The sequence below is a fragment of the Lactuca sativa genome, chromosome 7 (genome assembly GCF_002870075.4).
Source record: "Lactuca sativa cultivar Salinas chromosome 7, Lsat_Salinas_v11, whole genome shotgun sequence".
Classification (NCBI taxonomy): domain Eukaryota; kingdom Viridiplantae; phylum Streptophyta; class Magnoliopsida; order Asterales; family Asteraceae; genus Lactuca; species Lactuca sativa.
Window position 1 is genome coordinate 142,480,744 of NC_056629.2, and position 144,179 is coordinate 142,624,922.

Genomic DNA, 144,179 nt, shown 5'->3' on the forward strand with positions numbered 1-144,179 from the left:
TATAAACAAACAACTATCATAAGAATTTTAACAACTATATTTTAATTGGATGTGGATAATCATTACCAAATAAAAAACGAATTTCATGATTCAAAACAATTTGTGGTAATGATCCAAATCCAATTTAGGACAAAAAACCCAAAAACTGCAAACAGGCTATGTAACTCGTCGAGTTATATTATGGACTCGTTGAGTTCATCATGAACTCGTCGAGTTCATGTATGGACTCGTCGAGTCCCTCTTTTAGAGTGTAATTTTTTGAATTTTTCCAGCTTTGAACAATTAAGTAAGCATTAAGTATAACATAAAAGAACCTGGCTCTGATATCACTGTTGGGTTTTGTATACTACAATATCCTATGGTGCACATACAACCCTAAAGGCTTTGGATCTAAGTTTTCTCTAGTTATATATGCAATAAAATATCCAAAGCATGAAGCCTACAACTAGCGTACAATTTGATACTTGAATCATAAAATTTGATTAGATGATTACCTCTTTGTTGTAGCTTGATGTATTTCGCATTTAAGAACATACCGCCCCAAGTGTGACGCCTCAAACGGTTCATAACACACCATGAACAAAGGAGAACTTGAGAGAGATGTTACTAAGCACAAAAATCGGCTACTTGAACTCCAAGAACACTAGTGTCCCATTTTAGGCTATGAGATAACATATATATATATATATATATATATATATATATATATATATATATATATATATATATATATATATATATATATATATATATATATATATATATATATATATATATATATATATCACTAATTTACATAATTTGTCCCCGTTAATTTAATCAGTCTCTTTTGATCACAAAATTAATTCCAAATTAATTCTTGATCAATACTAATAAATAATATGATTTCATATTAATATATTATACTTGTAATATATTAATAAGCCATAAATAACCTCTTACTCAAATATCCATCCTATCAAATTGTACATGTGATATGCAACCCGAAATGGACCATGTTACTCTCGGGTCAAGTACATACCAATTATAGTTATTAGCTTAGACACCTAATCCAATAAGTTAGGGGTCCAGGGATAGATTGTTCATCGCATGTCGATTTTATGTTTAACAGCTAGGGTCAGACGCTATGTTCAACAGGGTTGTTCTAAATTCGTCGCCTATATTATGGATATTTGTGAGAAGGGTAAGGTGACTGTGGATGATGTACAAGTTGTATGAGAATATCCATATGTGTTCCCGGATGAATTTCTTGGAGTGCCTCCAGAGAGGCAAGCGGTGTTTTGGATTGACTTGGTTCCCGGTACGGATCCGCTAGCCAAAGCACATTATCGGTTAACACCTCCAGAGATGTAGGAGTTGTCTACATAGCTGTAGCAGCTGTTAGACAAGGTATTTATTCGGATGAGTAGTTCGCCATGGGGAGCGATCTTGTTTGTGAAGAAAAAGGATGGGTCGCACCGGATGTGTATCGAATACTGCGAGGTGAATAAGCTAACGGTAAAGAGCTGTTATCCACTTCTAAGGATTGATGATTTGTTTGACCAGCTTCAGGGTGCATCTCGGTTTTCCAAGATTGATCTACATTTAGGTTATGATCAGATGACGGTCAGAGAGGAGGATACACAGAATACTGCCTTCCAGAATCATTATGGGAATCACGAGTTCATGGTGATGCCCTTTGGGCTTACTAATGCTCCAGCCGCATTCATGGATCTTATGAATCGCATATGCAGATCCTTGTTGGATTGATCTATAATTGTGTTTATCAATGATATCTTGGTCTCTTCTAAGATCCGGGAGCTACATGAGGAGAATCCAAGGGAGTTATTGGAGAGCTTGAGGAGGTAGATACTATATACGAAGTTCTCCAAGTGTGAGATCCGGTTGCGCGAGGTGTAGTTTCTAGGGCACCTTGTTAACCAAAACAATATTATGGTCGATCCAACCAAGGTCGAGGCGGTGATGAGATGGGGGTTCTAAAGTATCCATTTGAGATTCGGATTTTCCTTGATTTGGTAGGCTACTATCTGAGATTCATTCATGATTTATCCAAGATAACAGTTCCTTTGACTTGGTTGAAGAAGTAGGCTGACTCGTTTTTTTGTGGGCCTGAGCAGTTGGCAGATTTTGAGACCTTGAGGTAGAAATTATATGAGCAGTCGATTCTGACCTTACCAAAGTGTGTCAAGCATTTTGTGGTTTATTGTGATGCGTCAATTATGGGTTTGGGTGCAGTTCTGATGCATAGGGGTTGCGTTATTTCTTAAGCTTCGAGGCAGCTGAAGCCTCATGAGGCGAACTTTCCTATGCATGATTTGGAGCTAGGGGCTATGGTGTTCGCCCTCAAGATTTGGAGGCATTACCTCTATCGTTTCCGTTGTACTATCTACATGAATCAAAAGAGCATGAGGTATTTGATGGATCAGCCGAATCCTATTTTCGATTTATGACGACTGACTAATTGAACAAATCAAATCAGTCTAGGCTTGGCCAAGCGCTTAGGATGTCATCACTAAATCATCGAGGGGTCCATAGATATCACTGTTATCCCTATAAGGGTAAAAGGAATCGATAAAATTCGACTCAAATGCTTGCTTGTACGTTATCATAAAATCACACACAACAATATGTTTTATAACACCAAATTACTGGTGCGTTTACATATGTCAATGTGCAACCGACTTGTAAATTACAACTCACATGTCTTGGTTTCAAGAATATAAGATATTATTGTCTCAAAATCGTTTGTGATAAAATCCATGAAGTGATTCAGAAGAACGTGGGTTTCATCCAATACTCCAACCTTATGAGTACTCATGAATGTTGTAGCAAACTTTTGCTATGTCTAAGTACTTTAGACAATCTACAATCCAAATTCATAACAGTCTTGCCTCAATACCTACTTCCAAAGTATGATCGAATGTGGATAGTTTGAAAAATCTAGTTATTCGGGAAGTCAAAACATGCAAAGTCAAACACAAGAATAACTGAATCCAATATGGTGTCAGAACTTACGAATATAAATTAAAGACCTTTTATTTAATCACCATATTGATTACACATCATTAATTGTATAATGTTTCGATTAATAAACTTAATACTTGAATTAAAACAATAGTTATGCCATGCTCCAAGCATGCATACTATGTTTTCCTATGGCCCTTTCTTTGTGAAATAGATCAATTGAAAGCATTTCAATGACACTGATTTCACAATTCCAAATCCTTATCGTTAATGTAAGAATACCAAATTCTTGCCATTCGCTATAATTGTGCTCCCACTAGCATAATAATTACATTCGTATGAGCATAACACTTATGCTCCCACTAGCTTTGACATGTACCTATAAATAAGCTGGACTTCTAGAAATCAATACTTGTTGACTTTCTTACCAAAGTTCAGATTTCTGATACGAGATGCTTCGATAAGACTTTATCTAGGCTTCTCAAACTCATACACCTTTCCTTAGATAACTCACATGTGTGTCTAAACAATTTTAGAACTTACAACAATAAATCTCAAATGTTTAGACCTTTTGCCATTTCTCACAATTCGAACTATGAAGAGGGATGCCGTAATCATAATCGAATTTGAGAATGCAAATATCACAATTTCTATCTCCTTAAAATATACTTAGTGAAAGCGTTTCCTTACAATCATTTTCATGAATTGGAGAGAAACCTTATGACACTTAGATTTTATGGTGTATATGTTCCTATCTATGTGAATTTGTCAAAACAATGAACACAAGACAAGGTTATTGACAAATCCAAACTCATACGGACTGAACCTGTTCAATCTTAATTTCTTGCCACCCAGCAACATGAGGGCCTACCATCGCTTCAAGGTTGTTATGCAACCAATTAAGAAGTCTCAAAACTCACATGCATAGTCAACTTTAAATGGAATGGGCACAGAAACAAGAATATGTCAACAAGATAGGTCACTAACCTCAAGTCATGTGCTAGCGATTAACAATAGGTTTACTCTTGATTAGTTCTTAAAACTTTTCAAGATCTTTAAGACTCCCACTAACCTCTTGACATATAAGATTCTCTTTTTCAAGAAACACTACTTGACAAAAAAATACACAAGATTTGGTGCAGATTCTTATCAAGACAAACACTTTACACAATCTCTCTTAGTTGGTCTTTGTTTTATAAGAAACATCACAACTTACCAATTTCAAATGTAAAAGAGTAGAAAACATTTTACTCTACATTTGATAAGTGTTACAACCTTTCTTAAGATTATGTCACTCAAAGCTCGATCTTGGAGTGTTACTTTAAGACTCGATTTTGGAAAGAAGTTTGATTCACCTTTTGATTTCACCATTTCAACAATTCACGATTCCTCTTCTTAGCCATACAAATGCACTAAGATGTCGTTAGAGGATCAATTGTGATATGGATTTCTTAATCGTTAAGATGATAATAAAACTCGATACTCAAGTACTCTCCCTTCTTTTCAGATTGGATAAACTTTTATCTTTCTGCCTAATATGATTCTTCTTATTCGCTCTGCTATACATTGAAACTTTTCCAATGATTCAGAATTACACTTAATCTTGTAAGTATAACCTTATTTACTAAACTTCAGTAAATCATGAAAAATAGCCTTATTGTTCTTTGTGGTGGACCTGACTAGTGCACGACCAAGTGTACCTGATCCCCTAGTCCTTCACTTGACTCACATGTACATATGAACAAGGAATCAGTTTAAATTTCCCAAAGATGAAGGTTCTCATTCATTATACAATACAACTTGCATGATTCCAAGTTTCTATCCAACTGAAACTTGGGTGATGAGAATCTTTCCGTATTTTGTAAATTTTGACACTACCACAAACGAAAGAAACAAATCCATTTTCGAATGTTGCTATCAATGGAAACATATAAACAACAATTTACACAAATGCCATTGTAAGGAAACTTAAAATAAAAAAATTTCTTTATTTATATAAGTGTGAAAAACTTTTCCTTACACTGCATATACATATGAAAACTATGTTGTTATCTATTCCTAAGCAATCTATCATAACTCTTAAGCAACAACTCAAAATTCTGATCATTGAACCATATGATCGAAATCCATCTCTTCATGATCAGAATCAACTTACTCTTCCTTTAAGTTTCCTTTCATTTCTTCGATTCTACAAAACATCAAAATGTAATTAAATTACATCATGTATTAAGAATCTCCAAATAGGAAGTTAATAGAGTTAGATAGTGGATTTTACCTGAAGTAGAGTCAAACTTTTTGACTTGAGCATCCTTACGACCTTTCAGGTAAATATGCCAGCTTTGCAACTAATTCCCCTTCTCTTAGGAATAGAAACATATGGACTCTTTGGGAATGGTACACGTGACTATCTCAGACTTAGCCTTTCTCTTTACCATTCTGTCAAATGACTTGACCATGGTCGATCCCTTTCCATTGGGAAGCGAAATCTTTTTTGAACTTCCAATGTTGCCATTGTTAATGTCCATGGAAGTTTGGTGAAGTAGATCTTCCAATCAAATTTGCTTTACCAGTACGCCAAATCATTGCTGATTCAGTAACAACAAGAAAATAGGTAAGATCGATGAGGATCATGTTGTGATCTATCATATAGTAGTCCTTAAAGAACCTGCTATATGACTTAAGAAGTGATTGAAGAACCAAGTCAACAACCAACTTCCTTGAAACAATGACACCTAACATTCCCATCCTGTCAATGTGTGACTTTATCTCCAAGACGTGTGCACACACAGATCTTCCATCTTAGTGTTTGGTAGCCAATAGGGCTTGAGTGACCTTTAACTTATAGGACATGGAGAATTATTAGAGGAGGTGGAGGTAGTGAAGTATGATTTCCAGTCCCATTAATGCACAAAAAAGGGATTAATCTTTCACCTCGATTGCCATGTGAGATATCATCTTCATTAGGAAGGCTTTTTCCAAAAGGATAAGGAAGACCATAGTTGTCAGAACTATACATTTATGAGGGAGAAATTCAAGTTTAAAAAGGATAAGGAAGACTATAGTTGTCAGAACTAGACATTTATGAGGGAGAAATTCAAGTTTAATTGATTTAAGTCCTTAATAAAACACCCAAAATGAATATATTATGGCTAAGACCCAACACAATATTTTACAATTCGGAAGAGGGATGTCGTAATCTAATTGCAAACTATTTGAAGGTAGGTAAATGACGATTTACCAATTTCCACCATGAAAAACGAAATAAAATATTAAATTTTAAATGAATTGAAATTCCTAGATTCTTTGAGATTTATTGAACTTTTCAATGGAATGTTTATATCTCGATTGTGCCTTTCAAGTTTGTGACTGGGATACCGAGGATCACAAACAAAGTGTTAATAACCATGCAAATTAGCTTGGTACTCTCGATGTCATTTATCACTTAATCAATGTGCCGTTTAACCACACACGCTCCATTGATCTATGACAAACATCGAGCTACCCTTTGCCACCCTTGTTAGTCCAAGTTAGTGCGCTCGTTAACCACACACGCTCCACTAACGACTTGGCAAGGTGCAAAGTGCAATTTCATGGGTTAGCACAAAATTCTCATTTTTCCTAAGTAACTAAGATGGAGAATTTAATAAAAGTTTAGTTACTTAGTATTTTCATTATACTTTTAATGAGAATTAATGTCCTATCCTACCCGTTCGGCTAACGACCCTCCACCAGTCAAGGAAGCGATGAGTGAGAGTGGACACCTATTAAACTACCATTTTATAGGCAGTAACCTTGTACCCCCTTATAGACTGGTTTTGTGAATGAGGCCTACTAATGGTAAGACTGACTTTTTACTTATACATATAATGTATTAAACTTTTAATATTATAATAATATAAGGGTGTATTTTAAACTTTTAAAATACTAAGTGGTTTAATCTATTAATTAAACTATACTTTTAATTTAATTAAACTTAAACCATGTCATTATGGAATTATTAATTCTCTTTTAATTTAACACTTTATTTAACTATTAATAAAGTCCATAAAGATGTAATATGAATTATTCAAAACATCAAGATGCTAAAACAAAATTAAAACTATTTAATTTATTGTTAAGTTATGAACCCATGAGTTACACTTTTGAAAACTTTTCAAATAACTTTAGTTTTAAAATTCAATGCCATAAAAAATAAATTTCAAATTCCAAAACTTGAGGCCAAGTTTTGTAACTCTTGAAAACTTTTAGAAGTCCGTAAAAGAGGCTTTCCAAGTTCCATAAATTGAGGGCAAGTTATGAAAATCTTCAAATCCATTTATAACAAATTTTGTAACTTTGAAGACTCTTGGAATTCATAACTTAAAGAGTTAATGAATGAGACTTTTCACATCTATAGCTTATGGAAGTTTCAAAAATCTTAAGATCATAACTTTTAAAAAACACTTTTGAGTTCCAAAATTTGTAACTCCTTAAAAACATTTAGATCAAACTTTTAAAACAAATAAAATAATTATATCATTCTATCTTTTAATAAATTGACCTAATTCAACTCTTGTAGTAAAATAACGCAAATTTTACAAATAATTAGTTTTTCATAAAATTAAGTAGTTTCTTAAAATTTGACAAACTTCATGTTTTTTTTCAAATTTGAAAATCAAACATTTGCATCAATATAACAGAAAACAACCCATGGCTCTAATACCACTGATGGGATTTAATATACTACAACATCCTATGGTGCACATACAACCCTAAATGCTTTGGATCTATGTGTTCTCTAATTATACATGCAATATAGTTTCCAAAGGATTAAGCCTACAACTAGCATACATTTGACATAAACAACATAAAACACTAGTTATGAGTTTACCTCTTTATGTCGCTTGTAGAACTTGTTGTATTTGGCCTTTAAGAACTTAGCAACCCAAGTGTGATGCCTCAAACGGTTCACGACACACCTAGGACAAATGATGACTTTTAAGAGAATGTCTTGCACACAAATTCGCTTATATGAACTCACAGAACCTTAGGGTGCCGATTTGGTGATTTAGGGGTTCCATTTATAGTGTGGCAAAACTAGGGTTACAACCATGCAAACCCTAATGCTCCATGACCTTTCATATTACTTAGGCTCCATGAGTTAAACCTCCATGGACTATCCATGGACTACCATATTGGTTTAGCCCATCCTAAATAACAATTGGCCCACACCATAAGAATCATTGATTTACCAAATCAATCCCCATATATTTAGTTAGTCTCTTTTGATCCCATAATTAATTCCAAATTAATTATTGATCAATAATAATTAAATAATATGATTTCATATTAATATACTAGAGCTTATAATATATTAATAAATCATAAGTAACCTCTTACTCAAGTATCGATCCTATCAAATTGTCCTTGTCATATGCAACCTGAAATGGACCATGCTACTCTCGGGTGAAGTACATACCAATTATAGTTATGGGCTTAGACACCTAATCCAACATGTTTTATTATTATAAAAATGAATTTTTTGGTCTTAAATTTTGGGACATTCCAAGTTAGTATCAGAGCCTTGGTTTGAGGGACTAAGGCATACTCGCGGGTGTGTTTGAACTCAAACTAAGGACTTGGTAGAGTTTTGATAAAAAGAATGTTTCATAAAAATAATTTTCTAACTAAAGAACGGGGTGTGGTGCATGAAATCAACCAAGCTCATGTAAGTTTTCCCAAAATATCCATACATGCTTTATGTTATACATTAAATTGTGAATCTGCGAATCGCATGCTAGATTAGGGTTAAGGATTTTCTAAGGATTACATGATAGTATGCTAAGAGAGACGCCTTTGTTTTCTTGTTGTCTGAGTGTGAAAAATTGCATGCTAGTACTGATCAGTCAGTGTCACACCCCCAGACCAGACGACAAAAACGTCCGGAGGCAGGTGACTTCATTGTGTAGTATCATAACAGTTGAATATAAATGAAACATAGCAAATCCAAACATCATACATTGAGATAACAAACTTACATCGCTTACATATTGTATTTGTTCTTCAAATTACACAAAAGAGACATAGGTAAATAAATTCCAAACTACAGTAAAATATTCCTGAATCTGCGTCCCTTTAACCTGCTTACGAATTTCCTGAGAATACAAGTCATTTGAAAAGTGTCAACATAAGATATGCTGGTGAGTTCATAAGCATTTTTGTATAAGAATTTGTGATAGTTTCGAAATCCAGAAAATTTCAGTGTTTTCTTGTCAAAACAGTTGTAAGTCTTGTTTTCCATCTAGTATAGTTGCATGTGTGTGCGTTTTAATATATCGTCTTTCAAAATAGTATAACTCGTTTCCTCCAGAAAATCCTATATTTTCTTATATAAAATACTCATGAGTTCTGTTGCTAATTGAGTATAGTTACATGCTTATGTGTATTAGTTTATCGTTTTCGAAATCGTATAAAATCATTTCCTCCAGAAAATCCTATATTTTCTTATAAAAAAACTCGCTGTCTTAAAACCCTAAGACTGGTGAGGTGAGAGAAATCAACAGGCAGTTGTGGACATTCCGGACAACGCAAGTAGACGATCAACACAACGAATGTGGACAATCACTACCATGCATCGAGGCGGTCATCACAACGTGCCAATTCATTTGGAAGATTTTCCTTACACAAAGTTCTAAATAGAATTACCATATTCTAGTGAGTCGTTATCACCATACTAATATGACGGAGGCCCTTCTTGGCGTTTCTCAGGCGCCCGCTTTTGATAAAAGACATTTGTCACCTTAGACTGGCCGGTCTAGCTTTAGTTAACAACGAAGGTGCTGGGTGTCAACCCTGTATAGATCTATACACAAATTCCCGGTCTCCCTCCAGGAGACTCTGGTTACAACTCTTTACAGGATTTTAAACATACACTAATATATTTATATATTTAGGTACTCCGAGGACTCGTCTGACTAGAATACCAATAGATAGGTGTACTAACCGGTGAAAATCCGTTATTTAATAAATAACGATAATTGTGGTCAGTGACTAGGCATATCACTTTATTATGTTTATTGAGTGATAATCCACAATGATTTATATTTATAAAAGAATTGATCCAATATTATCGATATTGGTAAAAATGGCCCTTCTTTTTGTAAAGTTGTCAAATAAGATCCATATTTGTCAAAAGGTGTCATAAGTGGCCCAAAACTTTGTGAATTGTTATAAATAGCCCATTTCTTCTAAAATACTCATCTTAGGCTTATAATTGAGAAAATATTCAAAAAGGCCCTTGTTTATCCAATAATTTCATTTTTGGTCCTTTAAAATTGAGATGTTCAATAATTCTTCAATTTTTATTCCATTTTCCAAAATGGTCCTTATATATATATATATATATATATATATATATATATATATATATATATATATATATATATATATATATATATATATATATATATATATATACACATATGACCGAAAATGGTCCCCAAATATTATTAATATTCCAATTTAACCAGTTCCAGAATATTTTGTTTAACCTTTTGTTTAAACAATCTTTGTAGCAAAACCTTATGATTCTTGATATAATAATTTATGATTTATATTCCATAAATATACTAGTTTTTGTTTCTAACATATAGCTGGTGATATTTAGTTCAAAACCTTATGTTCTGGAACCATTATATGTAGTTCATAACTTTAAGCATATAAATCATAACATACATGCATAAACAAACAATTGTACTAAGATTTCACAAGCCATTTGACTTGTATTGTCCCCTAAAAATAATGAAAACTCAAAAGATAGGGGTATGAAGCTCACCTTGGTGTGATTTGGTGGGTGATTTGGCTATATGATGAGGAGTTTCCAAGTTCTAACCCTTGAAGAGTTTGAATGAACCTCTTGAGGATTTTGCTAGCCTAGAACTATTAATACATAATTATATGTGTGAGTATAAGATTTGCAACCACTAAATGTAGGAAGCATTTGACTATGCATAATTTACTTACAAGAATTTGGAAGGAATTATGAAGGAAATGGCTTTTGGAACAAAATCCTGAGTTCTAGGGAGAGTTCACGGATGTTCATAGTGATAGAAATGAGTTTGTGAAATGGAGAATGGGGTTCACGCCCCTTTCATATGGAATAGGGAAATTGATGGGATTTTTACATGGAATACTACTGGGTAATATTGATTTATAGGAGTTAATTCATGAGTTACCGAGATTCGCATTGGGAATTAGTCACTTACAACTAATAAGGACCGTAAACGCATTTGAGTTGAGAGGATTTTATGGTCTAAATGGACCATAAACAAAGGTTCACAACCAAGATGCCTCCTAAGGAGGTGTTCATGGTCAACATTTGGAGTCCTTATGGTGTTTACGCCCTAGATGCTTCCTAGGGAAGTGTTCATGCTAAAAATTTGGAATCCTTATGTAGTTTACGCCCAAGACTTTACCTAGGGGTATGTTCATGGGCTAGCCTTGATATTTTAGAGGGTTTACACCCAAATAGTGCCTAGGAATGTGTTTATGGTCTAACTTGGTCTAATAAAGGTGTTTATGGTCTAGTAGGGTCCACTAAGGGAGTTTATGGTCAAGTAAGGTCCAATAAAGAGGGTTTACGGCCAAGAGTGGCCCAACGGAAGGCGTTCATAGTTTTGGGTGATTTTCCAAGGGTGTGTTCATGTTTTTAGCTAGTATGCACTCAAAGGTGGTGGCTTTAGTGTGATATTGTGCTAAAACTTCCATACAAGGTGTCTAATGGGTGTTTTCTTGTTAACTAGTGTGACAACCCGATATTTCGACTCTATGTAATGACCTAAAAAGTCAAGTATTGTAACCACTTTTGATATAATGAAATTAACTTCGAAAAATAAAATGTGCGAAAGTCTCTATAGGGATATCTATTATGCTAGATATTGTGTCAAGATTTACAGAAATACTAAGAACACTAAAATCCGAGTTATAACGAAGAAGTTATGACCATTCTAAGATTTCCGACAAAACCAGCAACCCCGATTAAACTAAAAATGCGAAGTTTCAATACAATAGTTTTTATCCTTAAGTATCTAAATGAAAGTTGTAGATATCATTAAACCGTGTGAGTACATAAAAAGAACGTCCAAATCTGACTTCGTATGAGGAAGTTATGATTTTTCCAAGATCCGGATATAGCAGTAGACAGCTAAAAACTCGAAATAGAGATCGAGAGACTTTTGGCCGAAACGACCTTAATGAGAATCGAAGGTCTTAACAATAGTAGCGCAATGGTAAAAAGTCTGACAAAAACGGACATCAGATGAAGAAGTTATGGATTTTTAACGGACTTTTCGTGTCCTGGCCCGTTAAAAATAAATAATTAAAATAAATTCAAAATTTGCCAATGAAGTCTAAACGAGAGTTGTAGAGCATATTTTCAGCTACTCATGCATATAAAGAACGTCAAAAATGAAGCTCGTACGCGAAAGTTACGGATTTTACAAGTTCGGGGTCCAAAATCCGAGGCTGTTAGGTCTGCCACGACACGACACAGTTGGCCGCGATCCGGCCAGTGATTGAGGGCGTCTAATCAATGGAAGAGGATAAGATGACTCACCACGGCGTGGCGTCTAATCAATGGAAGAGGATAAGATGACTCACCACGGCGTGGCACCCAAAATCTACCCTTATAATCACCGCGATCCGGCCAGTGATTGAGGGCGTCTAATCAATGGAAGAGGATAAGATGACTCACCACGGCGTGGCACCCAAAATCTACCCTTATAAATAGAACTCTTGGGGTGCCAGGTTTAGGTGCTCCATTCTTCTATCTCTCGTGCCGAAACTCTGCGGTTAAGCTCCCGAAGCCCTCCCGAAGCCCCGGTTTTCACACTCAAGTTCCAAAGGAAGATTCTACACTCCCGAGATTCCCGAGAATCCTGAGAAAATCAACTCTTCTAAGTTGAAGTTCTGCTCGATTATCATCTCGTTTTCTCCAATCAATCAAGTGAGTTCATACCCCTATAAACTACACTTTCAAATGTTTATCAATGCTTTTTATACACTTTTAAGGAGGGGGGGGGGGAATACAAGTAAACACACGGTTATTATCGTGTGTAACATAGAGTTTCACTATATACTCTTTTTATCAAGTGAATCATATGTGATTCATAACTACTACATAGGGACTTTCGTATGTAATATATACTCTCGATAACATCTTGTCTTTTGGAAATAAAACATGTTTATATATGTATATACAAATCAAAAACTTTATTTATACTTTAAATATATGTGATCATTTATGTCACTTTAAATGTTATACAATACATAACGAGTGAGCATTACACTAGGATTTACTATATGAACGAAACACACACTTTGAAAAACTATAATAGGTATAGTTTACGAGAAAATCACGAACATTTACATACTAGATACACTATATCAAAGAGATATTTTCATGCACAAGAACAAAGGGATATTTTCATACGTAAACCTGTTTTATACTAAGTTTTGTGAGACATTTCACGTACTTTCGAGTATGCATTTTAAGTCCTGTAATATATACCATAATCCCTTGTAGGGGGAGCGTGATTCTTGTTTATAGATCTAAACGGGATTGACAATCCCGCACCTAAGCTGTTAACTACAGCTCGGCCGGAAGGCCTGGGGTGACAAACGTCATAACTTTCCAACACCTGAAGAATGTTCTTATAGGCATCCTGGTCAAATACTATGGTTATAAGACTCACATGGAGTATTAAAAACACATTGATTTACGGGGTTTTTTAAATGCCTTAGCGATTTATACATAAACCTACTATCTTAGGCATGAAAAGCACTATTGCATTACCGTTTTGGAACAATTAAACTACCATCTACTATAGTAGAAAGTATGGGATTTTCTAGGAACATTTAAACATATACAAACCATTTTCATTCTATTTCATACAAACAATGTCACTAAATACTTATGAACTCACCAGCTTAAATGCTGACCTACTCTTTCAAAACTACTTGTATTTCTCAGGGATTCAGTAATATAGGTAAACTACTGCTTTTGAAGAAGGGATGCTGCGGCATTAGTTTAATTTCATTTTGACATCATATTGTAATTTCTTTTGAAACAAGTACTTTTCTACAATGTAAACCTTCAAATTATATATATGATGGTTGTATTACTTTCTTTACTATGTATTCAACTGTTCCGATACTACATGAAGTCATCCACCCTCGAAAGATTCCTCCGTTCCGGTTTGGGGGTGTGACAAATAGCTAAGGGTGCTTTCAACCAAGGTTCCACAAAACTTATTACCCATATTTATATCCATTAGGTTGACTTAAGTCATTATTCTTATCTCTTTCCATGTTTTAGGGTGGTGGGGGAGACTAAGCTTAATACCACTAGACAATCTTTTGATTCAAGCTTCTTATTCTAATTCATTTGCCTAGTTTTCCTTGATAAACTTGTTTACTTTCAAGAGGTTACCTTATATGTGACTTCCAAGGTTCTCCTTGTGATAGAGTCATAATTTAGACATTGTTTTGATCCCAATATTTATGGTTTTTCGATTATAAATGGGTGTGACCTAACCTTACATACTCAGGATTTAAAAAGGTAATCGACTGTGTGGCCCTGTCTTAATCAACATTCAGACCAAGAATAGGAGAATAAGGCGGGATCTCACACTCTTAGTTTGTGGAATCCTAACCATATATGACCCTAATGTTTATATGGAACCATCCTGGTCCATTCCCAAGGATCTCTAGTTTCCTTGTGATTTACAGGATTTGCTTGAATGAGGAAATAGTTTTTGATTATGTTTCTAATTGACAAAATCATTCTTTGAAAATTCGAGGTATAAAGTTTATCGTGGAAACATACCAAAAATATCGGTAGGGTTCCTTGTCACCTCTTCCTGTCTAGTTGTCACCTCCTTTGTCGTTCATCTCTGTTGGACAATCTCTCTTGAAATTTCCTGCTGCACCGTATTTGTGACATACTGGACTTACTTATGGGTTGAGGGTCGGAGTGACGCATGGCTCCGGAGCCCTATAGTAGCGGGAGGTGTGATACATCTTGTTGCACCTTCTGCAACGAAAATCCCGATAGGCTCCCCTATGATGGTAATTGCACTTGTTGCAGTGTGGAAAGTTCCTAAGATATGATTTTCTCTATGTGGGAGGAGTAGCGTTAGTAGGGTAGGGACTGCTCCCGCTTGTTGCCTTTTGGTAAGCTTCTGAGTCGAACTGCCTCCTTCTTCGCTCCTGAACCTTCGCTTCATGACCTTAGGTTTGGAGTTTGGGGTGTCTTGGTGTGTTTTCCACCGTTGGTTTCCTTGGTTGTTATTGCGATTGAAATTATCGATACCGTTTCCATTTTCGTTTGCGTTGTTGGCATTGAGGTATGCCATGACCGCTACTACGGCAACAGTCACAGTGATTTGGAAAGTGGCGGAATCTATTCGTAGGACCGGTGCATCGTCGGGATGTTGGTTGTTCTCACGAGAGGAGTTGGTAGAGTTTTGATAAAAAGAATGTTTCATAAAAATAATTTTCTAACTAAAGAACGGGGTGTGGAGCATGAAATAAACCAAGCTCATGTAAGTTTTCCCAAAATATCCATACATGCTTTATGTTATACATTAAATTGTGAATCTGCGAATCGCATGCTAGATTAGGGTTAAGGATTTTCTAAGGATTACATGATAGTATGCTAAGAGAGACGCCTTTGTTTTCTTGTTGTCTGAGTGTGAAAAATTGCATGCTAGTACTGATCAGTCAGTGTCACACCCCCAGACCAGACGACAAAAACGTCTGGAGGCAGGTGACTTCATTGTGTAGTATCATAACAGTTGAATATAAATGAAACATAGCAAATCCAAACATCATACATTGAGATAACAAACTTACATCGCTTACATATTGTATTTGTTCTTCAAATTACACAAAAGAGACATAGGTAAATAAATTCCAAACTACAGTAAAATATTCCTGAATCTGCGTCCCTTTAACCTGCTTACGAATTTCCTGAGAATACAAGTCATTTGAAAAGCGTCAACATAAGATATGCTGGTGAGTTCATAAGCATTTATAAGAATTTGTGATAGTTTCAAAATCCAGAAAATTTCAGTGTTTTCTTGTCAAAACAGTTGTAAGTCTTGTTTTCCATCTAGTATAGTTGCATGTGTGTGCGTTTTAATATATCGTCTTTCAAAATAGTATAACTCGTTTCCTCCAGAAAATCCTATATTTTCTTATATAAAATACTCATGAGTTCTGTTGCTAATTGAGTATAGTTACATGCTTATGTGTATTAGTTTATCGTTTTCGAAATCGTATAAAATCATTTCCTCCAGAAAAATCCTATATTTTCTTATAAAAAAACTTGCGGTCTTAAAACCCTAAGACTGGTGAGGTGAGAGAAATCAACAGGCAGTTGTGGACATTCCGGACAACGCAAGTAGACGATCAACACAACGAATGTGGACAATCACTACCATGCATCGAGGCGGTCATCACAACGTGCCAATTCATTTGGAAGATTTTCCTTACACAAAGTTCTAAATAGAATTACCATATTCTAGTGAGTCGTTATCACCATACTAATATGACGGAGGCCCTTCTTGGCGTTTCTCAGGCGCCCGCTTTTGATAAAAGACATTTGTCACATTAGACTGGCCGGTCTAGCTTTAGTTAACAACGAAGGTGCTGGGTGTCAACCCTGTATAGATCTATACAAAAATTCCCGGTCTCCCTCCAGGAGACTCTGGTTACAACTCTTTACAGGACTTTAAGCATACACTAATATATTTATATATTTAGGTACTGCGGGGACTCGTCTGACTAGAATACCAATAGATAGGTGTACTAACCGGTGAAAATCCGTTATTTAATAAATAACGATAATTATGGTCAGTGACTAGGCATATCACTTTATTGTGTTTATTGAGTGATAATCCACAATGAGTCATATTCATAAAAGAATTGTTCCAATATTATCGATATTGGCAAAAATGGCCCTTCTTTTTGTAAAGTTGTCAAATAAGATCCATACTTGTCAAAAGGTGTCATAAGTGGCCCAAAACTTTGTGACTTGTTATAAATAGCCCATTTCTTCTAAAATACTCATCTTAGGCTTATAATTGAGAAAATATTCAAAAAGGCCCTTGTTTATCCAATGATTTCATTTTTGGTCCTTTAAAATTGAGATGTTCAATAGTTCTTTAAATTTTTTCCATTTTCCAAAATGGTCCTTATAGATACAGATTTGGCCGAAAATGGTCCCCAAATATTATTAATATTCCAATTTAACCATTTCCAAAATATTATGTTTAACCTTTTGTTTAAACAATCTTTGAAGCAAAACCTTATGATTCTTGATATAACAATTTGTGATTTATATTCCATAAATTTACTAGTTTTTGTTTCTAACATATAGTTGGTGATATATAGTTCAAAACCTTGTGACTTGCTAAAAATCTTGAGTTCTTGAACCATTATATGGAGTTCATAACTTTAAGCATATAAATCATAACATACATGCATAAACAAACAATTGTACTAAGACTTCTCAATCACTTTGACTTGTATTGTCCCCTAAAAACAAAGAAAACTCAAAAGATAGGGATATGAAGCTCACCTTGGTGTGATTTGGTGGGTGATTTGGCTATATTGTGAGGAGTTTCCAAGTTCTAACCCTTGAAGAGTTTGAATGAACCTCTTGAGGGGTTTGCTAGCCTATAAATATTAATACATAATTATATGTGTGAGTATAAGATTTGCAACCACTAAATGTAGGAAGCATTTGACCATGCATAATTTACATACAAGAATTTAGAAGGAATTATGAAGGAAATGGCTTCTGGAGCAAAATCTTGAGTTCTAGGGAGAGTTCACAGATGTTCATAGTGAGTGAAATGAGTTTGTGAAATGGAGAATGGGGTTTACGCCCCTTTCATATGGAATAGGGAAATTGATGGGATTTTTACATGGAATACTGTTGCGTAATATTGATTTCTAGGAGTTAATTCATGAGTTACCGAGATTCGCATTGGTAATTAGTCACTTACAGCTAATAAGGACCGTAAACGCATTTGAGTTGAGAGGAGTTTATGGTCTAAATGGACCATAAACTAAGGTTCACAGCCAAGATGCCTCGTAGGGAGGTTGTCGTTGTCATAATTTGGAGTCTTTTTGGTGTTTACGCCCTAGATGCTACCTAGGGAAGTGTTCATGGTAAAAATTTGGAATCCTTATGTAGTTTACGCCCAAGAGATTACCTAGGGGTGTGTTCACGGCCTAGCCTTGATATTTTAGAGGGTTTGCGCCCAAATAGTGCCTAGGAATGTGTTTATGGTCTAACTTGGTCTAATAAAGGTGTTTATGGTCTTGTAGGGTCCACTAAGGGAGTTTATGATCAAGTAAGGTCCAATAAAGAGGGTTCACGGCCAAGAGTGGCCCAAGGGAAGGTGTTCATGGCTTTGGGTGATTTTCCAAGGGCGTGTTCATGTTTTTAGCGAGTACGAACTCAAAGGTGGTGGCCTTAGTGGGATATTGTGCTAAAATTTCCATACAAGGTATGTAATGGGTGTTTTCTTGTTAACTAGCTAACGGTGCTTTCAACCAAGGTTCCAGAAAACTTATTGCTCATTTTTATATCCACATAGGATGACTTAAGTCATTATTCTTATTGCCTTCCATGTTCTAGGGTGGTGGGGAGACTAAGCTTAATACTACTTGACAATCTTTTGATTCAAGCTTCTTATTCTAATTCAATTGCCTAGTTTTCCTTGATAAACCTGTTTACTTTCAAGAGGTTACGTTATATGTGACTTCTAAGGTTCTCCTTGTGATAGAGTCATAATTTAGAGATTGTTTTGATCCCAATATTTAGGTTTGTCACAATCAGTGATAGGATGGACTGATTAGGTTATGCTTGTTTCTGATTACTCAATGCTCAAATGTTGCTTGCTTTGTGCTTTTAGGGGTTACCATTAAATTCAACTAACTAGTAAGCGAATATGTTAAGTTACATATTACTAAGACTAGATAATTTTATAAGGTTAGGTTTTAGCTCTATTGCTCAGCTCTTGTCTGAGTCCAAACGTTGTAGTGTACGACCTTTCATTCAATGAGTTATTTGGTGTCAGTGATATGTAAGTGTATTCATGAACTAGTTAGAGGGTGTTAGGGGGAGTTCCTTCTACAACTGATGGCGAAGAGTAGTGTGAAGGTTGCCCTAGGAAAACCAAGGATGAGATTAAGTGCTGGGAGCGTTGTCTTGTTAATGGGTGTATATATATAGCAGAGGATTCAGACTCGAGTCAAGGAAAACCACGATGATACCAGGAAGCTTGTAGAGTATGGGATTCCTCGATGTTTATATATCTATGTGTTTTGATGGTTTGAATCGTATATTTTCAGTATGATGGTCACGATGAGGATTTGGTACTGGTTCTGGTGCTGGTGAGGGTTTAAGTTCGGGCTCTGGAGCCAGACATTTGGATGATCAGATTTTGTGATCACCCACAATATTCTTGAGCACACTTTTGTGATCTTCGGCACAGTCAAGGAGGGTATGATGGAGATTTTGGATGAGCGCTTGGGCGCTTTTTGTTTTGAGATGGTGGCGATGATGGGATCTCGAACTTTGACTTTTCGCGAGTTCTAGAAAAGTGGGGCCCCATAGTTCATTGGGAAGAAGGACCCGATTGCGAGCATGTGTTAGTTGGTAGATGTCAGGAATGCCTTCCGATCTAGCCTTTTTCCTGAGGAGGCAAAGGTCCGGCTTGCATCCTATCTTCTGAAGGACAAAGCTCGAGACTGATGGGAGGAGGTTGGTCACGCCTTGGGAGGCGAGGTGATTGAGTCGATGACCTAGGAGGATTTTGTGAGGAGATTTTGGGCTGAGTTCACACCTGTGATTGAGTTCCAATAGTTGGCGAGGGAGTTTCAGTACCTTCGCCAGACTATTAAGATAGTAGCGGAGATCACTGCTATGATCCGTGAGAGGGCATTACTGGTTCCATAGTTTATGGCTGACGGGGATATGAAGAAGGAGAAATACCACGAGATGCTGAGAAGTGATATCCAACAGTTTGTGAGCCGATCCAGTTGCAGGATACTGGAGGATATGATAGCAAGAGCTAGAGAGAGGGAGATAGACTGGGAAACGGAGAGGAAGAGGAAGTTGGATCAGGTTAAGGGTTTAGAGGGTTCGGGAAAGAGTCCCATCGTTTTTGATTCGAGGTGTAGGGGAAAATAGGGCCAGAGCCGTTGCGGTAAGTGTGACAATACGCATGATGGGGCATGCAGGGTAGATGGTTCTGGCTGCTTTTAGTGCAGAGATACATGTCAATTTAGCAGGGATTGCATTGCGATCACCACCATCCAGGTATCTGATATGATTTGCATTCATTGCAATCAGAAGGGCCATAAGATGGCCTATTGGTTGAGTTTAGCAGCTGTTGGACCAGTTGTAGCACTTGTTCTAATGACTTTATAGGATTACTGATGGCCGTTAGGGCAAGGCGGATGCCCCTGTTGTGAGGAGCAAGGATTTTCATCTGACAGTCGAGGAGGCATGTGCAACACCTAATGTGGTGACGGGTATGTGCCTTCTCTTTATCTGTTTATTATGTTGATTTTCTACTTATATCTGTTTGTTTTATTTTAGGATGTTTAGTGAGTACTACCCGATTTATTTGGTTCCTATTCCTTTGTGTGGGAACAAGGTTATTGTGCGGATGGATTGGTTGAGCCCCAATAGGGAAGTAATTGATTTTGAGCGTCAGATGGTACATGTTTGGACCCCAAGTTGGGGAGAGCTAGTGGTCCAGGGAAAGAGTGTTCAACACAGGTCGGTTTTATGTTTAACAGCTAGGGGGAGGCGCTATCTTCAATCGGGTTGTTCTGGATTCGTCACCTAGATTATGGATACTTGGGAGAAGGGTAAGGCGATTGTGGATGATGTACCAGTTGTTTGAGAATATCCAGATGTGTTCCTGTATGACTTTCTTGGAGTGCCTCTGGATAGGCAAGAGGTGTTTCGGATTGACTTGGTTCCAGGTACGGCTCCGCTAGCCAGAGCACCTTATCGGTTAGCGCCCGCAGAGATTCATGAGTTGTCTCCATAACTGTAGGAGCTGTTAGACAAGGGATTTATTCGGCTGAGTAGTTTGCCATGGGGAGCAATCTTGTTTTTGAAGAAAAAGGATGGGTCGCATCAGATGTGTATCGAATACCTGGAGGTGAATAAGCTAACGGTAAAGAACCGTTATCCACTTCCAAGGATTGACAATTTTTTTGACCAGCTTCAAGGTGCATCTTGGTTTTCCAAGATTGATCTCCATTTGGGTTATCATCAGATGAGAGTCAAAGAGGGGGTTATGCAAAATACGGCCTTCCAGAATCATTATGGTCATTACGAGTTCGTGGTGATGCCCTTCAGGCTCACCAATGCTCCAGCCGCATTCATGGACCTCATGAATCACATATGGAGATCCATGTTGGATCGATCTGTGATTGTGTTTATCAATGATATCCTGGTCTCTTCTAAGATCCAGGAGCTACATGAGTAGAATCTAAGGGAGGTATTAGAGAGCCTGAGGAGGGAGATACTATATATACAGAGTTTTCTAAATGTGAGATCTGGTTGCGTGATGTGTAGTTTCTAGAGCACCTTGTTAACCAGAACAATATTTTGGTCGATCCACCCAAGGTCGAGGCGGTGATGAGATGGGGGTTCTAAAGTCTCCAATTGAGATTCGGAGTTTCCTTGATTTGCCAGGCTACTATCGGAGAGTCATTCATGATTTATCCAAGATAGCTGTTCCTTTGACTTGGTTGATGAAGTAGACCGACTCGTTTTGTTGTGGGCCTAAGCAGTAGGCGGATTTTGAGACCTTGAGGTAGAAATTATATGTGGAGTCGATTTTGACCTTACCAGAGTGTGTCGAGGATTTTGTGGTTTATTGTGATGCGTCAATCACAGGTTTGGGTGCGGTTTTGATGTGTAGGGATTGCGTTATTGCTTACGCTACGAGGCAACTGAAGCCTCATGAGACGAACTTTCCTACGCATGATTTGGAGTTGGGGGCTATGGTTTTCGCCCTCAAGATTTGGAGGCATTACCTCTATGCGTTCCGTTGTACTGTCTACACGAATAAAAAGAGCGTGAGGTATTTGGTGGATCAGCCGAATCTGAATATGTGGCAACATAGGTGTTTGGATGTGGTAAATGATTATGATTGTGAGATCCTTTATCACCTAGGGGATTTCAATGTGCTGACCAGTGCTCTCAACCACAAGGCGGCCATGAATTCGATCAGGGATTTGTGTTTGAGGATGAAATTGATTACTCCACTCTTGGAGAAAATCCGAGAGGCTCATAATGAGGCTATGAAAGAAGAGCATCAAAAGAATAAGTGCATTATGGGTCAGGTGGCTTCCTTTGATTTTGATGGCCGGGGGTTTTTTACCTTTCATCGGAGGGTGTGGGTTCCATACTAGGGTGGCACGTGACAGATTTTGATGGAAGAGGCGCACAAGTCGAGATTCTCTATTCATCCCAGAGTGAAAAAAATGTATAGAGATCTCCGTTCTGATTATTTGTGGCCCAGTATGAAGTGGGATGTGGCATGGTATGTGGATAGGTGCTTGAATTACAGGAAAGTCAAGGTCGAACATCGGCGACCTCATGACAAGATGCATCCGTTACACAATGTTGTTTGGAAATGGGAGAAGATTACCAAGGATTTCATCACGAAGTTGCCACGGACAGCGCACAGAGTGAATTCGATATGGGTCATCGTTGATCGATTGATCAAGAGCTCGTATTTCATCCTAATTCAGGAGGGTATCTCTGCTGATAAGTTGGACGACATTTACATCAGGTAGGTTGTGGCACTACTAGGTATGGTAATGGGTACGGGTATACCGGGTTTTGTGTTCCCCATCCCAATACCCGAATCCCCGTACCCATCCCCATACCCGACCCCATCCCCATCGGGGATTAGAAATCTATCCCCATCCCCATCCCCAATGGGTATCGAGGATCCCTAATGGATAATCGGGGATTTTTCCCTGTTACAAAGTTTTGAACTTTTATGAAAAATAAATCATAATTATATATTAACCAACAAAACAAAAACTAACAGAACTAATATAAAACACTATAATCACTGAATGTTTTCAAACACGAACAATAACATTCAAGGTTACAAATTAAATCATTCTTTGTAAAAAAAGACATAAAAATTCTTCCCAAAACTATATGTTTGATTGTTAGAAAACCTTATTTTGTCTACTGAACATTTGCTTATGCATTATTAAAAATAAAAACATAATTAATACTATATATATATATATATATATATAAATATATATATATATATATATATATATATATATATATATATATATATATATATATATATATATATATATATATATATATATATATATATCGGGTACCCACCGGGGCCGGTTTCGGGTACGGGTATGGGTACCCGAAAGGTAGAACCATCCCCATCCCTACTTTTTATATTCGGGTAATACCCATCCCCGCCCCCATCCCCGGTCAACTCGGGTTAGGGTTTCGGGTACCCGTTGGGTACGAGTTTTTTTCCATCTCTAGGCACTACATGGGGTGTCAGTTTCAATGGTTTCAGACATGGAAGTATGGTTCACTTCCAAGTTCTAGAAGAGGTTTCACGAGGAGTTGGGTACTCGTTTACACTTCAGCATGACTTTCGACCCGCAAACTGACGGACAGAGTGAGCGGACTATCCAAACATCCTAGAGGATATGATTCAGGCATGTGTATTGGATTTCGGTGGGAGTTAGGATATGTATCTCCCTTGGACGGAGTTTTTATATAACAACAATTATCATGCTAAAATCGATCGACCTACTTTTGAGATGCTCTATGGGAGGAAGTGTAGGACCCCAGTATGTTGGGGTGATGCCGATTAGCGAGTCATGGGGAGTACTGAACTAGTAATCAAGACTACCGAGTTGATCCGGCTGGTTTGAGGTAGACTTTAGACAACTCTGAGTCGGTAAAAGAGCTATGCCCACAAGCGCCGATCAGATATGGAGTTCCAGGTTGGGGATATGGGTATTCTAAAGGTGTTACCATGGAAATGTGTCACCCAATTCAGGAAAAGGGGCAATTTGGGCCCCAGGTACAACGGTCCTTTTCGGATTTTGGCTCAGGTGGGCCGAGTTTCTTATCGCTTGGATCTTCCCGAGGAGCTTAGTCAGATCCATAACACGTTTCATGTCTCTCATCTGCTAAGATGTTTGGTTGATGATTTAATAGTGGTTTCATTGGAGGAAATTTAGGTGGATGATCGCCTGAATTATATCGAGAGACCGGTGACGATCCTTGACCGGAAGATGAAAACCTTGAGGATCAAGGTTGTTGATTTGGTGAAGGTACAGTCGAAGCACCGCAAGGGTTCAGAATGGACATGGGAGCTTGAGGTCAAGATGATGGAGTGTTATCTAGAGTTATTCACAGTAGTGGACTTCGAGGACGAAGTCTAATTCAAGCAGGGGAGAATTGTAACATTCGTATTTTGGTATTATTCCTATTAACCGTTCATTTAAAAATCCTTGTCAGTTTGGTCCCAAGCCAAGTACGCTGGGTGTATTGGCTTGTTGGTCTGGATCGCGGAGGCACCCACATATGCAGGCCGTACAGTCAGCAGGGGTAAACCTTAAATTTTAGGGTTTCTTCCCTATTTAAACACCTTAAGTTGCTTTGAGAGTTTATTATGACCAACATCCATCTCTCCAAAACCCTGAGAATGAAACCCTAGCCTTCGTTTGAGAGTTTGTGAGCCATTGTTGTGATCTTGTTGTGTTATTGGAACTGTTGAAGGAGGTGAAGCTTGGAAGTGAATCTTTGGTGGACTTGGAGCTTGAAGATGTAGAATGTTTAGCAACTTTTCAAGATATGTTATTTATAAAGCTCTTAAATAGATGAATCATTTGGTTAGATCTAGTTTGGGCTTGTTTTTATTTTTTTTATGGTCCTTTAAGCCAAGCTTGAGAGTATGAGCTATTCCAGAAGCTAAGGATGGTAGATCTTGGCATTTTTTGAAAGATCTTGTATGCTCAAGAGTCATATTAAAGTGATATTGTTACATAACATATGATATTAATGGGTCACACTAACAACAACTTGATACAATTGATTATTTATTAGAAATTGATTTTCATAAATATTCAATAAAACTCTTATAATGAAATTGGAAATTATTTATTTCATGTAAATAATAAATTCCAATAGCAAGTAACTTAATATATATCATATGGTATGATTTATAAGTCATGTACAATCTTTTGGACTAGTTGAATCCTTTTGTCATTTTCCTAAAAGACAAGGTTTCTATTCTATAAAAGAGTTTATAAAAGTTTGACTTTCTTGCATCTTCTTTATGCAATTTTTGAGATATGCATAAAAAAAGAAGTGTATGACTTGTCTAATCATGCTTTAAATGCATGGGAGACATACTTATGACATAGAAACACGTTTGTCTAAAGTTGAAGGAACCAATGGTTAATAACTTCATTTTTAGGGACTATAAATATGAGGCTTCCACTCTTGAAGTTCTTGCCCCAGTTCTCTCTTGCTATGGCCGAGAGTTTCTCCCTCCCTCTCCATATCTTTTCTAGTCTTGCACTTTGAAGATTTGATTCTTGCATTTTGCTCTCTTTGAACCATACTTGGGTTTGGTTCAATGCTTAAGAGTTTTATACAAAGACCTAGCATTGTACATCAAGTTGAGTCATTGTTGGTGTCTCAAAGGTTCCACATTCTTCTTTAACTTTGAAGCTTCCCAAGAGGACCCAAAGGACTACAAAGGTTGTTATTTCTTCACCTCTTCTTTGGTTGGTGTTTAAATATTTCTATAACTTGCAAGAAGATCCTTGGTGGGTATAAAATGTTTGTGTTATTTCAAAAATTAAAATCTTCCGTTGCCAAATTTTTCTAGTTTATGATCCTTGGTGGGTAAATAGATTAGCCTGGAGGTTTTCTTGATCCATGTTATCCAAACAAAATGTGTAGAGCTTGAGATCCAGTTTTGGATATAAAGCAAACATCTTAATGTTACCATCATCATTTTATGTAAAACGTCAAGGAATATTTTTATATCAAAATGAATAGAACATATGTGTTTACTAAGAACTAGTGGGAGCATAGTGAGATTCCTAATCTTGTATGAATGAGACATACTTTATCATTTGAAATCACATTCTGACTAAGCAAGGTCGTTTTCACCTTGACTCATAAAGTGTTTCTAAAGTGAAAGACTTAGGAAGAAGAAGATACATTCTTGGAATGTAAAATCTATAAGAGATATATAAAATGAATGTTAAAAGTTTTATGTCCTTATAAATATACTTGCAATATCTAGAAAGGGATCAAGACACAAGATTCTTTTGGAGAATTCTTGGCATTGTCATATGGCATCATTTTGAGCTAGCCTCAAAAGTACATAACTCATAGGCTTTAACTAGATGAAATGATTTATATTCTATTTTCTTGGCAAATGAATTCATCATTTACGCCATATTATGCATAAGACATGGTATTTGATCATGCTGTAAGCATGTCATAGGATACAAGGTTAATACATGGCAAAGTCATTGGATGACTAAAAGAGCATTCTAAGAGTACTTTAGAAGAACTAGTAGAATGCATATGAGACAATCAGTTTAGAAAGGATCTTTATGAAATAGCTACACAAGATGTTAATTTCTAAACATATATAAATAATTAGGAATTATAATTGGATTTTGACTTCACTATGGAGTAAAAAGTAACTTTTGCTGGAATGAGGTCGAAGCAAAACATAATGACATAATCTACTAAAAAATAAGAATACAGTACTTTAGAAGTTGAATTGAATTTTGGTTGGATGAATGGAATCATTGAAAAACTATGCTGATTTCTGTCATTCGAGGATCACATAGAAATCTTTGTGACTTTGAGAGTATATTTAATCAAGCTAAGAGACTCTATGTCACGAAAGAACAACAGTCATATTCTCCAATATATTTAACTATACTTAGAGTAAAGTTAATTATAGAGATTATAGTTGTAACAACCCGAATTTCATATCCCTCAATGTAACCCTTCTCGCGACTCGTTCCGATCATCCAATCGCCGTTTCCGATTTTGTTTCCAATTCCGGTATTTTATTAAGTTATTAATGTATATTTTATTTTATGACTTAATAAGTGTCTTAGTTCCCTTAGAACTCATTCTAACGTCTCATATTAATGATCGGAACATTTCTAGAATCAACCATATCGGGTTACGGCAAATTGGTCGGGTGCGACCAAAATCCCCGTCTAAAGCCGGTATCGGGTAGAATTTCATCGTGTCCAAATCCCGAACACTATTTAAAGTGTTCTAAGACTTCATTTTGAAGCTTTTGCTTCATTTTACAACTATCACCCCAACCTCTCTCATCAAACTAGAATTAAAGGTCCAAATCTCAAGTTTAAGGCTTCTAATCACCAAGGTACCTTCCCTAGCTTGTTATGTAACCTCTTTAGCCTTCAAATTCGAGATTAATCTATGGATTAGGACCATTACCATGAGTTTACGGCCCTAGAACTATCCTAGGCCGTAAACTCATATAAATGGGGTTTTTGGAGCAATAAAACCCTTCCAAACTACAAATGGACCTTAGTTATGGCTAGATGACTTTATGGAATGAGCTTAGAATGCCTTGATACATGATTTAGAGCCTTATATATGAGTTTATGGCCCAGAATGGTGCTTAGGCCGTAAACCCATATTTAAAGGGTTTTTAAGCCCTTAAACCCTTTCCATGGCTCAAACAAGACTTAGATACGACTTTTAGAATATTGGTTATGGACCTAGAACACATAAAACATGAATTTTGTGGGACAAAAGAGAGTTTATGGCCAAGGTTCCTTCTTGGGCCGTACACTCCTCAAAAATGGGGATTAAACACCTTAAATCATGTCTAAATGCCTTGTAACTCAACCAATAGCCTTGTGGTAAATCCTAGATCCATCTAAAAATAGTTTGGGGGTTTATAACACATCAAAATACCACATATAGGAGTTTACGGCCTAGGCACATACCATTTGGCCGTAAACTCATGAAACCATGCCAAATGATGCCCCTAATTCACCCAAAGGCTTGGAAATTTTTCTAGAAATCACATGTGATTGTTTTAAGTGTCAAAAACTAATTATTCTTGAACATAGGAGAGTTTACGGCCATAGAACATGCTTCTGGGCCGTAAACTCCTAAAATGATGTTATATGGTGCCCAAAACTGATACCAAACCTTGGAAAATTAATTAGAATCACATATGATTGCTCCTTGTGCCTCAAATCAATTTTTCTTGACCTTAGGAGAGTTTACGGCCGTAAACTCCAAGTTTACAGCCGTGAACTCCCTCTTAAATGATATTAATTCATTCAAATTAATTCCAAGGTATTTTAATAAGTCATTCCAACAATCCCCAAGTCCAAACAAGTCAATAAACCCTCAAAATCACACCCACATGAGTTCACGGCTGTGAACTCATGTATATGGGTGTTATGTGGCCGTAAACTCCCTAGTATGTTTACTCTTGTGGAGTAAACTCAATTACTAAGTCCCTAGTGCCATATTACGTCCGAAGATGTCACCCGGGTCGCTCCAAACGCTCGTTTTGAGGTGTTTAACCTTGTTGGAGTATAATGTTCCATATAATTAGTGATTGTAAATCTAATTAGATATATATGGACATTATTTCATTTTACATAGGGACATCGCGAGTAATCAGACCCCGAACCGACGTTTAGTGTTCGAAATCGTCGCATTTCCGAGTCCGGTGAGTTCATACCCCTACCCTTTTTACGTGTTTTCAATGGTTTTCAATGTTTTCAGGGGGGAATACAAGCAAAAAGTACAAGTGTATTTGTACTTAAACTGATTTACAACTCAATGGTTTTACTTACTAAATGCCTTGATTTCCAAAGTTTTGTGATAACTGACGTTTCAAATTTGCAGGTTAAATATAGATTTCGTTTAAAAGTGTTGTAACTACATTCTCTTTGTATAAGAAATCATACTAATCATACCTAAGGTCAATACGAATATAACCTGCTACGAATATGAATACTAATACGAAAACGAATACGAATACGAATACGAATACAACTACGAATGCGAATACGAATACGAATACGAATATGAATACGAATACAACTACGAATGCGAATACGACTACGAATGCGAATACGACTACGAATGCGAATACGAATACGAATACGAATACAACTACGAATGCGAATACGACTACGAATGCGAATACGACTACGAATGCGAATACGACAACGAATACGAAATGACGCCTTTGGTTAATACTAAGACTTCGAATATACAGTTAGTGTACTCCTTGAGTGTCACCAGAGTTTCGAATTTAATACGAAAATACGCCTCTGGACCTCTACTGAGTTTCAAATATATCCGCCTCAGAATGTCGACAGAGCTTCGAATACACAACTAATATACTCTTTTGGAACTCAGCAGAACTTCGAAAATACTGTAATGTACGCTTCTGTGTGAATCCAAATATTCGAAATTACAACTAAGTTAGTAGTTTATAGTCATCCGAATGTAGAATAACTAAGGAAGTTTAACACATAACTAATACTACTCACATGGTAATTACTAGTATTTCGAAATCAGACTTAAGAACAAAACACCACACATAGGAAAATATGGGATTTTCCTGGGATAACATTACAATCAGTAATGAACCTAGATACCAATAGACAACTCAACACATAGGAAAATATGGGATTTTCCTGGGTAACACAACAACACATAATCGGATAAAGTAATAAACGAATAACTAAAACCATAAGGAAAATATGGGATTTTCCTGGATCGACATAACCAACTATTTTCGAAATTGTAACGAAGGATAACCAAACTATTTTCATAAGAAAATATGGGATTTTCTTGGTCAAAAACTTTTCCAGAACGTAAAGGAACTCGTCTTTTCAAAACTAAACCGCTTATGAACTCACCAGCTTTATGCTGATTTTCAAACTGCTTGTATTCTCAGGTCAGCGATAGACAGGTACACCGCAACCTTTTGGAGAAGACGGAGCGTCCTGAAGACTCGTCTTTACTTTTGTCTATATTACATATGTATAATACTTGTACAACTTTACTTTCAAACAGATGTAAACAATATTATGTAATGTAATGTTTTGTGATTACTGCTTTACTATGTACATTGGATTTGATACTCAACATGGAGTCAACCCCGGAAATGTTTCCGCCTTTGGTTTTCGGGGTGTGACAATGTATATGAGACAATCAGTTTAGAAAGGATCTTTATGAAATAGCTACACAAGATGTTAATTTCTAAACATATATAAATAATTATGAATTATAATTGGATTTTGACTTCATTATGGAGTAAAAAGTAAGTTTTAATGGAATGAGGTCGAAGCAAAACATAATGACATAATCTACTAAAAAATAAGAATACAGTACTTTAGAAGTTGAATTCAAATATGATTGGATGAATGGAATCATTGAAAAACTATGCTGATTTCTGTCATTCGAGGATCACATAGAAATCTTTGTGACTTTGAGAGTGTATTTAATCAAGCTAAGAGATTCTGTGTCATGAAAGAACAACAGTCATATTCTCCAAGATATTTAACTATACTTAGAGTAAAGTTAATTATAGAGATTATAGTATTCATAAAATTCATACAAATTAAATATTGACAGATCCATTAATAAAGTCATTCTTTTGAGCTAAGTATGAATGGCCAAACTTTAGTTATGAGTTTATTATTCTAGAAATGGATTTTTGATTTGGATTTAGTATTTGGATATTGAACATTATAACAAAAACTATTAGATAATGTTGTGATATATTGGGATATAGTCATCACATTAATACTTGCTGTGTTCTATATTACATGGTTTAATCCATAAATAATGTTATTATTCTAAAGGTTCAGAGTCGGTTATAATTGTGGGAGCAATTATGTAGTAAGACAGATATGAATTGGATTGCTTGACCCTCACTAGATGAAAGTAGCAAAGTGGTTGTAAGCAAGTTTCATAGGTACTTGTTAGAGAACTAGTATTGAACTGACCCGCATGAAGATCATCTCAGGGATCGCTATCGTGAATGATACTTGATTAAAAGGTACTATCTTTGTATCCTTAACACCTGAGATACATAGTGGGACTTAAGTGTAGGGAGTACTATGCTTTGAAATGGTCAAATGTTGTTCCTTAACCGGGAACTTATAAAAGCCATTTTCAGGTATAGTTTGAACTATACAAAAGGGTTATCTAGTTAAGATGAGATTTGCTCCTCTTATGTGTTAAGAGTTAGACATATAAGGCTCCTTACCAAAAGTTGAACATCTAATGAGATTGATCGCGATCCGAATCTCATGTTTAACATGATGTCTGAAGTAAAGGGATAACTGATAAACTTACCTTATACACTAATTTTAGCTTTGAGCTTTTTGGAAATTGGGCGTCAATAGAATGGCACAAATAGTCGAATGGTGTTAGGGGCAAAGAAATGTTGCTAGATGTTCACCACTCTCTATATTAGTTTCATATGAGTCTTGTGCAAGTGGGAGATTGAAAGATCTTGTATGCTCAAGAGTCACATTAAAGTGATATTGCTAAATAACATATGTTACTAATGGGTCATGCTAACAACAACTTGATACATTTGATTATTTATTAGAAATTGATTTTTATAAATATTCAATAAAAATCTTATAATTAAATTGGAAATTATTTATTTCATGGAAAGAATAAATTCTATTAGCAAGTAACTTAATATATATCCTATGGTATGATATATAAGTCATGTAACAACTTTTGAACTAGTTGAATCCTTTTGTCTTTTTCCTAAAAGACAAGGTTTATATTTTATAAAAGATTTTATAATAGTTTGACTTTCTTTCTTCTTCTTTATGCAATTTTTGAGATATGCATAAAAAAAAGAAGTGTATGACTGGTCTAATCATGCTTTAAAGGCATGGGAGACATACTCATGACATGGAGACAAGTTTCTCTAAAGTTGAAGGAACCAATGGTTAATAACTTCACTTTTAGGGACTATAAATATGATCCTTCCACTCTTGAAGTTCTAGCCCCATTTCTCTCTTGCTATGGCCGATAGTTTCTCCCTCCCTCTCCATATCTTCTCTAGTCTTTCACTTTGAAGATTTGATGCTTGCATTTTGCTCTCTTTGAACCATACTTGGGATTGGTTCAAAGCTTAAGAGTTTTATACAAAGAACTAGCATTATACATGAAGTTGAGTCATTGTTGGTGTCTCAAAGGTTCCACATTCTTCATTAACTTCGAAGCCTCCCAAGAGGACCCAAAGGAGTACAAAGGTTGTTATTTCTTCACCTCTTCTTTGGTTGGTGTTTAAATCTTTCTATAACTTGCAAGAAGATCCTTGGTGGGTATAAAATGTTTGTGTTATTTCAAAAATTAAAATCTTCCGTTGCCAAATTTTTCTAGTTTATGATCCTTGGTGGGTAAATAGATTAGCCTGGAGGTTTTCTTGATCCATGTTATCCAAACAAAATGTGTAGAGCTTGAGATCCAGTTTTGGATATAAAGCAAACATCTTAATGTTACCACCATCATTTTATTTAAAACGTCAAGGAATATTTTTATATCAAAATGAATAGAACATATGTGTTTACTAAGAACTAGTAGGAGCATAGTGAGATTCCTAATCTTGTATGAATGAGACATACTTTATCATTTGAAATCACATTCTGACTAAGCAAGGTCGTTTTCACCTTGACTCATAAAGTGTTTCTAAAGTGAAAGACTTAGGAAGAAGAAGATACATTCTTGGAATGTAAAATCTATAAGAGATATATAAAATGAATGTTAAAAGTTTTATGTCCTTATAAATATACTTGTAATATCTTGAAAGGGATCAAGACACAAGATTCTTTTGGAGAATTCTTGGCATTGTCATATGGTATCATTTTGAGCTAGCCTCAAAAGTACATAACTCATAGGCTTTAACTAGATGAAATGATTTATATTCTATTTTCTTGGCAAATGAATTCATCATTTACGCCATATTATGCATAAGACTTGGTATTTGATCATGTTGTAAGCATGTCATAGGATACAAGGTTAATACATGGCTAAGTCATTGGATGACTAAAAGAGCATTCTAAGAGTAATTTAGAAGAACTAGGAGAATGTATATGAGACAATCAGTTTAGAAAGGATCTTTATGAAATAGCTACACAAGATGTTAATTTCTAAACATATAAAAATAATTATGAATTATAATTGGATTTTGACTTCACTATGGAGTAAAAAGTAACTTTTGCTGGAATGAGGTCGAAGCAAAACATAATGACATAATCTACTAAAAAATAAGAATACAGTACTTTAGAAGTTGAATTCAAATATGATTGGATGAATGGAATCATTGAAAAACTATGCTGATTTCTGTCATTCGAGGATCACATAGAAATCTTTGTGACTTTGAGAGTATATTTAATCAAGCTAAGAGACTCTGTGTCATGAAAGAACAACAGTCATATTCTCCAAGATATTTAACTATACTTAGAGTAAAGTTAATTATAGAGATTATAGTATTCATAAAATTCATGCAAATTAAATTTTGACAGATCCATTAATAAAGTCATTCTTTTGAGCTAAGTATGAATGGTCAAACTTTAGTTATGAGTTTATTATTCTAGAAATGGATTTTTGATTTGGATTTAGTATTTGGATATTGAACATTATAACAACAACTATTAGATAATGTTGTGATATATTGGGATATAGTCATCACATTAATACTTGTTGTGTTCTATATTACATGGTTTAATCCATGAATAATGTTATTATTCTAAAGGTTCAGAGTCGGTTCTAATTGTGGGAGTAAGTATGTAGTAAGACTGATATGAATTGGATTGGTTGACCCTCACTAGATGAAAGTAGCCAAGTGGTTGTAAGCAAGTTTCATAGGTACTTGTTAGAGAACTAGTATTGAACTGACCCGCATGAAGATCATCTCAGGGATCACTATCTTGAATGATACTTGATTAAAAGGTACTATCTTTGTATCCTTAACACCTGAGATACATAGTGGGACTTAAGTGTAGGGAGTACTATGCTTTGAAATGGTCAGATGTTGTTCCTTAACCGGGAAGTTATAAAAGCCATTTTCAGGTATAGTGTGAACTATACAAAAGGGTTATCTAGTCAAGATGAGATTTGCTCCTCTTATGTGTTAAGAGTTAGACATATAAGGCTCCTTACCAAAAGTTGAAAATCTAATGAGATTGATCACGATCCGAATCTCATGTTTAACATGATGTCTGAAGTAAAGGGATAACTGATAAACTTACCTTATACACTAATTGTAGCTTTGAGCTTTTTGGAAATTGGGCGTTAATAGAATGGCACAAATAGTCGAATGGTGTTAGGGGCAAAGAAATGTTGCTAGATGTTCAACACTCTCTATATTAGTTTCATATCAGTCTTGTGCAAGTGGGAGATTGAAAGATCTTGTATGCTCAAGAGTCATATTAAAGTGATATTGCTAAATAACATATGTTACTAATGGGTCACGCTAACAACAACTTGATACATTTGATTATTTATTAGAAATTGATTTTTATAAATATTCCATAAAACTCTTATAATTAAATTGGAAATTATTTATTTCATGGAAAAAATAAATTCTATTAGCAAGTAACTTAATATATATCCTATGGTATGATATATAAGTCATGTAACAACTTTTGGACTAGTTGAATCCTTTTGTCTTTTTCCTAAAAGACAAGGTTTATATTTTATAAAAGAGTTTATAACAGTTTGACTTTCTTTCTTCTTCTTTATGCAATTTTTTAGATATTCATAAAAAAGAAGTGTATGACTTGTCTAATCATTCTTTAAAGGCATGGGAGACATACTCATGACATGGAGACAAGTTTCTCTAAAGTTGAAGGAACCAATGGTTAATAACTTCATTTTTAGGTACTATAAATATGAGGCTTCCACTGTTGAAGTTCTTGCCCTATTTCTCTCTTGCTATGGCCAAGAGTTTCTCCCTCCCTCTCCATATCTTCTCTAGTCTTGCACTTTGAAGATTTGATGCTTGCATTTTGCTCTCTTTGAACCATACTTGGGATTGGTTCAAAGCTTAAGAGTTTTATACAAAGAACTAGCATTATACATGAAGTTGAGTCATTGTTGGTGTCTCAAAGGTTCCACATTCTTCATTAACTTCGAAGCCTCCCAAGAGGACCCAAAGGAGTACAAAGGTTGTTATTTCTTCACCTCTTCTTTGGTTGGTGTTTAAATCTTTCTATAACTTGCAAGAAGATCCTTGGTGGGTATAAAATGTTTGTGTTATTTCAAAAATTAAAATCTTCCGTTGCCAAATTTTTCTAGTTTATGATCCTTGGTGGGTAAATAGATTAGCCTGGAGGTTTTCTTGATCCATGTTATCCAAACAAAATGTGCAGAGCTTGAGATCCAGTTTTGGATATAAAGCAAACATCTTAATGTTACCATCATCATTTTATTTAAAACGTCAAGGAATATTTTTATATCAAAATGAATAGAACATATGTGTTTACTAAGAACTAGTGGGAGCATAGTGAGATTCCTAATCTTGTATGAATGAGACATACTTTATCATTTGAAATCACATTCTGACTAAGCAAGGTCGTTTTCACCTTGACTCATAAAGTGTTTCTAAAGTGAAAGACTTAGGAAGAAGAAGATACATTCTTGGAATGTAAAATCTATAAGAGATATATAAAATGAATGTTAAAAGTTTTATGTCCTTATAAATATACTTGCAATATCTTGAAAGGGATCAAGACACAAGATTCTTTTGGAGAAATCTTGGCATTGTCATATGGCATCATTTTGAGCTAGCCTCAAAAGTACATAACTCATAGGCTTTAACTAGATGAAATGATTTATATTCTATTTTCTTGGCAAATGAATTCATCATTTACGCCATATTATGCATAAGACTTGGTATTTGATCATGTTGTAAGCATGTCATAGGATACAAGGTTAATACATGGCTAAGTCATTGGATGACTAAAAGAGCATTCTAAGAGTAATTTAGAAGAACTAGGAGAATGTATATGAGACAATCAGTTTAGAAAGGATCTTTATGAAATAGCTACACAAGATGTTAATTTCTAAACATATAAAAATAATTATGAATTATAATTGGATTTTGACTTCACTATGGAGTAAAAAGTAACTTTTGCTGGAATGAGGTCGAAGCAAAACATAATGACATAATCTACTAAAAAATAAGAATACAGTACTTTAGAAGTTGAATTCAAATATGATTGGATGAATGGAATCATTGAAAAACTATGCTGATTTCTGTCATTCGAGGATCACATAGAAATCTTTGTGACTTTGAGAGTATATTTAATCAAGCTAAGAGACTCTGTGTCATGAAAGAACAACAGTCATATTCTCCAAGATATTTAACTATACTTAGAGTAAAGTTAATTATAGAGATTATAGTATTCATAAAATTCATGCAAATTAAATTTTGACAGATCCATTAATAAAGTCATTCTTTTGAGCTAAGTATGAATGGTCAAACTTTAGTTATGAGTTTATTATTCTAGAAATGGATTTTTGATTTGGATTTAGTATTTGGATATTGAACATTATAACAACAACTATTAGATAATGTTGTGATATATTGGGATATAGTCATCACATTAATACTTGTTGTGTTCTATATTACATGGTTTAATCCATGAATAATGTTATTATTCTAAAGGTTCAGAGTCGGTTCTAATTGTGGGAGTAAGTATGTAGTAAGACTGATATGAATTGGATTGGTTGACCCTCACTAGATGAAAGTAGCCAAGTGGTTGTAAGCAAGTTTCATAGGTACTTGTTAGAGAACTAGTATTGAACTGACCCGCGTGAAGATCATCTCAGGGATCACTATCTTGAATGATACTTGATTAAAAGGTACTATCTTTGTATCCTTAACACCTGAGATACATAGTGGGACTTAAGTGTAGGGAGTACTATGCTTTGAAATGGTCAGATGTTGTTCCTTAACCGGGAAGTTATAAAAGCCATTTTCAGGTATAGTGTGAACTATACAAAAGGGTTATCTAGTCAAGATGAGATTTGCTCCTCTTATGTGTTAAGAGTTAGACATATAAGGCTCCTTACCAAAAGTTGAAAATCTAATGAGATTGATCACGATCCGAATCTCATGTTTAACATGATGTCTGAAGTAAAGGGATAACTGATAAACTTACCTTATACACTAATTGTAGCTTTGAGCTTTTTGGAAATTGGGCGTTAATAGAATGGCACAAATAGTCGAATGGTGTTAGGGGCAAAGAAATGTTGCTAGATGTTCAACACTCTCTATATTAGTTTCATATCAGTCTTGTGCAAGTGGGAGATTGAAAGATCTTGTATGCTCAAGAGTCATATTAAAGTGATATTGCTAAATAACATATGTTACTAATGGGTCACGCTAACAACAACTTGATACATTTGATTATTTATTAGAAATTGATTTTTATAAATATTCCATAAAACTCTTATAATTAAATTGGAAATTATTTATTTCATGGAAAAAATAAATTCTATTAGCAAGTAACTTAATATATATCCTATGGTATGATATATAAGTCATGTAACAACTTTTGGACTAGTTGAATCCTTTTGTCTTTTTCCTAAAAGACAAGGTTTATATTTTATAAAAGAGTTTATAACAGTTTGACTTTCTTTCTTCTTCTTTATGCAATTTTTTAGATATTCATAAAAAAGAAGTGTATGACTTGTCTAATCATTCTTTAAAGGCATGGGAGACATACTCATGACATGGAGACAAGTTTCTCTAAAGTTGAAGGAACCAATGGTTAATAACTTCACTTTTAGGGACTATAAATATGAGGCTTCCACTGTTGAAGTTCTTGCCCTATTTCTCTCTTGCTATGGCCAAGAGTTTCTCCCTCCCTCTCCATATATTCTCTAGTCTTGCACTTTGAAGATTTGATGCTTGCATTTTGCTCTCTTTGAACCATACTTGGGATTGGTTCAAAGCTTAAGAGTTTTATACAAAGAACTAGCATTATACATGAAGTTGAGTCATTGTTGGTGTCTCAAAGGTTCCACATTCTTCATTAACTTCGAAGCCTCCCAAGAGGACCCAAAGGAGTACAAAGGTTGTTATTTCTTCACCTCTTCTGTGGTTGGTGTTTAAATCTTTCTATAACTTGCAAGAAGATCCTTGGTGGGTATAAAATGTTTGTGTTATTTCAAAAATTAAAATCTTCCGTTGCCAAATTTTTCTAGTTTATGATCCTTGGTGGGTAAATAGATTAGCCTGGAGGTTTTCTTGATCCATGTTATCCAAACAAAATGTGTAGAGCTTGAGATCCAGTTTTGGATATAAAGCAAACATCTTAATGTTACCATCATCATTTTATTTAAAACGTCAAGGAATATTTTTATATCAAAATGAATAGAACATATGTGTTTACTAAGAACTAGTGGGAGCATAGTGAGATTCCTAATCTTGTATGAATGAGACATACTTTATCATTTGAAATCACATTCTGACTAAGCAAGGTCGTTTTCACCTTGACTCATAAAGTGTTTCTAAAGTGAAAGACTTAGGAAGAAGAAGATACATTCTTGGAATGTAAAATCTATAAGAGATATATAAAATGAATGTTAAAAGTTTTATGTCCTTATAAATATACTTGCAATATCTTGAAAGGGATCAAGACACAAGATTCTTTTGGAGAATTCTTGGCATTGTCATATGGCATCATTTTGAGCTAGCCTCAAAAGTACATAACTCATAGGCTTTAACTAGATGAAATGATTTATATTCTATTTTCTTGGCAAATGAATTCATCATTTACGCCATATTATGCATAAGACTTGGTATTTGATCATGTTGTAAGCATGTCATAGGATACAAGGTTAATACATGGCTAAGTCATTGGATGACTAAAAGAGCATTCTAAGAGTAATTTAGAAGAACTAGGAGAATGTATATGAGACAATCAGTTTAGAAAGGATCTTTATGAAATAGCTACACAAGATGTTAATTTCTAAACGTATAAAAATAATTATGAATTATAATTGGATTTTGACTTCACTATGGAGTAAAAAGTAACTTTTGCTGGAATGAGGTCGAAGCAAAACATAATGACATAATCTACTAAAAAATAAGAATACAGTACTTTAAAAGTTGAATTCAAATATGATTGGATGAATGGAATCATTGAAAAACTATGCTGATTTCTGTCATTCGAGGATCACATAGAAATCTTTGTGACTTTGAGAGTATATTTAATCAAGCTAAGAGACTATGTGTCATGAAAGAACAACAGTCATATTCTCCAAGATATTTAACTATACTTAGAGTAAAGTTAATTATAGAGATTATAGTATTCATAAAATTCATGCAAATTAAATTTTGACAGATCCATTAATAAAGTCATTCTTTTGAGCTAAGTATGAATGGTCAAACTTTAGTTATGAGTTTATTATTCTAGAAATGGATTTTTGATTTGGATTTAGTATTTGGATATTGAACATTATAACAACAACTATTAGATAATGTTGTGATATATTGGGATATAGTCATCACATTAATACTTGTTGTGTTCTATATTACATGGTTTAATCCATGAATAATGTTATTATTCTAAAGGTTCAGAGTCGGTTCTAATTGTGGGAGTAAGTATGTAGTAAGACTGATATGAATTGGATTGGTTGACCCTCACTAGATGAAAGTAGCCAAGTGGTTGTAAGCAAGTTTCATAGGTACTTGTTAGAGAACAAATATTGAACTGACCCGCGTGAAGATCATCTCAGGGATCACTATCTTGAATAATACTTGATTAAAAGGTACTATCTTTGTATCCTTAACACCTGAGATACATAGTGGGACTTAAGTGTAGGGAGTAATATGCTTTGAAATGGTCAGATGTTGTTCCTTAACCGGGAAGTTATAAAAGCCATTTTCAGGTATAGTGTGAACTATACAAAAGGGTTATCTAGTCCAGATGAGATTTGCTCCTCTTATGTGTTAAGAGTTAGACATATAAGGCTCCTTACCAAAAGTTGAAAATCTAATGAGATTGATCACGATCCGAATCTCATGTTTAACATGATGTCTGAAGTAAAGGGATAACGTATAAACTTACCTTATACACTAATTGTAGCTTTGAGCTTTTTGGAAATTGGGCGTTAATAGAATGGCACAAATAGTCGAATGGTGTTAGGGGCAAAGAAATGTTGCTAGATGTTCAACACTCTCTATATTAGTTTCATATCAGTCTTGTGCAAGTGGGAGATTGAAAGATCTTGTATGCTCAAGAGTCATATTAAAGTGATATTGCTAAATAACATATGTTACTAATGGGTCACGCTAACAACAACTTGATACATTTGATTATTTATTAGAAATTGATTTTTATAAATATTCCATAAAACTCTTATAATTAAATTGGAAATTATTTATTTCATGGAAAAAATAAATTCTATTAGCAAGTAACTTAATATATATCCTATGGTATGATATATAAGTCATGTAACAACTTTTGGACTAGTTGAATCCTTTTGTCTTTTTCCTAAAAGACAAGGTTTATATTTTATAAAAGAGTTTATAACAGTTTGACTTTCTTTCTTCTTCTTTATGCAATTTTTTAGATATTCATAAAAAAGAAGTGTATGACTTGTCTAATCATTCTTTAAAGGCATGGGAGACATACTCATGACATGGAGACAAGTTTCTCTAAAGTTGAAGGAACCAATGGTTAATAACTTCACTTTTAGGGACTATAAATATGAGGCTTCCACTGTTGAAGTTCTTGCCCTATTTCTCTCTTGCTATGGCCAAGAGTTTCTCCCTCCCTCTCCATATATTCTCTAGTCTTGCACTTTGAAGATTTGATGCTTGCATTTTGCTCTCTTTGAACCATACTTGGGATTGGTTCAAAGCTTAAGAGTTTTATACAAAGAACTAGCATTATACATGAAGTTGAGTCATTGTTGGTGTCTCAAAGGTTCCACATTCTTCATTAACTTCGAAGCCTCCCAAGAGGACCCAAAGGAGTACAAAGGTTGTTATTTCTTCACCTCTTCTGTGGTTGGTGTTTAAATCTTTCTATAACTTGCAAGAAGATCCTTGGTGGGTATAAAATGTTTGTGTTATTTCAAAAATTAAAATCTTCCGTTGCCAAATTTTTCTAGTTTATGATCCTTGGTGGGTAAATAGATTAGCCTGGAGGTTTTCTTGATCCATGTTATCCAAACAAAATGTGTAGAGCTTGAGATCCAGTTTTGGATATAAAGCAAACATCTTAATGTTACCATCATCATTTTATTTAAAACGTCAAGGAATATTTTTATATCAAAATGAATAGAACATATGTGTTTACTAAGAACTAGTGGGAGCATAGTGAGATTCCTAATCTTGTATGAATGAGACATACTTTATCATTTGAAATCACATTCTGACTAAGCAAGGTCGTTTTCACCTTGACTCATAAAGTGTTTCTAAAGTGAAAGACTTAGGAAGAAGAAGATACATTCTTGGAATGTAAAATCTATAAGAGATATATAAAATGAATGTTAAAAGTTTTATGTCCTTATAAATATACTTGCAATATCTTGAAAGGGATCAAGACACAAGATTCTTTTGGAGAATTCTTGGCATTGTCATATGGCATCATTTTGAGCTAGCCTCAAAAGTACATAACTCATAGGCTTTAACTAGATGAAATGATTTATATTCTATTTTCTTGGCAAATGAATTCATCATTTACGCCATATTATGCATAAGACTTGGTATTTGATCATGTTGTAAGCATGTCATAGGATACAAGGTTAATACATGGCTAAGTCATTGGATGACTAAAAGAGCATTCTAAGAGTAATTTAGAAGAACTAGGAGAATGTATATGAGACAATCAGTTTAGAAAGGATCTTTATGAAATAGCTACACAAGATGTTAATTTCTAAACGTATAAAAATAATTATGAATTATAATTGGATTTTGACTTCACTATGGAGTAAAAAGTAACTTTTGCTGGAATGAGGTCGAAGCAAAACATAATGACATAATCTACTAAAAAATAAGAATACAGTACTTTAAAAGTTGAATTCAAATATGATTGGATGAATGGAATCATTGAAAAACTATGCTGATTTCTGTCATTCGAGGATCACATAGAAATCTTTGTGACTTTGAGAGTATATTTAATCAAGCTAAGAGACTATGTGTCATGAAAGAACAACAGTCATATTCTCCAAGATATTTAACTATACTTAGAGTAAAGTTAATTATAGAGATTATAGTATTCATAAAATTCATGCAAATTAAATTTTGACAGATCCATTAATAAAGTCATTCTTTTGAGCTAAGTATGAATGGTCAAACTTTAGTTATGAGTTTATTATTCTAGAAATGGATTTTTGATTTGGATTTAGTATTTGGATATTGAACATTATAACAACAACTATTAGATAATGTTGTGATATATTGGGATATAGTCATCACATTAATACTTGTTGTGTTCTATATTACATGGTTTAATCCATGAATAATGTTATTATTCTAAAGGTTCAGAGTCGGTTCTAATTGTGGGAGTAAGTATGTAGTAAGACTGATATGAATTGGATTGGTTGACCCTCACTAGATGAAAGTAGCCAAGTGGTTGTAAGCAAGTTTCATAGGTACTTGTTAGAGAACAAATATTGAACTGACCCGCGTGAAGATCATCTCAGGGATCACTATCTTGAATAATACTTGATTAAAAGGTACTATCTTTGTATCCTTAACACCTGAGATACATAGTGGGACTTAAGTGTAGGGAGTAATATGCTTTGAAATGGTCAGATGTTGTTCCTTAACCGGGAAGTTATAAAAGCCATTTTCAGGTATAGTGTGAACTATACAAAAGGGTTATCTAGTCCAGCTGAGATTTGCTCCTCTTATGTGTTAAGAGTTAGACATATAAGGCTCCTTACCAAAAGTTGAAAATCTAATGAGATTGATCACGATCCGAATCTCATGTTTAACATGATGTCTGAAGTAAAGGGATAACGTATAAACTTACCTTATACACTAATTGTAGCTTTGAGCTTTTTGGAAATTGGGCGTTAATAGAATGGCACAAATAGTCGAATGGTGTTAGGGGCAAAGAAATGTTGCTAGATGTTCAACACTCTCTATATTAGTTTCATATCAGTCTTGTGCAAGTGGGAGATTGAAAGATCTTGTATGCTCAAGAGTCATATTAAAGTGATATTGCTAAATAACATATGTTACTAATGGGTCACGCTAACAACAACTTGATACATTTGATTATTTATTAGAAATTGATTTTTATAAATATTCCATAAAACTCTTATAATTAAATTGGAAATTATTTATTTCATGGAAAAAATAAATTCTATTAGCAAGTAACTTAATATATATCCTATGGTATGATATATAAGTCATGTAACAACTTTTGGACTAGTTGAATCCTTTTGTCTTTTTCCTAAAAGACAAGGTTTATATTTTATAAAAGAGTTTATAACAGTTTGACTTTCTTTCTTCTTCTTTATGCAATTTTTTAGATATTCATAAAAAAGAAGTGTATGACTTGTCTAATCATTCTTTAAAGGCATGGGAGACATACTCATGACATGGAGACAAGTTTCTCTAAAGTTGAAGGAACCAATGGTTAATAACTTCACTTTTAGGGACTATAAATATGAGGCTTCCACTGTTGAAGTTCTTGCCCTATTTCTCTCTTGCTATGGCCAAGAGTTTCTCCCTCCCTCTCCATATATTCTCTAGTCTTGCACTTTGAAGATTTGATGCTTGCATTTTGCTCTCTTTGAACCATACTTGGGATTGGTTCAAAGCTTAAGAGTTTTATACAAAGAACTAGCATTATACATGAAGTTGAGTCATTGTTGGTGTCTCAAAGGTTCCACATTCTTCATTAACTTCGAAGCCTCCCAAGAGGACCCAAAGGAGTACAAAGGTTGTTATTTCTTCACCTCTTCTTTGGTTGGTGTTTAAATCTTTCTATAACTTGCAAGAAGATCCTTAGTGGGTATAAAATGTTTATGTTATTTCAAAAATTAAAGTCTTCTGTTGCCAAAATTTTCTAGTTTATGATCCTTAGTGGGTAAATAGATTAGCCTGGAGGTTTTCTTGATCCATGTTATCCAAAAAAAATATGTAGAGCTTGAGATCCACTTTTGGATATAAAGCAAACATCTTAATGTTACCATCATCATTTTATGTAAAACGTCAAGTAATATTTTTATATCAAAATGAATAGAACATATGTGTTTACTAAGAACTAGTGGGAGCATAGTGAGATTCCTAATCTTGTATGAATGAGACATACTTTATCATTTGAAATCACATTCTGACTAAGCAAGGTCGTTTTCACCTTGACTCATAAAGTGTTTCTAAAGTGAAAGACTTAGGAAGAAGAAGATACATTCTTGGAATGTAAAATCTATAAGAGATATATAAAATGAATGTTAAAAGTTTTATGTCCTTATACATATACTTGCAATATCTTGAAAGGGATCAAGACACAATATTCTTTTGGAGTATTCTTGGCATTGTCATATGGCATCATTTTGAGCTAGCCTCAAAAGTACATAACTCATAGGCTTTAACTAGATGAAATGATTTATATTCTATTTTCTTGGCAAATGAATTCATCATTTACGCCATATTATGCATAAGACATGGTATTTGATCATGTTGTAATCATGTCATAGGATACAAGGTTAATACATGGCTAAGTAATTGGATGACTAAAAGAGCATTCTTAGAGTACTTTAGAAGAACTAGGAGAATGTATATGATACAATCAGTTTAGAAAGGATCTTTATGAAATAGCTACACAAGATGTTAATTTCTAAACATATATAAATAATTATGAATTATAATTGGATTTTGACTTCACTATGGAGTAACAAGTAACTTTTGCTGGAATGAGGTCGAAGCAAAACATAATGACATAATCTACTAAAAAATAAGAATACAGTACTTTAGAAGTTGAATTCAAATATGATTGGATGAATGGAATCATTGAAAAACTATGCTGATTTCTGTCATTCGAGGATCACATAGAAATCTTTGTGACTTTGAGAGTATATTTAATCAAGCTAAGAGACTCTGTGTCATGAAAGAACAACAGTCATATTCTCCAAGATATTTAACTATACTTAGAGTAAAGTTAATTATAGAGATTATAGTATTCATAAAATTCATACAAATTAAATTTTGACAGATCCACTAATAAAGTCATTCTTTTGATATATTGGGATATAGTCATCACATTAATACTTGCAATGTTCTATATTACATGGTTTAATCCATGAATAATGTTATTATTCTAAAGGTTCAAAGTCGGTTATAATTGTGGGAGCAATTATGTAGTAAGACTGATATGAATTGGATTGGTTGACCCTCACTAGATGAAAGTAGCAAAGTGGTTGTAAGCAAGTTTCATAGGTACTTGTTAGAGAACTTGTATTGAACTGACCCGCATGAAGGTCATCTCAGGGATCGCTATCGTGAATGATACTTGATTAAAAGGTACTATCTTTGTATCCTTAACACCTGAGATACATAGTGGGACTTAAGTGTAGGGAGTAGTATGCTTTGAAATGGTCAAATGTTGTTCCTTAACCGGGAAGTTATAAAAGCCGTTTTCAGGTATAGTGTGAACTATACAAAAGGGTTATCTAGTCAAGATGAGATTTTCTCCTCTTATGTCTTAAGAGTTAGACATATAAGGCTCCTTACCAAAAGTTGAACATCTAATGAGATTGATCGCGATCCTAATCTGATGTTTAACATGATGTTTGAAGTAAAGGGATAACTGATAAACTTACCTTATACACTAATTGTAGCTTTGAGCTTTTTGGAAATTGGGCGTTAATAGAATGGCACAAATAGTCGAATGGTGTTAGGGGAAAAGAAATGTTTCTAGATGTTCACCACTCTCTATATTAGTTTCATATAAGTCTTGTGTAAGTGGGAGATTGAAAGATCTTGTATGCTCAAGAGTCATATTAAAGTGATATTGCTAAATAACATATGTTACTAATGGGTCACGCTAACAACAACTTGATACATTTGATTATTTATTAGAAATTGATTTTTATAAATATTCCATAAAACTCTTATAATTAAATTGGAAATTATTTATTTCATGGAAAAAATAAATTCTATTAACAAGTAACTTAATATATATCCTATGGTATGATATATAAGTCATGTAACAACTTTTGGACTAGTTGAATCGTTTTGTCTTTTTCCTAAAAGACAAGGTTTATATTTTATAAAAGAGTTTATAACAGTTTGACTTTCTTTCTTCTTCTTTATGCAATTTTTGAGATATGCATAAAAAAATAAGTGTATGACTTGTCTAATCATGATTTAAAGGCATGGGAGACATACTCATTACATGGAGACAAGTTTCTCTAAAGTTAAAGGAACCAATGGTTAATAACTTCACTTTTAGGGACTATAAATATGAGGCTTCCACTCTTGAAGTTCTTGCCCCATTTCTCTCCTGCTATGGCCGAGAGTTTCTCCCTCCCTCTCCATATCTTCTCTAGTCTTGCAATTTGAATATTTGATGCCTGCATTTTGCTCTCTTTGAACCATACTTGGGATTGGTTCAAAGCTTAAGAGTTTTATACGAAGAACTAGCATTCTACATGAAGTTGAGTCATTGTTGGTGTCTCAAAGGTTCCACATTCTTCATTAACTTCGAAGCCTCCCAAGAGGACCCAAAGGAGTACAAAGGTTGTTATTTCTTCACCTCTTCATTGGTTGGTGTTTAAATCTTTCTATAACTTGCAAGAAGATCCTTGGTGGGTATTGTTGGGTTTTGAGCAATCTAACACTTCCTAAGTGTGCATGCAACCCTAATAAACCTTGGATCTATGTTTTCTTCTAAAATACATGCAAATAATAATTTCCAAGGTTTCTTCCTAACCAGCATAGCATAAGGATTATGAATCATAAAACTACTAGTAGAAATACATACCTTTTGATGGTGGTTGATTGCTTGGAGTTTGAGAGCCTGGCACCAATAGTGTGAATGCCTCAAGTGGAATCACAAATCACCACAAACACTTCGAAAACTTTGAGAGAGTGTATACACACATAGAAAATCGGCCACACACACCAAACCACACTAGTGTCACTAGTGGCTATTTCATGCAACATAAGCATGCGTATATAGTGTACATGATTAGGGTGAAACCCTAATAACCCATGACCTTTCCTTTTCCAAGGATCCATGGGTTAAAAGCTCCATGGATCATCCATGGACTTCCATATAAGCCTAGCCTATTAATAAATGAGTGTTAGCCCACACTATATAAAACCAATAGCCCACAATCTAATTAGTCCTCCTTTTAATCTCTAAATTTATTCATAATTAATTTAAGTCTAAGACTAATTAAATAACATGACTTCATATTAATATATTATAACTTATAATATATTAATAAACATATGTGTATAACTCTCATAAAATTATCCATAAATAGTTCGGTTGAAGTGCAACCCAAATGGACCATGTCGGCTCGGGTCAAGTATGTACCAAATAAGTTATGGACTTAGACGCCTTATCCAACAGACTCCCACTTGGATAAGTCTAATAACTATATTTGCGTATGTTACTTCAGGAACCAACCAACAATCGTAGCTCTTGAAAATTCTGTTGAACTATGAAGCGCCATTTTAGATAAGTGATCATATAATCCTCTGTTCTCATGATATCAGCCGGACAAATACATGGAACAACGTCGTACTTATTGTCCAGCAGTTTGTTTCCCGATTTTCCGATTTGTTTGACAAAGAACTTAATCGAACACATCAAATTAGTTCTGACCGGCCGGTACATAGGTCACAACAGAATCATCGAGGGGCCCAGACATCGCTTCTATTTCTAGAAGGAACAGATAAACTTCGACTCATATGCTTGTTCTACTACTTGTTGAATTGTACACAAAGGCACGTTTTATAACATCAAGTTACTGATGCGTTTACGTGCAATCAATGTACAACCAACTCATAGGTAACAACTCATATCTCTAGGTTTGAAGATTTATATGACATTACCGTCTCACGATCACTCGAGATAAATTCCATGAAGTGATACAAGTGAGCATGGGTTTATTCCAATACTCATAACTTATGAGCACTCTTGAATGTTGTAGCAACCATTGCTATGACTAAACCCATTTAGCCATCTACAAACTCGATTCATGATAGTCTTGATTCATACCTACTTCCAACATATGAACGACTGTGGAGTGTTTAAATAACTTAGTCATTCAGAAAGAATAACCTAGCTATTTTGGAAGTCAAAACATGCAAAGTGAAACACAATAATAATCGAATCAAATATGGTCTCAGAACCCTTTTGAATATAAATAGAACCACGTTTTATTTATCACCATATTGATTACACATTATTCATTGTATAATGTTTCAAACAATCAATTTAAGACTTGAATAAAAACAACAGTCGTCCCATGCTCCTAGCATGTACACTTTGTTTTCTAAACAATAGTTATGCCATACTCCAAGTATGCACACTATGTTTGTCTATGATCCATACATTGTGATGTAGATCAATTGAACATGATTCCAATGATACTCATTTCACAATCCCAAATCCTTATTGTAAATGTGAGAATCCCCGATTCCTATCATTTACCAAAAAACTGTTAGATTTTAAACTTTTATGCAATGTTCCTCTTGTAATGATTATGCACAAAGTCACCAAAACCTCGTCACCAATCATTACAGAGTATTCCAAAGAAGGTCAACTTCTATGGAACGAAAGTCTCATATTCAAAGTACATTGCTTTGAACATCCTTCTTGCATTAAGGTTTTCTAATCTTACATAGATTGAATAACTTCCACCTATGGAGACATTTCCATAGTCCCATTTTGACTATCACTTCCGAACAAGAGTTACTTCTTTTCAGAACATGTCAATATGGTCCTTTCCGACAACTTACATCATACTTGCAACTTTCCCTGAGCAAACAATCTTTGGCGAACCTCATATTGTCCTCGACAATTGCTTAATCACTTTAGTCATATCCAGTTCTAGACTTTTCCCTTCTAAATTCCCTGAGCATTTGGAAAATTTAGAAAGGATGAATATTATAGCACATGAAATCGATCCTATATCCGAAGCATATGGGACACGATTCATGATGTCTCACATAAAGACATGATACTAGACCAGTCTTTTGCTACAATATATTTTTTATTTGCCATGTTTTCAAAATTTAACTATGAAGAGGGATGCCGTAGTCATAATTGAATTTTGAGAACGCAATATATATAGAATTTCCTTAAGTCGAACCATTCAGACATAAAATTCATATATGTGTCCTTGACTAAAGATGATTAAAATCTCAATCTAAGCTTCTAGAATTGAAATGAAGTATAATTTCCTCTCCCTTAATTATAGCAAAACAACTTTTCAACCCCTGCAACTTCACGAATTGAACCTTTGTTTTCTATAATTAACATTGCTAACTTGCAACACTAAACGTAATAATCATTCTCCCACTAACATGATGATTATCAGCATAACACTTATGCTCCCACTAGCTCTGACATATTTCCAGAAATCTGCTGGACTTCTGAAATTTAGATTCATACACCCTTTCTTAGATAGCTCACATGTGTGTCTAAGCAATTTCAAGAACTATGAAAAGGGATGTGGTAATCATAGTCTCAATTTCTTAGACCTTTTCCATTTCTCACAAGTCCATGTTAGTGTGCCAGTTAACCACACACGCTCCACTAACGACTTTTGTAAATGTAAATAACACAATTGATATCTACGTAAAATCTACTTAGTGAAAGCGTTTCCTCACCATCATTTTCATGAATCGGAGAGAAACCTTATGATACTTAGATTTTATAGTGTATGAGTTCCTATCCATGTGAATTTGTCAAAACCATAATCACAAGATAAGGTTAGTGACAAATTCAGCCTTACATGAATTAAACTTGTTCAATCTTAGTTTCTTGTCACCTTGGTAGCACAAGGCCCACCAATGCTTCCAAGTTGAACTCTGATAACTCACATGCAAATTCAACTTATTTGAAGTAGGTACAGAAATAAGAATTATGTCAACACGATAGGTTGCAAACCTTAAGTCGTGTGCTAGTGATAAATTACAGGTTTTACTCTTGATTAAATCTTGAAACTCTTTCAGGATCTTTAAGGCTCCCACTGTCCCCTTGACATATAAGTTTCCCCAGTCAAGAACCATTCCTTGACAAAACAAATATTCAAGGGATAGTGCGGATTCTTATCAAGACTAACACTTCACACAATTGGTCCTAGTCGGTCTTTGTCTCATCCAAGACATCACAACTTACCAATCTCAAATGTATAAGGGTAAAAACATTTTACACTACATTTGATAAGTGTTTTAAACCTTACTTTATGTCACTCAATGTTACAATCTTGGAGTATGACTCTAAGAAATGTTTTGGAACGAAGTATTACTCATCTTCTCGATCTTAACCAATCCAACAATTCATGACCTCTCTTCTTAGCCATAACAATGCACTAAGACGTCCTTAGAGTATGAATTTGTGATATGGTTTCATAATCATTAAGATGATCATGAAATACGATACTAAAGTACTCTCCCATCCTTTCAGATTTGAGAAACTTTTATCTTTCTGCCTAATTTGATTCTTCTCATTTGTTTTGTCATACATTGTAACCTTTCTAATGTTACAGAATTATACTTAACCTTATAAGTATAATCATATTTACTAATCTTTAGTAAATCATGACAAATCAATCTTTGTGGTGGACCTTGACCAGCGCACACCCAGTGTACCTAATTCCTTAGTCCTTCAATTGACTCACATATACATATGATCAAAGAATTAGTCTTAATTTTCAAAGATGAAAAATTCTCATTCATCATACAATACAACTTGTATGATTCCAAGTTTCTGTCCAATTGAAACTTGGGTGATGAAAAACTTTCTTCATTTGGTAAATTCAGACACTACCACAAATGAAAGAATCAAATCCACTTTCCAATATTGCTATTACTGGAAACATATAAGCAACAATTTTCCACAGATGCCATTGTAAAGATATTTTTAAAATAAATAAAATTAAAACCCTTTTTTTCTTTTATTTTAAAACTTCGCAGAAAAACTTATCCTTACAATCCACATGAAAACCTTGTTGTTATCTATTCATAAGCAATATATTATAACTCTTAAGCAACAGCTCAAAATTCTGATTACCGAACCATGCGATCGAAACCCACCTTTGCAATCAGAATCAATATATACTTACTTTAAGCTTCCTATCTTTTCTTTGATTCTTAAAAACATCAGCATGTGACCCATTCACATTATGTAATAAGAATCTCCAAATAGGAACTTAATAGAGTTAGACAGTGGACTTTACCCGAAGTAGAGTCAAACCACTTGACTTGATCAACCTTATGACCTTTCAGGTGAATAGGGCAGCTTCGCAACCAATGCCCGTTCCTTTGGAAACAAAACACATGGAACCTTTGGTAATGGCACATGAGACTATCTCAGACTTAGCCTTTCTCTTTACCATTTGGTCAACCGAGTTGACTATGGCCGATCCCTTTCCATTGGGAAGAGAAATCTTTTTCTAGATATCCAATGCTACCATTGTCAATGTCCATGTAGACTTGGGAAGTTGTTCTTTTAATCAAATTTGCTTTACTGGTGTTCCGAATCATTGCTGATTCCACAACACCAAGCAAAAAGATAACAATATGTGACTTTATCTTCAAGATGTGAGCACACATAGACTATGCTTGCCAATAGGGATTGAGTGACTTTAAAATTTTTAAGAACTTGTGGGTGAGGGAGAATAATTGGAGGAGGTGGGGGAAGTGAAGCATGATGTTGAGGGACACCATCTTCAAGAGACTTGGGAAGATCATAGTTGTCTGAACCTGACATCTATAATGGGAGAAAATCAAGTTAGTTGATTCAAAGTCCTTAATATAACACCCAATATGAAATATTAAGGCTAGGACCCAACACAATATTTTATAATTTAGAAGAGGGATGCCGTAATCCAAGCTATAAAATATTTGAAGGTAGGCGAATGACGATTCACCAATTTCCACCATGAAAAACGAAATAATTTATTAGGTTTTAATTGGATTTGAAAGTCCTAGATCTTTTGAGATTCATTGAACTTTTCAATGGCATGTTACAATCTCGAGTGTGCCCTCTCAAATTTTGTGACTGGGATGCCGAGGATCACAAAACAAGGTGTGAATAACCATACCAATTCACTTGGTACCCTTAATATTATCACCCAATCAATGTGCCGGTTAACCACACACGCTCCATTGATCTATGACAAACATTAAGTCACCCTTCGTGATCCTTACTAGTCCAAGTTAGTGTGCCGGTTAACCACACACGCTCCACCAACGACTTGGTAAGGTACAAAGTGTGAATTCCATGGGTTAGCACCAAATTCACATTTTTCCTAAAGTAACTAAGATTGGGAATTAAATAAAAAATATTTAGTTACTTTATAATATTCATTATACTTTTAATGAGAATTTAAAGTCATGGTCCTACCCGTTCGGCTAACGACCCTCCACCAGTCAAGCAAGCGGTGGGTGAGAGTGGACACCCATTAAGTTGCCATTTTATAGGCAACAACCTTATACCCACCTTATAGACCGGCTTCGTGAATGAGGCCTACTAACGGTAAAACGACTTATTCTTATACATATATAATAATTAACCATTAATTTTATAATAGTATAAGGGTAGAATTTTAACTTTTAAAACTTCTAGGGTATGGAATTAAAGTTTGTGTGAGACTTTTACAAATTCCAAAACTTGAGGGCAAGTTTTGAACAATTCATAAACTTTTGGATATTCATAACTTATGAGTTTTAATTAAGTGTTTAATACTTTTAATGAAGAGTCTCTTGGAAATCCATAACTTGAGGACAAGTTATGAAGTCCATCAAAGCATTTATTAGCAAAACTCTTCTAAAGTGTAACTTATGACTTCTTAAAAAAAACATTTAAAAGAAAAAACTTTTGGAATTCCATAACTTGAGGACAAATTATGCATTCCATTAAAACACTTTAAGATCAAGAATTAACTAACAAACAATTTGCAAATAATTCCTATGATCTAACAAAACTCATATGAACATGAACATCCACATCAACAATTTCAAGAATCATATGAACACATATAAACTTGAAATTTTGATTATACCTTTGAAATTGGTCCACCATCATCATTACAACATCAAAAACAGGTTTTATGAGTCCAAAACAGTTTAAGGTAATGATTCTAGCCCAATTCCAACACTAAAACTCGAAGATATGCTGTCTGGGGGTCCAACTCGTCGAGTGCATGAACCAACTCGCCGAGTTGGATGAATTTTGTCTTGGACTCGTCGAGTCCCTTCATGGACTCGGCGAGTCTGCTGTGCAGACAGCACATAAACTTCGATTTTCAGCAATCTGCATCAAGTATTCAAGAAAACAAGCCTAGGCTCTGATACCACTGTTGGGTTTTGAGCAATCTAACACTACCTAAGTGTGCATGCAACCCTAATAAACCTTGGATCTATGTTTTCTTCTAAAATACATGCAAATAATAATTTCCAAGGTTTCTTCCTAACTAGCATAGCATAAGGATTATGAATCATAAAACTACTAGTAGAAATACATACCTTTTGATGGTGGTTGATTGCTTGGAGTTTGAGAGCCTAACACCAATAGTGTGAATGCCTCAAGTGGAATCACAAATCTCCACAAACACTTGGAAAACTCTGAGAGAGTGTATACACACATAGAAAATCGGCCACACACACCAAACCACACTAGTGTCACTAGTGGCTATTTCATGCAACATAAGCATGCTTATATAGTGTACATGATTAGGGTGAAACCCTAATAACCCATGACCTTTCCTTTTCCAAGGATCCATGGGTTAAAAGCTCCATGGATCATCCATGGACTTCCATATAAGCCTAGCCCATTAACAAATGAGTGTTAGCCCACACTATATAAAACCAATAGCCCAGAATCTAATTAGTCCTCCTTTTAATCTCTAAATTAATTCATAATTAATTTAAGTCTAAGACTAATTAAATACCATGACTTCATATTAATATATTATATATTATCATATATTAATAAACATATGTGTATAACTCTCATAAAATTATCCATAAATAGTTCGGGTGAAGTGCAACCCAAATGGACCATGTCGGGTCGTGTCAAGTATGTACCAAATAAGTTATGGACTTGGACACCTTATCCAACAGGTATAAAATGTTTATGTTATTTCAAAAATTGAAGTCTTCCGTTGCCAAATTTTTCAAGGTTATGATCCTTGGTGGGTAAATAGATTAGCCTGGAGGTTTTCTTGATCCATGTTATCCAAACAAAATGTGTAGAGCTTGAGATCCACTTTTGGATATAAAGCAAACATCTTAATGTTACCATCATCATTTTATGTAAAACGTCAAGGAATATTTTTATATCAAAATGAATAGAACATATGTGTTTACTAAGAACTAGTGGGAGCGTAGTGAGATTCCTAACCTTGTATGAATGAGACATACTTTATCATTTGAAATCACATTCTGACTAAGCAAGGTCGTTTTCACCTTGACTCATAAAGTGTTTCTAAAGTGAAAGACTTAGGAAGAAGAAGATACATTCTTGGAATGTAAAATCTATAAGAGATATATAAAATGAATGTTAAAAGTTTTATGTCCTTATACATATACTTGCAATATCTTGAAAGGGATCAACACACAAGATTCTTTTTGAGAATTCTTGGCATTGTCATATGGCATCATTTTGAGCTAGCCTCAAAAGTACATAACTCATAGGCTTTAACTAGATGAAATGATTTATATTCTATTTTCTTGGCAAATGAATTCATCATTTACGCCATATTATGCATAAGACATGGTATTTGATCATGCTGTAAGCATGTCATAGGATACAAGGTTAATACATGGCTAAGTCATTGGATGACTAAAAGAGCATTCTAAGAGTACTTTAGAAGAACTAGGAGAATGTATATGAGACAATCAGTTTAGAAAGGATCTTTATGAAATAGCTACACAAGATGTTAATTTCTAAACATATATAAATAATTATGAATTATAATTGGATTTTGACTTCACTATGGAGTAAAAAGTAACTTTTGCTGGAATGAGGTCGAAGCAAAACATAATGACATAATCTACTAAAAAATAAGAATACAGTACTTTAGAAGTTGAATTCAAATATGATTGGATGAATGGAATCATTGAAAAACTATGCTGATTTCTGTCATTCGAGGATCACATAGAAATCTTTGTGACTTTGAGAGTATATTTAATCAAGCTAAGAGACTCTGTGTCATGAAAGAACAACAGTCATATTCTCCAAGATATTTAACTATACTTAGAGTAAAGTTAATTATAGAGATTATAGTATTCATAAAATTCATGCAAATTAAATTTTGACAGATCCATTAATAAAGTCATTCTTTTGAGCTAAGTATGAATGGTCAAACTTTAGTTATGAGTTTATTATTCTAGAAATGGATTTTTGATTTGGATTTAGTATTTGGATATTGAACATTATAACAACAACTATTAGATAATGTTGTGATATATTGGGATATAGTCATCACATTAATACTTGTTGTGTTCTATATTACATGGTTTAATCCATGAATAATGTTATTATTCTAAAGGTTCAGAGTCGGTTCTAATTGTGGGAGTAAGTATGTAGTAAGACTGATATGAATTGGATTGGTTGACCCTCACTAGATGAAAGTAGCCAAGTGGTTGTAAGCAAGTTTCATAGGTACTTGTTAGAGAACTAGTATTGAACTGACCCGCGTGAAGATCATCTCAGGGATCACTATCTTGAATGATACTTGATTAAAAGGTACTATCTTTGTATCCTTAACACCTGAGATACATAGTGGGACTTAAGTGTAGGGAGTACTATGCTTTGAAATGGTCAGATGTTGTTCCTTAACCGGGAAGTTATAAAAGCCATTTTCAGGTATAGTGTGAACTATACAAAAGGGTTATCTAGTCAAGATCAGATTTGCTCCTCTTATGTGTTAAGAGTTAGACATATAAGGCTCCTTACCAAAAGTTGAAAATCTAATGAGATTGATCACGATCCGAATCTCATGTTTAACATGATGTCTGAAGTAAAGGGATAACTGATAAACTTACCTTATACACTAATTGTAGCTTTGAGCTTTTTGGAAATTGGGCGTTAATAGAATGGCACAAATAGTCGAATGGTGTTAGGGGCAAAGAAATGTTGCTAGATGTTCAACACTCTCTATATTAGTTTCATATCAGTCTTGTGCAAGTGGGAGATTGAAAGATCTTGTATGCTCAAGAGTCATATTAAAGTGATATTGCTAAATAACATATGTTACTAATGGGTCACGCTAACAACAACTTGATACATTTGATTATTTATTAGAAATTGATTTTTATAAATATTCCATAAAACTCTTATAATTAAATTGGAAATTATTTATTTCATGGAAAAAATAAATTCTATTAGCAAGTAACTTAATATATATCCTATGGTATGATATATAAGTCATGTAACAACTTTTGGACTAGTTGAATCCTTTTGTCTTTTTCCTAAAAGACAAGGTTTATATTTTATAAAAGAGTTTATAACAGTTTGACTTTCTTTCTTCTTCTTTATGCAATTTTTTAGATATTCATAAAAAAGAAGTGTATGACTTGTCTAATCATTCTTTAAAGGCATGGGAGACATACTCATGACATGGAGACAAGTTTCTCTAAAGTTGAAGGAACCAATGGTTAATAACTTCATTTTTAGGTACTATAAATATGAGGCTTCCACTGTTGAAGTTCTTGCCCTATTTCTCTCTTGCTATGGCCAAGAGTTTCTCCCTCCCTCTCCATATCTTCTCTAGTCTTGCACTTTGAAGATTTGATGCTTGCATTTTGCTCTCTTTGAACCATACTTGGGATTGGTTCAAAGCTTAAGAGTTTTATACAAAGAACTAGCATTATACATGAAGTTGAGTCATTGTTGGTGTCTCAAAGGTTCCACATTCTTCATTAACTTCGAAGCCTCCCAAGAGGACCCAAAGGAGTACAAAGGTTGTTATTTCTTCACCTCTTCTTTGGTTGGTGTTTAAATCTTTCTATAACTTGCAAGAAGATCCTTGGTGGGTATAAAATGTTTGTGTTATTTCAAAAATTAAAATCTTCCGTTGCCAAATTTTTCTAGTTTATGATCCTTGGTGGGTAAATAGATTAGCCTGGAGGTTTTCTTGATCCATGTTATCCAAACAAAATGTGCAGAGCTTGAGATCCAGTTTTGGATATAAAGCAAACATCTTAATGTTACCATCATCATTTTATTTAAAACGTCAAGGAATATTTTTATATCAAAATGAATAGAACATATGTGTTTACTAAGAACTAGTGGGAGCATAGTGAGATTCCTAATCTTGTATGAATGAGACATACTTTATCATTTGAAATCACATTCTGACTAAGCAAGGTCGTTTTCACCTTGACTCATAAAGTGTTTCTAAAGTGAAAGACTTAGGAAGAAGAAGATACATTCTTGGAATGTAAAATCTATAAGAGATATATAAAATGAATGTTAAAAGTTTTATGTCCTTATAAATATACTTGCAATATCTTGAAAGGGATCAAGACACAAGATTCTTTTGGAGAAATCTTGGCATTGTCATATGGCATCATTTTGAGCTAGCCTCAAAAGTACATAACTCATAGGCTTTAACTAGATGAAATGATTTATATTCTATTTTCTTGGCAAATGAATTCATCATTTACGCCATATTATGCATAAGACTTGGTATTTGATCATGTTGTAAGCATGTCATAGGATACAAGGTTAATACATGGCTAAGTCATTGGATGACTAAAAGAGCATTCTAAGAGTAATTTAGAAGAACTAGGAGAATGTATATGAGACAATCAGTTTAGAAAGGATCTTTATGAAATAGCTACACAAGATGTTAATTTCTAAACATATAAAAATAATTATGAATTATAATTGGATTTTGACTTCACTATGGAGTAAAAAGTAACTTTTGCTGGAATGAGGTCGAAGCAAAACATAATGACATAATCTACTAAAAAATAAGAATACAGTACTTTAGAAGTTGAATTCAAATATGATTGGATGAATGGAATCATTGAAAAACTATGCTGATTTCTGTCATTCGAGGATCACATAGAAATCTTTGTGACTTTGAGAGTATATTTAATCAAGCTAAGAGACTCTGTGTCATGAAAGAACAACAGTCATATTCTCCAAGATATTTAACTATACTTAGAGTAAAGTTAATTATAGAGATTATAGTATTCATAAAATTCATGCAAATTAAATTTTGACAGATCCATTAATAAAGTCATTCTTTTGAGCTAAGTATGAATGGTCAAACTTTAGTTATGAGTTTATTATTCTAGAAATGGATTTTTGATTTGGATTTAGTATTTGGATATTGAACATTATAACAACAACTATTAGATAATGTTGTGATATATTGGGATATAGTCATCACATTAATACTTGTTGTGTTCTATATTACATGGTTTAATCCATGAATAATGTTATTATTCTAAAGGTTCAGAGTCGGTTCTAATTGTGGGAGTAAGTATGTAGTAAGACTGATATGAATTGGATTGGTTGACCCTCACTAGATGAAAGTAGCCAAGTGGTTGTAAGCAAGTTTCATAGGTACTTGTTAGAGAACTAGTATTGAACTGACCCGCGTGAAGATCATCTCAGGGATCACTATCTTGAATGATACTTGATTAAAAGGTACTATCTTTGTATCCTTAACACCTGAGATACATAGTGGGACTTAAGTGTAGGGAGTACTATGCTTTGAAATGGTCAGATGTTGTTCCTTAACCGGGAAGTTATAAAAGCCATTTTCAGGTATAGTGTGAACTATACAAAAGGGTTATCTAGTCAAGATGAGATTTGCTCCTCTTATGTGTTAAGAGTTAGACATATAAGGCTCCTTACCAAAAGTTGAAAATCTAATGAGATTGATCACGACCCGAATCTCATGTTTAACATGATGTCTGAAGTAAAGGGATAACTGATAAACTTACCTTATACACTAATTGTAGCTTTGAGCTTTTTGGAAATTGGGCGTTAATAGAATGGCACAAATAGTCGAATGGTGTTAGGGGCAAAGAAATGTTGCTAGATGTTCAACACTCTCTATATTAGTTTCATATCAGTCTTGTGCAAGTGGGAGATTGAAAGATCTTGTATGATCAAGAGTCATATTAAAGTGATATTGCTAAATAACATATGTTACTAATGGGTCACGCTAACAACAACTTGATACATTTGATTATTTATTAGAAATTGATTTTTATAAATATTCCATAAAACTCTTATAATTAAATTGGAAATTATTTATTTCATGGAAAAAATAAATTCTATTAGCAAGTAACTTAATATATATCCTATGGTATGATATATAAGTCATGTAACAACTTTTGGACTAGTTGAATCCTTTTGTCTTTTTCCTAAAAGACAAGGTTTATATTTTATAAAAGAGTTTATAACAGTTTGACTTTCTTTCTTCTTCTTTATGCAATTTTTTAGATATTCATAAAAAAGAAGTGTATGACTTGTCTAATCATTCTTTAAAGGCATGGGAGACATACTCATGACATGGAGACAAGTTTCTCTAAAGTTGAAGGAACCAATGGTTAATAACTTCACTTTTAGGGACTATAAATATGAGGCTTCCACTGTTGAAGTTCTTGCCCTATTTCTCTCTTGCTATGGCCAAGAGTTTCTCCCTCCCTCTCCATATATTCTCTAGTCTTGCACTTTGAAGATTTGATGCTTGCATTTTGCTCTCTTTGAACCATACTTGGGATTGGTTCAAAGCTTAAGAGTTTTATACAAAGAACTAGCATTATACATGAAGTTGAGTCATTGTTGGTGTCTCAAAGGTTCCACATTCTTCATTAACTTCGAAGCCTCCCAAGAGGACCCAAAGGAGTACAAAGGTTGTTATTTCTTCACCTCTTCTGTGGTTGGTGTTTAAATCTTTCTATAACTTGCAAGAAGATCCTTGGTGGGTATAAAATGTTTGTGTTATTTCAAAAATTAAAATCTTCCGTTGCCAAATTTTTCTAGTTTATGATCCTTGGTGGGTAAATAGATTAGCCTGGAGGTTTTCTTGATCCATGTTATCCAAACAAAATGTGCAGAGCTTGAGATCCAGTTTTGGATATAAAGCAAACATCTTAATGTTACCATCATCATTTTATTTAAAACGTCAAGGAATATTTTTATATCAAAATGAATAGAACATATGTGTTTACTAAGAACTAGTGGGAGCGTAGTGAGATTCCTAACCTTGTATGAATGAGACATACTTTATCATTTGAAATCACATTCTGACTAAGCAAGGTCGTTTTCACCTTGACTCATAAAGTGTTTCTAAAGTGAAAGACTTAGGAAGAAGAAGATACATTCTTGGAATGTAAAATCTATAAGAGATATATAAAATGAATGTTAAAAGTTTTATGTCCTTATACATATACTTGCAATATCTTGAAAGCGATCAACACACAAGATTCTTTTTGAGAATTCTTGGCATTGTCATATGGCATCATTTTGAGCTAGCCTCAAAAGTACATAACTCATAGGCTTTAACTAGATGAAATGATTTATATTCTATTTTCTTGGCAAATGAATTCATCATTTACGCCATATTATGCATAAGACATGGTATTTGATCATGCTGTAAGCATGTCATAGGATACAAGGTTAATACATGGCTAAGTCATTGGATGACTAAAAGAGCATTCTAAGAGTACTTTAGAAGAACTAGGAGAATGTATATGAGACAATCAGTTTAGAAAGGATCTTTATGAAATAGCTACACAAGATGTTAATTTCTAAACATATATAAATAATTATGAATTATAATTGGATTTTGACTTCACTATGGAGTAAAAAGTAACTTTTGCTGGAATGAGGTCGAAGCAAAACATAATGACATAATCTACTAAAAAATAAGAATACAGTACTTTAGAAGTTGAATTCAAATATGATTGGATGAATGGAATCATTGAAAAACTATGCTGATTTCTGTCATTCGAGGATCACATAGAAATCTTTGTGACTTTGAGAGTATATTTAATCAAGCTAAGAGACTCTGTGTCACGAAAGAACAACAGTCATATTCTCCAAGATATTTAACTATACTTAGAGTAAAGTTAATTATAGAGATTATAGTATTCATAAAATTCATACAAATTAAATTTTGATAGATCTATTAATAAAGTCATTCTTTTGAGCTAAGTATGAATTGTCAAACTTTAGTTATGAGTTTATTATTCTAGAAATGGATTTTTGATTTGGATTTAGTATTTGGATATTGAACATTTTAACAACAACTATTAGATAATGTTGTGATATATTAGGATATAGTCATCACATTAATACTTGCGGTGTTCTATATTAGCAAGTTTAATCCATAAATAATATTATTATTCTAAAGGTTCATAGTCAGTTATAATTGTGGGAGCAATTTTGTAGTAAGAATGATATGAATTGGATTGGTTGACTCTCACTAGATAAAGGTAGGCAAGTGGTTGTAACCAAGTTTCATAGGTACTTGTTAGAGAACGAGTATTGAACTGACCCGCATGAAGATCATCTCAGGGATCGCTATCGTGAATGATACTTGATTAAAAGGTATTATCTTTGTATCCTTAAAACCTAAGATACATAGTGGGACTTAAATGTAGGGAGTACTATGCTTTGAAATGGTCAAATGTTGTTCCTTAACCGGGAAGTTATAAAAGCCATTTTCAGGTATGGTGTAAACTATACAAAAGGGTTATCTAGTCAAAATGGGATTTTCTCCTCTTTTGTTTTAAGAGTCAGAGATATAAGGCGCCTTACACAAAGTTGAACATCTAATGAGATTGATCGCGATCCGAATCTCATGTTTAACATGATGTCTGAAGTAAAGGGATAACTGATAAACTTACCTTTTACACTAATTGTAGCTTTGAGCTTTTTGGGAACTGGGCGTTAATAGAATGGCACAAATAGTCATCTGGTATTAGGGGCAGTGAAATGTTGCTAGACGTTCACCACTGTCTATATCAGTTTAATATGAGTCTTGTGCGAGTGGGATTTTGAAAGATCTTGTATGCTCAAGAGTCATATTAAAGTGATATTGCTAAATAACATATGTTACTAATGGGTCACGCTAACAACAACTTGATACATTTGATTATTTATTAGAAATTGATTTTTATAAATATTAAATAAAACTCTTATAATTAAATTGGAAATTATTTATTTCATGGAAAAAATAAATTCTATTAGCAAGTAACTTAATATATATCCTATGGTATGATATATAAGTCATGTAACAACTTTTGGACTAGTTGAATCCTTTTGACTTTTTCCTAAAAGACAAGGTTTATATTTTATAAAAGAGTTTATAACAGTTTGACTTTCTTTCTTCTTCTTTATGCAATTTTTGAGATACGCATGAAAAAAAAGAAGTGTATGACTTGTCTAATCATGCTTTAAAGGCATGGGAGACATACTCATGACATGGAGACAAGTTTCTCTAAAGTTGAAGGAACCAATGGTTAATAACTTCATTTTTAGGGACTATAAATATGAGGCTTCCACTCTTGAAGTTCTTGCCTCATTTCTCTCTTGCTATGGCCGAGAGTTTCTCCCTCCCTCTCCATATCTTCTCTAGTCTTACACTTTCAATATTTGATGCTTGCATTTTGCTCTCTTTGAACCATACTTGGGATTGGTTCAAAGCTTAAGAGTTTTATAGAAAGAACTAGCATTCTACATGAAGTTGAGTAATTGTTGGTGTCTCAAAGGTTCCACATTCTTCATTAACTTCGAAGCCTCCCAAGAGGACCCAAAGGAGTACAAAGGTTGTTATTTCTTCACCTTTTCTTTGGTTGGTGTTTAAATCTTTCTATAACTTGCAAGAAGATCCTTGGTGGGTATAAAATGTTTATGTTATTTCAAAAATTAAAGTCTTCCGTTGCCAAATTTTTCTAGTTTATGATCCTTGGTGGGTAAATAGATTAGCCTGGAGGTTTTCTTGATCCATGTTATCCAAACAAAATGTGTAGAGCTTGAGATCCACTTTTGGATATAAAGCAAACATCTTAATGTTACTATCATCATTTTATGTAAAACGTCAAGGAATATTTTTATATCAAAATGAATAGAACAGATGTGTTTACTAAGAACTAGTGGGAGCGTAGTGAGATTCCTAACCTTGTATGAATGAGACATACTTTATCATTTGAAATCACATTCTGACTAAGCAAGGTCGTTTTCACCTTGACTCATAAAGTGTTTCTAAAGTGAAAGACTTAGGAAGAAGAAGATACATTCTTGGAATGTAAAATCTATAAGAGATATATAAAATGAATGTTAAAAGTTTTATGTCCTTATACATATACTTGCAATATCTTGAAAGGGATCAACACACAAGATTCTTTTGGAGAATTCTTGGCATTGTCATATGGCATCATTTTGAGCTAGCCTCAAAAGTACATAACTCATAGGCTTTAACTAGATGAAATGATTTATATTCTATTTTCTTGGCAAATGAATTCATCATTTACGCCATATTATGCATAAGACATGGTATTTGATCATGCTGTAAGCATGTCATAGGATACAAGGTTAATACATGGCTAAGTCATTGGATGACTAAAAGAGCATTCTAAGAGTACTTTAGAAGAACTAGGAGAATGTATATGAGACAATCAGTTTAGAAAGGATCTTTATGAAATAGCTACACAAGATGTTAATTTCTAAACATATATAAATAATTATGAATTATAATTGGATTTTGACTTCACTATGGAGTAAAAAGTAACTTTTGCTGGAATGAGGTCGAAGCAAAACATAATGAAATAATCTACTAAAAAATAAGAATACAGTACTTTAGAAGTTGAATTCAAATATGATTGGATGAATGGAATCATTGAAAAACTATGCTGATTTCTGTCATTCGAGGATCACATAGAAATCTTTGTGACTTTGAGAGTATATTTAATCAAGCTAAGAGACTCTGTGTCACGAAAGAACAACAGTCGTATTCTCCAAGATATTTAACTATACTTAGAGTAAAGTTAATTATAGAGATTATAGTATTCATAAAATTCATACAAATTAAATTTTGATAGATCCATTAATAAAGTCATTCTTTTGAGCTAAGTATGAATGGTCAAACTTTAGTTATGAGTTTATTATTCTAGAAATGGATTTTTGATTTGGATTTAGTATTTGGATATTGAACATTTTAACAACAACTATTAGATAATGTTGTGATATATTAGGATATAGTCATCACATTAATACTTGCGGTGTTCTATATTAGCAAGTTTAATCCATAAATAATATTATTATTCTAAAGGTTTAGAGTCGGTTATAATTGTGGGAGCAATTATGTAGTAAGAATGATATGAATTGGATTGGTTGACTCTCACTAGATAAAGGTAGGCAAGTGGTTGTAACCAAGTTTCATAGGTACTTGTTAGAGAACGAGTATTGAACTGACCCGCATGAAGATCATCTCAGGGATCGCTATCGTGAATGATACTTGATTAAAAGGTATTATCTTTGTATCCTTAACACCTAAGATACATAGTGGGACTTAAGAGTAGGGAGTACTATGCTTTGAAATGGTCAAATGTTGTTCCTTAACCGGGAAGTTATAAAAGCCATTTTCAGGTATGGTGTGAACTATACAAAAGGGTTATCTAGTCAAAATGGGATTTTCTCCTCTTTTGTTTTAAGAGTCAGAGATATAAGGCGCCTTACACAAAGTTGAACATCTAATGAGATTGATCGCGATCCGAATCTCATGTTTAACATGATGTCTGAAGTAAAGGGATAACTGATAAACTTACCTTATACACTAATTGTAGCTTTGAGCTTTTTGGGAACTGGGCGTTAATAGAATGGCACAAATAGTCATCTGGTGTTAGGGGCAGTGAAATGTTGCTAGACGTTCACCACTGTCTATATCAGTTTAATATGAGTCTTGTGCGAGTGGGATTTTGAAAGATCTTGTATGCTCAAGAGTCATATTAAAGTGATATTGCTAAATAACATATGTTACTAATGGGTCACGCTAACAACAACTTGATACATTTGATTATTTATTAGAAATTGATTTTTATAAATATTAAATAAAACTCTTATAATTAAATTGGAAATTATTTATTTCATGGAAAAAATAAATTCTATTAGCAAGTAACTTAATATATATCCTATGGTATGATATATAAGTCATGTAACAACTTTTGGACTAGTTGAATCCTTTTGACTTTTTCCTAAAAGACAAGGTTTATATTTTATAAAAGAGTTTATAACAGTTTGACTTTCTTTCTTCTTCTTTATGCAATTTTTGAGATACGCATGAAAAAAAGAAGTGTATGACTTGTCTAATCATGCTTTAAAGGCATGGGAGACATACTCATGACATGGAGACAAGTTTCTCTAAAGTTGAAGGAACCAATGGTTAATAACTTCATTTTTAGGGACTATAAATATGAGGCTTCCACTCTTGAAGTTCTTGCCCCATTTCTCTCTTGCTATGGCCGAGAGTTTCTCCCTCCCTCTCCATATCTTCTCTAGTCTTACACTTTCAAGATTTGATGCTTGCATTTTGCTCTCTTTGAACCATACTTGGGATTGGTTCAAAGCTTAAGAGTTTTATAGAAAGAACTAGCATTCTACATGAAGTTGAGTAATTGTTGGTGTCTCAAAGGTTCCACATTCTTCATTAACTTCGAAGCCTCCCAAGAGGACCCAAAGGAGTACAAAGGTTGTTATTTCTTCACCTCTTCTTTGGTTGGTGTTTAAATCTTTCTATAACTTGCAAGAAGATCCTTGGTGGGTATAAAATGTTTATGTTATTTCAAAAATTAAAGTCTTCCGTTGCCAAATTTTTCTAGTTTATGATCCTTGGTGGGTAAATAGATTAGCCTGGAGGTTTTCTTGATCCATGTTATCCAAACAAAATGTGTAGAGCTTGAGATCCACTTTTGGATATAAAGCAAACATCTTAATGTTACCATCATCATTTTATGTAAAACGTCAAGGAATATTTTTATATCAAAATGAATAGAACATATGTGTTTACTAAGAACTAGTGGGAGCATAGTGAGATTCCTAATCTTTTATGAATGAGACATACTTTATCATTTGAAATCACATTCTAACTAAGCAAGGTCGTTTTCACCTTGACTCATAAAGTGTTTCTAAAGTGAAAGACATAGGAAGAAGAAGATGCATTCTTGGAATGTAAAATCTACAAGAGATATATAAAATGAATGTTTAAAGTTTTATGTCCTTATACATATACTTGCAATATCTTGAAAGGGATCAAGACACAAGATTCTTTTGCAGAATTCTTGGCATTGTCATATGGCATCATTTTGAGCTAGCCTCAAAAGTACATAACTCATAGGCTTTAACTATATGAAATGATTTATATTCTATTTTCTTGGCAAATGAATTCATCATTTACGCCATATTATGCATAAGACATGGTACTTGATCATGCTGTAAGCATGTCATAGGATACAAGGTTAATACATGGCTAAGTCATTGGATGACTAAAAGAGCATTCTAAGAGTACTTTAGAAGAACTAGGAGAATGTATATGAGACAATCAGTTTAGAAAGGATCTTTATGAAATAGCTAAACAAGATGTTAACTTCTAAACATATATAAATAATTATGAATTATAATTGGATTTTGACTTCACTATGGGGTAAAAAGTAACTTTTGCTGGAATGAGGTCGAACCAAAACATAATGACATAATCTACTAAAAAATAAGAATACAATACTTTAGAAGTTGAATTCAAATATGATTGGATGAATGGAATCATTGAAAAACTATGCTGATTTATGTCATTCGAGGATCACATAGAAATCTTTGTGACTTTGAGAGTATATTTAATCAAGCTAAGAGACTCTGTGTCACGAAAGAACAATAGTCATATTCTCCAAGATATTTAACTATACTTAGAGTAAAGTTAATTATAGAGATTATAGTATTCATAAAATTCATACAAATTAAATTTTGACAGATCCATTAATAAAGTCATTCTTTTGAGCTAAGTATGAATGGTCAAACTTTAGTTATGAGTTTATTATTCTAGAAATGGATTTTTGATTTGGATTTAGTATTTGGATATTGAACATTATAACAACAACTATTAGATAATGTTGTGATATATTGGGATATAGTCATCACATTAATACTTGCTCTGTTCTATATTACATGGTTTATTCCATGAATAATGTTATTAATCTAAAGGTTCAGAGTCGGTTATTATTGTGGGAGAAATTATGTAGTAAGACTGATATGAATTGGATTGGTTGACCCTTACTAGATGAAAGTAGCAAAGTGGTTGTAAGCAAGTTTCATAGGTACTTGTTAGAGAACTAGTATTGAACTGACCCGCATGAAGATCATCTCAGGGATCGTTATCGTGAATGATACTTGATTAAAAGGTACTATCTTTGTAACCTTAACACCTGAGATACATAGTGGGACTTAAGTGTAGGGAGTACTATGCTTTGAAATGGTCAAATGTTGTTCCTTAACCGAGAAGTTATAAAAGCCATTTTCAGGTATAGTGTGAACTATACAAAAGGGTTATCCAGTCAAGATGAGATTTGCTCCTCTTATGTGTTAAGTGTTAGACATATAAGGCTCCTTACCAAAAGTTGAACATCTAATGAGATTGATCGCGATCCGAATCTCATGTTTAACATGATGTCTGAAGTAAAGGGATAACTGATAAACTTACCTTATACACTAATTGTAGCTTTGAGCTTTTTGGAAATTGGGCGTTAATAGAATGGCATAAATAGTCGAATGGTGTTAGGGGCAAAGAAATGTTTCTAGATGTTCACCACTCTCTATATTAGTTTCATATGAGTCTTGTGCAAGTGGGAGATTGAAAGATCTTGTATGCTCAAGAGTCATATTAAAGGGATATTGCTAAATAACATATGTTACTAATGGGTCACGCTAACAACAACTTGATACATTTGATTATTTATTAGAAATTGATTTTTATAAATATTCAATAAAACTCTTATAATTAAATTGGAAATTATTTATTTCATGGAAAAAATAAATTATATTAGCAAGTAACTTAATATATATCCTATGGTATGATATATAAGTCATGTAACAACTTTTGGACTAGTTGAATCCTTTTGTCTTTTTCCTAAAAGACAAGGTTTATATTTTATAAAAGAGTTTATAACAGTTTGACTTTGTTTCTTCTTCTTTATGCAATTTTTGCGATATGCATAAAAAAAAGAAGTGTATGGCTTGTCTAATCATGCTTTAAAGGCATGGGAGACATACTCATGACATGGAGACAAGTTTCTCTAAAGTTGAAGGAACCAATGGTTAATAACTTCACTTTTAGGGACTATGTCACACCCCAAAACCAAGAACGGAGGAAACATTCTGGGGCGGAGGACGTCATGTAAAGTATCACAACACAGTAAATGTAAATAAGCAAACAACATCATCCATTGCATTAAATATATAATTTTAATACAAGAGTGTTCTGTACAGTTTTAGACACCAAAAAAATATAATGTAAATCAAAATAATAATATGATGAGTCTTGAATGCGCTCCATCTTCTCAAAAGCTGGCATCGGTACCTGTCTACTGATGACTTGAGAATACAAGTTATTTTGAAAGAGTTTATCAGCATTAAGCTGGTGAGTTCTTAAGTATTTTAGTGTCGGTGTTTGTTATAAAAATCGTTTGAACGTATCTCAAGTATAAGTTCGTAAAATGTATGTAAGTGTTTGTAAAAGGTTGCATCCTTCAGAAAAACCTATATTTTCTATTAAAGTAGCCTTCTACCAAGGCTCAACTGTTTTGTATGCTCGTTTGTTGTAAAAGTGTGTAATTTACCAAGTGTAACTATCATTTAATAAAATATAGTTTGTACATTTAATGTTTAAGTGAGGTTATCACAAAAAATATGTAATGGGTAAATCAATGTAGTACTGTAGTTTTGTTTTATAGAAACTACTGTTGTACTAACTACCTTAAACCGGATTTATATTATGGTAAGATGTGATAATTGCACCATACGATCGACTGGTAACAACGACATACGAATGGTCATAATAACGTAATGACGTTTGGCACCCGCAGACCTGCAGGTCCCGCTGTAGCTAGCAGCAAGGTGTAGGATAGTCAATCCAGTATAGATCTATACGCAAACTCACGCTCTCCCTCCAAGAGAATTCTGGCTACAACTCGGGACATGACATTTAAGGCATGCTCCGATACAGTGGATCACAATTGTTAATGTATTCTCGTATATGTAATGTAATGCTTCTAGTTCTCGTATAGTTGTATATGTTCTCCTCCTAGTATAGTTGTATATGTTCTCATAGTATAGTTGTATATGTTCTCGTAGTATAGTTGTATATGTATGATCCTGTGTTACCCCGATGGTAACTAACTAATGATGTGTCTAGTACGTATGAATATGGGAGTACTTTTATGTCTATATATTTATATTTGATATATAATTAATATTGAAATGACCTTCGGATGGTCACCCGAAATCCCACCAGACCACATCCAAATCGAGGAAAAGGAAATAGGGCGGATGGAATTCCTAAGCCCTTTAAACAATATTTATACATCTATACATATATGGGCATGCAATTTATAAGGAGTAAATGCATAAATAAGTTTTTATAAGACATTTGGAACATAAATATTATTTCAAGAAAAGATCGACTTAATGTCAATCTATAAAAACAATTTGAAGGCATAAGTTTGATAAAACATTTTAAATATAAGGAACATTTGTTTGAATCACAGTTGTAAATAAGTTTGAAGGGTAAAAGAGTTTGTAAAATATTTTGAAGTATAACAGTTTGATAAACAGTTTGAACAGTGATAAAATCATTGGTTTCCTTGTTATTAATCACATGTGATTAGTGCAATCACATGTGATTAAAGCAATAACTATAAGTATTTAAATTGTATCCCCCCATAAAGTATTTAAAACATTTAAAATGATTTCAAAGGTTGATTAAAGGGGTATGAACTCACTTGTGGTGAGTTGTTTGAATTGGATTGTCGGATACCGTGCTAGGTGGCAAACGGAGACTGGTTTACACGCACCAGCCTAGTTATCATATAATAAGCATATATATAACTAATTAGCCAAATAATAACTTAATAAAATAAGTTGGGACACTTAGGAACATGAAAACACTTTGCATAAATGTTATAGGTCCTAAGGGTTGCATCTAAGTCGATACGGGACAAGGCAAAGGGGTTTGAAGCTTCCAAAGACCTTGTATAAGAGTTCACCACCCAACAAACCCCACCTTTGGAGTTTACGGCCGTGAACCCATGAGTTTACAGCCATGAACTCCTCACTTGGTGGTTTTGGGTGTTTTAAGGTGCTATATTGATCCTAGAATAAGCCTAGCTTTGTTGGAATAATCCTTGAAGTAGTTTAAGGCCCTAGAATGCTCCATAGAGGAGTTTACGGCCTAAAGACCATATCCCCTAGAGTTTACGGCTGTAAACTCCTATGGGGTGTTGGTTTTAATTCTTTTAAGTCACTAGCACATGTAGGATAGCTTCTATGTTTTTCTCTAAGGCTAAAGGGGACATTAGGCACACATTTGTGCCTTTACTTGGAGTTTACGGCCCAAGTGATGTTCCTTGGCCGTAAAATCCCTTTTAGGGATGATTTTTGTGTATTTTAATCCCCATTCAAGTCCTATGTATTCAAGGGTAATTGTCTCAAAGCCTTAGGGGTGATTTAGGGCACTTATAGCCCTTAAAAAGGGGTTTACGGCCCAAGAGATATCCTTGGCCGTAAGCTCCTAAAACCTTAAGATTTTGAAGTGTTTTGGTGTCCAAATTAGCTACTAGCATTAGAGGGTAAATACCTTAAGCCTTAGGGGTGATTTAGGGCTCACTTTGGCCCTTGGAAATGGTGTTTACGGTCCAAGAACTCTTGGGCCGTAAACTCCAAAAGCCTTATGATCTTGGATAATTTCTAGCCTCTAATGTTTATACATTAAGTCCTTAACTAGTTGTCTAACAAGGAAATGGGACTAGGTAGCCTTAAAGCTCCATTTTGGAGTTTACTCCCCAAGAACTTTCTTGGGCGGTAAACTCCCGGATCTTGCATTTTAGACATGTAATCTATGTTATAAAGCATAAAACAAGTAATAAACACATATAGGAAAGTAGACTCACAATCTGGGATGAAAACCCAAAGATCCGTCAGAGAGAAAATGGCTTTTCTCTATTGGATTTGTGAATAATGAATTAATTTAATTCAGAATCTATTTATAGTCCTGAAATATTTTGGCAGAAAATATTTTTATTCCGGAGCTTGGACTATGACATTATGAAACTTGGAATGTTCAAGTTTCACAATTCCAGGAGCATCCACTCTCCTGATATCTCCTGAAACGTAAACCCTAATGTACACAAACTTGTTCGGAAAAGTCTGAAAATCAATGAAACTGGACTGACTTCTATCGAATAGATATTGTTCGTACAAATGGAAATTTCGGGTTGTCACATCATACCCCCGTTAGAAGGAATTTCGTCCCAAAATTAGAATTTAAGCAAATAAGAAGTTATAATTAATGAAGCGAAAAGATGAGGGTATTTCTGTTTCATCTGATCCTCGTGTTCCCAAGTGAATTCCGGTCCTCGCTTGGCATTCCAGCGAACCTTCACGATAGGGATACGGCTCTGTTTTGTCTGCTTGACCTCACGGTCCATGATCTCTACAGGTTCTTCCACGAAGTTGAGGCTCTCGTTGATCTCGATCTCATTGAGTGGGATTACAAGAGTCTCGTCGGACAGACACTTTTTCAAGTTAGATACGTGGAATGTAGAATGTACGTTACGAAGTGTATTGGGTAGGTCGAGTTTGTAAGCTACAGGGCCGACTCTTGCAAGAATCTCGAATGGCCCTATGTACCTCGGATTAAGCTTCCCACGCTTGCCGAAGCGTATCAAGCCCTTCCAGGGTGAGACTTTGAGAAGGACTCGGTCTCCCACCTGAAATTCCAAAGGTTTTCTTCATTTATCAGCGTAGCTCTTCTGTCGGTCTCTAGAGGCTTTCAATCGCTCACGGATCTGAATGATTTTCTCTGTCGTTTCCCGAATTATGTCTGGACCGGTGAGAGTACTGTCGGAAGCTTGCCCCCTGGCTAATTGGGTATCACCCACCTCAGCCCATCACAGAGGGGATCTGCACTTTCGGCCGTAGAGAGCTTCAAATGGAACAGCCTTGATGCTCGTGTGATAACTGTTATTATAGGAAAACTCAACAAGGGGTAAATGAGTATCCCATGCCTTCCCAAAGTCAATCACGCAGGCTCGCAACATATCTTCCAGTGTTTGGATGGTCCTTTCACTCTGTCCGTCCGTCTGAGGATGGTAGGCGGTGCTCATGTCCAGCCTTGTTCCAAAGGAATGTTGTAATGATTGCCAAAATCTTGAGGTGAACCTACTATCTCTATCGGAGATAATGGATATAGGTACACCATGAAGACGTACGATTTCCCTAATGTATGTTCTCGTAAGTTTCTCCATCTTGTCAGTTTCTTTGATAGGCAGGAAGTGTGCAGACTTGGTCAATCTATCGACGATGACCCATATGGTGTCAAGTCCACCCGTTGTCTTGGGCAACTTGGTTATGAAATCCATAGTGATCCGCTCCCACTTCCATTTCGGGATCTCTGGTTGTTGCAACAAACCAGAGGGCTTCTGGTACTCGACCTTAACCTTTGCGCAAGTAAGGCATTTACTTACGAAGATAGCAATCTCTGCTTTCATATTAGGCCACCAGTATAGCTTTTTAAGATCCAGATACATCTTATCTGAACCTGGGTGGACGGAATACCGAGTGTTGTGCGCCTCGGTCATGACCAAGTCTCGGAAACCACCGTGTTTCGGTGTCCAGATCCGGTTCACGAAATATAAGGCTCCGTCACCCTAGGCTTCTAAATTCTTGTCCATTCCTCTAACGGATTCACTCGTCACATTTTCAGGTTTCATGGCTTCAAGTTGGGCCGCCTGAATTTGCTTAGACAAGTGTGAATGGATGGTTATTGACAATGACTTGACTTTGCGACCAGAATATTCCTTCCGACTTAGGGAGTCTGCTACTACGTTGGCTTTACCCGGATGATAACGAATATCGCATTCGTAGTCACTGAGTAGCTCGACCCACCGTCGTTGTCTCATGTTGAGCTCCTTCTGATCGAAGATGTGTTGTAAACTCTTGTGGTCGGTAAAGATAGTGCTCTTTGTTCCATACAAGTAATGTCTCCAGATCTTCAGAGCAAACACTATTGCTCCTAGTTCAAGATCGTGGGTCGTGTAGTTAACCTCATGTGTCTTCAACTGTCTCGAGGCGTAGGCGATGACCTTACCTCGCTGCATCAGAACACACCCGAGTCCTTGATTTGATGCATCGCAATAGACTACAAAGTCTTCTATTCCTTCGGGAAGGGATAGTAATGGCGCGGAAGGCTCGTTTGAGCGTTTGGAACGCTCTCTCTTGTTTCTCTTCCCAGTCAAAGGCCACGCCTTTCTGGGTTAGGGTCGTAAGAGGTTTCGCTATTCGAGAGAAGTTCTGAATGAACCTGCGGTAGTAGCTAGCGAGACCTAGAAATTTGCGAATTTTAGTAGGCGTCTTTGGCACTGACCAGTTCTCAATGGCTTTTATTTTGAATGGGTCCACGTGGATTCCCTCTTCGCTTACCACGTGTCCTAAGAATTCGACTCTTCGGATCCAAAATTCACATTTCGAGAACTTCGCATACAGTTTCTCTTTTCGTAATGTCTCTAGAACTTGTCGCAGGTGATCGCCGTGCTCTTTCTTACTTCGGGAATAGATCAGGATGTCGTCAATGAAAACGATGACAAAATGATCCAAGTAAGGTCGATATACTCTATTCATCAGATCCATGAAGACTGCAGGCGTACTGGTCAATCCGAATGGCATCACCACGAACTCGTAATGTCCGTAACGAGTTCGGAAGGCTGTCTTCGGCACATCCTCCTCTAGCACTTGTAATTGGTGATATCCGAATCTCAGATCAATCTTAGAAAAATAGTTCGCCCCTTGCAGTTGGTCAAATAAATCGTCTATGCGAGGCAGAGGGTAACGATTTTTGACCGTCAGTTTGTTGAGTTCTCTGTAGTCAATACACATACGGAATGATCCGTCTTTCTTCTTAACGAACAAGACCGGTGCTCCCCAAGGTGAAAAACTCGGTCTTATAAAGCCCTTGTTGAGCAGTTCGTTAAGTTGACCAGAGAGTTCCTGCATCTCAGTTGGTGCTAAGCGGTAGGGCGACTTGGCTACTGGGGTAGCTCCTGGGACTAAGTCGATTCTGAACTCGACCTGTCGTTGCGGAGGTAACCCGGGTAGTTCTTCTGGGAAAATGTCGGGGAAGTCGCTCACTACTGGGATGTTCTTTAGTTCTTTCGTTTCGAGGCTCGTGTCGATGATGTGAGCAAGGAATGCATGGTATTCCTTACGCAAATACGAATACTTGATATAATACGAAGACTTGCGCCGGGTTTGTCGCCGTAGACTATAAGAGTTTCGTTAGACGGAAGGTTTAGACGGACTGCTTTCTCGAAGCACATGATGTCGGCACGATGAAGGCTTAACCAGTCCATGCCAATGATAACGTCGAAACTTTTTATTGAGACTGGCATGAGGTCGATTGAGAATGAATGGTTATCTAGAGTTAGGGTACAACCTAAGTATATGCTACTCGTACTTTCAGTTTTTCCATTAGCCATTTCTACTGTGAATAGTTCTTTGAGTGCGTGCGGTGATTGATTAAGCATGCGAGCAAATTTATGGTTTACGAAGCTTCGCTCCGCTCCACTATCGAACAGAATGCATGCATAGGAGTTATCGAGGAGGAACGTACCAGTCACCACGGTCGGGTCAGCAACTGCTTCCCCGTGGCCTATAGCTAGTACCCTTCCTGCTCCACCAGCATTCTTTGCTTTGGGGCAGTCCCTCTTATAGTGGCCTGCTTCGCCACATCCATACCAAGTTGGGCTCGCGCCAGAGCCAGGGACTTGGTTGATAGGTTGTGCCGGGAACTTACAGAAACGGACAGTGTGTCCTTTTCTGTTGCAGTTAGAGAACTGCATTTCACAGTAGGGGCCGTTGTGGTGGTAGTTGCATTTGTTGCACTTGGGCAAACTTCCAACATACCGACTCACCGGAGCAGTAGTAGCAGCAGTAGGGGTTATTGCGGCATGCATTGCCACCATTTGCTGCTTTTTGGCAGCCTGTTGCTTCTTCTTTTCACCCCAGAATTGCCGCTTAGTATCAGCGGGTTTGGAGCGTTCCTGGATGGCTAGGGTGGTTGTGGTTGCAGGGGTTTTGACTCCATGGTCAATGAGTCGCTGTGCCAATCGTTTGGCACTGTCGAAGGTAGCGGGGTTTGATGCTAGAACATTCCCCTGATACGGAGGAACTAGCCCCCATATGTACCGTTCGATCTTCTTCCCCTCAGTGGGAACCATATTGGGGCAGAGGGCCACCAGTTCGCTAAATCGGGCAGTGTAAGCGATCACATTGGTGCCCTTCATGGTCAGGTTCCAGAGTTCATGTTCCAGTTTCTGGACTTCACCCTCGGGCAGTATTCCTCCATCATGAGGTCTTTCATCGTCTCCCAGCATATGTCGTTGGCTACGACGAGAGTTAGTTCCTTAACGTGGCCGTTCCACCACGTTAGGGCCTTTCCTTCAAAGGTGCATGCGGCGTACTTGACTTTACTCGCCGTAGGGCATGAACAGATTTCAAAGACTGTTTCAGTCTTCTCGAGCCATTGCGAGAGGGCAATGAATCCACCGGTGCCATAGAAAGGCTTCGGTTTGCAATTTGTGAAATCCTTGTATGAGCACTCTCTCGAGCGCACAGGGGTTTCAACCGGGGTTGATTCCACAGGGGTTCCACCTCTGCTGGCATCAGTTGAATGATACTGAGCCATGGCAGTTGCCACTGCTGCAGCTACGGCAGCATTCAGGGCTATAGTATCGATGACCGGAGGCGGAGGAGGTGGTAGAGGTGCAGGGTTATTCCTGGGAGATTTGCGAGGAGGCATCTTTCAGCTATAAGTTTATAAAGATAAGAAAGATGGTAAGAATCAATTTGTAAGCAACGTGAGAGTGACACATGGACTAACTAACCATAGCCCAACAGTTGAATGAGTGTTTGAAATCACAACAAAGAATATTAGTAGGAAAGCACAAGTGTACAGATTTTTCCCACGGATTAGATAGATTTCAACACTACTGGTATTACTGATGTAATAAGTTCAGGGAAAATCGACCTAACAGTAGGTCTTACATCATACCAAACAGATAAGATTTACAGTTCTTAGATTCCTAATTAGAGCACCGAAAGTTAGGAATATTTTACAGACGTGTGCTACTTAGAGCACAGATGTTAAAGGCTATTCCTTAACCAAAAGACAGAGATGTACTAGACATCATCTAACGGCGATGGGAATTCCCCGGGCGAGCCCTGAGGTCGGACACTTGACGAAACACCTCTTGAAGGTGTCGATCCTGAGCCCGCTGACGAGCTAGAAGTTCCAAGATTTCAGCTCGTGAGGCAGCCAGTTGCTGCTACAGAGTTTCATTAGTTCTCCGGGTCCGTTCCATGTCTTCTTCAAGACGGCGGATGCGGACTGTGTTGACACCAGAGTTGGCATCAATCTCCATGACCCGGTCGATGGCTGCTCGACCTTGCTCGTCATTACAAGCTATTCTGCGGATAATGACCGGCAGAGCTCGGTCAGCAGAGCCACCATCGCTGACGTTGTAAAAACTTCGGTCCCCAAAGTATGGTAAGGGTTGACCCTGGTCATTGCTCCAGCGATTCAAGTTGTTTGCCCACATGGGAGTAGGACCTGGAAAAGCTGGTCGAGGGTTGTTGTTCGTGGCTTGACCTACAAGCGGTAGGTTGTTGACTTCAGGCTCGGAGTCGGATCCATCAGAAAAGCCTTCTGCGAGGTGATCATCCAAAGGGATTGGATGCTCATCTTCGGGCTCTTCATTGATCCACCCGACATTGTCTTCATTTGGAAAGTACGGGTCGCCGTGATGGAATCCAGCCATTTAAATCTACGCGAGAAGAGAGGTATAAGAATATAGTATACATGTAACTAGTAGTACAAAATACACCTATAGTATTTTAAGTTTAAGTTCTACTGATCTTCTTGTGGTATTGTTGGTAAGTTTTTAGACTTGTTAACATATCACAACCATTCTAGGGAATATGCTAATCACTCCTAGGACCAGCATAGTTGATCAGGCTATGCCCTTCCCAGGACTGACCATACATCCCCGAGCTCACTTGTGATATTTAACAATCGTAATACTTTTGTTCTTGTCATCGTGACACTGATTTTAGTATGAATGCAGACTAGTATACTTAATTAAATATTTTAATATTTAAAGTATAGACTCTTGGTCAGAGTGTTTTAATCCCTTTCGGGTTTATAGTTTAGTATATCTTTTATGGGTTGATATACTTGATTCACTATAAACAATGCTCTGATACCAATCTGTCACACCCCAAAACCAAGAACGGCAGAAACGTTCTGGGGCGGAGGACGTCATGTAAAGTATCACAACACAGTAAATGTAAATAAGCAAACAACATCATCCATTGCATTAAATATATAATTTTAATACAAGAGTGTTCTGTACAGTTTTAGACACCAAAAAATATAATGTAAATCAAAATAATAATATGATGAGTCTTGAATGCGCTCCATCTTCTCAAAAGCTGGAATTGGTACCTGTCTACTGATGACCTGAGAATACAAGTTATTTTGAAAGAGTTTATCAGCATTAAGCTGGTGAGTTCATAAGTATTTTAGTGTCGGTGTTTGTTATCAAAATCGTTTGAACATGTCTCAAGTATAAGTTCGTAATATGTATGTAAGTGTTTGTAAAAGTTTGAATCCTTCAGAAAAACCTGTATTTTCTATTAAAGTAGCCTTCTACCAAGGCTCAACTGTTTTGTATGCTCGTTTGTTGTAAAAGTGTGTAATTTACCAAGTGTAACTATCATTTAATAAAATATAGTTTGTACATTTAATGTTTAAGTGAGGTTATCACTAAAAATATGTAATGGGTAAATCAATGTAGTACTGTAGTTTTGTTTTATAGAAACTACTGTTGTACTAACTACCTTAAACCGGATTTATATTAAGGTAAGATGTGATAATTGCACCATACTATCGACTGGTAACAACGACATACGAATGGTCGTAATAACGGAATGACGTTTGGCACCCGAAGACCTGCAGGTCCCGCTGTAGCTAGCAACAAGGTGTAGGATAGTCAATCTAGTATAGATCTATACGCAAACTCACGCTCTCCCTCCAAGAGAATTCTGGCTACAACTCGGGACATGACATTTAAGGCATGCTCTGATACAGTGGATCACAATTGTTAACGTATTCTTGTATAGATAATGTAATGCTTCTAGTTCTAGTATAGTTGTATATGTTCTCCTCCTAGTATAGTTGTATATGTTCTCATAGTATAGTTGTATATGTTCTCGTAGTATAGTTGTATATGTATGATCCTGTGTTACCCCGATGGTAACTAACTAATGATGTGTCTAGTACGTATGAATATGGGAGTAATTTTATGTCTATATATGTATATTTGATATATAATTAATATTGAAACGACCTTCGGATGGTCACCCGAAATCCCACCAGACCACATCCAAATCGAGGAAAAGGAAATAAGGCGGATGGCATTCCTAAGCCCTTTAAACATTATTTATACATCTATACATATATGGGCATGCAATTTATAAGGAGTAAATGCATAAATAAGTTTTTATAAGACATTTGGAACATAAATATTATTTCAAGAAAAGATCGACTTAATGTCAATCTATAAAAACAATTTGAAGGCATAAGTTTGATAAAACATTTTAAATATAAGGAACATTTGTTTGAATCACAGTTGTAAATAAGTTTGAAGGGTAAAAGAGTTTGTAAAATATTTTGAAGTATAACAGTTTGATAAACAGTTTGAACAGTGATAAAATCATTGGTTTCCTAGTTATTAATCACATGTGATTAATGCAATCACATGTGATTGAAGCAATAACTATAAGTATTTAAATTGTATCCCCCCATAAAGTATTTAAAACATTTAAAATCATTTCAAAGGTTGTTTAAAGGGGTATGAACTCACTTGTGGTGAGTTGTTTGAATTGGATTGTCGGATACCGTGCTAGGTGGCAAACGGAGACTGGTTTACACGCACCAGCCTAGTTATCATATAATAAGCATATATATAACTAATTAGCCAAATAATAACTTAATAAAATAAGTTGGGACACTTAGGAACATGAAAACACTTTGCATAAATGTTATAGGTCCTAAGGGTTGCATCTAAGTCGATACGGGACAAGGCAAAGGGGTTTGAAGCTTCCAAAGACCTTGTATAAGAGTTCACCACCCAACAAACCCCACCTTAGGAGTTTATGACCGTGAACCCATGAGTTTACGGCCGTGAACTCCTCACTTGGTGGTTTTGGGTGTTTTAAGGTGCTATATTGATCCTAGAATAAGCCTAGCTTTGTTGGAATAATCCTTGAAGTAGTTTAAGGCCCTAGAATGCTCCATAGAGGAGTTTACGGCCTAAAGACCATATCCCCTAGAGTTTACGGTCGTAAACTCCTATGGGGTGTTTGTTTTAAATCTTTTAAGTCACTAGCACATGTAGGATAGCTTCTATGTTTTTATCTAAGGCTAAAGGGGACATTAGGCACACATTTGTGCCTTTACTTGGAGTTTACGGCCTAAGTGATGTTCCTTGGCCGTAAACTCCCTTTTAGGGATGATTTTTGTGTAGTTTAATCCCCATTCAAGTCCTATGTATTCAAGGGTAATTGTCTCAAAGCCTTAGGGGTGATTTAGGGCACTTATAGCCCTTAAAAAGGGGTTTACGGCCCAAGAGATATCATTGGCCGTAAACTCCTAAAACCTTAACATTTTGAAGTGTTTTGGTGTCCAAATTAGCTACTAGCATTAGAGGGTAAATGGCTTAAGCCTTAGGGGTGATTTAGGGCTCACTTTGGCCCTTGGAAATGGTGTTTACGGTCCAAGAACTCTTGGGTCGTAAACTCCAAAAGCCTTATGATCTTGGATGATTTCTAGCCTCTAATGTTTATACATTAAGTCCTTAACTAGTTGTCTAACAAGGAAACGAGACTAGCTAGCCTTAAAGCTCCATTTTGGAGTTTACTCCCCAAGAACGTTCTTGGGCGGTAAACTCCCGGATCTTGCATTTTAGACATGTAATCTATGAAAACCCGAAGATCCGTCAGAGAAAAAATGGCTTTTCTCTAATTGCAATTGTGAATAATGAATTAATTTAATTCAGAATCTATTTATATTCCTGAAATATTTTGGCAGAAAATATTTTTATTCTGGAGCTTGGACTATGACATAATGAAACTTGTAATGTTCAAGTTTCACAATTCCAGGAGCATCCACTCTCTTGATATCTCCTGAAACGTAAACCCTAATGTACACAAACTTGTTCGGAAAAGTCTGAAAATCAATGAAACTGGACTGGCTTCTATTGAATCGATATTGTTCGTACAAATGGAAATTTCGGGTTGTCACAGACTATAAAGATGAGGCTTCCACTCTTGAAGTTCTTGCCCCATTTCTCTCTTGCTATGGCCGAGAGTTTCTCCCTCCCTCTCCATATCTTCTCTAGTCTTGCACTTTGAAGATTTGATGCTTGCATTTTGCTCTCTTTGAACCATACTTGGGATTGGTTCAAAGCTTAAGAGTTTTAAACAAAGAACTAGCATTCTACATCAAGTTGAGTCATTGTTGGTGTCTCAAAGGTTCCACATTCTTCATTAACTTCGAAGCCTCCCAAGAGGAGCCAAAGGAATACAAAGGTTGTTATTTCTTCACCTCTTCTTTGGTTGGTGTTTAAATCTTTCTATAACTTGCAAGAAGATCCTTGGTGGGTATAAAATGTTTATGTTATTTCAAAAATTAAAGTCTTCCGTTGCCAAATTTTTCTAGTTTATGATCCTTGGTGGGTAAATAGATTAGCCTGGAGGTTTTCTTGATCCATGTTATCCAAACAAAATGTGTAGAGCTTGAGATCCAGTTTTGGATATAAAGAAAACATCTTAATGTTACCATCATCATTTTATGTAAAACGTCAAGGAATATTTTTATATCAAAATGAATAGAACATATGTGTTTACTAAGAACTAGTGGGAGCATAGTGAGATTCCTAATCTTGTATGATTGAGACATACTTTATCATTTGAAATCACATTCTAACTAAGCAAGGTCGTTTTCATCTTGACTCATAAAGTGTTTCTAAAGTGAAAGACTTAGGAAGAAGAAGATACATTCTTGGAATGTAAAATCTATAAGAGATATATAAAATGAATGTTAAAAGTTTTATGTCCTTATACATATACTTGCAATATCTTGAAAGGGATCAAGACACAAGATTCTTTTGGAGAATTCTTGGCATTGTCATATGGCATCATTTTGAGCTACCCTCAAAAGTACATAACTCATAGGCTTTATGTCACACCCCCAAACCAGAATGGCGGAAACATTCGAGGGTGGATGACTTCACGTAGTATCACAACCATTGAATATTGTAAAGAAAGTAACACAACCATCACATATATAATAAAAATGTATGTTGTTGCGTTATACATAATAGAAAAAGAATATTACAATGAGATGATAAATGTTCAATAATAAAACATCTTTAGTGTTTCCTTCTCCAAAAGCTGGTGGTTACCTGTATTACTGATTCCCTGAGAAATACAAGTGGTTTCGAAAAAGTGTTAACAATTAAGTTGGTGAGTTCATAAGTGTTTTGCATTGAAAAGTATGTCCTTTTTGATAGTAAATCGATGAACGAGGTTTTCAGAAAATCCAATATTTTCTATAGATGATTTGAAAAGTTTCCCGTGTTGGAGTGTATTAGTGTTTTCCATGCTTGAATAATAGTGATAACATTTGTATTAACAATAAAATGGAAAACTGAAATGCATGTATGAATCTCGTAAATCTAACTCGTTTTTATACTTTTATGTGAGTTTTATAACCATGCTAATGACATTGTTGGCCTGTAACAACGTTCTTCAGGCGTTGGAACTGTTATGACATTTGTCACCCCAGGCCTGCCGGCCTAGCTGTAGCTAACAGCTTAGGTGTGGGATTGTCAATCCCGTATAGATCTATACATTACTAGGTATAAACAGATTTACGGTATATAATACAGGACTTAATAATGCATACTCGAACGTACGTGAAGCTGTCTCACATTACTAGGTATAAACAGATTTACGATGATAAAAGACTGTACTTCTTTTGAAAGCATTTCATTTGTCGAGATGTATATGTAAAATGTATGAATCACTTGAATACTATGCTCATTATAGTTTGTCAAAAGTATGTTCCCATTTGGTAATAACAACTTGGTGATATAATATCCCTTTAAAACATAAAGTTATTTTTGTATCAACACTCTATAAGAACGATATTATAAAAATAATACTTTGATTTGTAATGTACTTGTATTTCCCCCCCTAAAATGTGAAAAGAATTGAAAAGTAGGGGTATGAACTCACTCGTTTCGAAGAGAGAGGCTAGGGTTGAGCAGAACTTCGTCCGCGGATGGTTGCGTCGTCGGGCTCTTCGGGGATCTCTGCAGCGTAAATCTTCCGTCGGGGGCTCGAGTGCGGAAACCGAGGTCGTCGGGATAGCTTCTTATGCTTGGAAGTGTGTGAGAGTAACTGGGGATTTGAGAAAGGTGTGCAAAGACTCGAGCTCATGCCATCTATTTATAGGCTGGAATTGCCTCGTACGCGGGGCGTAATTTTGGAGTACGCAGGGCGTACTCACGTACGCAGCGCGTACGTCGTTACGCTGGGCGTAATATGGCGTCATGGCTTACGACTCCTGGCTAGCTAAGCGTAGCTTGGGCGGGCCGATGGGACTCGACTCTGGGTCTAGTACGCGGGGCGTACTCCCAGAGTACGCGGGGCGTAATCCCTGCTTCCGACTTCTAAATTCCGTAACTTTCGTGTACGATCTCCGTTTTTCGCGTTCTTTATATCCACGCGTAGGTGAGATTATGCTCTACAATTTTCATTTAGACTCCGTCGGCTAGTTTTGACTTTATTTTTAATGATATATTTTTAATAGGCCGGGCCTCCTAAAGTTCGTTAAAAATTCATAGGTTCTTTATTCGACGTCGGTTCTCGTCTGTCTTTTTATTGTTTTATTACTACTGAGGAGATCTTCAACTTTCGTTTAGGTTGCGTTAGCTAAATAACACTCGATCTTCAATCCGAGTTTTTAGCCCTCTACTACTGTTACGAAACTTTGAAAATTCGTAACTTCTTCATACGAGGTCCAATTTGGGCGATCTTTTTATGTACGTTCACCTTTCAACGATATCTACGACTTTTGTTTAGATACTTAAGGCTTAAAATGCATTTTATTGAGATTCTACTTTTTACGTCAAATAATGTCTTAACGTCGCGTCGTAAATATACGAGTGGTTATAATTTCTTCAATATAACCCGGTTTTGAGCGTTCTTTATGTTTTTGGAAACCTTGGCATGATATCTAATATTCGATGCATCCCAACTTAGATACTTGAACACTTTATTTTCGAGGTTAATTTCGTTGTTTTTAGCTTTCGAGTGTTTACAATGCTTTTTGGGAAAAATAGGGTTGTCACATCATCCCCCTGTTAAGGGAATTTCGTCCCGAAATTTAATCTAAGATAGAGTTTACAGTTTTAGGAAAGAGATGCGGGTACTTTTGTTTCATCTGATCTTCGCGTTCCCAGGTGTATTCAGGTCCTCGCTTGGCGTTCCAGCGGACCTTTACAATGGGTATGCGGCTTTGTTTAGTCCTTTTGATTTCCCGATCCATGATCTCTACTGGTTCCTCCACAAATTGAAGGTTTTCATTTATTGCAATTTCGTCTAGAGGGACGACAAGGGTCTCGTCGGATAAGCACTTCTTTAGATTTGATACGTGAAAGGTAGGGTGTACGTTGTGGAGTTCCTGAGGTAGTCTAAGTTTGTAAGCCACTGGACCGATCCTGGCAAGGATCTCGAATGGTCCGATGTATCTAGGGTTCAGTTTTCCACGTTTTCCGAAGCGTATTAAGCCTTTCCAAGGTGAGACTTTGAGTAGGACATGGTCTCCAACTTGGAATTCCAAGGGTTTGCGTCTCTTATCTGCGTAACTCTTTTGTCTATCTCTTGATGCTTTTAGACGTTCTCGGATTTGAACAATTTTCTCCGTAGTCTCCCTTATGATTTCTGGTCTAGTGAGCGTGTTGTCAGTTGCTTGTCCTTTTGCTAGTTGCGTGTCCCCCACTTCGGCCCAGCACAAAGGTGACCTGCATTTGCGGCCATAAAGGGCTTCGAACGGGGCAGCCTTGATGCTGGTGTGGTAGCTATTGTTGTACGAGAACTCGACAAATGGTAGATGTGTGTCCCATGCTTTGCCAAAGTCGATTACGCAAGCTCTCAGCATGTCTTCTAGGGTTTGTATAGTTCTTTCACTCTGGCCGTCGGTTTGTGGGTGATAAGCGGTACTCATGTCTAGTCTTGTCCCCAAAGCTTTTTGTAGCGACTGCCAGAACCTTGAGGTGAATCTACTATCTCGGTCCGAGATAATGGACATGGGCACACCATGCAGTCGTACAATTTCTCTGAGGTATGTTCTTGTTAACTTCTCCAATTTATCCGTCTCTTTGATCGGTAGGAAATGTGCTGACTTAGTTAACCTGTCGACAATTACCCAAATGGTGTCGAGTCCGCTTGTTGTCTTGGGCAACTTTGTTATGAAATCCATGGTTATTCGCTCCCACTTCCATTCGGGTATTTCTGGTTGTTGTAATAAACCCGAGGGCTTCTGATATTCCACCTTGACTTTGGCACATGTTAGGCATTTGCTTACGTAGGTAGCAATTTCGGCTTTCATGTTTTGCCACCAGTACAATTTCTTGAGATCGAGATACATCTTATCGGAGCCGGGATGTATGGAGTATCGTGTTTTATGGGCTTCGTCCATAACGATTTCTCTGAATCCACCAAACTTCGGTATCCAAATTCGATCCATGAAATAACGAATTCTGTTGTTCTTGGTCTCAAGGTTCTTATCCATTCCTCTTAGGGCTTCTCCTGTCACATTTTCGGATTTCAAGGCTTCTATTTGGGCTTCCTTGATTTGCGTGAACAGGTGTGAATGGATTGTCATAGTTAGGGATTTCACTCGGCGACCTGAGTACTCCTTCCGACTGAGTGCATCAGCCACTACATTAGCCTTTCCGGGGTGATACCGGATTTCGCACTCGTAATCACTTAGTAGTTCTACCCATCGCCTCTGTCTCATGTTGAGTTCCTTCTGGTTGAGGATATGTTGGAGGCTTTTATGATCAGTGAAGATGGTACATTTTGTGCCGTAGAGATAGTGTCTCCATATCTTCAGAGCGAAGACGACTGCTCCTAGCTCAAGATCATGCGTTGTGTAGTTCACTTCGTGCGTCTTTAGTTGTCTTGAGGCGTAGGCGATGACCTTCCCTCTTTGCATTAAGACACACCCAAGTCCTTGGTTTGAAGCATCACAATAGACCACGAAGTCCTCCGTTCCTTCTGGCAAGGTTAGGATGGGCGCACTACATAAGGCTCGCTTTAGTGTCTGAAATGCACCGTCTTGTTTTTCTCCCCAGTCGAAGGTCACATTCTTCTGGGTTAGGGTGGTAAGTGGCTTGGCAATCTTTGAAAAGTTCGGTATGAATCTTCGGTAATACCCGGCGAGTCCCAAAAATTGCCGGATTTCTGTAGGGGTTCTTGGAGTAGTCCAACTATCTATTGCCTTTATTTTGGAGGGGTCCACGTGTATTCCTTCTTTGCTTACAACATGTCCTAGGAAATCCACTTCCCGAATCCAAAATTCACATTTGGAAAATTTTGCGTAAAGTTTCTCTGCCCTTAATGTTTCCAATACTTGGCGGAGGTGTTTGCTGTGTTCTTCCTGGCTTCTTGAATAGATGAGTATATCATCTATGAACACGATCACGAACTTGTCCAGGAAGGGACGACATACTCGGTTCATCAAGTCCATGAACACTGCTGGAGCATTCGTCAATCCGAAGGGCATTACCACAAATTCGTAGTGACCATAACGTGTTCGGAAAGCCGTTTTGGGGATGTCTCCTTCCAGTACTCGTAGTTGGTGATAACCAGACCTTAGATCGATCTTTGAGAAGTAGCTTGCCCCTGCAGTTGGTCGAATAGATCGTCTATGCGCGGTAAGGGATATCGGTTCTTGATTGTGAGTTTGTTTAGCTCCCGATAATCGATGCACATGCGAAAGGATCCGTCCTTCTTCTTCACAAATAGGACTGGCGCTCCCCATGGTGAGAAACTTGGTCTGATGAATCCCTTGCTTAGCAGCTCGTTTAATTGACTGGATAGTTCCTGCATCTCGGCTGGAGCTAAACGGTACGGCGACTTTGCTACAGGGGTAGCCCCGGGGATTAAGTCGATTCTGAACTCGACTTGACGTTCTGGTGGGATTCCTGGAAGATCTTCTGGGAAAATATCCGGGAAGTTGCAGACTTCCGGAATATCTTTAATGTTTTTCGATTCTCGTTTCTTGTCTACTACGTGGGCTAGAAAGGCATGATATTCCTTACGAAGATACTTTTGTGCTTTAATACAGGAAATGATTTGTAAACTTGAACTAGGTTTGTCGCCATAAATGACAAGAGTTTCACCGTTTGGCAGATTTAAGCGAACAGCCCTTTCGTGGCAAAGGATATCGGCATGGTGAAGGCTCAACCAGTCCATACCGATGATGACATCGAAACTTCTTATGGAAATGGGCATAAGATCGATTTGAAACAAGTGCTCGTTTAAATTTAGTGTGCACCCTACGTATAAATCGTTTGCGTGTTCTGTTTTACCGTTTTCCATTTCTACAGTGAATATTTTATTGAGTGGTTGGGGTTCTTGATTAAGTAGGTGTTTGAATTTATGACTCACAAAACTTCTCTCCGCACCGCAGTCAAAAAGTATGCATGCATAAGTGTTGTTGAGTAGAAACGTACCCGTAACCACCGTGGGGTCCGCTATTGCTTCTCTCTGTCCTACTGCCAGCACTCTCCCCACACCGCCAATATTCCTTTCCTTGGGACAATCCCTCCTGAAGTGTCCAGTCTCTCCGCACCCATAACATGCCCGGTTTACCCCAGTTCCAGGAACCTGAGTAATTGGTCGTGCCGGTGCTTTACAGAAACGGGCTGTGTGCCCTTTCCTGTCACAGTTCTTGCAGTGCATCTCGCGACAAATACCATGGTGATGGTAGTTGCACTTACTGCACTTGGGCAGAATCCCTGCATATGGTTTTGTTGGTGCAGAGGTAGCAGGAGTTGTGGTGGGGGTAGTAGCAGCATAAACCGCAACCATTTGTTTCTTTGAAGGTTCTTGTGAAGTTTGCCCCTTCCTTTTGTTCCAAAATTTCTTCTTGTTGTTGTTGTTGGCATTGATTTCATTGTTGCTGTTCCCTTTGGTTGGTTCAGCCATAATCGTTGCGACTCCTTGACAGACACCATGATCAACAAGAGATTGCGCTAGTTCCTTGGCGCTGGCGAAAGTCAAGGGTCTGGAAGCTAGCACACTTCCTCGAAGTTGGGGTGATAGTCCCCAAATGTATCTCTCAACCTTCTGGCTCTCCAGGGTTAACATTCCTGGGCAAAGTGTTATTAAGTCACTGAACCTGTTGGTGTAACCAGCTATGTCCGATCCTACCATCGAGAGGTTCCACAGTTCCTGTTCAAGCTTCTGAATCTCGCCTCTTGGGCAGTATTCTCGAAGGAGCATTCTTTTCAGGTTTTCCCAACCCATGGAGTTTGCCACCACCAGGGTTAGTGTCTGGACGTGGCCGTTCCACCATGTCAGGGCGCGTTCAGAGAAAGTAAAAGCGGCGAACTTTACCTTGCTTTCTTCAGGACATGCACAGATTTCGAATACAGCTTCTGTTTTCTCTATCCATTGAGATAGAGCCAATACTCCCCCAGTCCCGCAAAAGGGAATAGGTTTTCCGTTGGTGAAGTCTTTGTAAGTGCATACCCCTGAACGGCTTTGACCTTGGCCATTTGTAAAACTGTTTGTTCCTCCCCCCGATCCGTTGTTGCTCATTTGTGCCATTGCTGCAGTTACAGCAGCGGTTACAGCAGTCTGGAACATAACGGTGTCCATAATTGGAGGAGGTGGTGGAGGTGGTGTTGAAGTTGAGTTTCTGTGTGTTGATCTACGAGGAGGCATGTTCTGGTAGAGAAAAATAAGAATGAATACTATAAGTTTCTAATGTTTTGACAATCGTGTGCTAGTCGCATCTTGTAATTTGTTTTGACTTTAGTTTATGGTTTCAAGGTAGGCATAGAAATTTAAAACTCGAAATCTCTGAGAGGTATATAATAAGAAATACTTCATATTTATACATATAGGTCACACTTGAGTTGTGTTACATTGCATATCTTGTTTGGGAAAATTTGATCCTCCTAGAGATCTCCGATTATGGATACAACAGGGAAATAAAGGAAAAACTTTTATCCGAAATCCTAATCTATAACAAAATTGTTGGGCATCGAACAAGCTCTACTTGCGGCGTTTGGAGCTAGACTCGGCATCCGACCGTCTGACTCCCATTAGTCGCCTCTCAAGATCCGCTTGTTGTTCCTTCATCCCTCTTATTTCTGCCAGAGCCACTATCATTTGGTTCTGAAGTGTTCCCGTGTAGATTTGGGTATTTTCATGTAGTCCTTCCAAACGGCGGATGTCAGCGGCGTTACCTTGGGTAGCAGCATTGATTTCACGAACTCTGGCTGCTTGTTGGTCCGCCTGGTAGTTCTGGTTAGCTATAGCATTCACGACGACAGGAAGTGCTCGATCTGCTGAGCCTCCCCCACTGACGTTGTAAAAATCCCGACACATGCCGAATGGAGGGCGTACACCTTGTTGGCGGCTCCAGTAGTAGAGGTGGCTTCCCCAGATGGGGATGGGTCCCGGTTGATCTGGTCTGATTACGGGAGGATGAGGGATGGGAGGGTCGTACACTTCTGGCTCGGAGTCTGTCCCGCTAGAAATCTCCACGATCTCTTCGTCGACTTCGAACTCCTCTCCGACTTCGACTTCGAATTCTCCCTCGACCTCTTCTTCGATTTCCTCTGGGTCTTCCTCCGGGTCTTCTTCTATCCAACCGCCGTTGCCTTGGTTTGGGTAGTAGGGATCTCCTGGTAAATGGAACCCGGCCATTTGTCTGTACTAGGATAGATGTATGAGGACGTTATAAGAAAAGAAATTTCTATTTAGCGACTTATTATTTTTAACTATAATTTTTTTTTTTTTTTTTTTTTTTTTTTTTTTTTTGTACAACTATTTTTAATAATACTTCTATACTATTTCAACTTGGTGAAACTAGAACAATTTTGTATTTGGTAAGTTTTCGGCTTGTTGTCCACTACGACCATTCCTCGACGTACGTTGGTCAAATCCAGGATAAATATAGTTGATCAGGCTATATTTATTCTCGACATGATTACATACCCCGACGCTCAATCGTAGTGTCGTAACTTGCCGTAATACTTTTTAGTAAAACTTGTTATGATACGAGATTTATGCATGCTTGTAAAAATGTATATCTTTAAAAGAAAGTATTTTGTTCATGAAAATGTTTCATCAGAGGGTTTTTGGTCCCCTTTTGCATTTATAGTTTGTATATCGTATGTGGTTTGATATACTTAGTTCACTATAAACAATGCTCTGATACCAATCTGTCACACCCCCAAACCAGAATGGCGGAAACATTCGAGGGTGGATGACTTCACGTAGTATCACAACCATTGAATATTGTAAAGAAAGTAACACAACCATCACATATATAATAAAAATGTATGTTGTTGCGTTATACATAATAGCAAAAGAATATTACAATGAGATGATAAATGTTCAATAATAAAACATCTTTAGTGTTTCCTTCTCCAAAAGCTGGTGGTTACCTGTATTACTGATTCCCTGAGAAATACAAGTGGTTTCGAAAAAGTGTCAACAATTAAGTTGGTGAGTTCATAAGTGTTTTGCATTGAAAAGTATGTCCTTTTTGATAGTAAATCGATGAACGAGGTTTTCAGAAAATCCAATATTTTCTATAGATGATTTGAAAAGTTTCCCGTGTTGGAGTGCATTAGTGTTTTCCATGCTTGAATAATAGTGATAACATTTGTATTAACAATAAAATGGAAAACTGAAATGCATGTATGAATCTCGTAAATCTAACTCGTTTTTATACTTTTATGTGAGTTTTATAACCATGCTAATGACATTGTTGGCCTATAACAACGTTCTTCAGGCGTTGGAACTGTTATGACATTTGTCACCCCAGGCCTGCCGGCCTAGCTGTAGCTAACAGCTTAGGTGTGGGATTGTCAATCCCGTATAGATCTATACACAAGTATCACGCTCCCCCTACAAGGGATTATGGTATATAATACAGGACTTAATAATGCATACTCGAACGTACGTGAAGCTGTCTCACATTACTAGGTATAAACAGATTTACGATGATAAAAGACTGTACTTCTTTTGAAAGCATTTCATTTGTCGAGATGTATATGTAAAATGTATGAATCACTTGAATACTATGCTCATTATAGTTTGTCAAAAGTATGTTCCCATTTGGTAATAACAACTTGGTGATATAATATCCCTTTAAAACATAAAGTTATTTTTGTATCAACACTCTATAAGAACGATATTATAAAAATAATACTTTGATTTGTAATGTACTTGTATTTCCCCCCCTAAAATGTGAAAAGAATTGAAAAGTAGGGGTATGAACTCACTCGTTTCGAAGAGAGAGGCTAGGGTTGAGCAGAACTTCGTCCGCGGATGGTTGCGTCGTCGGGCTCTTCGGGGATCTCTGCAGCGTAAATCTTCCGTCGGGGGCTCGAGTGCGGAAACCGAGGTCGTCGGGATAGCTTCTTATGCTTGGAAGTGTGTGAGAGTAACTGGGGATTTGAGAAAGGTGTGCAAAGACTCGAGCTCATGCCATCTATTTATAGGCTGGAATTGCCTCGTACGCGGGGCGTAATTTTGGAGTACGCAGGGCGTACTCACGTACGCAGCGCGTACGTCGTTACGCTGGGCGTAATATGGCGTCATGGCTTACGACTCCTGGCTAGCTAAGCGTAGCTTGGGCGGGCCGATGGGACTCGACTCTGGGTCTAGTACGCGGGGCGTACTCCCAGAGTACGCGGGGCGTAATCCCTGCTTCCGACTTCTAAATTCCGTAACTTTCGCGTATGATCTCCGTTTTTCGCGTTCTTTATATCCACGCGTAGGTGAGATTATGCTCTACAATTTTCATTTAGACTCCGTCGGCTAGTTTTGACTTTATTTTTAATGATATATTTTTAATAGGCCGGGCCTCCTAAAGTTCGTTAAAAATTCATAGGTTCTTTATTCGACGTCGGTTCTCGTCTGTCTTTTTATTGTTTTATTACTACTGAGGAGATCTTCAACTTTCGTTTAGGTTGCGTTAGCTAAATAACACTCGATCTTCAATCCGAGTTTTTAGCCCTCTACTACTGTTACGAAACTTTGAAAATTCGTAACTTCTTCATACGAGGTCCAATTTGGGCGATCTTTTTATGTACGTTCACCTTTCAACGATATCTACGACTTTTGTTTAGATACTTAAGGCTTAAAATGCATTTTATTGAGATTCTACTTTTTACGTCAAATAATGTCTTAACGTCGCGTCGTAAATATACGAGTGGTTATAATTTCTTCAATATAACCCGGTTTTGAGCGTTCTTTATGTTTTTGGAAACCTTGGCATGATATCTAATATTCGATGCATCCCAACTTAGATACTTGAACACTTTATTTTCGAGGTTAATTTCGTTGTTTTTAGCTTTCGAGTGTTTACAATGCTTTTTGGGAAAAATAGGGTTGTCACACTTTAACTAGATGAAATGATTTATATTCTAATTTCTTGGCAAATGAATTCATCATTTACGCCATATTATGCATAAGACATGGTATTTGATCATGATGTAAGCATGTCATAGGATACTAGTTGAATACATGGCTAAGTCACTGGATGACTAAAAGAGCATTCTAAGATTACATTAGAATAACTACGAGAATGTATATGAGACAATCAGTTTAGAAAAGATCTTTATGAAAAAGCTACACAAGATGTTAATCTCCAAACATATATAAATAATTATGAATTATAATTGGATTTTCACTTCACTATGGAATAAAGAGTAACTTCTGTTGGAATGAGGTCGAAGCAAAACATAATGACATAATCTACAAAAAAATAAGAATACACTACTTTAGAAGTTGAATTGAAATATGATTGGATGGATTGAATCATTGAAAAACTATGTTGATTTCTGCCATTCGAGGATCACATAGAAATCTTTGTGACTTTGAGAGTATATGTAATCAAGCTAAGAGACTCTATGTCATGAAAGAACACCAGTCATATTCTCCAAGATATTTAACTATACTTAGCGTAAAGTTAATTATAGAGATTATAGTATTCATAAAATTCGTACAAATTAAATTTTGACAGATCCATTAATAAAGTCATTATTTTGAGCTAAGTATGAATGGTCACACTTCAGTTATAAGACTTTATTATTCTAGAAATGGATTTTTGATTTGGATTTAGAATTTGGATATTTGAACATTATAACAACAACTATTAGATAATGTTGTGATATATTGGGATATAGTCATCACATTAATACTTGTTGTGTTCTATATTAACAAGTTTAATCCATGAATAATGTTATTATTCTAAAGGTTCATAGTCAGTTATAATTATGGGAGCAATTATGTAGTAAGAATGATATGAATTGGATTGGTTGACTCTCACTAGATGAAGGTAGGCAAGTGGTTGTAACCAAGTTTCATATGTACTTCTTAGAGAACGAGTATTGAACTGACCCGCATGAAGATCATCTCAGGTATCGATATCGTGAATGATACTTGATTAAAAGGTATTATCTTTGTATCCTTAACACCTGAGATACATAGTGGGACTTAAGTGTACGGAGTACTATGCTTTGAAATGGTCAAATGCTGTTCCTTAACCGGGAAGTTATAAAAGCCATTTTCAGGTATGGTGTAAACTATACAAAAGGGTTATCTAGTCAAAATGGGATTGCTCCTCTTATATTTTAAGAGTTAGACATATAAGGCGCCTTACCAAAAGTTGAACATCTAATGAGATTGATCGCGATCCGAATCTCATGTTTAACATGATGTCTGAAGTAAAGGGATAACTGATAAACTTACCTTATACACTAATTGTAGCTTTGAGCTTTTTGGGAACTGGGCTTTAATAGAATGGCACAAATAGTCGTATGGTGTTAGGGGCAGTTAAATGTTGCTAGAAGTTAACCACTGTCTATATCAGTTTAATATGAGTCTTGTGCAAGTGGGAGATTGAAAGATCTTGTATGCTCAAGAGTCATATTAAAGTGACATTGCTAAATAACATATGATACTAATGGGTCACACTAACAACAACTTCATACAATTGATTATTTATTAGAAATTGATTTTAATAAATATTCAATAAAACTCATATAATTAAATTGGAAATTATTTATTTCATGGAAAAAATAAATTCTATTAGCAAGTAAATTAATATATATTCTATGGTATGATACATAAGTCATGTAAAATTTTTTGGACTAGTTGAATCCTCTTGTCTTTTTCCTAAAAGACAAGGTTTATATTTTATAAAAGAGTTTATATAAGATGGACTTTCTTTCTTCTTCTTTATGCAATTTTTGAGATATGCACAAAAAAAGAAGTGTATGACTTGTCTAATCATGCTTTAAAGGCATGGGAGACATACTTATGACATGGAGACAAGTTTGTCTAAAGTTGAAGGAACCAATGGTTAATAACTTCACTTTTAGGGACTATAAATATGAGTCTTCTACTCTTGAAGTTCTTGCCGCATTTCTCTCTTGCTATGGCCGAGAGTTTCTCCCTCACTCTCCATTTCTCTAGTCTTGCGCTTTCAAGATTTGACGCTTGCATTTTGCTCTCTTTGAACCATACTTGGGATTGGTTCAAAGCTTAAGAGTTTTATACAAAGAACTAGCATTCTACATCAAGTTGAGTCATTGTTGGTGTCTCAAAGGTTCCACATTCTTCATTAACTTCGAAGCCTCCCAAGAGGACCCAAAGGAATACAAAGGTTGTTATTTCTTCACCTCTTCTTTGGTTGGTGTTTAAATCTTTCTATAAATTGCAAGAAGATCCTTGGTGGGTATAAAATGTTTATGTTATTTCAAAAATTAAAGTCTTCCGTTGCCATATTTTTCTAGTTTATGATCCTTGGTGGGTAAATAGATTAGCCTGGAGGTTTTCTTGATCCATGTTATCCTACCAAAATTTGTAGAGCTTGAGATCCACTTTTGGATATAAAGCAAACATCTCAATGTTACCATCATCATTTTATGTAAAACCTCAAGGTATGTTTTTATATCAAAATGAATAGAACATATCTGTTTACTAAGAATTAGTGGGGCCATAGTGAGATTCCTAATCTTGTATGAATGAAACATACATTATCATTTGAAATCACATTCTGACTAAGCAAGGTCGTTTTCAACTTGACTCAGAAAGTGTTTCTAAAGTGAAAGACTTAGGAAGAAGAAGATACATTCTTTGAATGTAAAATCTATAAGAGATATACAAAATGAATGTTAAAAGTTTTATGTCCTTATACGTATATTTGCAATATCTTAAAAGGGATCAAGACACAAGATTCTTTTGGAGAATTCTTGGCATTGTCATATGGCATCATTTTGATCTAGCCTCAAAAGTACATAACTCATAGGCTCTAACTAGATGAAATGATTTATATTCAATTTTCTTGGCAAATGAATTCATCATTTACGCCATATTATGCATAGGACATGGTATTTGATCATGATGTAAGCATGTCATAGGATACTAGTTGAATACATGGCTAAGTCACTGGATGACTAAAAGAGCATTCTAAGATTACTTTAGAAGAACTACGAGAATGTATATGAGACAATTAGTTTAGAAAGGATCTTTATGAAAAAGCTGTTGGATTAATGTCTAAGTCCATAACTATATTTGGTATGTACTTGACCCAACCCGACATGGTCCATTTGGGTTGCACTTCACCAGCACAATTTATATGAATAGTATTTTGAGAATAGTATATTTATGATTTATATTAATATATTATAAGTTCTAATATATTAATATAATCATATTATTTAATTAGTATTGATCAAGAATTAATTTATAATTAATTAAGTGATCAAAATGAACTAATTAAATATGGACTCTTAGATATATATATGTGTAGTGGGCCAAGTTCATTTAGGTTGGGCTAAGTCTTCATGGATAGTCCATGGAGCTTTAACCCATGGATCCTAGGAAATGAAAGGTCATGGGTATTAGGCTTTAACCCTAATCCTCCACACTATATAAAGATGTCCTTGGTTGGTGAAATGGGCACTAGTGTGGGTACACTAAGAGGGCTAACCAATTTCACTAGAGAGAACCAAGTATCCGTATTCTCTAAAGTCTTCCAAGGTGTTTTGGTGATTTGTGATTCCATTTGAGGCTTCCACACTATTGGGGCTAAGCTCTTAAAGCTTGAAGACATCAAGCTACACCAAAAGGTATGTCATCTAACTATTCTTTGTAGTATAAGAACTTCATAATATGCTAGTTAGGATTAAAGCCTTGGAAAGTTCTTATTTGCATGTATAATAGAGAAAACATAGATCCAAGGTTTATAGGGTTGCATGTACACCATAGGAGTGTTAGAATGCTCAAAACCCAACAACATCTACACAAGATGTTAATTTCCAAACATATATAAATAATTATGAATTATAATTGGATTTTCACTTCGCTATGGAATAAAGAGTAACTTTTGTTGGAATGAGGTCGAAGCAAAACATAACGACATAATCTACAAAAAAAATAAGAATACACTACTTTAGAAGTTAAATTGAAATATGATTGGATGGATTGAATCATTGAAAAACTATGTTGATTTCTGCCATTCGAGGATCACATAGAAATCTTTGTGACTTTGAGAGTATATTTAATCAAGCTAAGAGACTCTATGTCACGAAAGAACACCAGTGATCTTCTCCAAGATATTTAACTATACTTAGAGTAAAGTTAATTATAGAGATTATAGTATTCATAAAATTCGTATAAATTAAATTTTGACAGATCCATTAATAAAGTCATTCTTTTGAGCTAAGTATGAATGGTCACACTTCAATTATAAGACTTTATTATTCTAGAAATGGATTTTTGATTTGGATTTAGTATTTGGATATTTGAACATTATAACAACAACTATTAGATAATGTTGTGATATATTGGGATATAGTCATCACATTAATACTTGTTGTGTTCTGTATTACCAAGTTTAATCCATGAATAATGTTATTATTCTAAAGGTTCATAGTCAGTTATAATTGTGGGAGCAATTATGTAGTAAGAATGATATGAATTGGATTGGTTGACTCTCACTAGATGAAGGTAGGCAAGTGGTTGTAACCAAGTTTCATAGGTACTTGTTAGAGAACAAGTATTGAACTTACCCGCATGAAGATCATCTCAGGGATCGCTATCGTGAATGATACTTGATTAAAAGGTATTATCTTTGTATCCTTAACACCTGAGATGCATAGTGGGACTTAAGTGTAGGGAGTACTATGCTTTGAAATGGTCAAATGTTGTTCCTTAACCGGGAAGTTATAAAAGCCATTTTCAGGTATGGTGAACTATACAAAAGGGTTATCTAGTCAAAATGGGATTTTCTCCTCTTATGTTTTAAGTGTTAGACATATAAGGCGCCTTACCAAAAGTTGAACATCTAATGAGATTGATCGCGATCCGAATCTCATGTTTAACATGATGTCTGAAGTAAAGGGATAACTGATAAACTTACCTTATACACTAATTGTAGATTTGAGCTTTTTGGGAACTGGGCGTTAATAGAATGGCACAAATAGTCGTATGGTGTTAGGGGCAGTGAAATGTTGCTAGACGTTCACCACTGTATATATCAGTTTAATATGAGTCTTGTGCATGTGGGAGATTGAAAGATCTTGTATGCTCAAGAGTCATATTAAAGTGATATTGCTAAATAACATATGATACTAATGGGTCACACTGACAACAACTTGATACAATTGATTATTTATTAGAAATTGATTTTAATAAATATTCAATAAAACTCTTATAATTAAATTGGGAATTATTTATTTCATGGAAAAAATAAATTCTATTAGCAAGTAAATTAATATATATTCTATGGTATGATATATAAGTCATGTAAAAACTTTTGGACTAGTTGAATCCTTTTGTCTTCTTCCTAAAAGACAAGGTTTATATTTTATAAAAGAGTTTATAAAATTTTGACTTGTCTAATCACGCTTTAAAGGCATCGGAGACATACTTATGAGGTCGAAGCAAAACATAACGACATAATCTACAAAAAAAATAAGAATACACTACTTTATAAGTTAAATTGAAATATGATTGGATGGATTGAATCATTGAAAAACTATGTTGATTTCTGCCATTCGAGGATCACATAGAAATCTTTGTGACTTTGAGAGTATATTTAATCAAGCTAAGAGACTCTATGTCACGAAAGAACACCAGTCATATTCTCCAAGATATTTAACTATACTTAGAGTAAAGTTAATTATAGAGATTATAGTATTCATAAAATTCGTACAAATTAAATTTTGACAGATCCATTAATAAACTCATTCTTTTGAGCTAAGTATGAATGGTCACACTTCAGTTATAAGACTTTATTATTCTAGAAATGGATTTTTGATTTGGATTTAGTATTTAGATATTTGAACATTATAACAACAAGTATTAGATAATGTTGTGATATATTGGGATATAGTCATCACATTAATACTTGTTGTGTTCTGTATTACCAAGTTTAATCCATGAATAATGTTATTATTCTAAAGGTTCATAGTCAGTTATAATTGTGGGAGCAATTATGTAGTAAGAATGATATGAATTGGATTGGTTGACTCTCACTAGATGAAGGTAGGCAAGTGGTTGTAACCAAGTTTCATAGGTACTTGTTAGAGAACGAGTATTGAACTGACCCGCATGAAGATCATCTCAGGGATCGTTATCGTGAATGATACTTGATTAAAAGGTATTATCTTTGTATGCTTAACACCTAAGATACATAGTGGGACTTATGTGTAGGGAGTACTATGCTTTGAAATGGTCAAATGTTGTTCCTTAACCGGGAAGTTATAAAAGCCATTTTCAGGTATGGTGTGAACTATACAAAAGGGTTAACTAGTCAAAATGGGATTTGCTCCTCTTATGTTTTAAGAGTCAGACATATAAGGCGCCTTACCAAAAGTTGAACATCTAATGAGATTGATCGCGATCCGAATCTGATGTTTAACATGATGTCTGAAGTAAAGGGATAACTGATAAACTTACCTTATACACTAATTGTAGCTTTGAGCTTTTCGGGAACTGGGCGTTAATAGAATGGCACAAATAGTCGTATGGTGTTAGGGGCAGTGAAATGTTGCTAGACGTTCACCATTGTCTATATCAGTTTAACATGAGTCTTGTGCAAGTGGGAGATTGAAAGATCTTGTATGCTCAAGAGTCATATTAAAGTGATATTGCTAAATAACATATGATACTAATGGGTCACACTAACAACAACTTGAGACAATTGATTATTTATTAGAAATTGATTTTTATAAATATTCAATAAAACTCTTATAATTAAATTGGAAATTATTTATTTTATGGAAAAAATAAATTCTATTAGCAAGTAAATTAATATATATTCTATGGTATCATATATAAGTCATGTAAAACCTTTTGGTCTAGTTGAACCCTTTTGTCTTTTTCCTAAAAGAAAAGGTTTATATTTTATAAAAGAGTTTATAGAAGTTTGACTTTCTTTCTTCTTCTTTATGCAGTTTTTGAGATATGCGTAAAAAAAAGTTTATGACTTATCTAATCATGCTTTTAAGGCATGGGAGACATACTCATGACATGGAGACAAGTTTGTCTAAAGTTGAAGGAACCAATGGTTAATAACTTCACTTTTAGGGACTATAAATATGAGGCTTCTACACTTGAAGTTCTTGCCCCATTTCTCTCTTGCTATGGCTGAGAGTTTCTCCCTCCCTCTCCATATCTTCTCTAGTCTTGCACTTTGAAGATTTGATGCTTGCATTTTGCTCTCTTTGAACCATACTTGGGATTGGTTCAAAGCTTAAGAGTTTTATAAAAAGAACTAGAATTCTACATCAAGTTGAGTCATTGTTGGTGTCTCAAAGGTTCCACATTCTTCATTAACTTCGAAGCCTCCCAAGAGGACCCAAAGGACTACAAAGGTTGTTATTTCTTCACCTCTTCTTTGGTTGGTGTTTAAATCTTTCTATAACTTGCAAGAAGATCGTTCGTGGGTATAAAATGTTTATGTTATTTCAAAAATTAAAGTCTTCTGTTGCCATATTTTTCTAGTTTATGAAACTATTTTTGAACAAAAACCCAACATGTTTACGTCCTTTTTTCTTATAAATGCAATATTAATGGGTTATATTTAACCATGCATGAATTATAGTTATTATTATGGTTCTTTTGAGTATTGGGTCCCGTTAAGTCATGAAAGGGTGTAAAGCTGCCAACTTTACGTGTTAAGATATCATTTAGGATCGAATATGAGAATTTAGCTTATTGGCTTAACCGATTAAGCACTTAATGGAGAGGTTGGAGTATAAGGGGCTTACCTATCTCGTACGATGTGCGTACTGGCCATAGAGGGAGTACGTTGGGGGTAAGTCTGAGTACGTTGGGCGTACTTAGCAGCCTTGACTTTTGTTGACTTTTTCAATTTGGGCCATATTTTGACTATTAGGGCTTTGGGCCTTGTTGGGCCAATAATCTTTCTAACTTTGGGCCATTGTTAGAATTTGGACCTTCTATGATTTGGGCCAATAATGGGCTTTGGGCCTCACTTAGGAATTTGGGCCCTTTTGGGCTTTTGGAGCCCTCGGGTTAGGTCTTAGTTATTGGGCCAAGTGTGGAAAGGGTAAAATGGTCTTTTACCCTGTGATTTGGACAAGTGAATGGGATTCCTGGTTATGCTTTATGGATTAATTATTAATTGTGGTTTTATTTGATTAATTAGCATGAGGATTTTTCTGGATCAACAGTCCGAGCATTTATCTGATTTTCAGCAGTTTGAGGTGAGTCGCATCATAATGTTTAGCGGGTTGAAGGCACTAATGCTGGCTCGTGCTTTATTATGATCAGGTTGCTCTTTGTCTTTATGACTCTTGCATGTGGAATATGCGCTATGCATACAGGTCGGAGTCCGATGCCAGGCAAGGCCTGATGGGTGAATTGTATGCTATTTATCTTAGTGATTTTGCATGTGTTTATGGGTCTGTATGAATGTCGAGTGGGGCCTGATGCCAGACGGGCCTGATGAATATGATGGGTGGGACCCACCTCATGTTCTGACAGGTCTGTTCCAAGCTGGGCTTGATGCTGGATTGGGATTGATGGTTGTTGGGCATGGCCCATTATATGTTGATATGTATGGTATGAGGTATCTTAGGGGATCGATGGTTTCTGGTACTTCCAGATCGAAGGGTAAGTGCTCTGGATGATCACATCGCACACACCATGTTGTTATTTATTTTCTTGACTTGATGTTTTTTTGATGATTATTGGCATTCTCTGATTTTCTTTTATGGTTGTATGAACACGTTTTGGGAGATGGTTTATTATTATAAAAATAAAATTTGTTGTCTTAAATTTTGGGACGTTATACCTTGTCTCATCTTTCTTCCGTAATGATAGTGACGGTATTCTTACATGGTTGGTGAAGAAACAAGCTCATCACTGAGTTCTTGCCGGGGAATTCAATTCCCTCCAATCCAACATTACATCACTCAGACTCGGTGATTATTACCAAATAATATTCCTAATGAGCCCGTCTCACAAGCTCCCTAGTGGATGATTGTCAACCATGAAGACAAAGCTTGTGTTGATCCCTCGGTCCTCCCGCTCATTCTACTCCTCTTACCATAGGGGGATCTAATTTTGTTTCCCTAGTAGAGGCCCCACGTTATAACTACACCCGTCGGTCAACTCAGTACCATGACATATACATGAGACGTTTTGAAGTTTTAGCATCTCATTTTTTTTTTCTTTTCATGCAACAAAAAAAGAAAAAAGAAAGAAAGAGAAAAATTTCAGAAAATCAATTCGAGTAGTTGACCACCTTGAAGTCCAAACACATAAGTAAACACCTCCTCACTTAAAATGTGTCTCGCAAAAACATAAAATGATAGACCAGAAGGCGTCCTCATTGTTATGGGTTTGGTAACTCAAAAATAGAGGGTATATGTTTTTATGTATTGAGTTATGGAGTACAGGAGGGTAAACCAGCTTTTGAAAATGCCAGACTCTTTAAAACCCGATACTTAATGCCAACTGTTGTTTGAAAATATTATGCAACCATCTTCAGAATCACTTTTGGGTAGACCTCTTGAACGGGGATTTTGTTGCGTCCACTCGTTTACACATCGTCTAAAGTACTGAAGACTTTTTTGGCCATTTTACCTAATCGATCAAAAATTTACACGAGAAAATGATTTAAGAACCAATAAAGCTACATCTGAAAAAAGAATCCACGAGCCTTGTCTTACACCAAAGAGATTTAGAAGCAAAGCAAGTAAAATAAAAAGATGCAATCTCAAAAAAAAAAAGAGCAAAAGAACGCCACTTGAAGAAATGAAAGACCAAGTTTACCAAAGCAAGTCAAATAAATCAAATTGAAGGTTAAAGATGCGAGCAACACAAGATCTCGGGTGGATGCAATGATTGGTAGCTTTGGGAGTAAGCATGAGATGGACAGTGATCACTAGGACGGAATGAAAGGTTGAATCAACCTGGAGTACAATGAGGGAGTTTTATAGAAGTGACCCCTTTTAAAAAATATGATATGTTCCCAAATAAATTAATTTGACACTGGGTTTGTCTACATTTAGAAAACCACTGAATCGATGACTTTCGTATGAAGTCTCATGACCCTCTGACTTTGAACTATGGGCCCATGATTTTCTTTTAAATGACAACGTCCAAGGTTTGACTATGTTGAAACATTCTTAAAGTGTGAACAATAAATGGACAACATTTCATGTTTGGATCATCGGTAATTTACTCTCATGCCCATGGTGATTGAACAAGTAGAATTATGAAATTTGGATAAAAAACAAAAATAATATTTTTTTAATTTATTTTGAAACTTTATTCAACTTATTTTTTTAAATTCTTATATATATATATATATATATATATATATATATATATATATATATATATATATATATATATATATATATATATATATATATATATATATATGCCATTTTCATTATTTTATAGCATGTATTTATACTTAGCTCCTTTAGGATATTTCCGTGCCTTTTGTTATGTTTCTTTTTGCCATCTAGAAATCATTCTGTTTTGTTTGATTCTCATTCTTTCTTGAAGGAAAGAAAGTTCTATCTTGGGGAGATTTGCTAAGTGCATTTTATGCATATATTTTGCACGCTTATTTTGTCTTTTCATTTCATTTTGCTTCCTAATTCTTGCATTCAGTTAATTATTTGAGCACTTGCATGTTTTGCTCGGAATGCCTCATATTTTACTATTTTGATTAATTTTGTAGTCATTAAGGAGCTTGGAGCATTGGAGCTATGGATGCGAGCTTAGAGCTTGGAGCATTGGAGCATGAAGAGACGACGGACCGATCGTGTCACGGAAGAAAAACATGATGACATAATTTGAGTCGTTTCTCATCCTCATAACAAGGGACTACGTTTGAAACACGGTCTGTGTCACACCGACACAGGTCATGTTTGTCCTTTTCATAACATACTTAAGCAACATGACTTGGGGTTAAGCTACACCGAAGATGGAGCGTATTTTGAAGACTGATATGAGTTTTATCAAAAAGCACAACCTTGATTCAAAAGCACATGCCCATGGTGAAAAAACATGCATAAAATAGATGTCCATGCAAAAAATACATGGTCAAAACACATGCTCATGCGAAAAATGCATGGCCATGCTAAAAAACGCATGGTCTTATTGCAAGCACGTAAGGAGTTATTTTTCGGGCTAAAAAGGAGGAAGTCGATCATTTTTCATAGACATACGGTTTTTGGAGTGAATAGAGGCGATTTTTGGAGCTTTTGAAGATACCAAATCATTGCAACCATTTTTTTTATTTCCATTTGTTAGCATTAAACAATTCGAATTCAATCTTTTTGTTGGTTGATTTGTTCTTAGCCCTGTGTGGCTAAGAAACCCTAATTTCTAGTTCTTATTCAAAACATGTTGATTGCTTGACTTAAAGCATATGTCTTGATAGTTGATTTATGATTCTATTATAGTGATTATGTTCTTATTTAAAATAGAATCATTGAATTTGATTTATGTTTGATTGACCACTTATACGAATTGAATTCTTGTGTTGTTAAATAACGTTTAGGGCATCTAATCATTCTATAAAGTTAATGATTGGTAAAAAAACAAGTTTTCTTCTTTTAGAACATATATCACATGTTTTCACACTTGCGATCATATGAGAAGAAATGAACATTGTTGGGAAGCTTGTACAAAACTTTATGCAGCTTTTCAATACAATCTAAGAGCGTATTTAGGTTGAATTAGTAAATCTAGGTCAAGTGAAAGAGTGTGTTTTGGTTAGATAATTTCGAAAGCAAGAGGTATTAGAGTGTGTTAATATCTTTAAATATCAACTTAAAATAAAAATCATGAATTACATCAATTCATAATCAACTTAAATGACAACATCGAGAACTAGAACTAGAACCTTTTTAACAACTTGTTTACACATCTTTTTAGCTTTCTTCATGTTTTCATAGTATATTATTATTTACATTATTTTAGATTTTCCATACACGTCAAGCTTGAGATTGTTATTTACATTTCAACAACTCGTGTCTTCGAGGATCGACCATGCTTTACTTGTACAACTCTTTAATGCATTGGAGTAGATTATTTGGAGTCTATTGTACTCCTATTATTTGTTGAGTTTGACATCCCTCACATTTATTCACTTACTTCTAATATAGTTTACATTAATTCTGTAACACCCTAGCTTTCAAGTAATTTCAAATTCATCCCTTGGGTTTTAATTATGTCATTTTTGGTCCTTGGATTGGAACGAAGTGGCCATGGGAAGATCTAGTGGCAAAATGGTAGTTTTTGGAGCATGAGTAGTACGTTGGGCGCACATGTGATTATGCTAAGCGTACTAGGGCGCGCCCTAGTACACTGTGCGTACACATATATACGCTTGGTGCACGTGTGTCCGCATGAAAACCCTAATTTTTAGGGTTTGTGGAGTATTTAATCATCTTTATGGACCATTTACTCCCATATCTCCAGCTTCCCGGTCCTTGTGTCATTTTTGGCAAAGCTTAACTCCATAATTGTGTGTTTTGAGTGAAGAATATGTTCCTTGTGGGTTTGCAGAAGAAGGAGTTGCATCAAGGTGATTAGAGATTGAATCAAGCAAGTATATCTTGGATCATCACTTCATTAAGAAGCTCCAGAAGTTAAAAAGTTTCCACCTTTAAGCTTGGCTTGTTTGGATCTCATCTTGGTAGCTTTATGGTGTTCTTTTGTCCCAAAAGTCCCATTGTTGTGCATGCTTCATTTTGGATGTTTTGGGTTGTCCTTTCAGACCCTATGATGGGTTCTAAGACATAAAAATGAGGTCCCTTTAGCGAGTTTGGCTCCATGTTCCCCGTGGGAGGTCTTAATGGATTAAGACCATGTATTAAGGACTTTTTGGACGTTTAAAGTCTTAAAGTTTGAGATTTTATGATTTAGGAGTACTTTTGAACCATGGATCTGAAGTTTGGGCTTAAGCGCTTAGGCGATTAAGCACTTAACAAGGTTTTGGGCTCTACAAGGGTACACCCCGCGTAGGAAGAAGTACGCCTCGCATATTTGGTCAGTGTCCCCATGTGCGGTCAACGCGAGGCTCGTGTACGCCCTGCATACCCTCGGGGTACGCCCAACGTGCGCCATCTGTTGGGTTTTCGCTTTTGGGCTTCATGTTTTGGGCCATCTTTTGGGCTTATATTCTTGTCCCCTAATGGACTACTTGAGTAGGTTTGTTTTGGGCTAATTAGACAATTAAAACTGAGGATAAGGCCCAATAAGGATTTTAGGCCCAATTTGGAAAATTGGGCCAATTATGGGCCTTGAGGTAATCTGGGCGTTTTGGATCAAGAATTAGGCTTATGTCTTGGCGCAATTAAGGAAAGGGTAAATTGGACATTTACCTTAAGTATGGATCACGATTCAAGGATGGTAATTCAGTTGTTAACTGGATGTTTGTTTTGTTGTGATAGTTCAGGATTTTCGTAAGCCAGCAGTCGAAGTTTTTCAGTGTGGTTTGACTTTGTGAGGTGAGTTTTCCTCATTGTACTTAAGGGTCAAAGGCACCAAGGCTGACCTATTGGTTTGATATCCTGCTATTTGCTGATATGCTGAGTATGGAATAGATATGCATGATACGTTAGTTACCGATATGATAGTCTGGTAGATCTGTAGGACTACATGTGTTTCTGGCTGCATGGTTGTCTATATATGTTGTTGTCTATTATATGCTGACATGTTGGGTTGGGTTGACGTTGTACTGCTCTGTGTTGTAGCCAACAAACCCTGGAGCATTGCATATATATGAGTTGAGCCCCGAGTGGGGCATGCCAGACTCATACTGAGGGCTCAGTAGCATTCTAGATATTGGGAGCACACCAGACATAAGTTGTGGGCCCTGATGTAAAGCCACACTGATGTTGTGGGCTTAGGAGCAAGACATATGTGAGATGTGGGACTGATAAGAAAGCCATAATCATACTATGGGCTCAAGGGTAATCTAATCTTTTATAGTGGACCCATTGCATGCTATTATTTTATATATGTGAATGGTTGTGTGAATTGTATTTTGGGGGAACTCACTAATTTTCGTGCATACATTTTTGGTTTATCATTTCAGGTACTTCAGTGGATCGTGTCAAGGTGAAGGTGTGTTCGTACACATCCTTATGTTTTTGTACTTACGATTTCTGGAAAACTCTGAAAATGTGAATGTTTTGAAAACTATGTTGAAAGCAATTTTGATTTGAAATAATGTTTTGGGAACAATATGGGTTTTGTAAACACTTCTTTAAGAAAAGAGTTGTTTTGAAAAGTTTAAAATTTTATGCATTTTTATGGATGTTAGAAGTTGGTATCAGAGCCTTTGTTTGAGTGAATTCAAGGAACACTCTTGTGAATCTAGTCTCAAACTAAGGAAAATGGTTTTTAAAACAATTTTCAACTGGTTTTCAAAATAATCAAGGAAGATGCGATGTGTACGATCAGCCGGAGCCAGTAAGTTGACCCCAAAATACTAAACAATTATTTGAGATTATGTTATGTTATCTTAGAACAACATGCTAGGAATAGGTTAGGGATCTTTAGAAATTCCATGATAGAATTTCTTGATTATATGGTGCCTTAGTTCCAATACAGTTCCCTTGTTTGGTTGTTGTGTGACTCGTTCGCGTGTGAACTGGCTATTGAGTGGATACGTTAAGTTATATGCTACATAGTTTAAAGGAAATAAGGCTGAGGGCTTGGGTCCTATTGGGCAGCTCTTGCTGATTCCAACCATTGTGGCATTGAATATTTTAGCCTAAGATTGCTTAAACTGTGCATGTGACTATATTCATGCGATAGTCACCTGGCACCAATGGAGAGTCACGTGAGAATTAGTGGTATGGTGACTCGTATGGGGTCAGCCGACCAGTCGCGTTGTTGGATGAAGAGGCAGTGGTTTCCTTAGAATGGGCTTAGTTCTTAGCTAGTTAGCGCGAGGAATGATCGACCACTCTTGATATAGTGGGCGCAGGGAGAAGGTGCACCGTGGTGTTGGGATTTTGAGATCAAGGATTTCATAGGAGAATCTGTCAGATTTTATTGCATTTTAGTGCCAGTCGACTCCTTTTTGCGAATGTTGATTGCTTTGTGCTTTGTAGATAATCTCATAGTGATGGATTTGACCATGTTGCACAACTCTTTTCTGAGTCCAACCATTGTAGGGATGAGTCTGTTACTTGAGGATTATCTGAGCTTTGTTGCATGTGACTGTATTCATGGAATAACTAATTGACATTGTGAGGAGTTCTTCAACAGCTGATGGCAAAGAAGTATGGAACCCTAGGATAGCCTAAGGAGTATTTTAGTGCAGTTGTTTCACTGTTGAGCATGTTTCAAGAGTATTTTGTGATTAGGTCTTAGAGGACCCCAGATGATTCTTGAGAAAAGTATGAATATGTGTGGAAGGTAGTATTAGGCCCATACTACTGGGTGCATACGATCCATACTCGATTCAAGGAAGATTTCAAGGATTCTAACGACTATTTAGGGAAGATAGCATGGTTGGATACCATGGATCGATGTAGTGGTTCCGTATTTGTCGATCTTTTGGCTTAGGCTGCTCAGGCGATGCAGTGGCCTTGAGACACAAGGATGATGTGGTTGATATGATCGGCATGGAAATCGCATCTGGGATTTAAGTGGAAAATTGTCAGACTACATTGTCGTTATCTGTGGCATGGATCTTGCCCTTCAGTTTTTCAAAGTTAGAAGGAGTGGGTAGGATTGTGACCTCCCGATTTAGGTTGGATTCTTAGCTTGGGGTCTGTTGCTTGCAGCGGTTGGTGACATTATGTCAGCGCCGATGTGCGTAGATGGATTGATGTGTCATGAGTACCTTAGTGATGCGAGCAAGGACCCATATTCTTGGGAGATGGGGAAACCAAGTCTCAGATTGTGGGAGATGGATCGTAAATCGGTAGTTGCTTAGGCTTTGTAAGTGGTTAAATTGGGAAATTCAGAGGTCTTTAGCGAGAATTCAGGTTTCTCTTGGGGTTCGTTTGATCCGTATTTGGAGGACTTTTCTGATGGGTTTTAGGTAAAACAAATAAACTAGAAAAGAATTCCTAAGTTCACATGCAACCTACTTTGGATCTATGTTTTATCTATTGAACATACAACTTTGAATTGCAAAACAAGAACCCTAGAGGAGAGAGGCTAATTTCGAAATTAACAAGCTAGGGTTTAGTAATTACATACCTTTCAATTGTTATAGTAAACAATTGATAATTCCCTTGATCTTGATCTTCATCTTCTTGGAAGCTTAGCACCACAAGTGTAATGCCTCTAATGGAATCACACCCAAACTAGCAAGAAGGAAAGTAGAAGAGAGAGGGGAGAGGGAGTATGCAAAATTTCGGCCCTTAGGGTTTCTTCAAAAGAAAAGAGTGACCAAAACATGAACCAGGAGGCTCCTTATATAGCTGAGGGATCTAGGGTTTAGGGGAAACCCTAGTTATCCTTTGCTTAGGGCCTAAGCAAACCCAAGGGCCTTATCCAAGCCCCTATGGACGAAATTATTAGGGTTTCCCCTAAAGATTTCGTCCACCCTTATCCAAGGGGGTTCTAGAGCCTTCCACTCAACTATTAGATAATTGCAAACTAGTCCTTGCACTCTATAATTAATTCTTTTAACCCCAAAATTAATTCTAATTAATTTCTGGCTAACAATTAATTAAAAAAATGATTTCTTATTAATATATTAATCTTTTAACATATTAATAAATTCATTTATATTAATTTATTAATCTATTAATAAATTAATATCTCTCCTTTCATAATTTCCTTGTCTGGTTGCTAGGTTTGAGGGCAACCCAAAAGGACTGTGTTGCTATCAATTCAAGTACATACCAATTATAGTTATGGGCTTAGAAACCTAATCCAACAGTCTCCCACTTGGATAAGTCTGTAACTATAATTGCTAGTATGCCTTCTAAATTTGACCAGCAAATTGTAGCTTCCAAAAAGCTGCTGCCGAACACTGACCCAGTCAGTTACGTGTCCTAAGATAAGTGATCATATAATCCTTCGTTCTGCTAGATATCCCTAGACAAAAGACATGGAATGCAATCAACCTCTTTGTCCAGAATCTATGTTTCCCGATTCCTGATTTGTGATGATGTAGGACTTCTAATTGAACACATCAATTTAGTCCTGGCTGGGCCCAGCACACAAGTCAACACCAAATCATCGAGGGGCCCACAGATATCGCTTTTCCCGTTAGGGCAAAAGGAACGAATAAACATTGACTCACATGCTTGTACCTTTTACTCATCAAACCATACATGATAATACATTTTATAACACCAAGTTACTGATGCGTTTTCGTATCACCAATGCATAGCCGACTTGCAAATCACAACTCATATATCTCTGTTTCAAGATTATAAGATATTATCGTCTCAGTATTACTCTTGATGAATTCCATGAAGTAATACTCTGAGCGAGGGTTTATCCAATACTCAAATCTCAATTTCTGAGTACTCATGAACGTTGCAGCAAATACATTGCCATTTCTATCCTTAGACAATCTACAATCCAGTTCATGACAGTCTTGATTCACTACTTACTTCCAAAAGTACGAGCGACTGTGGAGTTTGAATAATCTCATTATTCGGGAAGTAAAACATGCAAAATGAAACACAATAATAAACAATTGACAAAAGGTAGAACCCAAACTTATAAATAATACTTTATTATTTAATCACCAAAAGTCAATTACATTTACTTTGTTACAAGTTTCAGAAAACTAATCTAACTACTAAAACTAATATCATCTTTCAGTCCTATGCTCCGAGCATGCTGAATATGCTTAGCCCTACTCAGACCCTTTGTGAGGGGATCTGTTGGGTTATCTTCAGATGACACCCTCTTCACTATAAGATGGCCTTCTTCTACTCTGTCTAATGAAATGGTACTTTCTGTCGATATGTCTGGTTTTACCATGATCTCTCGGTTCCTTTGTCAAGGCAACCGCTCCTTCATTATCGCAGAACAGTTCCATAGGCTCCTGGATGGTTGGAACAACTCCGAGATCCCCGATGAAGTTCCTCAACCAAGCTTCTTCTTTCGACGCTTCACTTGCTGCTATGTACTCTGATTCACAAGTAGAATCAGCCACCGTATCTTGCTTGGAACTCTTCCAAGTAACTGCTCCTCCATTTAATAAGAATACCCAGCCTGACTGAGAACGGAAGTTATCTCTATCCGTCTGAAAGTTGGCATCACTGTAACCATCTACTCTCAAATTATCATTGCCACCAAGTACAAGGACCCAGTCCTTTGTTCTTCGCAAATACTTGAGTATATTCTTCACGGCTATCTAATGAGCTCTACCTGGGTTTCCCTGATAGCGACTGACCATGCTCAAAGCAAATGCCACGTCAGGGCGAGTACATGTCATAGCGTACATGATCGATTCGACAGCGGAAGCATAAGGTACACGACTCATGTCATCTATTTCCTCATTTGTACTCGGGCATTGAGTCTTACTCAATTTGGTATTACTCTGGATAGGTAGCTCTCCTTTCTTGTAATTTTCCATACTAAACCTCTTTAGTACCTTATCCAAGTATGTGCTTTGACTAAGTCCAATTAGTCTCTTCTTTCTATCTCTCAATATTCTAATCCCAAGAATATAGGCAGCTTCTCCTAGGTCTTTCATGGCAAAACACTTTCCAAGCCAAGACTTAACTTCATTCAAGGTTGGAACGTCGTTACCAATGAGTAATATGTCATCGACATATAACACCAGAAAAGTTACTATACTCCCACTAGCCTTGATATACACACAAAACTCATCTTCACTTCTAGAGAAACCAAACTCTTTGACTTTCTCATGGAAGCAAAGATTCCAGCTGCGAGATGCTTGTTTCAATCCATAAATGGATTTCTCAAGCTTGCATACTCTATTGGGAAACTTTGCATCAACAAAACCCTCTGGCTGACTCATGTAAACATCCTCAGCCAACTTCTCGTTAAGGAAGGCAGTCTTGACATCCATCTGCTAGATTTCATAGTCATGAAAGGCAGCTATGGCGAGCAATATCCTAATAGATTTAATCTTAGCCACCGGCGAAAAAGTCTCATCATAGTCAACCCCTGGGGTTTGAGTGAAACCTTTTGCAACCAGTCGAGCCTTGAACGTATGCACATTCCCATCCATGTCTGTCTTCTTCTTGAAGATCCATTTGCATCCAACTGTCTTCCGACCTGGTGCACTATCAACCAAATTCCAAACTTGGTTGTCATACATGGACTTAATCTCGCTGTCCATTGCCTCTTTCCACTTGGAAGACTCTGGGCCTGCCATTGCTTCCTTATAAGTGACTGGTTCATCTAAGTTTACCAGTGTTCTATCACTTATGAATGTGTCACCATCTGAAGTAATATGAAAACCATACAACTCAGGTGGCACACTCACCCTACTGGATCTTCGAAGAGGTAATGATTTATCAACCGGTTCAACCAGAACTGTTTCCTCTGGTTGAGTGCTAGTGTCATATAAGGTTCCTTCATTCGTTGACTCTTGAATCTCTTCAAGCTCAATGGTACTCCCACTGTCCTCTTTGAATATGAGCTCTCTTTCTAGAAAGACTCCTCTTCGAGCTACAAACACCACGTTTTCACTAGGTCTGTAGAACAAATATCCAAAAGATTGCTTTGGGTAACCAATGAAAACACATTTCTCACTTCTAGCTGCTAGCTTGTCGTGAGTCTCTCGTCTTATGAAAGCTTCACAACCCCAGACTTTAATATGTGCTAATGAGGGAACTTTCCCTGTCCACATTTGGTGAGGTGTTTTGGCAACCTTCTTTGTAGGGACAAGATTGAGGATGTGGGCGGCTGTCTCTAAGGCATACCCCCAGAAGTGAATAGGAAGCGAGGCACGACTCATCATAGAACAAACCATGTCTAACAAGGTTCGATTACGCCTCTCAGCTACACCATTTAACTGTGGTGTCCTAGGAGGAGTCAATTGTGAGACTATCCCACATTCTTTCATATAGTCGTTGAACTCGGTACTAAGATACTCCCCGCCTCTATCGGATCTAAGTATCTTGATCTTTCTGCCCAATTGATTTTCGACTTCATGCTTAAACTCTTTCAACTTTTCAAAGGTTTTTGACTTATGTTTGATCAAGTAGATGTAACCATATCTGCTATAATCGTCAGTGAAAGTCACATAGAATCGATTAGCATCCCTTGTGGTTGATCTGAAGGGCCCACACACATATGTGTGTATGAGATCCAACAGACCTTCACCTCTTTCACAAGACCCTGTGAATGGTGATTTTGTCATCTTTCCCAAAAGACATGATTCACACATATCATCTAATTTTAGGTGAAATGATTCCAACACTCCATCCTTTTGGAGTTGGGCTATGCGTTTCTTGATAATGTGTCCAAGACGACAATGCCACAAGCATGCCTTGTCTACACTATTAGACAAGTCAATATTAAGTACACTATTTCCTAAGCTATCAACACAAGTCACTGTTTCATACACACCATCACAAGGTAAAGCTTCAAACACAAAAACACCATTCTTATAAACAGAAATTGAACCATTCAATTCATTAAAAGAATATTTAAAACCTTGTCTGAACAATCCATGAAATGAAATAATGTTTCTCGTCATCTCAGACGAATAACAACAATTTATTAAATCTAATCTAACATCATTACTGAGCAAAAGTTGATAAACTCCGATCTTGGTAACTGGTGAAGACTTTCTGTTCCCCATGATCAAGTTTATTCTCCCATGCTCTATCTCCTCACTTTCCCTTAGCCCCTGCAAATCAGAACAGATATGAAATCCACATCCTGTATCAAGGACCCATGAACGAGAAGATAATGAGTTATTAGCAGAAATAGTGTAAATACCTGCCGAGGATGGCTTCACTTTGCCATCCTTGATATCTTGCAGATATTGTGGGCAAGATCTCTTCCAATGCCCCTTTTGATTGCAGTAAAAGCAAATGGCCTCTTTTGGATCAGAAACATGGGGAGTGGAACCATTGGGCTTAGCCTTCGGGCCATTACTAGATGACGCAGCTTGAGCCTTGCTCTTCCAGTTTTGCTTGGGAGGACCTTTCCTCTTCTTCCCCTTTCCCTGTCCAATGGCCAAGATAGGGGCACTTGCAGGTGTGGAGGGTATACTTTTACCCTTCATCCCTGCCTCAGCTGTCTGCAACAAGTTGTGCAATTGGGCCAAAGTCTGCTCAGTGTTGTTCAAATGGTAAGTTAAGATAAACTGACCATAACAATCAGGCAACGAGTTCAAGACCATGTCAATGGCCAATTCCTCATCGAAGTGAATGTTAAGCTTGACCAAACGCTCTATGTAGTGTTGCATTCTTTGCACATGAGATACAACCGATTCCCCCTCTTTCATCTTGCAAGCCATGAGTGACTTGACTACCTCAAACTTTTCTTGACGAGCTCACTTATGGTACTTTTCCATAAGGTCCTTGTTCATCTCAAAAGGCCAATAGTCCTCATAGTACCTCTGTAATTCTGGGGACATGGTTGCAACCATGATGCATGCCACTTTGGTAGCATCATCATAGTGTTTCTTGTGGGCAGCATACGCTTCGGGAGTGGCTTTTGACTCATCAAGTTCTTTGAGCTCCTTTTCAAGGACATACTCTTTGTCCTCGAATCTAAGCGCCATCTTGATGTTACGCATCCAATCGTTATAGTTGGAGCCATCCATAACGACTTTGGAGCAGATGTTTAGTAGAGAGAAGTTGTGGCTGGAGGACGATGAAGCAGGAGTGTTTCCAGGAGTAGACATCTGAAAAGAAAGATAGTTTTAGTTAGATTTCAAGACACCTCAATATAATAACCCAAAGATATCATATCAAGGTTAGGACCCAACGATGACGATTTACAACTTAGAAATGGGATGCCGAGATCCAAGTTCAAATCTCATAAAGGTAGGTGAATGACGATTCACCAATTCCACCATTAGACAAAATAAACGAAGTGAAATTCCTAATTCTTTTTGATATACATTAAAACTATTTAATGGCATGTTTTAATCTCGGATTATGCTCTACTATTTGTGACTGGGATACCGAGGATCACAAACTAGATGTGAATAACCATGCAAATGTGCTTGGTAACCTTATTGTCTTTATCATTGCCTATTGATGTGCCGGTAAACCACACATGCTCCATCAAAATGATAATTCTAAGATACCCATTACTACTCTTTATTAGTGCCTTTTAGTGTGCTGGTTAACCACACACGCTCCACTAACGACCAATAAAGCATAATGTGCAATTTCATGGATTAGCATACTTTTCACATTTTTCTAAAGTAACTAGAGTTGGGATTTTGAAAAATAGTGTTCTAGTACTTTCTTTAATAGCATTATACTTTTAATGGGAAGTAGTTGTCCTATCAAATCTGTTCTGCTAACGACCCTCCACAAATCAAGGAAGCGGTGGGTGAGAGTGGACACCCATTCAACTACCATTTTATAGGCAGTTTCCTTATACCCCCCTTATAGACTAGCTTCGTGAATGAGGCATACTAGCGATTTGACTGACCATATTCTTATACATATATGATATTTAACTTTTAATTATAATATATATATAAGGTGTGTTTTAATAACATTTTAAAACTTCAAGGGTTTATATAATTTTTTTTCGAAATTTAAACTATTAAATTTTAAATTTAAATAAACCAATTAATTAGATTTAATATTTATCTATTAATTAACTTTTAATTAATTTATTAAATCTTGTAAGGTTTATCTAATTAAATTAAACAATTAATTTAATCCTAATCCATATCCCTTCTAGATTTCGAAAATATGGGGATAGGATAATTTCCTTATTTTTTTCAATTATCCAATAAGGCAACTATTATCCAAAACAAAGAAACCCTAATCTTTATAGCATATTTCGAAATTTTCAAGGGAGGAGGCTAGGGTTTTCAAAACCCTAACCCTAATTTCGATTAGGGTTCTTTGGAGGCTAGGGTTTTCAAAAACCCTTTGATCCACAACCCTAAAAATCGAAAAAAATGGCCTTTAGGGTTTAATAGCTATAAACCCTAATTTGCAATTCAACAATTATAACAATTCAATTTAAAACAAACAATGTCTCTGATACCACTGATGGGTTTTAGGTAAAACAAATAAACTAGAAAACAATTCCTAAGTTCACATGCAACCTACTTTGGATCTATGTTTTATCTATTGAACATACAACTTTGAATTGCAAAACAAGAACCCTAGAGAAGAGAGGCTAATTTTGAAATTAACAAGCTAGGGTTTAGTAATTACATACCTTTCAATTGTTATAGTAAACAATTGATAATTCCCTTGATCTTGATATTGATCTTCTTGGAAGCTTAGCACCACAAGTGTAATGCCTCTAATGGAATCACACCCAAACTAGCAAGAAGAAAAGTAGAGGAGAGAGGGGAGAGGGAGTATGCAAAATTTCGGCCCTTAGGGTTTCTTCAAAAGAAAAGAGTGACCAAAACTTGAACCATGAGGCTCCTTATATAGCTGAGGGATCTAGGGTCTAGGGGAAACCCTAGTTATCCTTTGCTTAGGGCCTAAGCAAACCCAAGGGCCTTATCCAAGCCCCTATGGACGAAATTATTAGGGTTTCCCCTAAAGATTTCGTCCACCCTTATCCAAGGGGGTTCTAGAGCCTTCCACTCAACTATTAGATAATTGCAAACTAGTCTCTGCACTCTATAATTAATTCTTTTAACCCCAAAATTAATTCTAATTAATTTCTGGCTAACAATTAATTAAACAAAATGATTTCTTATTAATATATTAATCTTTTAACATATTAATAAATTCATTTATATTAATTTATTAATTTATTAATAAATTAATATCTCTCCTTTCATAATTTCCTTGTCTGGTTGCTAGGTTTGAGGGCAACCCAAAAGGACTGTGCTGCTATCAATTCAGGTACATACCAATTATAGTTATGGGCTTAGACACCTGATCCAACATTTTATGCGTATGTTATTCATTCCATGGTCAAGTATGGTTGTACCTGGTTGGGCCAGTTAGGTTATGTTTTGGTTTCACCACCAGTAGGTAGTGGTTTGAGTTCTAAGTGGGGGACAAATGGTATTCTCAGGTTAAGTTTCATTCATTGAGGGTTTTGTCAGTTCGCTGTCCGGATTGGCGTTTGTGGTTCTTTGGTTTAGGTGTAAACGTGTCCTAGACCATTGGTCATTGAGTTCATCATTCAGTGGGAATTCTACAAAGGATTCAAGTGGTGACAATTTAAGATCAAGGAATGCATCACCTACCCTCCTATGTAGTGTGTTTATGTTCCCTTGGTCCTTGGGTATGCTTACCCTTAATGGTGGAGTGGATTTCTAATTTGTAGAAGACTTAGGTTTTGGCAACCTTCGGGATCTCCTTGGAAGTCTTCTCGATCAAGTTTTGTGTTGGTAGAATCTATTAAGCTTCAATCAAGTATGGGACCTTGTTGAGATCAATCATGATGCTAGGGGTCCCTAAGAATGTGCATGGTAGTAATTCTTTGTGTGTATCTGTGGGCTGTACAAGGTAGCATTGGGGTTTGGTTCGACTTATGTGCATGGTTCGATTAGATTATAGCCATCAAATTGGATCAAGAGTTTTATCATTATCCTATCCTCGAGTCATGTGCGACCATGGTTTCGTAAAGTTTAGCTTGGGTAGCAGCTTGTTCTATAAAGTGAATCGTGCGTGGTAGGGTTACAACATTGTTGTGTTCGTTTAGTGTTGTGTGGGACGTTGATTAGGTCCCTTCAAAGCAATGGGAGGAGGTGAGTATATTTAGGCCCGGAGTGTTCGGCAAACGATGTAATGCTGACAAGGTCGGTATGAGATCAGGAGCATTCCAGTCATGAGCTGATGGTCGAGGAGGGCGATCCAGACTCATGATGTGGGCTCAGAGGCAATCCAGACCCATGTTGAGGACCTGGTAGGGGAATTAAAATCATTGGTTGTGGGCCTAATGGACATGGTTATTTATTTCATCTGCTTGCGATACTCTCAGTATTGATGCGTTGATAGGGGATCGAAAGACCCAGAAATCAGTTGGTTTGAATAGGGAGCGATCAAGGGTTGTTAGGGGTATTAGTCAGGTATCACAAAGTATCTGTGGAATGTATGCATCATATTTCCGTTTGTTCGCAAGTTGTTGTTAAGGGTTGGATGAAATGTGGAAATTCTTGGATTGATCATATTTTCTCGTTGGGTCGGAGGTTGGTAATGGCATGGCAAAGAGTCAAATGTTATTTAAGGTTTTCATACATCATATGGATTTGGATTCGGAGAGGTTCTCTATCGACTTGTTTTGAGGATTTTTTGTTGGATTAGGTGTCTAAGCCCTTAACTATAATTGGTATGTACTTTACCCGAGAGTATCATGGTCCATTTGGGATGCATATCACCAAGACAATTTGATAGGATGGACTTTTGAGAAGAGGTTATTTATGATTTGTTAATATATTATAAATTCTAATATATTAATATGAATTAATTTGGAATTAATTTTCTGATCAATAGAAACTAATTAAATATATGGGGCTTGATTTGGTAAATCAATAATTCTTATAGTGTGGGCCAATTGTTATTTAGGATGGGCTAAACCAATATGGTAGTCGATGGAGGTTTAACCCATGGATCCTAGGTAATATGAAAGTTCATGGGCATTAGGTTTTACATGGATGTAACCCTAATCTTTCCACACTATATAAGAAGCCCCTTAGCATCCAAAAACGTGCACTAGTGTTCTTGGAGTTCCATGAGCTGATTTTGAGCACAAGATATTCTCTCTCAAAAGTCATCCTTTGTCCTAGGTGTGTTGTGAACCATTTGAGGTGCAACACTTGGGGCACTAAGTTCTTAAAGGCCAAAACTACAAGCTACAACTCAATTCCATGTTGTTTATATTAATTCTATGCTAGTTGTAGGCTTAATGCTTTGGAAACCATATTGCATGTATAATTAGAGAAAACATAGAGCATTTAGGGTTGTATGTGCACCATAGGATGTTGTAGTATACTAAAACCCATCAGTGGTATCAAAGCCTAGGGTTGTTTTCTATTATACTTGATGATTATTGGTTTGCTAAGTAAGAAAAATCGTTATTTTAGAATCTTCCGGATCAACACGAGGTGGTGACTGTTTAGTAGGCAAAAATTTTAGTTTTTTGGCATGTTTTGGATTAGGATCATTACCACAAAATGTTTTTGTTCATCAAATTTGATTTTGTTGCTATGGTAATGATTATCCTCATCTAAATAAAAGATAATTATCATAGTTTCAAGATTTGTATTAGTTTATATGATAGACTAATTTCTTCCAAATGGTTGATATGAATTATCTTGACTTATGAGTTTAACTAGATCTTGTATGTATTATTTGATTATTGTGTTAATTAAAATAATGATCTATATAATTTTAAAGAAACCCATAACTTGTCCTCAAGTTATGGAGAATGAAAATTTTTTCTTTTAAAAGGTCATTAAAACTCATAGGTTATGGAAAATGAAAGGTCTCATTTTTAAGAGTCATTTTAAATGGTTTTGAAGTCTTCCATAACTTGTCCTCAAGTTATGGAACTTGAATTTTTTTTGATAAAAACCATATTAAACTCATAAGTTGTGGAAACACAAAAGTTTTGACAGGTTTCAAAACTTACCCTCAAGGTTTGGAATTTGTAAAGTTTCACTTATGAATACTTTTAAACCCTAGAATTTTAAAGAGTAAATTACATGAATGCTCCCTATGGTTTAGGGTAATCTGTGTGTTTAGTCCCTAAGTTATATTTTTAATTCGGATGGTCCATACTATTTTTTTTTGTTACACGTTTGGTCCCTGTCTTACCTAAAAAATTATTTGCCCTTGATTTTTTAATTTATTTAAATATACACACCCCCAACCCACCCCTCACCTTACCTTACGTACCCCACCATTTTTTCCTATTAAAATAATATCATTTTTGGGTACGACAGGGACCAAGCGCATAACAAAAACAAAGAGTAAAGATAAAGCACGTAACAAAAACAAATAGCAGGGATCTTCTGATTTAAAATAATAAGTGAGGGACCAAGCACGTAAATTACCCTAAACCATAGGGACCATTCGCGTAATTTACTCAATTTTAAAAGTTGAAATTCAACCCTTATACTATTATTTTATTATAAGTTTATAATTATTTATATGTATAAGAATAAGTCAGTATTACCGTTAGTAGGTCTCAGTCATGAAGCCGGTCTATAAGGGGGTATAAGGTTACTGCCTATAAAATGACATTTTAATGGGTGTCCACTCTCATCCACCGCTTCCTTGACTGGCAGAGGGTTGTTAGCTGAACGGGTTTGACAGGATATTTAAGTTCTCATTAAAAGTATAATGAAATCCTAAGTAACTAAACACTTATAAATTCCCAATCTTAGTTACTTAGGAAAATGTGAATTTGGTGCTAACCCATGAAATTGCACTTTACACCTTGTTAAGTCATTAGTAGAGCATGTGTGGTTAACCGACACACTAATCTGGGATTGACAGTGCGTGACAAAGGGTAGCTTGATCACGGTATACAAAAACATGCACTAGTGTTCTTGGAGTTCCATGAGCCGATTTTGAGCACAAGATATTCTCTCTTAAAAGTCATCCTTTGTCCTAGGTGTTTTGTGAACCATTTGAGGTGCAACACTTGGGGCACTAAGTTCTTAAAGGCCAAAACTACAAGCTACAACAAAGAGGTAACTCTATAACTCAATTCCATGTTGTTTATATTAATTGTATGCTAGTTGTAGGCTTAATGCTTTGGAAACAATATTGCACGTATAATTAAAGAAAACATAGATCCAAAGCATTTAGGGTTGTATGTGCACCATAGGATGTTGTAGTATGTTAAAACCCATCACTTTTTTGCATGTTTTATGGTGTCTCCAGTCAGGGAATGGGGGTATATTCATGGATGGACGCTCATCAGCCTTAGGTAAGAATTTATGAGGAATTTTATGGATGGCCATTTCGGGATGATTTTTGGTGGGAACTCGCATTTAGAATCATAAGTGTATCCTTGCAAGGACTTTAAGTCAGGGAGATGTGAGTTAAAGAATCGGTATGTCAAAGGCATCAAATGGAGGGTCAGGACATAGTTCATGTGTTTGTGCTTTGGGATGGTTCTATCGGTATGATGGTCGGGTAGGTCGTGGGGGTTTCCAATTATAACAGCCGTGTATCGTTCCGACAGTTAAGGAAATCCGTATCCTGTATCTCATTGTTTTCATGGATTTTTTTTATCATTAGGAGTTGAATAGATAGTTTGATGGATAAGTGACATGGATTTAGCATCGGTTCAGTAAAGGTGGTATGTCAGTGAGTCAGACCCATTTCGAGTCTTGAGGTTTCAGGAAAAGTAGGTTTGGGTTGTTGCATGGGATTATGGATTCGTCTTCTTTGGGTTGAAAATATTTCTACTGGGGTTAGTCGCCTTTGGAAGCTCGTTGTATGTTCATGGTTGTCGGTGTGCCCCTCAGGATGTCAGGCTTGCCAGAGATAGTAAGGAATGATTTCAAGGACGAAATTGAATTTAAGTAAGGGAGAGTTGTAACACCCCAGCTTTCAAGTAATTTCAAATTCATCTCTTGGGTTTTAATTATGTCATTTTTGGTCCTTGGATTGGAAAGAAGTGGCAATGGGAAGCCCTAGTGGCAAAATGGTAATTTTGGGAGCATGAGTAGTACGTTGGGCGTACATGTGAGTACACTAAGCGTACTAGGGTGCGCCCTAGTACGCTGGGCATACGTATGTCCGGGTGAAAACACTAATTTTTATGGTTCGTGGAGTATTTAAGCATCTTTATGGACCATTTACTCCCATCTCTCCAGCCTCCAAGTCCTTGAGTCGTTTTTGGCAAACCCTAACTCCATAAGTGTGTGTTTTGAGCTAAGAGTGTGTTCCTTGTGGGTTTAAAGAAGAAGGAGTTGCATCAAGGTGATTAGAGATTGAAGAAAGCTATTAGATCTTGGATCATCACTTCATTAAGAAGCTCCAGAAGTTAAAATGTTGCCAACTTTATGCTTGGATGGTTTTGATCTCATCTTGGTAGCTTTATGGTGTTCTTTTGTCCCAAAAGTCCCATTGTCATGCATGCTTCATTTTGGATGTTTTGGGCTATCCTTTCAGACCCTAGGATGGGTTTTAAGACATAAAAATGAGGTCCCTTTAGCTAGTTTGTCTCCATGTTCCTTGTGTGAGGTCTTAATGGATTAAGACCATGTATTAAGGACTTTTTGGACATCTAAAGTCTTAAAGTTTTAGATTTTATGATTTGGGAGTACTTTTGAGCCATGGATCTGATGTTTGGGGTTAAGTGCTTAAGTCATTAAGTACCTGACAAGGTTTTGGGCTCTGCGAGGGTATGCCCCATGTAGGAAGAAGTACGCCTCGCATAGTTGGCCAGCATCCCCGTAAGCGGTCAATGCGAGGCTCGCATACACCCTGCATACCTTCGGGGTACGCCAAGCATACGCCATCTACTGGGTTTTTGCCTGTGGGCTTCGTGTTTGGGCCATCTTTTGGGCTTAAATTTTGGGGCCCCTAATGGACTATTTGAGTAGGTGTGTTTTGGGCTAATTTGAGAATTGGACCTTAGAATAAGGCCCGATAATGAGTTTGGGACCAATTTAGAAATTGGGCCAATTATCGGTCTTGAGGTAATTTAGGCCTTTTGAATCAAGAATTGGGCTTAGGTCTTGGCCTAATTAGGGAAATGGTAAAATTGCCCTAAGTATGAATCATTAGTCAAGGATGGTAATCCAATTGTTAATTGGATGTTTGTTTTATTGTGATAATTCAGGATTTATGTGAGCCAGCAGTCGGAGGTTTTCAGTGTGGTTTGACATTGTGAGGTGGGTTTTCCTCATTGTACTTTCAGGTAGAAGGCACCAAGGCTGGCCCATTGGTTTATATCCTGGTATTTGCTAATATGCTGAGTATGGAATAGATATGCATGATATGTTAGTTACCAATATGATAGTCTGGTACATCTGTAGGGCTACCTATGTTTCTGGCCGTATGATTGTCTATATACGTTGTTGTCTATTATATGTTGACATGTTGGGTTGGGTTGAGGTTATATTGCTTTGTGTTATAGCCAACAAACCCTGGAGCATTCTATATATGAGTTAAGAACCGGGTAGGACATGCCAGACTCATACTGAGGGCTTAGTAACATTCTAGATATGAGATGATGTCACACCCCCAAACCAGACGGCGGAAATGTCCGGGGGTGGAGGACTTCATTTGTAGTATCACAACACATGTATCATAGTAATCAAAGCACAACCAACCATTGTATTTAAAAGTATAATATTTACATGTGTTCATTCATTGTATATTGAAACCAAAATAGTTATACGAAAGAAGAATATAAGACTCCTAATGGCTCCATCTTCTCAAAAAGCTCGGGGAGTACCTGTTATTATTTCCCTGATAATACAAGTAATTTAAAAAGAGAGTATCAACAATAAGTTGAGTGAGTACATAAGTCTTTATGTTTGAATGGGTGTCTTTGTATTTTGAATATGAAAATACTTCTAGAAAATCCCATATTTTATGTGGTATGTGAAAAGTAGTTTTATTCCCATAAAACTGTCCTATTTGTAAACCAATGTATTTGTTAAACTTGTATTTGAGAGTGTGTCTGGCTTCACCAGCTGTTATTGAAAACTATAGTATACCATTGTACTTTGCATTTTGTAAACAGGTACTTTGAAGATGTACTTACGTTTAGTTGTTTATACACTAACGTGTTGTTAATATATTTTAATGAGTTATTATAACCATACTACGACATGAATGCCTGAAACAAACTCCTGATAAGCGCTTAAACTATTGATAACAATTGCCACTCATTGGCGTGTATGCCTGATTGTAGCTAGCATGCTGAATGTGGGGTTGTCAATCCCGATATAGATCTACGTAGATCCCCTGACTGGAGATTCTGGTTATAATGTCAGGGCTTTACCTTGGTTGTCTAAAATGAATTAAACAACCTGAATTGAATGTCTCATAAAAAGCATATAAACATTATATGTATATTAGTTATGAAAACCCAATCGTTCTGAAATAAATGATTGGCAGTATGTTCTTGAATTAGTATTCCGAACATGTATTTGATATGTGTAAACCCTTGATTTGTTTTGAATTAAAACCCTTGTTGTATGTAAAACAGTGTATTCATATGAATTATTGCTCTATGTATCATAAATTATACCTATTATAATTTATATGTACTTTATGAATTGGTAAATAACTATTTTTGCATGAAATCCTTTGCTCAACATGTTACAAAGGGTAATTAAACTGAGGAAATAAATCTTATTTATATTAAATTATATATACAAATATGTATATTTGGGAAAAATATAAGTTTATAAAAGAGTTTAATATTTGGAGTATTTTTGATGCTTTAAAATCATTTTATCGTGATTTGAAATCATTTATTTATAACACAAAGTTGTTGTGTTATACTTGTATTTCCCCCCTTAAAACAATAGAAATTATGAAAATATGGGGGTATGAACTCACTTGATAGGTGGTAATACGGGAATCGTTTCGTTTCCCGGAAATCAGTTTGTTTGGCGAAAAACCATGTAACACCCGGATTCCCTGGTATTATTTTTATTCTTTTATTTTTGGGTGATGTGAGGAGACTCGGAGAGTTGGAGTCTAAACTCGCCGAGTAGGATTGTGGTTTTGCACGCGGGTTCGCGTCTGGACTCGGCGAGTCCACACTGTTTAATGAAACTCTAATTTCTAGGGTTTGAGACCTATTTAAAGGGGCTTATGGCCGTCATTTGCGGCCACCAACCCCAGAGAGAAACCCTAAAGAGATCTTGAGCGTTTTAGGAGAGAGAGGAGGCCATTGTTAACCTTTGAAGCATTGTTTGGCAAGGCAAAGGAGATTCTAGCTAAGAGGAGGCAAGGGAGGTGGACATCCTTCGAATTTGGAGCTCAAAGCATCACTTTGGAGGTATATTTTGGCTCCCTTTTATGTTGTTATGATGAACATGGGGGTTTAGGGTTTCTTGACCCCTTTGTTGGTTAGATTTGATGTCCATTTTGTCCCTATTTATGATGAGGCTTGAAATAGGATCCATAGAGGTCCAGAGAAGCTTTATTCCTTAAGCTTTATGAGGATTCATGGGAGTTTTGACCAAGGGTTATGAGATATGGGGCTAAAACATCATATAGGAGCAAATAGATGTTGTTTGAGCATTAAGGTTTGTACTTTACGTGATTATCATGCTTAGGTAGGCCAGATTTGTGATTGTATGGAACAGATCTGACCTCAGAAGTGAGTTTGAGTTTATGCATGGCATGAACTCGCCGAGTCTGAAGAACAGACTCGGCGAGTAGTATGAAGTTTGCCCATAATCACTCGGTGAGTGGTCTTTCCGAGTTGAAGGAGTGATTCAGTGAGTCATGGTGAGTCGGGGGGGACTGAGTCAAGCCGGAACTTGCCGAGTTGTTCTTGAGACTTGGCAAGTTGAGTCGTGGTGGCCCCGCGATTCATGCCAGGTGGAACTCATCGAGTCAGAGAAGTACTCGGCGTGTTAAGAGAGGATCCAAGAGAGTCAGTAGACATGTATAGAGTCGCCGAGTCACCCTAGTGCACTCGCCGAGTCCGGTCAAAGTTGACCGTTGACCTTGTTGACCTTTAGGGTTGAGTGCAGTTGTATTTATGAGTGTATTACTTTGTGTGATTAGGCGGAGGCAAGATCACATTTATTCCGAGAAAGATATTTACCGAGACATCGAGGTGAGTCTTCTCACTATACTTACCTAGAGTGGTATGTTGTGTAGACCAGAGGGTCTTATGTGTTATGTATGAGATTATGTGCTATGTGTTATGTGTATGTTGTATGTTGATATAGATCGGACTGAAGGGTCCAACGATACAGACCGGGCCGGAGGGCCCAACGAGCTACGACCGGACCAGAGGGTCCAACGAGCTACGGGATTGAAGGGTCCCGCTGAGACATATCGACCGGAGGGTCGTATTATAGCCTTGAGTGGCGTATGTGTTGTATGCGGTATATTTGGGGAACTCACTAAGCATTTATGCTTACAGTTGTTGTGTGATGTGTTTCAGATACCAGTGATGAGCGCGGGAAGGCGCCGACATGATCCGTACACACTTGAGGAGTTTTATGTTTTGGATTCTGGGGAGATGTCCTTGAGATAAATACAATTGAAACAATATGTTGATGTTATTTTGTGAAAAATGATTGTTTTGAAAATGAAAAATTTGTTTTGAAAATTCTCCGGTGTGTCTCATGCGAGGCTGTCTGGTTCTAAGTGGACCTCGGCTGCGGTCCAATCAGAAGGCGACACACGAGGCATCGATCAAATCAGCAGCTGACACGTGGGGGCCTCGCATGCGAGGGGTGACGTGGCGTTACTGTTCATGCGAAAATTCCCGATTTTTGCTATTTTTCTTGATTTTTTTTTGCCAAAACTTGTAAAATTCATAACTTTTGCATACGAACTCTGTTTATGACGCTCTTTATATGCACGCGTAGGTAAAATTATACTCTACGACTTTCGTTTAGACTTCGTCGGCTAATTTTGAATTTATTTTTAATATTATTATTTTAAACAGACCGGGACGTGAATCCGTTATAATTTCATAACTTCTTCATACGACATCCGTTTTTGTCTGTCTTTTTACCATTGTACTACTAATGATGAGACCTTCAATTCTCGTTTAGGTCGTGTCGGCTAAAAACCACTCGATCTTTATTTCGAGTTTTTAGCTGTACACTGCTATACTAAAACTTAGAAAAATCATAACTTCCTCATACGAAGTCAGATTTTGGCGTTCTTTTTATGAAAGTTCTCGGTTTAACATAAACTATAACTTTCATTTAGATTGTTAAGGCTAGAAAGCCTTTTATTAAAAATTCAGTTTTTACACTGAACAGTGTTTTGTCGGTTTTGTCGCGGATTTTCGATTGGTCATATCTTCTTCGTTATAACTCGGACTTTAGTGTTCTTTATATTTTTGGAAACCTTGTTACAATCTCTATCACTTGGTTCAACCCAATTGAGATTATTTAATAATTTATTTTTGAGGGTCAATTATGTAAATATACATAGTATGCCAAAATTTCTCTTTATTTATTTAAAAAGAAGTACAAATTGACCTACACTACAGATAGAATATGGAAAAAGATGTGGGTATTTTTGTTGCATTTGATCCTCCCACTCCCATGTGAATTCAGGTCCCCGCTTTGCATTCTAGCGAACCTTCAATATCGGGATGCGGCTTTGTTTGGTTCTATTAACATCACTGTCTAGTATCTCTACGGGTTCTTCCACAAAATTGAGGCTCTCGTTTAACTCGATTTCCTCAAGTGGTATCACAAGAGTCTCGTCGGAAAGACACTTTTTCAAGTTCGAAACGTGGAAGGTAGGATGAATGTTGCTTAGTTCTTGGGGTAATCGAAGTTTGTAAGTTACAGGGTCGATTCGGGTAAGAATCTTGAATGGTCCTATATACCTTGGGTTCAGATTTTCACGCTTTCCAAAGCGTATCATGCCTTTCCAGGGTGAGACCTTTAACAAAACGCGGTCACCGACCTGGAATTCCAAGGGCTTTCTCCTCTTGTCAGCATAGCTTTTTTGTCTATCTCTGGAAGCTTTAAGTCGCTCCCGAATTTGTACGATCTTTTCGGTGGTTTCTCGAATAATTTCTAGACCAGTGAGAGCACTGTTAGGAGTTTGACCTCTAGCTAGCTGTGTGTCACCTACTTCAACCCAACATAGAGGGGATCTGCACTTGCGGCCATAGAGGGCTTCGAATGGAGTAGCTTTTATGCTAGTGTGATAACTGTTGTTCTAAGAGAACTCAACAAGGAGTAAATGAATATCCCATGCATTTCCAAAGTCTATCACACAAGCTCGCAACATATCTTCTAACATTTGAATCGTCCTCTCACTTTGTCCATCGGTTTGCGGGTGGTAGGCTGTACTCATGTCTAGCCTAGTTCCCAGAGAGTTTTGTAAGGACTGTCTAAAATGAGAGGTGAATCTACTATCTCGGTCTGAAATAATAGATATTGGCACACCATGTAGTCTAACAATCTCCTTGAGGTATGTTCTTGTTAGCTTTTCCATCTTGTCAGTCTCCTTGATTGGTAAGAAGTGTGCGGATTTGGCTAATCTATCGATGATTACCCAAATAGTATCATAACCACTTGATGTCTTGGGTAACTTGGTTATGAAATCCATTGTAATTCGCTCCCACTTCCATTCAGGGATTTCAGGTTGTTGTAATAAGCCTGAAGGTTTCTGGTACTCTACCTTAATTTTGGCGCAAGTAAGGCACTTGCCCATAAAGGAAGCGATTACGGCCTTCATGTTAGGCCACCAATATAGCTTCTTAAGGTCGAGATACATCTTGTCTGAACCTGGGTGGATGGAGTATCGGGTTGTGTGTGCTTCATTCATAACCACATCTCTGTAACCACCGAATTTTGGTGTCCAGATCCGGTTCATGAAATAATACACTCCATCATCCCTGACTTCGAAGTTCTTATCCATTCCTCTCAGGGTTTCACCTGCTATGTTTTGGGGTTTCAAGGCTTCAAGTTGAGCTTCCTTGATCTGCATGGACAAATGTGAATGGATTGTATTGGTCAACGACTTTACCCGGCGTCTCGAGTATTCTTTTCTACTAAGGGCATCAGCTACTACGTTTGCTTTACCAGGGTGATAAAGAATTTCACACTAGTAATCGTTCAGTAGCTCCACCCATCGTCGTTGTCTCATATTCAGCTCTTTCTGATCGAAGATGTGTTGGAGACTATTATGGTCCATGAATATTGTGCATTTCGTGCCATATAAGTAATGTCTCCAGATCTTCAGAGCAAACACCACTGCTCCTAGTTCAAGGTCATGTGTTGTATAATTGACTTCATGTGTCTTTAGCTGTCTTGAGGCATAGGATATAACCTTTCCTCGTTGCATATGAACACATCCAAGCCCTTGATTAGAAGCATCACAGTACACTACGAAATCCTCTGTTCCTTCAGGGAGAGATAGGATTGGTGCACTACACAAGGCTCGCTTCAGCATTTGAAACGTTGTTTCTTGCTTTTCTCCCCAGCTAAAGGTTACACCCTTTTAGGTCAGAGTAGTAAGAGGCTTAGCTATTCGAGAGAAATTTTGAATGAATCTGCGATAATAGCCAGCAAGACCTAAGAATTGACGGATTTCTGTAGGTGTTTTGGGTGCTGACTAGTTTTCAATTGCCTTTATTTTGGAAGGGTCGACGTGTATTCCTTCGGAACTGACCACGTGACCTAGTAAATCTACCTTCCTGATCCAAAATTCACACTTTGAAAACTTCGCATAGAGCTTCTCCGATCTAAGAGTTTGTAATATTTGAAGAAGATGTTGGCCATGTTCCTCTTTGCTCTTTGAGTAGATAAGGATATCGTTAATGAAGACTATAACGAATTTGTCCAAGAATGGACGAGACACTCTGTTCATTAGGTCCATGAACACTGCAGGTGCATTCGTCAATCTGAATGGCATCACTATAAACTCATAATGACCATAACGAGTTCTGAACGCGGTTTTGGGAATGTCTTCTTCCAAAATTCGTAACTGGTGATACCCGGATCTTAAGTCTATCTTCGAGAAGTAGTTTGCCCCTTGAAGTTGGTCGAACAGATCGTCAATGCGAGGCAGAGGGTATCGATTCTTGATGGTAAGCTTATTCAGATCGCGATAGTCTATACACATGCGGAATGATCCATCCTTCTTCTTTACGAACAAAACCGGTGCTCCCCAAGGTGAGAAGCTTGGTCTTATGAAACCTTTGCTTAGGAGTTCGTTAATCTGGATGGAAAATTCTTGGATTTCAGAAGGTGCAAGACGATAGGGGGATTTGGCTACGGGGGTAGCTCCAGGGATTAAGTCGATTCGGAATTCGACTTGTCATTCGGGAGGCACCCGTGGAAGATCATCGGGAAAGTTGCAGACCTCAAGAATGCTTGCGATGTCTTTCACTTCTTGCTTTTTGTCTACCACATGAGCTAGGAATGCATAATACTCCTTGCGAAGGTATTTTTGTGCCTTGATGCAAGAAATGATCTGAAGGTTCGTTCCGGGTTTGTTGCCGTAAATAAAAAGAGTTTCGTTAGTTGGCAAGTTGAAACGAATAGCTCTTTCATAGCATAGGATGTCGGCATGGTTGGGGCACAACCAATCCATGCCTATTATGAAGTCAAAACTATTGATAGAGACCGGCATAAGGTCTATTAAGAAAGACAAGTCATTTAAGGTAAGGGTGCATCCTATGTATATATCGTTGGTGGATTCGGATTTCCCATTAGCCATTTCCACTGTGAAAGTTTTATTTAGTGTTTGGGAGTTCTGATTTAGTAGATGTTTAAAGTTATGGCCCACGAAGCTCCTCTCGGCACCACAATCAAAAAGAATGCATGCATAAGTATTGTTGAGAAGGAATGTACCTGTGACCACTGCAGGGTCTGCCACCGCTTCTTCGTGACCTAGTGCTAGAATTCTCCCAACCCCACCGATATTTCCAGCTTTTGGACAATCTCTCTTGAAATGCCCCACATCACCGCATTGGTAGCATGCTCGACTTACTTCAGCGGCAGGTACTTGGTTAAGGAGTTGAGGCGGTGTTCTACAGAATCGGGCAGTATGCCCTTTCCTATTGCAGTTACAACACTGCATTTCAGGGCAATTTTCCAGTATGGTGAAAATTGCACTTGTTGCATTTAGGGAGGCTACCGGCATAAGGTTTAGTTGGTGATGGGTTGTTAGGGGCAACAGAAGGCGTATTAGTAGGTATGGTAGCAGGCACAGTAGTAGCATGAACTGCCACTATTTGTTGCTTCTTTGAAGGTTCCAGAGGAGATTTTCCCTTCCTTTTGTTCCAAACCTTCTTGTTGTTGTTGTTGTTGTTCTCCCTAGGTTGTTCTGGGGCAGTAACCACAGAGTTTTCACAGTTTCCGTGGTCAATAAGTGACTGTGCCATTTCCTTGGCACTGTCAAAAGTGACAGGTTTAGATGCAATGACACTTGCTTGTATCTGGGGCGACAATCCCCAAATATACCTTTCAATCTTTTTGCTCTCTGGAGCAATCATCTCCGGACACAGAATCGCCAAGTCACAGAACCGATTCATGTAAGTTGTTATGTCTACACCGGCCATGGTAAGACCCCAGATTTCTTGTTCCAGTTTCTGAATTTTCCCTCGCGGGCAGTATTCCCGAATCAACATGGTTTTTAGGTTCTCCCAGCTTATAGTATTAGCCACTATCAAAGTTAGTGACTTAACATGGCCATTCCACCATGTTAGGGCCCTATCTGAGAAAGTAAAGGCAGCAAATTTAACTTTGCTACCCTCTGGACAGGAGCAAATTTCAAAGACTGGTTCTATCTTCTCAATCCATTGCCTTAAAACCATCACTCCTCCAGTTCCATTAAAGGTCCTGGGTTTGGCATTCGAGAAGTCCTTAAAAGTGCACTCTCTCGAGTGCTCATGACCCTCGACAAGGTTAGAAGAACGTGGACTAGCTCCCGACCCACTAGCACCAGGAGTATTGATATGAGATAAGGCAGCTGCTACAGCTGCCGTAACTGCCGCTTGGAACATGGCAGCATCGAATTGAGGGGGTAGTGGTGGAGGTGGCGTCGGTGCTTCCGTTTCATTGTTACGTCTTGGATTCCTAAGAGGAGGCATCTTTTTCTATAAAAGTCAATAGATAAAAAGATAGTGAGATATCAAGAATGAATATGAATTTGATATCTCTGAACTTAAACACTTAATTCAACAAAAATCTTGTAAAGAATTGAAAATGGATGTCCATTGCAAGTACAACTTGTGTCTGGATAGATTAAAATGAAGTGGTTATTTTTCAAAGAGTATGAAAGTACATGTCGATTGTATTGGTATATTAAGTATATGTAATTTGAATACTTAACCCTAAAGTAGGTCTTTAATAAATCACAATATTGCAAAAGTATCGACTCAAACCGGCCTACCGAAAATAAAAATTTTCACGGCCGTATTTGAAAAGTATGAGAAATAACACTGGAACATGTCCAAAATCCCAAAACTTTGGAATGGAATGTTTATGTAAATTGTAATAACTTATTGAAGTAAAGTGCGTATTATTTTATTGATACTTGATTTATACATATCTTGAAAGTAGTCTATACATTCAGTATATTAAACTAGAAAGTAGTGTAACACTACTTGCGGCGGTTGCTACGACGGTTACTGGGTTCCGCTTCGTCTTGCGATTTCCAACGCCTTTCTTGGGCAGCTTGACGCTCCCTCAGTTCTTTGATCTCTGATTCAGCAGCATTAAGTTGCCTTTGAAGGGCTTCAGTATGGTGTTGGGTATCATCTTGCATCTCGTCAAGACGAAGGATATCGGCAGTGTTAGCCTGCACAGCCGCATTCACTTCTAGGATACGATTGATTGACATCCTTGATTGATCAAATTGTCGGGCAATTCGGTTCACTATAACTGGAAGTGCTCTGTCGGCTGTTCCTCCTTCTGAGACGTTATAAAAACCCCATGCCATTCCGTAGGGAGGGCGTTGGCCGTCTTGTCGACTCCAATGGTTTTTGTATTGGCCCCACTCGGGTATGGGTATTGCTTCCTCTTGCCTCGGGGGACGTAACCCCGGGTTGCAGACTTGTGGCTCTGTATCTGTACCGCTTGATTCGTTGTCCTCAAATGCTTTTTCATCTGAGTCTTCTTTTGGATCCTCCTTCAGATCCTTCTCCGGATCCTCCACTATCCATCCTTGATTGCCATGATTTGGAAAATAAGGGTCCCCTGGTAGATGATGTCCTGCCATTATGTCTGTACGAGAATAAGGTTATAAGAAATACTTGAAAAAAAAACCTAAAGCATATCGATGTTTATAATATTCTTATAGTATTTTATGTTCTGTTCTTAAAGTTTCTTCTGTAGTTGGTAAGTTTTAGACATGTCACAACACTACTATCACTCCCAAACACATGTTGGTCATGTCTGAAATCAATATAGTTGATCAGGCTATATTAATTCTAGATATGATTACATAACTGCCCGGGTTTAACTGTAATGTTCAACATCCAAATACTTTTAAGTTCTTATGACTATGTACTTGAGGGTTACTATACTTCTTGTAAAAATACTTGGAACTCTTAAAAGTATACTTGTAGTCAGAGCTCTTAGCCCCAATGTATTTATAGTTTGTATATCTTTTATGGATTGATATACTGAGTTCACTATAAACAATGCTCTGATACCAATCTGTCACACCCCCAAACCAGACGGCAGAAACGTCCGGGGGTGGAGGACTTCATTTGTAGTATCACAACACATGTATCATAGTAATCAAAGCACAAACAACCATTGTGTTTAAAAGTATAATATTTACATGTGTTCAGTCATTGTATATTGAAACCAAAATAGTTATACAAAAGAAGAAGATAAGACTCCTAATGGCTCCATCTTCTCAAAAAGCTCGGGGAGTACCTGTTATTATTTCCCTGATAATACAAGTAATTTGAAAAGAGAGTATCAACAATAAGTTGAGTGAGTACATAAGTCTTTATGTTTGAATGGGTGTCTTTGTATTTTGAATATGAAAACACTTCTAGAAAATCCCATATATTTCTGTGGTATGTGAAAAGTAGTTTTATTCCCATAAAAACGTCCTATTTGTAAACCAATGTATTTGTAAAACTTGTATTTGAGAGTGGCCTGGCTTCACCAGCTGTTATTGAAAACTATAGTATACCATTGTACTTTGCATTTTGTAAACTGGTACTTTGAAGATGTACTTACGTTTAGTTGTTTATACACTAACGTGTTGTTAATATCTTTTAATGAGTTATTATAACCATACTAAGACATGAACGCCTGAAACAAACGTCTGATAAGCGCTTAAACTGTTGATAACAATTGCCACTCATTGGCGTGTATGCCTGACTATAGCTAGCAGCCTGAGTGCGGGGTTGTCAATCCCGATATAGATCTACACACAACTTGTTTCGATCCCCTGACTGGAGATTCTGGTTATAATGTCAGGTCTTTACCTTGGTTGTCTAAAATGAATTAAACAACCTGAATTGAATGTCTCATAAAAAGCATATAAACATTATATGTATATTAGTTATGAAAACCCAATCATTCTGAAATAAACGATTGACAGTATGTTCTTGAATTAGTATTCCGAACATGTATTTGATATGTGTAAACCCTTGATTTGTTTTGAATTAAAACCCTTGTTTATGTAAAACAATATATTCATATGAATTATTGCTCTATGTATCATAAATTATACCTATTATAATTTATATGTACTTTATGAATTGGTAAATAACTATTTTTGCATGAAATCCTTTGCTCAACATGTTACAAAGGGTAATTAAACTGAGGAAATAAATCTTATTTATATTAAATTATATATACAAATATGTATATTTGGGAAAAATATAAGTTTATAAAAGGGTTCAATATTTGGAGTATTTTTGATGCTTTAAAATCATTTTATCGTGATTTGAAATCATTTATTTATAACACAAAGTTGTTGTGTTATACTTGTATTTCCCCCCTTACAACAGTAGAAATTATGAAAATACGGGGGTATGAACTCACTTGATAGGTGGTAATACGAGCAGCGTTTCGTTTCCCGGAAATTAGTTTGTTTGGCGAAAAACCGGCTTAAATCGGGCAGAGTTTTGACAGGAGAGAGGATGAATTCTCGAGAATTTCGAGGCTTCACGGCTTACTTCGGGCTCGAGTCTTGATACCGGGGCTTTAGGGGTTGTATATGAGCTTAAGGGAGTGGAAAATGTGAAAGAGGGTGAAATTTACGGTGAAAAGGTGAAAAATATTCGGAACCCTCGCATGCCTTATATAAGTCGAAGCCTCGGATCTGAGGCTTATGCGAGGCTGACAATTTGCAAGGGGAAGCAGCTTCAGTTCGGAGGTGGTAGGCTCGAATTGGACCAGACCTCGGTCCAATGGGAAGAGGGCACGTGCGAAGGGGGTGTCCGAGGAGCGTGCGAGGGGCGTGCGAGGGGTGTCTCCGGTGTGTCTCATGTGAGGCTGTCCGGTTCTAAGTGGACCTCGGCTACGGTCCAATCAGAAGGGGACATGCGAGGCATCAGTCCAATCAGCAGCTGACACGTGGGGGCCTCGCATGCGAGGGGTGACGTGGCGTTACTGTTCATGCGAAAATTCCCGGTTTTTGCTATTTTTCTTTATTTTTTTGCCAAAACTTGTAAAATTCATAACTTTTGCATACGAACTCCGTTTTTGACGTTCTTTATATGCACGCGTTGGTAAAATTATAGTCTACAACTTTGTGGCTAATTTTGAATTTATTTTTAATATTATTATTTTAAACCGACCGGGACGTGAATCCGTTATAATTTCGTAACTTCTTCATACGACGTCCGTTTTTGTCTGTCTTTTTACTGTTGTACTACTAATGATGAGACCTTCAATTCTCGTTTAGGTTGTGTCGGCTAAAAACCACTCGATCTTTATTTTGAGTTTTTAGCTGTACACTGCTATACTAAAACTTAGAAAAATCATAACTTCCTCATACGAAGTCAGATTTTTGCGTTCTTTTTATGAAAGTTCTCGGTTTAACATAAACTATAACTTTCGTTTAGATTGTTAAGGCTAGAAAGCCTTTTATTAAAAATTCAGCTTTTATACTGAACAGTGTTTTGCCGGTTTTGTCGCGGATTTTCGATTGATCATAACTTCTTCGTTATAACTCAGATTTTAGTGTTCTTTATATTTTTGGAAACCTTGTTACAATCTCTATCACTTGGTTCAACCCAATTGAGATTATTTAATAATTTATTTTTGAGGCTCAATTATGTAAATATACATAGTATGCCAAAATTTCTCTTTATTTATTTAAAAAGAAGTACAAATTGACCTACACTATTACATAAGTTTGAAATAACGGTTTGTTACAGATGAGGACCGGCTAGGGCATGCCAGACTCATATTGAGGGCTCAATGGCATTCCAGATACGAGATGAGGACCGGTCATTATGCCAGACTCTTACTGAGGGATGAACATTAATATTTCAGTTCGATGACTGATCGATATTGGGAGCAAGCCAGACATAAATTGTGGGCCCCGAGGGCAAGCCAGACATATGTTGTGGACTCAGGAGCAAGCCATATGTGAGCTGTGGGCCCGATAGGCAAGCCAGACTCATACTATGGGCTCAAGGGTAATCCAGTCTTTTATTGTGGACCCATTGCATGTTGTTATTTTATATATGCAAATGGTTGTGTGATTGGTATTTTGGGAGAACTCACTAAGCTTTGTGCTTACATTTTTGTTTTATGGTTTCAGGTACTTCAGTGGATCATGTCAAGGTGAAGGTATGATCGTACACATCTTCGTGTTTTTGTACTTATTATTTCTAGGAAACTCTGATAATGTGAATGGTTTGAAAACCATGTTAAAAGCAATTCTGATTTTAAATAATGTTTTGGGAACAATGGGTTTTGTAAACACTTCTTTTGAAAAAAGGTTGTTTTCAAAAGTTTAAAATTTTATGAATTTTCATGGATGTGACAAGTTCGATAATCTAAATGAGGGTCTATCCGTGATATGTCTATGAAAAGTGCGGGGGTTACAATTATCACCCACTTAGGATGATCTCGTCCATAAATCATGAAATAGTAAACAACTGTCAATAATGACTTTTGATATCACTTTCTGTTTCCCAAGTAAGCCTTCGCCCAACAGTATGCTTCCAACGCACAAGTACCAATCGATCATCTTATGCAACAACTTTTCACTTTTTCAATTAACAATCTCCATAGGCTCCTTGACTAACCTTTTATTCTCATCAATCCTTAATATCGAAAAGTGGAATCATATTAGGTTCTTCTCCCAAGCGCTTACTCATATTGCAAACATGAAAGTTGTTATGAGTACCTTCCATTTCAGTTGGGAATTCAAGCTGGTATGCTTGTTTCCTTAGTGTCTGAATTACTTTAAACGGTCCAATAAAAAGAAGACTTAACTTCCCATGATGGTGTATGACAATATCTCTTGTATAGTGCCTCATAAGGAGGCATCTTGATGCTGAAGGGTTTTGAGCATTCTAACACTCCTATGGTGTACATGCAACCCTAGAAACCTTGGATCTATGTTTTACTATGATACATGCAAAATTTGTTTTTCCAAGGTTTATATCTTATCTATCATACATGGGGAATTTTTAAAAATAAAAGTAAGCAAGAAAACATACCTTGTAGTAGATTGGATTCCTTGAAATCCTTGTGAGCCTAGCACCTCAAGTGTGATGCCTCAAATGTCTCACGCAACACCAAATGCAATTGGAATAACTTAGAGAGAAATGAAGAACACTTAGAAATCGGCTAGCCCTCACTTGTATGTCTTAGTCGCTGATTTTGGTGAATAACATGAAGCTTATATAGTGTGTTACAATTAGGGTTACACCATGTAAACCCTAATTGTCATGACTTTTCATTTCCATGACCAATGGGTTCTCTAAACGCCATGGAGCATCCATGGAGCATCCTATGGGTTTTAGCCCAACTTCATAATCCATGAAGCATTAGCCCACTATATAAGTATGGATGATTTACACAATCAACCCATATATTTAATTAGTCTCCTTTTGATCACTTAATTAATTCCAAATTAATTCTTGATCAATACTAATTAAATAATATTATTAATATATTAGAACTTATAATATATTAATAAACCTTAAGTGTTATTTCTCTCATTTTAGTCTATCCAAATGCATGATGCCATGCAACCCAAATGGACCATGCTAATCGGGTCAAATACATTCCAGAAATAGTTATGAACTTAGACACCTAATCCAACAATCTCCCACTTGGATAAGTATAATAACTATAACCGCAAGAATGACTTCAGGAACCGATCAGCAACCGTAGGTCTTTCAAGGTCTCGCGGAACTGAGATGATGATGATACGCCATTTAAGATAAGTGATCATATAATCCTCTGTTCTAGATATCAGCTGAAGAAATACATGGAACAATGTCTTACTTATTGTACAAAAGTTTGTTTCTCGATTTCCGATTTGTTTGACATAGAACTTAATTGAACACATCAACTTAGTTCTGGCCGGTCCCGGTACATGGGTCAACACAAAATCTACGAGGGGCCTAGATATCGCTTCTAATCTAAGAAGGAACAGATAAACTTCGACTCATATGCTTGTTCTACTACTTGTTGAATCATACACAAAGGCACCTTTTATAACATCAAGTTACCAATGCGTTTTCATACAATCAATGTATAACCAACTCATAGGCAACAACTCATATCTCTAGGTTTGAAGACTTATATGATATTTACCGTCTCACGATCACCTGAGATAAATTCCATGAAGTGATAATAGTGAGCGTGGGTAGAATCCAATACTCAGAACTTATGAGCACTCATGAATGTTGTAGCTATGTCTAACATCTTAGACCTCTACAAGCTAACCCATGACAGTCTTACTTCATATCTACTTCCAACATATGACCGATTGTGGAGAATTTGAATAATATGAAAAAACATAACATAATTTTCTGGAAGTCAAAACATGCAAAATGAAATGATAGTAAACGATTGACAAAGGATAGCAACACTTTACTCATAAATAAATACAACTTTTATTCATCATCAAATGTCAATTACACTTTACACATTTCAGAGCTATCTAACTACTGAAACTAATATCATCCTTCTGCCCTATGCGCCTTGCATGCTGGAGATGCTTAACCCTGTCTAGTCCCTTCGAGAGGGGATCTGTCGGGTTCTCATCCAATGATACCCTCTTTGCCACGAGGAGTCGTTCTTCTATTCGATGTCTGATAAAATGATATTTTTTGTCAATGTGTCTGGATCTCCCGTGATCCCTGGGTTCCTTGGCTAAGGAAACTGCACTTTCACTATCACAAAAAATCTCTATAGGCTCCTTTATAGTTGGTACAACTCCAAGGTCTCCAATGAAGCTCTTTAGCCATATAGCCTCCTTTGCTGCCTCGCTTGCCACTTTATACTCTGATTCGCAAGTTGAATCAGCTACTGTCTCCTGCTTGTAAATATTCCAAGAAATCGCTCCTCCGTTTAAGGTAAAGACCTAGCCTGACTGAGAGAGGAAATTATCCCTATCGGTTTGAAAGCTAGAATCACTATACCCCAGTACCCTCAAGTCATCACTCCCACCAATGGTAAGGACCCAATCCTTAGTCCTCCGCAGGTACTTGGGAATGTTCTTTACCACAGTCTAGTGAGCCTTGCCAGGGTTCCCATGATATCTACTGACCATGCTCAATGCAAAGGCCACATCAGGACGAGTACAAGTCATAACATACATGATCGAGCCTACAACGGAAGCATACAGTACTCGACTCATTTCTGCTATCTCAGCCTCTATACTCGGACTCAAAGTTTTACTCAGTCTGGCGTTACTCTAGATCAGTAACTCTCCTTTCTTGGAATTCTACATGCTGAATCTATTCAACACCTTCTCTAAGTAGGTACTCTGACTAATTCCAATTAGTCTTTTAGTCCTGTCTCTCAGAATCCTTATCCCTAGGATATAGGTAGCTTCTCCGAGGTCCTTCATAGCAAAACACTTCCCAATCCAGGACTTAACTTCCTGCAGAGTTGGGATGTCATTTCCTATGAGTAGTATGTCATCCACATAATGTACCAAAAAACTGACTATACTCCCACTAGCCTCGACATATACATAAGCTTCATCTTCACTCCTCGAAAAGCAAAACTCTTTGACTTTCTCATCGAAGCAAAGATTTCATCTGCGAGGTGGTTTCTTTAATCCATAAATGGATTTCTCAAGCTTACACGGTCTATTAGGGTACTATGTACTGACAAAACCCTCTGGCTGACTCATGTAAACATCCTCAGCCAACTTTCCACTAAGGAAAGCGGTTTTGACATACATTTTCCATATTTCATAATCATGAAATGTAGCAATGGCTAACATAACCCTAATAGACTTAATCTTCGCTACTGGTGAAAAGGTCTCATCATAATTAACTCCCGGATTTTTAGAAAAACCCTTTGCAACCCGTCGCTCCTTATAAATATGTACATTACCATCCATGTTGGTCTTCTTCTTGAAGATCCATTTGCACCCGACTGTCTTGCGACCTGGTACCTTATCAACCAAGTTCCAAACTTGATTGTCATACGCCTCAGAGGTACATACTCTTCTATTGGATCAACAGGAGTTTCCTCCTCAGGTTAATTGCTAGGGTTTAAGGTTCCTTCACCACTTGACTCTTGAATTTCTTCAAGGTCAATTTGCCTCCCACTTTTTCCTTGGCTCATGAATTCTCTCTCGCGAAAGAAACCTCTCCTTGCTACAAAGACCACATTATCACTAGGTCTGTAGAAGAGGTAACCAAAGCATCTTTGTGGGTAGCCAATGAAAATACACCTCTCACTTCAAGGTTTGAGCTTATCGTGAGACTCGTGCCTCACAAAAGCCTTGCAACCCCAAATCTTGATGTTGTCCAGATTGGGAACTTTTCTGCTCCACTTCTCATGAGGTGTTTTGGAAACCTTCTTTGTAGGGACTAGATTAAGAATATGAGCGGCAGTCTGTAAGGCATACCCCAAAAATGAGATTGGTAGCGAAGCTCGACTCATCATGGAACGAACCATGTCCAACAAGGTTCGATTGTGCCTCTCAGCCACACCATTAAGCTGTGGTGTCCTGGGAGGTGTCAATTGTGAGATAATCCCACATTCCTTAAGATAGTTAAGGAACTCTGTACTAAGATACTCACCACCTCGATCGGATAGAAGCATCTTAATGTTCCTGCCTAACTGATTCTCCACTTCCAGCTTGAACTCTTTGAATCTTTCAAAGGTCTCTAACTTATGCTTGATTAAGTAGACATATCTATATCTACTAAAATCATCAGTAAAAGTCATATAGATGTGGTTAGCATCTCTTGTGGCAGTTCTGAAGAGTCCACACACATCAGTGTGTATGAGGTCCAACAAACCCTCACCCCAACACAAGCACCACTGAAGGGTGACTTTGTCATTTTCCCAAGCAAACAAGATTCACAACTATCATCTGACTTTAGGTCAAACGACTCCAAGACTCCATCCTTTTGGATTTGCCCTATGTGTTTCTTTCTTACATGTCCAAGATGACAATGCCATAAAGATGCTTTATCACAGCTATTGGAAGAAGCGATACACAATACATTATTTCCTAGGTTATCAACAGCCGACACAGTTTCATATACACCATCAGAAGGTAATTCATTAAAATAAAAAACATTATTAGAGAAAGCATTAATACCACTACTATCATTATCAAATGAAAAGGTAAAACCTTGTTTGTACAAACCATGAAAGAAAATAATATTTCTCACCATTTCAGACGAGTAACAACACTTATTCAAATCCAATGAATAAACTCCAATCTTGGTGACAGGTGAAGCTTTCCTATTCCGCATGATCAAGTTTATCTTCCCATGCTCCACATTCTCACTTCTTCTTAGTCCCTGCAAATCAGTACATATGTGAATACCACAACCTATATCAAGGACCCAAGTATTAGAATGGGGTGAATTATTAGAAAATATAGTGTGTGTACCTGCATCGTTGGGTTTAACTTTCCCGTCCTTCACATCTTGTTGGTACTTTGGGTAGTTTCGCTTCCAGTGCGACTTTTCATGGAAATAGAAGCATTCAGCCTCTTTAGGGTTAGCAGAAGGAGTGACAAAACCTTTCTTGGTTCCACTTGAAGATGAGCCATCAAGGGTCTTCCCCTTGGTGACCTTCGAAGGGATCGTCCTCTTCTTTCCTTTGCCTTGCCCGATTGCCAAGACAGGGGCCGCGGTAGGAGTAGGAGTGGTAACACCCGACTTACCTTTAAGACCACTTTCTGCGGTCTTCAAAAGTCCTTGAAGTTTGCTGAGTGTAACTTCCTCCTTGTTCATCTGGTATGTTATACGGAATTGATCCTAACATTAAGGTAAGGAGTGCAAAATGATGTCTATTGCCAACTCCTCAGGGAAGTTCACATTTAGTTTCAACAAAACGGTCCACATACCTTTGCATTTTCTGCATGTGGCCCATGATGGGTTCACCATCCTTCATTTGGTTTGTTATCATAGAGTATATGATTTCATATCGCTCTTGACGAGCACTCTAATGGTAGCGGTCCATCAAATCCTGGTGCATCTCAAAAGGATAGTTGTCCTCATAGGACTTTTGGAGCTCGGCTGTCATAGTGGCCAACATGATGCATGCCACTTTGGTAGCATCTCTTTCATAGGCCTGATATTCAGTGATCTCCTTAGGAGTAACAGATGGCTCGAGTTCTTTAATCTCCTTGTCGAGGACATATTCTTTGTCCTCATACCGAGTGACCATCTTGATGTGCCTGATCCAATCCATAAGGTTGGATCCATCAAAGATGACTCTCCCACAAAGGTTCATAAGAGAGAAGGAGTCGGTAGGGTTTGAGGTAGAAGCAGCGTTGTTGGAAGACATCTGAAAAAGAAGAAAGACAAGTTTAGATTAGATATAAGGATAGTCCTTAATAAAACACCCAAATGTAATATTAAGGCTAGGATCCAACACAGTATTTTATAAATTAGAAAAGGGGTGTCGTAATCCAAGCTATAAAATATTTGAAAGTAGGCGAATGACGATTCACTAATTTCCACCATGAAAAACAAAATAAATTATTAGGTTTTAATTGGTTTTGAAACTCCTAGACTCTTTGAGATTCATTGAACTTTTTAATGACATGTTTCAATCTCGAAAAGCCCTTCAGGTTTTGTGACTGGGATGTCGAGGATCACAAAACAAGGTGTGAAGTAACCATGTAAATTACTTGATACCCTTAATATTTACCCCTCAATCGATGTGTCGGCTAACCACACGCGCTCCACCGATACTATGGTAAATATTAAGTTACTCTTTGCCTACCTTGTTAAGTCCAGGTTAATGTGTCGGTTAACCACACACGCTCCACTAATGACTTAATCAAAGTGCAAAGTGTAATTTCATGGGTTAGCACCTTATTCACATTTTCCTAAAGTAACTAAGATTGAGAGTTTATAAAAACATTTAGTTACTTTATATTCATCATACTTTTAATGAATATTTAAAGTCCTTGTCTTAGCCGTTCGGCTAACGACCCTCCACCGATCAAGGAAGCGGTGGGTGAGAGTGGACACCCATTAAGCTGCCATTTTATAGGCAGCAAGCTTATACCCCCTTATACCAACTTCGTGAATGAGGCCTACTAATGGTAAAATGACGTTTTCTTATACATATATAATTATTAGTAAACTTATAATATTATAAAGTATAAGGGTTGAATTTTAACTTTTAAAATTCTCGGGGTTGGAACTAAAGTTTTAAAAGTGACTATACATGTTCCAAAACTTGAGGGAAAGTTTTGTAACTTTACAAAACTTTTCATTTCATAACTTATGAGGTAATGGTTTAATAAAATGAGTGACTTTGCATTTTATGTAACCTATGTGTTTCTTTGATGGTCTTTAAAAGTGTGACTTTTGGTATTCCATAACTTGAGGACAAATTATAGATTCCATTAAAACACATAATGATCATGAATTAAAAATTAAAAAAATTTTAACAAGTAATTCCTATGATCTACCAAGAACTCATAAGACCATGAATATTCCTATCAAAATTTTAAGAACATATGAACACATATAAACATGAAATTGTGATATTAGCCATTGTAAATGGATTAGAACAACCATTACACCATCCAAAACAAGTTTTGTAGCACCAAAACAGTTTAGGGTAATGTTTCTAGTCCATTTCCAACAGCAAAACACGAAAACTGCATTATGTGGCTCCTACTCATCGAGTGCGTGAACCTACTCGACGAGTAGGATGAGTTTACTCATGGACTCGTCGAGTCCCTCCGTGGACTCGGCGAGTTTATGCTGCAGAGTGCAGAAAAACTTAGTTTTTTTCACAATTTTGCATCAAGTATCAAACAAACAAGCCTAGGCTCTGATACCACTGAAGGGTTTTGAGCATTCTAACACTAATATGGTGTACATGCAACCCTAGAAACCTTGGATCTATGTTTTACTATGATACATGAAAAATTTGTTTTTCTAAGGTTTATATCTTATCTAGCATATATGGTGAACTTTTAAACATAAAAGTACACATGAAAACATACATTGTAGTAGATTGGATTCCTTGAAAACCTTGTGAGCCTAGCACCTGAAGTGTGATGCCTCAAATGTCTCACACAACACCAAATGCACTTGGAATAACTTTGAGAGAATTGAAGAACACTTAAAAATCGGCTAGCCCTCACTTGTATGTCTTAGTCGCCGATTTTAGTGAATAACATGAAGTTTATATAGTGTGTTATAATTAGGGTTACACCATGTAAACCCTAATTGTCATGACTTTTCATTTTCCATGACCCATGGGTTCTATAAACACCATGGAGCATCCTATGGGTTTTAGCCCAACTTGATAATCCATGAACCATTAGCCCACTATATAAGTATGGATGATTTACACAATTAACCCATATATTTAATTAGTCTCCTTTTGA